This window comes from Adiantum capillus-veneris, chromosome 19 (genome assembly GCF_014529385.1).
Source record: "Adiantum capillus-veneris isolate H3 chromosome 19, ASM1452938v2, whole genome shotgun sequence".
In the NCBI taxonomy this organism is placed as follows: domain Eukaryota; kingdom Viridiplantae; phylum Streptophyta; class Polypodiopsida; order Polypodiales; family Pteridaceae; genus Adiantum; species Adiantum capillus-veneris.
In genome coordinates this window covers 133,752,008-133,896,186 of record NC_140949.1, presented here as the reverse complement: position 1 = coordinate 133,896,186, position 144,179 = coordinate 133,752,008, and the positions used below count along the sequence as shown (strand labels likewise).

At 43.7% G+C, this 144,179-nt stretch overlaps 1 protein-coding gene across 2 annotated transcripts; it reads right to left on the bottom strand.

Annotated features, from left to right (window-relative positions):
* Window positions 1-43,029: 43,029 nt before the first annotated feature.
* On the bottom strand, window positions 43,030-142,696 carry LOC147434901 (uncharacterized). Of its 2 annotated transcripts, none has more exons than XM_086491292.1 (30): window positions 142,492-142,696; window positions 142,065-142,171; window positions 141,952-141,986; window positions 141,533-141,677; window positions 141,128-141,381; window positions 140,965-141,034; window positions 140,724-140,872; window positions 140,569-140,644; window positions 140,413-140,468; window positions 140,254-140,308; window positions 139,933-140,139; window positions 139,773-139,843; window positions 139,333-139,414; window positions 138,193-138,257; window positions 96,651-96,726; window positions 96,434-96,505; window positions 96,251-96,351; window positions 96,007-96,082; window positions 85,155-85,199; window positions 83,873-83,923; window positions 83,703-83,786; window positions 71,779-71,868; window positions 71,563-71,664; window positions 70,755-70,823; window positions 70,549-70,653; window positions 70,352-70,429; window positions 70,208-70,276; window positions 69,976-70,128; window positions 44,051-44,188; window positions 43,030-43,962 (listed from the first exon to the last, which is right to left on the bottom strand). In XM_086491292.1, the coding sequence occupies exons 1-30, from the start codon at window positions 142,496-142,498 to the stop codon at window positions 43,585-43,587; spliced, it is 3,066 nt and encodes a 1,021-aa protein (XP_086347418.1). In that variant the 5' UTR covers window positions 142,499-142,696; the 3' UTR covers window positions 43,030-43,584. The 2 variants fall into 2 exon arrangements, with proteins under 2 accessions (XP_086347418.1, XP_086347419.1); XM_086491293.1 differs by having other exon boundaries at window positions 142,534-142,695.
* Between the last annotated feature and the right edge of the window lie 1,483 nt (window positions 142,697-144,179).

Genomic DNA, 144,179 nt, shown 5'->3' with positions numbered 1-144,179 from the left:
AGTCTAGAAGTAAGATAGTACAAATAGCCAAGCTCACCAAAAATTTAGTGGAGACTCCAGATGTGAGAAAGCATAGCGAAGTGTTTGAACAAATATGCGATTCTCTAGGAGAACACAATGACCTGCATAAGAGTAATGCTTTAAGCCTAACCTTAAGTGGGAAGGCTAGGAATTGGTATAGAACCCTAAGGGTGGAATAAAAAATGATTTACCCTACTCTTAGGAGACTGTTCTAAAAGAATACATACGAGAGGGAATTCTTTGGGGTGTAGCCTCTCAGCTCCAGAAAGCCCAACGAGAGGAAGGAGAGTCGGTGAGAGACTTTATTAGTCGCTTGAAGCATTTGAATTCTCGTTGCAAATGAGCGCTTCAATAATAAGCAATTGCTTGATAAATTCATTAGGGGATTACGACATGAGGATATCTACAATGGCCTATTCATTAGAGGTGTCACTACTTGGGAAGCAGTCACCACCAATGCGATCCAATTGGAGGATAATTTAATGATTCAAGGAGAAAGAGTGTATGTTGAGCCTAAATCTACTAGCTTGCAAGTGTCGGGGCATCACCCAATGACCTAAATCCTATTGCTAAGGAGCCAAAGATATCTGAGATGACTTTAGCATATCTCCCCAAGGCCATTCAAGAGAGTCTTCGAGATAATCGTGCTCCACAAAACAATCATATGTATCCAAGAAGGGAGTAACAATGGTGCTCAGTATGCTATGGTCCGCATAGTACCAGTGAATGCCCTACTTTTAGAGTAAAATTCAATGGGAATTACAATGGCTGTGGGAGGTATGGTCATCAAGCTAACGATTGCATAGTATTTAAGCGCGCAATGGCCAATAGACCAACCTTAGCATGGATAGACACACCTCGAGTGCCTGCATTGATGCCGGTCCCACTTCTTGAACAAACATCACAACACATGGTCCCGAGGGCCCAAAATGTTATTCGAACAACACCCTTACCACCTCCAATGCTAGGACCACAACCACCACATCCGAGAATCACTTCTGTGAATCAAGTGGGTTGTGAGTCATATATTTCTTGTTTGGAAGGCTATGAGGAAGATATAGACCCTAATATTGCCTATGGGATTGATGCGCTTGAAGAAATTCCACAATACTACATGGAGGACTATTGGGGACAAGTCAAAATTGTCTATCAAGTAGTTACTCTTACTGCAAGAGGACAAAATATCAAATACACTGCCAAGTGACAACCTCTTCAATGCTATGAGTGTGGAGGTACACATCATGTGGCCGAGTGTCCTATTAGGTTACAAAAGAACGCCACACTAATGCAAACCAATCAAGCAAGTGCGTCTACAATGCAGATATTCATGTGTAATTGATGTGGCATAGATCATTTGATTTCCCAATGTCCGAATAATCCAAATGCGCCAAAGATCATGCCATTAAACTTGATTGAGGTTACCAAGGAGCCATCACAAAGTACACATGTGGTACCAATAAATGTACTCACACGATCAATGCTCCAAAAACAAAATATATCCTTGAGTAAAGAGACACGGCATCAATTGCCCAATCTCAGAAGAATAAGAAAACACGAAGGAAGAGATCGCAAAAAGCAGCGAGGTCAGACCCCAGTTCAAAGACCAACAGGAACCGATGACGACCCCATATATATGAACAACATTGAAGAGGATTCTGATTCAGGTGAAACCATGGAGACCAAAAGCACCACTAAGAAAGAAACCAACAAGGAAGATTGTCATGAGCCACAATGGCAAGGATCCAAGAAGAAGATAGGAACTTACCCAAACCCTATAGAGGAGATCAAGCGAGGCAAGCAATTAAGCAATTTGATAGAAGATACCCAGATCTAGAGCTAGCACCTAGGCAGATCCAGATTACAAATATATTATTCTCTACACAACAACAACCTCACAAGCTGCATAGACCCCTAGCCATACCTAGTGTCAAAGAAGAAAGCGACTTAAAATTATGGGAAGTGGGCGTACTCAGTTCTTGTTGGAAAGAATGTTTAAAGAGGGACTACCTGACCCTATCAAAGAAATGGAGATCCCATCTTCCCCATGTCAAGGGACTGAAGCCCAAAAGGTGCCGTTAAATATTGCCAAATTGATGGATTTCATGGATTTAGAAGTCAGAACCGCCATCATGTCCAAACTATATGGAGACCCTGAGCTATTCTTAGCTATTCGAGATTTCCTCAATAGAGAACTGAAGGTCGGACTACCACAATTTGCACAGATGGATGGAGCTAGGGAGATGCCAAGAGAAGGAACATGTAGATCCACAACCCAACCTTTATGAGAACCCTGTTGTAGAATTACATGTTAACAAGTTAAGACAATACTTTGAGGGCGATGAATCCAATGCAACCATACCAATCACTACCAAGGGATTAACTGTGAAGGGAATCCTTGATGGTGGCACTGGGGGTAGCATTGTGAATAAAAATTGCTGGGAAACTAGGGGAAGACCTCACCTTGGGACCAACCATAGTAGTAAAGATGGCCAATGGGTCTATTGTTAAACTATTGGAATGCTAGAAGATCTCAAGATCAAGGGCTTTGGACATAAAATAAGAAATACCTTCATTGTTATGGATTTCTCCAAGCACACTATGGCAGCTGAGATGATCTTAGGACATCCTTTCATGAGGAATTAAGGAGTACGAGCGGAAGTGCGACGCGAGAGAGAGTGCGAGAAGAAGAGCACGACGATATGGTGAACTCGCTCTACTGTAATGTGTAGAGCATAGTGAGTTCTTATTAGGTTTTTACAAAAGAATATGTGTACATACCTGGCAGCCCGCCCACTTACCTAGGCGACCACATTGGGCTTTATACCCCAACAACCTCCCACTTAAAGTCCAATGTGGTACTTTAAGTGTGAGAGAAGCTACTATACAAGCTAATATACAAGAGATGTAGAGAAGTGATGTACTACCCTACACCTAACTGCTTGCGAAAATGCGCAAAGCTCTCTGAGGGAAGTCCTTTTGTAAGTAGATCAGCAGGATTTTCTGTGGTGTGAACTTTGACAAGCTGAAGTTGCTTATCCTCGAGCATTTCCCTGATGAAATGATACTTCACATCCACATGCTTTGTCTTTGAGTGATAAACTAGATTGCGAGCCAATTGTATAGCACTTTGACTATCACAATATAACACAGGCATCTCTTCTTTGATTCCCAAATCTGTTACTAGTCGATTAAGCCAAATTGATTCTTTGCATGCCTCTGATGCTGAAACATATTCAACCTCTGTAGTAGACTGAGTTACACAATCTTGTAATCTAGAACGCCATGATACTGCTCCACCAGCCAATGTAAAGACATACCCTGACGTAGACCTTCAGTTATCTAAGTCACCTGCATAATCTGAGTCTGTAAAACCCTTTACACTTAGCTCCTAACTCCCATAGCATATACGCATACTCTTTGTAGCTTTCAGGTATCTCAATATTACTTTCACTGCCTCCCAATGTTTCTTGCCTGGGTTTGACATGTATCGACTTACTACTCCCACTGCAAATGCAATGTCTGGGCGAGTAGCAATCATTGCATACATCAAACTACCCACTGCAAACGCATATGGAATCTTATCCATTTCAGCCTGTTCTTCCTCAGACACAGGACAATCTTGTTTGCTAAGTTTCACATATGGTGGCAATGGAACACTCAGTGCCTTTCCCTTCTCCATATTGAAACGTTGCAAAACCTTGTCAATATACTCTGTTTGAGATAACCAAACCAACTTCTTTGATCTGTCTCTCTCAATGCACATACCAAGTATATGACTTGCCTCACCCATGTCTTTCATGTCAAACGATTTTACCATCTTTGACTTCAAAGCTGAAATTTCTTCCAAGTGCTTGCCAGCAATCAACATGTCATCCACATACAAAATAAGGATCAGCCAACTACCATCCTTAGCCTTCTTTGTATATAGACAATGATCGAACTCACTACGTTTGTAGCCTTGAGAAAGCATAAACTTGTGGAATTTATGGTACCATGCCCTCGGTGATTGTTTTAAGCCATAAAGACTCTTTAACAACTGGCATACCCAATCTTCCTTGCCTTTCTCAACAAACCCTTCTGGCTGCTGCATGTAAATTTCCACATCTAAATCACCATGCAAGAACGCTGTCTTGACATCCATTTGGTGCAACACCAAATCTAATATGGCAACCAATGCAAGAAAGCATCTCAATGTAGTCATCTTGACCACCGGAGAGAAGACTTCATCAAAGTCAATGCCTTGTTCTTGCTTAAAGCCCTTGGCAACAAGCCTTGCTTTGTACTTTGGCTGACTATCATGAGCGGTGATCTTATACCTGTAAACCCATTTACAAGGTAGAGCCTTTTTGCCCTGTGGTAATTTAACTAGCTTCCATGTCTTGTTTTTATGCAGAGCTGTCATCTCTGACTGCATGGATAATTGCCAATTCCCGGAGTCCTTCATTTGCACTGCTTCCTTGTAACATGAAAGCTCATTGCAATCAGTCAACATGACATAGTTCATAGATGGAACAAACCTATCAGGAGGTCCCGTGACACCTCCAGATCTACGCACAATAGGTGGCTCAGGCTCAGCCACAACTTGTGGTTCCACTCTATCCTGTCCTTGCTCCTCTTGAGCCCTGACATTTTGTCTTGCACGTGCAGGTCCATCTTCTTGGAAGACAACTCTTCTAATCTCCTCAACCCTCTCTGGTTTAGAATGATATTTGGATTCATTAAAGTGAACATCATTGCTGCGGACGACCTTTCTGGATTCGGGATCCCAAAGTCTGTACCCCATCTCACCAGAATTACCATAGCCTAGAAAGATGCACTTTCTACTCTTTGGCTCAAGTTTGTTCCTAAATTCCTTTGGAACGTGAGTAAATGCCTCACAGCCAAAGACTCTAAGATGCTTGTATGAGGGCATTTTGCCTGACCATACCATCTCTGGCACTGAATCCTTCTGCAAAACCTTGCTAGAAGATCTATTTACAAGATGAACAACTGTTGATACAGCTTCAGCCCAAAACCCATTTGGCAATTGTGCATTAGACAACATACTTCTGACCTTCTCTTGTATGGTCCTATTCATCCTCTCAGCAACACCATTTTGAGGAGGATTGTAAGGAGCAGTAAGTTCACGTTTTATACCTTTTGACTCACAAAAGTCCTGAAAGGTCTTTGAAACATACTCTCCACCATTGTCAGTGCGTAAGCATTTAAGCTTCTTGCCACTCTGATTCTCCACAAGTGTCACAAACGTTTTGAAAACACTAAACGCTTCATCCTTGTGCTTGAGAAAGTAAACCCATACTTTCCTCGAGTAATCATTTATAAATTTCATAAAGTAAGAAGCTCCCCCTAGAGATAGGTTAGGCATAGGTCCACACAAATCACTATGAAAAGTGCCAACTGTGTATCTCTTCTACTGCTTCTATGCTTATGTGGCTGCTGTGTTTGCTTACCATACAGACAATGTTCATAGAATTCAAAATCATTAAATGAAAATCCAGGCAAATAACCAGAACGAGACAAGATTTCCATTCCCTTCTTGGACATATGTCCTAACCGGCTATGCCACAAAGAAACGTTCGGCTGGTTACATTGATTACATTTTTAGAGACATTTGATACATAAATCATGTAAAGTCCTCCAGACTTTACTCCATGTGCTACTGTCATAGAACCCTTGGATATCTTCCACATGTTCTGTCCAAAAGTGGTGACGTAGCCAGCATCATCAAGTAAACCTGTGCTGATCAAGCTCTTTGTAATTGCGGGAACATGTCTCACATTCTTCAGCGTGAAAGAAGAGCCATTCTGAAACTTCAATTGAACATCTCCAACACCTAAGATCTCACATGTCTGCCCATTGCCTAGCCGAACATGATCTTTAGTGGTCACATAAGAGGTAAACCACTCCTTGTTTGGAGACACATGAAGTGATGCCCCTGAGTCTATAATCCAGTCACTCAGTGCATTTCCATCAGATGCTGTAAGAAGAGCTGAGTCCATTGTATTCTTCAAGAAGTAGATGTCTCCTGACACTAGACTGTCATCCTCTGCAACAGTGTTTGTCACATTTATTTCTTGAATCTTCACTGAGGACTTGTTCTTCTCACCATGGTCTTCAGCTTTCTCTTTGCCTTTTTCTGCCTTCCATTCTCTGCAGTCTCTTTTCATGTGACCCTTCTTGCCACAATGGTAGCATTCTATGTCACTCTTGCCTTTAGCACTGCGGGACTTGCTACGAGACTGATTCCTCTTTCCACCTTTGTACTTTTCTTTGGTCCTTCCCCTGACAACTAAGGTTGTTCCTTTGCCTTTGTCCATTGTCTTTCTATTGGTTTCTTCAGTAAGCAGACTTCCTTCTACACCTGCTATGTTCAAACCATCTGGAGGTGCAGAATTACTCAAAGCTGTGCGAAAAGTGTCCCAACTTTCCGGCAATGTGATCAACAGGAACATAGCTCTAACAGGTTCATCAAACTTGACACCTTGAGCTGACAACTGACTATAGATTGTGTTGAATTCATTCAGATGATTAGACATAGGTGTCCCTTCTTTCATCTTCAAGTCAACAAGCTTCTTAAGCCAGTATACCTGTGAAGCTGCACTCTGCTTCTCATAAAGATCACTCAGCTTTAACCATGCTTGATAAGCCGACATCTCGTTTGCTACATTGAAGTAAACGCTTTCTGCCAAAGTCAGCATAATGGTAGAAAGTGCCAATTCATCCATTTCACTCCATTCATCTTCGTCCATATCTTCTAGTTTTATCCCCTTGAGCTTTATAGGTTTTATCTACTTCTTTTGTACCAACACGTGCCAAATATGCTTCTTCCACAATCGGAAATTGGTTCCATCCAGCTTCTTGATATTGTAAAGAGCAGTGTCTTGTGATCCAGCCATAGCTACGCTTCACAGTAGTTTACTTTCCTGGGAAAAATTCAGCAGAGTTTTCCCTGTAAACTGACCTCTGAACCAATATCAACCTGTCAAATGAACCAAGAAAGCTTCAGATTCTACAGAAATTTTGGCAGAGTCTCCTTTGTAAAATGGCTCTTGTGTACTAAAAACAGACCAAAAAAACAGCTCAAAAAACCACTGTCTCTCTAACACTGTAAGTTGTGGGTAAACCTGTCCTGCACCTGTACTGTCTCTGACTGTCCTATCACTGTCCTGTAAGCATAGACTACGACAATGCCTCAACGGCAGTAAAGCAAAGATGCAATTCCAACTGTCTAACTCACAGTCAATACATCCTAGCTGCCTATCTAAGGGTGCTCGAGGGATCGCTCCAAGACCTGTATCACCGAAAGGATCTCAACATTCAAAAATCCCCCAGCTCAATAAAACCTCACTCGACCCTCAACAAAGGCTGCAGTAAATCTGACAGTACATAGACTTCCCACAAAGTCATACATCCACAAATTTCCCACTGTATGATGTAACCGCTGCAACAGTTGTTTGCTGCGTGACTCACAGCTAGCAAAACCTCAATAGACATACATCATCTCTGACAATACATCCCATGTGGAAGTACCTGCAATGTCAGGATGAAATCTGGAATATCAAGCAGCAAACACAAGCTACCTGATGAACTAGTGGATGTCGCCTACAGTCTGTGTGTAGATGCGTTTGTGTCGTATGTGACACGCCTCCAAGAACTGTGAGCCGTCCTTTGATGTGTAGACAGCCACAAATCAACACTCTGGGAGTGTTGATATCCTCAGCACCTGCAGTCGTAGGCCGAAAAACCCCAAATTTGCAGAGTCGGATCTGCACCCGCTGAGACCACGTAGTCGAAAATGGCCTGCGCAGAACTTTGTCGAAGCGAAACGGTGACCGAGATGACCTTAGAATGAAATTCTGAGCACACCAAGACCTACGGGCTTTCCCACAAGATTTGGGGCCATGTCTTTGCCTGTCGAATTTCACTCCAATCTGAGCTGGTGACTCTAGCCTCCTGCAGTGCTGCCCCGAGCCTCGATCTGAGCTCTGATACCAGTTGAAGGAGTACGAGCGGAAGTGCGACGCGAGAGAGAGTGCGAGAAGAAGAGCACGACGATATGGTGAACTCGCTCTACTGTAATGTGTAGAGCATAGTGAGTTCTTATTAGGTTTTTACAAAAGAATATGTGTACATACCTGGCGGCCCGCCCACTTACCAGGGCGACCACATCTGGCTTTATACCCCAACAAGGAAAGCAAAAATGGTGCATGAATGGTCTAAAAACCATGTCTACTTGCAGTTCCAAGATTCTTTCATTCGAGTGGATCTTGTAATTGGTTGAGCACGTCCTCTAGGATACAGGTTTATAATTGATCATAGATCTGACACCACAGTTCACTTGGCCCCATTGGAGTACTGTTACACATGTAAAATGAACACTAATGTTGGGGAAGATTCTCCTTATATGGGTGTACTACCTGAGATGACCGAGTCGGACAATATGGATTGGGTCCACTTAGCAGCAACCATAAACACTTCTAAGCTCACTATGGTTGAAGGGGAAGACATTGCTAGCCTAGTAAATAGGCTTAAGAGAATTGCCACACGACTCACTTACATCCGGTGCAAAGTACCAAAAGATGACAAAGTGGATGTGATTTTGAGTGCACTTTCACCCTCTTATGACCACTTAGTCACCATTCTTGAAGAAAAAGAACCGGCTCCACCTTTCCAAGATGTCATCAACTCAATTCAAGTGGAAGAAAGAAAGCAAAAAGACTCATTAACATCATCAAGAGGGGCTTTCGTCATGACATCCTCAAGGGAAATATATTCGCCATCGACATCATCAACTGGGAGAAAGTGTTATGAATGTGGAAGAATGGGACATGTAGCAAAAGATTGCTACACAAACAAACCTTGCAACAAATGCAATAAGAAGGGACATCCTCTTCTTGATGCTACTCAAATGGAGGTTGTAGCAATGGAGAAAGTAGCAGTAGTAGAAGAAACAACAAAAGCTACGAAGGAAAGAGACCAATCAAAGGGTCAGCTCACATCGTAGAGGACAAAGAAGAAGACGAAGGCAAGAATAGCATTGTCTTCTATGACAACATACTTTGAAGATTGCAGCCTCTCTACTTGTAGAGGAGGACTTACATTTTCTTGTGTGGATTTACCATCCTGTGTGGATTTTTCCATCTTGTGTGGATACCATTTTGTCATCCTTAGTGGATAATGCATCTTCAACTTATCTGTCCTAGTCCAAATCCCAAGGGGAGGATTGTAAGGTTCGTTTTGTCCTAGACTCTGAGTGAATGAGGGAAAAGGTGGAATAGTCCCACATGTACAAGAGTCAAGATATAGAGCTACTTAAAGCTCACTTTCATAAATAAACCACACAATTCAAGTTTGCACTACATGATTTTCTATTGTGAGCCTGTTCTAAGTTAAGTAATACTCAAGATTCTGTTTATGAGTCCAAGCTAATCTATCTAGGAACCTAATTCACTTGAGTGATAATCTTGCTTACACACACTCACACACTTGCACTATGTTTCGCTTTCATCTACCCCAGCTAGCATGATCCTGTTCCCATCAGTCTACACTTTGCAGGACACCAAACCCTACAAAGACTAAACTGGTTGGCCTACCATGAAAAGAGATGTTCATCACTACGTGCATGATTGCTCTCAATGTAAAGAAAAAGCTGCCATACCCCATGACACGCTACTCCATATTTCAATCACACCCCAGTGGAGCAGATACCTGGTTGAGTATCTCACTAACAAAATATTCCCAGAAGAAATGAGTAAAAGACAAAAAAGAGCTATTGAAATTGAAGTAGCCAACAACACAATGATTGAAAATCAGCTCTATCGATGCGCGAAAGATCAACAGCTCAAAATGTACGCCAATGAAGAGGAATACCTTCCTATTATGGAACAACCTCATGCAGGTCTAGCAAGGGATCATTTCTCTCATGAGACCACATCCAATGCTATATTGACAGTAGGCATTTAGTGGACAACTTTATTTGCTGACGCAAAAGAGTTTGTTCGACAATGCGATGCATGCCAACGAGAATGAATAACATGCCACTATGACCTATGATGGGAGCACGCACATTTGCTAAATGGGGTATAGACTTCGTAGGTACAATACAACCACCAGCTTAAAAAAATCAACCACAATACATTATTGTGGCAACAGAATACTTAACCAAGTGGGCTAAGGCACATGCCACCCGGGAGAACAATGCTAGAACCACGGTTGCATTCATGTATGATTGCATCTTTACTAGATACGGACTTCCTATTGAGCTTGTGAGTGCTCGTGGATTGCATTTCCTCAATGAGGTGATATAATATCTACTAGATGAGTTCATGGTAATCCATAGCAAATTTGCACCCTACCACCCCCAAGAGAATGGTCAAGCAGAACATACAAACAAAATTTTGAGCTCTGTACTAACCAAATTGTTAGTCTAGGTAGAACGGACTCCAAAATGCGTCTTCACTCTAGCTTATGGGCTTATCGAGTTTTTTTTTAAACGGCTTTAAACATGACTCCTTTTAACTTGGGCTATGTTCTGGATGCAATATTGCCAATGGAGTTCTTATTACCCACACTCGGAGTTGCAATTGAGTTGGAATGGAGAGGACAGAACACCTAGATGAACAACATTTAGCGGCCATTGCCCATATATACGCACAAAAATGGAAACAAAAGTAGTTTTTTGACTCCCATTTGATGACTAAAATATTTAAGCTAGATAATTTAGTTCTAGTATACTCATTGAAACAACATACCCAAGCTCAAGAAAAAAGGACATGGTTCTTTTGTAATTGAAGATGTTTCACCAAGTGGGGTTGTCAAGTTAGCCATGGTAGCTAGATAAATCATGGAAAACTAGATTAGTGGATGTTGACTCCGCAAATACAACCTTCCCTTAACCAATGAACTTCTACAAAGAATGCATGTGTCAATGGACAGGAAGCTTCAACAAAAACAGGTTATTGATGAGACTCAAGAAGAAGCTCGCATTCGAGTTCTCAAATGAAAAGCTGCAAAACAACCTATTCTCCAGGCTATACCACTCAGTACCCTCCACATTCAACCCTTAGCAGAGGATGAGGTCGAGACTGATGAAGAGTGGCTACATGGTCTTGATATCAGAATCAATGTGAATCTGAAAGATGATAAAAAATTTAAAGCTTTAGCAGATACAGGAGCCAAAGTCAATGCGGTCAACTATTTTACTTACCGCAAAGAAACTACTCAACCACTTGAGTACTGCGAGGGCTCCAACAAGAGCATCACTCCAACTTTAGGAAAATTCAACTTGAATATTATGGTTCATGGATTCTCTTGCTCGCATACTTTCATATGTATAGCGGATGAGCACATTAATGAGAACCTAATATTAGGTGTTCCATGGATGAGAATCTACAAAGAAATTCAGGGTTGGGATGCCAAAATTCTAGAGCTCACGCTGAAAGGAGGACAACTAAAAGTTCCATTTGACTACAATAAAGAGGAATGGAAGGAAGCTTTAGGTGATTTCCAATCAAACAAGCGTGAGTCATCAACCATCTAAAATATTTGGCCCCGTCATCACCAATCTGCGGGCAGGATTTGTCAGGTACTCCGCAGTTGAGCAAAGAAACATAATCACCATGCAGTTTATGTCAATTGAAGATAAAGAACTCTGCCTCAGATTCCAGCATGGTCTTGAGAAGCACGCACAAAGGATAGAGACAAGGAAGCCCGACCACTACTTAGCACCCTAACTAGCTATGTCACGGATCACACAGACAAGGAGGGGGGAATGTTAGTTGCTCAGCTATCAAGAGTTTAAGAAAGAGCACCAAAAGGGGTGTCACTCATTTTTTAAAGCCAATCGAATGTATTAAATCCCTTTGTAGCACTGAAAAATCCCGCAATTCAAATACGTTGTAATATTATTGATTGCCAATGAGTCTAAAGGGGTTGAGGCCTCCAAGTTTGTAATCATATGCAGTTTCTAAGCCTTGTATTGAGCCCAAATAGCTAGAAATTCATTCTTTGAACCTTGGCTAAGCTATAAAAGCCAACTTTTGTAATTAAAAACCCGAGTTTTTGGATAATGAAAGTAAGCGTTTGTTGCAGAAGCTTAACGTAAGTTTACTATTCTTTGAATCATCGTGTCTCTCTCGTATGGTGTTGCATTGCTATTCTCAGCATACCAACGCATTCGGAGGTGTGGCCCTGTGCATAGCAAGGTGCACATCTGACCTAGCAAATATTCAGCAAATAATCCGACTCGATAATATTCAGACTCGGGAATAATCAGAGTCAGCAAATATTTGACTGACCAAATATCAGACTCAGTAATATTCAAACTCAGCAATATTCAGAGTAGCATCCCAATTTCAGACTCAACATATAATATCCAGCCAACATACCCTCGTGTTGCAATCCTCTAATGAATCTTTCGAGAAGTTGTCTATTGTTAAAATGCTTATTTTGGGTACAACAAGAATTCAAATGCTTCAAACGACTAATAAAATCTCTCACTGGCTCCCTTTTCTCGCTTTTAGCTTTTTGGAGTTTGAGATGCTACGCCCCAAAGTATACCCTCTTGTTTGTACTCTTTCAAGAACAATCTCCTAAGTGTAGGGTAATGGGTGTGATCTTCAACCCCTAAGGTTCTATACCAATCTCCAGCCTTCCTACTCAAGCTCTAGGCCTTACACTTCTGTAGCTCATTGTGCTTCCAAGGAATCACGTGCATGTTCAAATACCTCAATGTTCTTTCTAATATCTTTGTTTCACCAAATTTTTGTGTGAGCTTGGCCACTTGTACCACCTTACATCTAAGCTCTCTCTTAGGTATGCTACACATATTATCCACAATGGATCGACTAATAGTTTGAGAAAATGTTTCCAAATCTCTTAAATGAGCAAGTAGAGCGGGTATAGGTGCTCTTGGGAATACATGTGGAATGGGGATTGGTCTTGCCATATGCATGGTCCTTGGGTCCCATGATTTGTACGGGGTTGTACCCTGCGGTGGTCCAAAGTTCAGAGGTGTGGCCCTATGCATAGCAAGGTGCTGGATATGATATGTTATTGTTAACTGAAATGGCCCCACTTAAATAAGATCTTGGATAATGCCATTGTAGATCATAAGCCCTTGGAATAATTGGGGGTGTAGGAGCTACATGAGCATGAGGGGAAACTTGTACATATGATTGATTCACATTTGTATGTACTATTGTAGGCATTGTGCTACTAGGTAGTGGTGCTTTACTAATGAATGGTCTAGGGTGTACGTTTTTCCATGCTCATCACTAGGGTAGGCATGGTATCCATAGTGTCTTTGAGAGAAAGATAACCTAAATTTGGAAATGTAAAACTATTGCTTGTGGGCTTAGCTTGTATCGAGACTCTAGGTGAAACAACGTATGGAAAACACGTGGGACTCACTGAGGGTCTCCATTTGTGCTAGGGTTGGTTGTTTGGCCTTTCCCCTATCCAACAATGTCATAAGACCCGTTGAAGGAATGTTAATCCCCTTGTTTTGCCTCTCCAATTGGGCAACCCTATGGATGACATCATAGACCATCTGTTGCCGCTCCTCTAGACTTGTGGCACTAGACATAGATTTCACAACATCTAAGCAACCCACATGGTATGTGTAGCCCATGTGCAGGTCGATCAAAGTCTCCGTTTATAGGTCATACTCTCAATTTTCATGAGAAATAACCCCTTTGAGCTTGGCATGCTAGATTTCCCTTGAGGTGCAAGCATTGTGACTCCCTATGGTCTGACCCTCACTAACTGCTAATTCAAGAGCACTCAATTGCTCAACTGGCATGATTGTTGCCATAGAGGCCTTTGCCTTCATGGCTCGACATTGTTTAATCATATGTAAGCTCTCAATTTTCTTCTCCTAGATGTTTTCATATCTCATTTGACTTATTATACTTCCGCAAGACTCCCACCGTCTGGTAGTAGAACTTCAGAGGGTTATTGCTTTGTAGGGTCTTTAGTGAATGAAGGGGGTAGGATATCAACATGGATATCTTGGGGAGTATAGGGTCTACATGAGAAGTGAAAGGCAAATCTACCTTATTGCTTTGTAGGGTCTTTAGTGAATGAAGGGGGTAGGATATCAACATGGATATCTTGGGGAGTATAGGGTCTACATGAGAAGTGAAAGGCAAATCTACCTTCTAATCGCCTTCGTTTACTTCATTAGCCATAGGCTCCTAATGAGTGGCTCGACTAATGGTTTCCATAAGGCAACTAAACACACTAGCACTTGGTTGTGGGGCTGGGTCCAATCGAAGGCCCGAAGCTAAAGTGGACCTTCCACCAACTAGCACAAAGGTGTGACAACATATGCTAAAGAACCCTCAAGGATCAGCTTCTTCAGGCAAGTCATGCTTTCAAAACATCAAGTCAATTGCTGGCCCAAACAAAACCTCTAGGGAGACACCCAGAAACAGAAAGGTATTTCAGCCCAAGTACTCAAGAAATAAAATGAACATCAAGCAAGTGGTTTTTTAGAGCAGTTTAGTAAAATTCAATGATCCACTGTGGATTGAAGATGGAAGATCAAAACAACAAGACAAACACATGGGATGGATAACATCACAATGGAGCTTAAAAGAAGAGTACTATAGAGGTAACAAACAGATATGGGAACCAAGACCGAAGAAGAGTACTATAGAGGTAACAGACAGATATGGGAACCAAGACCGAAGGTAAGGGCATATGAAGTGAAATCAAGACACTTCCAAGAAAGAAGGCCCACTAGTTATCAATCTCGACAACATCCTAGGATACATAAGAAGCAATTCAACAATAGGAAAACTTCAAATGCTACTCAAGTCTACCACAACTATCAAGAGACTAAAGAATAGAGATGGAATTCAAGGATTCTTCTTCTTGCACAAAGGTCCTACATAGGCTATACAAAGATCTGGATACCAGTCAACCAAAGACCAATTGCATTTACAGAAAAGATGCATGAAGATCTCAAGATTTCAACAAGACCTAGATCTAGGAAAAGTCAACAAGGCAGCTACAAAAGTAACAAAAGGATTTGGATTCGTAAGTCTTCCAATGCTCCAAAGTCAACAAAGGCCTACAACAACATCAAAGTCTCATTTCAACATGCCTAATTGAAAAATCAATCAGACAATGGAGTCTTCACAGTCAAAGAAGGACAACTTAACCAACAAAAATAGGTATAGCAAAAGAAACCTTCAATGTCAACTTGGTCCTTCACTAATCCACTCTTTGAGGATTCAAGCTTACTTTCACCTAACAAAATGTTTGTAGTAAGCTCAAGAATGTAAAAATTCAAGTCGCGAGGGTGCAAAAAACACTCTTTAGCATAGTCAGAGTCGAGTTGTTGAGCCGCAAAATGAGCAAAGAAGTCTCAAAGCTTTCAGTCGTAATAAACTATGTGCTAAGAGTCATGGTTATCAGGCTTACGCTCAAGTGGGAAGAGTTGAGTATATCTAAGTCCTGCCACTCATGCTAGATGAGATGAGCATAAGAATCGAATTCTATTAACTTAATCATGGTGCAATGACATAGAGTCCAACACTCACACCGAGTGCATAGTAAGATGAGGACACATATCCTCAACAACAACAATCCTTCCTAAAGGGATTCAAGCTTGTAAAGCCATGACAAATGTTTTATAGCTACATCTTCTTTCTGAAGAACCCCTCAAAAATCTTTCGTGCACAGCATACCCACTATGGTTTTTCCTTTGGTCATCCAAGTATTATATCCTAATTTAGATCCTCACTTATCTACTTCCCTTATACATACCCTTAATAAATAAATAAGAAAAAGCCTCACCATATGTTGCTACAATGGACAAATGTGATATCATCTCTCACATCAAAAACATATTTGGACCAATGAAGATGCTACAGTGAAATGAAAATAATCAAAAAATTCAATGACATATGAAGATAGCCCATCAATAACCAATCAAAAACCTTTCACGGCCTCCATGTAAAATTCCCAACATTCCCCAAGGAGGGCACTGAAATTGAAAGGGGGGAATGTTAACTAAGCCGAAGTCAATTAACAGAAGCTGCTAAATACCAAGACGTATGAAGGAATATCAAAGATAGATGTGAAGAAGCAGTGAAGATTGGAGTCACACATTTTTTACATTTTTCCAAAATGGTCATGAATGTGTTACGGGTTCAATTGGAGTTCCAAGCTATAAAGAATAGGTCAGATAGTGTGCCTAAGTTGCAAATCCACTAAGTTGTGGAGCCGCAAAGGCCTTGGACGCCCGGCCATTGCATATTTTTACTCGAGTATATAAAGCAATGTGTAAATGGAATTAGGATTCTCAGCCTCATTTGTTGAGACCACTCTTTGGTGAGAGCTCATGAGGTGTGTGGCTATGGAGTCCTTGAGATTCTCCTTGCTCGTGTGACTTGATTAGCACTAATTGATGCTAAATTGTCTTTCATTATGCCTCTCTCATACTTCTTATGATTGTTAGTGATGCTTTGATTAGCTACATCGTAACTAATTAGTGGTTAATACCGCTCTAATCTTGTGTGATTGCCCTCTACTTTTTTGTGCATGTAGGTTTGATTGGAGTGCAGATGCTCCATAAATCTATGCATTTGTGATTAGTATGTTGCATGATAGGATTATCGATGTGTGCGTCTTTGCAATCATTAGTGTGTGTAACTGGGTTGATTTGAGGTGAAGAGAAGTGGATGTGGAGATTGCCTGACATCATGGCTTAGCACCTCCATAGGCCAAGAATCTCAAGATTCATAGAGTCACTTGTCTTACCATGATTAGCTCACTAATCGGTGAGTGTTTCCATGCCCTAGCTAGGTAGCTCATCCCTTTGAATTGACAATTATTGTTGGTCATTGGATCTATGCTATGATTGTACCCCCAACACATTGCGATGCTACTTGGAAAGTGTGTGGACCACTATAAATTAAAATTTAGTTAAAATAAGAACCCATCTTGCAAACTTTCCATGCAGTGTATTGCTTTGCAACCAATCACATTAACGTCACCGAATGATCAATACGGAAGAAAAACTTGCTTCCCAACAAGTAATGTCAGAACTTGTTGACAGAGAAAATCATTCCTAAGGCTTCTCTTTTTGTAGCTCAATAGTTACCATCTCATGGAGGTAAGCATCTTAGTCATTATACAATTTTTGTTCCTTTCCATCCATCTCCATGATGTCATGTTATAACCCTTTCGATGGTTGATTTTCATGTCTCTCTATTACACTTTTGCAAACTCCTATGCACATGCGCATCCACATGATACACACACAGAAGATATTAATTGAAAGGACACTTGTGTGTGTAAGAAAGGTCAGATTAAGTTCTCAACCAAAATAACTCTGAATTGTTTACAAAAATTTCTAAGTGAAAAGCTGGTATATTTATTATCCCCCATCAAAACTTCTCTGATTGTAACGTCCAAGGCATCAACAGATAGATGAAAGGTTAAACTCCATTAAGGTGGTTGCACTATTGCTGCCAGAATAAGCTTGAGCAACCGCAATGATTTATCGCACTATTCATCCCATTATTCTTCAAATTTGTTGTTGCTTTAGAGGTGTGTTATCTTAGCCAAGAACATAAGAGCTCCTCTATGCCACTATTCTTGCACAAAATTGATTAGATCTTTGATAGTTAGGTGTGTTTTGACTGACTAAATAACTTCTTCTTTGCTAGGATCTACTGTGATACCTTCACCAAAAACTATGTGCCCAATAGCATGTCACATTTAACCCAAAAAAAAGCACACTTCAAAGGAAGACCAATTGGATCCTCTACACTTAAAAAGGTAGAGTTTAAGGTGTTCCAAATGCGCCTCTCTAGTGCCAAATTGCTGGAATCAAGGTTGCAAGAAAACACACACAGCTTGGAGAAGACGAAGGAATTTCAAGGCACACAACAAAGAGTATATTACTTAGTGTGCAATGGAAAGATATGATAGCCCTAGAGTGATGGGCATATATTCAATAATGCACAGGAGGAAAAACCTCCTAGTGAGGGAAAAAATACCCCAACAGTCCTATGTGTGTTCACACACATCACTACCACATGTATATGGTAACAAATTCCCCCCAAGAGTGATGCGGTGAACGATAGCTGGCACATAGAGTATAGGGAAGTGCCATGCCACGCGAAGACATGATCAGTCCACAAGGCAACTAAGCCCAAAGCTTTGTGGAAAGCTTTGAACTTCTCATGAGATAATCCCTTTGTGAAAAGATTTGCAAGGTTTTCATGTTTTGGAACATAAGTAAAGTTGATCTCTCCCGCTAAGACCCTCTCCCTGACATAGTGGTAATGCACCTCAATGTGCTTTGTGCGAACATGAAAAATTGGGTTCCTTGCAACTTCCAATGCACTTTGATTGTCAGTGTAGATAGTGTTGACAATATCCTATCCAACACCCAAATCAGCCATAAGGTGTATGAGCCATACAAACTCAACCGTAGCTGTGAAGACTGCCATGTACTTAACCTCACATATGGAAGTGGCCACAGTAGGTTGCTTCTTGCTCAACCATGATATGCATAAATTGCCAAGCATGAAACAAAAACCACTCATGTGTCAAAACGACCACAACCTAATTTGAGTTCAAAAAAGCATGTAAATCTGGCGGTAATGATCCCTCCTTGGGATAAAACAACCCCAGATGTAAAGTGACCCTCAAGAAGCCAAAGATTCGCTTGACAGATTGTCAATGCTTAAACCGTGGGCTATGCATAAATCTGATGATCTATGAGACTGCAAGTTGAATAAATGGCCTCATGTTGCATACATAAATGAGGCATCCAACAGCAGTTTGGTAAAGAGTGACATCGGCAGGATCACCAGCATCATGAAACCTCAATTTCAAACCTATTTCCATGGGAGTGGTAATAGGTTTGCAATCCTCAGGTCCAAACTTATATAGCAATGTCTCTATGTAATTCATCTGACACAAGGCAATACCAACATTACACTGCTTAATACCCAAGTAATGATGCACCAGTCCCAAATCTTTCATCTTGAAAGTAGCATTCAAATCAGCCTTAAATTCAGCAACATGTCTCTCACTTGTTCTAGTGATCAGTAAATCATCCAGATAGAGAACGACAATGAGAAGTGAATCACCCTCATGCTTTACATACAATGTGCTTCTTATACCAAGCACGAAGAGCTTGCTTCAACCCATACAAAGCCTTCTTACATTTTCGCACTTTATCCTCTTGTCCTTTCTTGACTAAACCGCAAGGCTGCATTACATAAACTTCCTCAAATATGTCACCATTCAAGAAAGCAGTAACAATGTCTGACTGATGTACATCCCAACCAAAATGAGTTGCCAATGCACATAGAAAATACACAGTAGTCATACGACAAGTGGGAGTAAAAGTCTCTTCATGATCTATGTCTTTTTTATGTGCATACCCCTTTGCAACAACTCAAGCCTTATAGCGATCAATCTCCACATCCGGATTTCGTTTCAACTTGTGAACCCACTTTGTACCAATGGCATTTTTTGCAAGAGTAAAATCACATAAAGTCCATCTATCATTTTCTATAAGTGCATCATATTTTGATTGCATGGCAGCCATCCATCTCACAGGACATTTATGACAGTTTGTTGCCGCTTTTCAATGGTGCAAACGTGAATTTAAATTACAATGAGGCAAATGTATAGCCTATGGGGGTTTCAAAAAATGCTATGGATTAGCATGTTACTGATGCAAATGTACATAATGTACTCAATGTGAAAAGGGTTAAGAATGAGTAGATTAGAGATATGTCAAAATAGCTGGTGCATACTTTGCGTGATAGTAAATTGGATGCACCTTTGTCTATTCGTAATCGTTCACGTTCTCACCATGCATTTTATGCATCGCATTGTTATGCTTTGGCTATTTCTAGCTTATGTGATATAGAGGAACCTTTGTCTTTTGATGAAGCACAGAATTAAGAAAATTGGATGGCTGCCATGCAAACAAAATATGATGCACTTATAGAAAATGACAAATGGACTTTATGTGATTTGGCTCCTGGCAAAAAGGCCATTGGTATGAAGTGGGTTTACAAGTTGAAAATGCAAGGACGGATGATGAGATTGATCGCTATAAGGCACAACTTGTTGCAAAAGGTTATGCACAGTAGAAAGGCATAGTTTATGAAGAGTGCACTTGTCGTATGATTGAATGTAGTTTCTATGTGCATCGGCATGTACATCAATCAGACATTGTTACTACTTTCTTGAATGGTGATATGTTTGAGGAAGTTTCTTTAACGCAACCTCGCAATTTTGTCATTAAAGGACGAGAAGATAAAGTGTGCAAATGTAACAAAGCTTTGTATGGGTTATAGAAATCTCCTCGTGCTTGGCATGAGAAAAGCTGAAACTCATAATAGTCCAACAAAAAGCACTTTGTATGTAAAGAGTGAGGGTGATATTCCTCCCGTCATCGTTCTCTATGTTGATGATTTGCCGATCATTGGACCCAGTGAGACACATATTGGTGAATGTAAGGCTGATTTGAATGATACTTTCAAGATGAAAGGTCTGGGGTTGTTGTATCATTACTTGGCCATACAGTTTAAGCAATGGGTTGTATTGTTGTTAACCCTCACGGCTCACGAACACCCCATCACCTACGACGGACGTGTATTATGTATTTGGTAGAGTCAGGTACCGGGCTTGTCGGACCAATAGGAAAAGGGTAAGAGTGATCGCCGATGAGAGGCGCACTCTAACTGGGACATTCAAGGGATTAGTTGGCTAAGCATGGGCGCCCAAGTGTGAATGGGGTGAGCTCATATAAAAGCCAACTAAACCTAAAATTCACTTATTCTCTCATTTGTGCAATAGAAGAGTGCTCTTGCTCCATCTCCATCTCCATCTTCTTCTTCTTCACCTCCTTGTGTGTGTGTATGTGTGTGTGTGTGTGTGTGAGAGAGAGAGAGAGAGAGAGAGTGTGTGTGATCGAGCATTGCGGCGGCACGACGGCGGTGAACCGGTTGAGCGCGACGTAGCGGCGTCTCCTTCTTCTTCGGGCGAGGAATCCTCCACGGCAGGAGCATAGAGCGGTGAGTGACACACCATTGCCCTCTTTTGAGCTTATTAGTTAAGCTAGTTGTGTGCTTGGAGCCTCGCACACGGTGTAACGGCAAGTCCCTTGCTTCGACAGTGCGGCAAGGAGCGCACATTTTTGGCGCCGCTGCCGGGGAATCGCCCTGCACTAAGCCCAATAGGCACTTTGTGCTTCTCCTATGAGTTGTTTGTAGTAGGAAAGAAGAGGAATGAGTTGTTTTTCTACAAGTTGTTAATTTCTGTATTGTCTACAAGTTCTGTGATTTCTGCATAATGTTGTGTTTTCTGTTTGCACACAGTCTTTGCACAATTAGTAGTCGTTAGCTTGTTTGCAATGAATGAATAAGTAGGAAGGCAGTTAGCAATTTCTGTTGCACACAGTCTGTACACAGTTTTCGGTCAAGGTTTGCCTGCACTAGGTGGACAGTTAGCTCACTGTCAGTAAGCAGTTAACAGATTAGTTAGTAGATTAGTTAGTGGTTAGCAGCACTGTTAGTAAGTAGATAAGGTAGTGAGCTGTCAGTGAGCTGTGAGCTGTTGACTGTTGACTGGGAGGTTAGGTAGGTGATAGTGTGTGTGGCCAAGAAAGGGTCACCAAAACCGCGCGCGGTCGTCGCCCAAAAAAAATAAATAAAATTAAATAAAATTAAAAATTAAAAAAATTAAAAAAAAAACCAAAAATATCTAAGATTTTTAAGCGTGAGTTGCTGGGGGTTTGATCAGGATCGGGATCATTTCCCCAAGCCCAAGCCCAAGCCCAAGCCCAAGCCCAGGCCCAGGCCCAGGCTTCAGTCCTCAGTCTTATGATATATACTAGACTCACTCTTATATATATACCCTACCCCCTCAAGAGGGAATGAGAGCATGTAGGGCAAGTCCTCCACTCTCCTCCCTTCTCTTCCCACTTGCACCCTTAGACTTTCTAATTTGGGCCTAGTTCCCTACTAGAAATTGACGGTTTTAGGGATTCCGAGGGCATAAAGTGACCAAACGGAGGGCTGTAAAGCACGGCATGTCCCTCTGACCGAGACGCTCGTTTTGAGCTATCATACATTCTATTCTATAGCTGGGTCAGAAAAAAAGGACCAAAAAATCAAAAAAAAATAAGAAAAGACTTGGGTTGCAAAACACCCAAAATTACTAGGTGAGCAGCCTTCACGGGCCCTCACTGACACTTCTAGGGGATCCAAGTCATATGAACCTACGCTCTGGACGAGTGTTAGAGCACGAGAATATTGGTAGTGCCTCCATTTACGCGGGCACCCATTATTCCTCCACCCTAGGTTCTGGACCTTCGGCCAGGACTCAAGGTAGCGCGACCCAAGATCCTCATATCGCGTCTAGTGATTCTTCCTCTGACTACGAAGTCATGGAGGGGTATCCTACACCAAACCCTGATAGTTCAAGTCAAGACATGCATGCCATGGACCCACGGCCCGGGTCCAGCGTGTTTAGCCGCTTAAAAGAGACCCTTAGTAGAGCTACTCGCTTCGAACATGCGGTTAATGAAATAAATGAAGGGAGTGGGGAAGTAAATTCGTCATTCATGGCTAAAATGGACCCTATGCTTCTTGAGAGTGTGCATGTGAATGTTCCATCCACTGCACCTCTTGATCGACTATCTCCCTCTGAGGTTTTACTACCCGATGGTAGGAGTCTTGCCGAAGTACAAGAGATCGAACGCTATATGCAAGCAACAAGGGAGAGGGAAATTGAGAACCTACGAAAGCTAGAACAAAGTCGAGCCCTGAAAGCAAAGGCTCCTATGACAACAATCATGCCAGCCGAGCAAACGAGTGCTCCCAAGGTAGCAGTCACGGAGGGGCAAGCTATGGGGAGCAATAATGCTTCCACTTCAAGGGAAACCTCCATCACGTCGGGCCTAGATGGGATATTCCTAAACGAAAATTGGGAGTATGACCTACAAGCAGAAGCTTTAACTCATCGGTACACAGGACACACCTATCATGTGGGTTGGTTAGATGTTCTACAATCCACATCAGGTGCTACTAGCATAGATGAGCAACAACAGAAAGTCTGTGATGTCCTCCATAGGATTGTTGAGTTAGAAAGACAGAACACAGGGATCAACAGCCTAATGAGATTCTTGGATACGGGAAAGGCCAACCAACCAACCCTGTCACAAATGGAGACCCCCTCAGTGAGCCCCATTGATCCTCCATATGTTGTTTCGCCAGGAGCCTCAGTACAATCTGAGCCCACAAGTGGCAGCTTTACCTTCCCAGATCTAGCTCATCTTTCTCTTAATGACACTACGGCTACCATGCATATCCCAATGGTGAGCAGGACAAGAAGTACACCATGGAGTTCATTTGTTAACACGGCGCCGATGCCTAGTAGCACAGTGCCCCCAACTATACCTACATGTATGTATCAATCATGTGCACCTGTCGTACCTCAGCCTCATGTAGCTCCTACACCTCCGATTATTCCAAGAGCTTACAATCCACAATGGAATTATCCAAGCTCCTATACAAGTGGAGCCATACCATTTAATAATAACATGCCATATCAGGCACCCCCTATGCCTAGGGCCACGCCTGTAAACTTTGGACCACCGTCTGGTACACCACCATACGAAATTTGGGACCCAAGAGCCGCGCGTATGCCAAGGCCAAGGCCAACTCCCATCTCACATGTGGTTCCAGGAACACATACACCCATTATACCTGCTCAAATAGGAGATTTGGCAGCATTTTCTCAAACTATCGGTCGCTCTATTGCGGAAAACATGCGTAGTGCACCTGATAGAGAGCCTAGGAGCAAGGCAATTCAAGTAGCTAAGCTCACACAGAAATTCAGTGGAGACGGAGATGCTAGAAAGCATATGGAAGTCTTTGAACATGTGTGCGATTCCTTGGAAGAGCACAATGAGCTACATAAGTGTAAGGCTTTAAGTTTGACCCTAAGCGGAAAGGCTGGAGATTGGTATAGAACCTTAACAGTAGAAGAGAAAACGATCTACTCTACTCTTAGGAGACTGTTCTTAAAAGAATACATACGAGAGGGAGTACTTTGGGGTGTAGCCTCTCAGCTCCAAAAAGCCCAACGAGAAGAAGGTGAATCCGTGAGAGACTTCATTAGTCGCCTAAAGAATTTGAATTCTCGATGCAATCCAAACAAGCGATTCAACAACAACCAATTGCTCGATAGATTCATTAGGGGACTACGACATGAAAGTATCTATAATGGCCTAGTCATTAGAGGTATCACTACTTGGGAAGCAGTCACCATGAATGCAATCCAATTGGAGGATAATTTAATGATTGCAGGAGAAAGAGTGTCTACCGAGCCGAAGTCAAGTAGCTCGCAAGCATCAAGGCATGAGCCAATGAAGATAAAGCCAATCGTGAAAGAGCAAACGATATCTGAGATGACTTTGGCAGATCTCACCAAGGCCATCCAAGAAAGACTTAGGGGTAATCGTGCTCCACAAAACACTCATATGTATCCAAGAAGGGAGCAACAATGGTGCTCAATTTGCTTGGGCCCACATACTACGAGTGAATGCCCTACTTTCAAAGTAAAGTTTAACGGGACTTGTAACGCGTGTGGTAGGTATGGCCATCAAGCGAAGGATTGCCTAATGCTTAAACGCATCATGGAAAATAGACCGCCTATAGCTTGGGCAGACTCACCTCGAGTTCCTGCATTGATGCCTACCCCACCCATGGAGCAACAGTTGCCATTACAGCACATGGTCCCTAGAACCCAAAATGTGGTCCAAACCACACCGTTGCCACCTCCAGTGCTAGGACCACAACCCCCTCATCCAAGAGTTACACCTATGAACCAAATAGGTTGCGAGTCATCTAATACTTATGTAGATTGCGAAGAGGACATAGACTCTAGTATCACCTATGGAGTCGACATGCTTGAGGAGTGTCACATGTACTATATGGAAGACCATTGGGGACAAATCAAACCGGTATATCAAGCTACAGCGCTAGCAACAAGAGGCCAAAACATTAATAGTTTTGCCAGGAGACCACCTCTTCAGTGCTACGAATGTGGTGGACCACATCGAGTAGCTGAGTGCCCCATTAGAATGCAAAAGAATGCCGCACTAATGCAAACAAGTCAAGGGAGTGCATTGGAAATGCCAATACTCACTTGTAATCGTTGTGGCATAGATCATTTGATCGCACAGTGTCCTAACAATCCAAACGCACTGAAAATCACACCATTGAACATAATAGAGATTGTTGATGGGACACCACCAACTATAAACATAGCACCAGTGAATGCACTCACACGGTCGATGCTCCAAAAGCAAAATTACATCCTCGAAGAGAGAGATGCTGCATCCATTGGCCGAGCGAGAAAGAAGAAAACACGAAGAAAGAAATTCCTTAATGCTTCTAGCTCAAAACCTAGTTCAAAGACGAACATAGGGACAGGAGAGGATCCCGTGTATATGAATGACCCTGAGGATGACTCAGATTCGATAGAGACCACGGAGACCAAAACTGTTACTACAAAGGAAAAAGCCAGTGAGGAGGATCACAAGAGGGAATTACGATGAACACCAAAAGAGTATTCAAGGTTAAACCACCCAGTTGCGAACCCCCAAGATAAGCCATGAGAGACAAAAAATGAGGATTGCAAGAGAAAGATTGGAACCTATCCAAACCCAACAGTGGAAATTGAACGAGTCCAACAACTGAGGGGTTTGGTGGAAGAAACTCAACGAACATTAGACCCTGAACCCAAACATATCCAGATGTCGGACACAGTGTTTCCCACACAAGTTCAACCTCACAAGAACTACAGGCCGTTAGCTATACCCAGTATCATTCGGGAAGAGAGTGAGGGTAGGACATCTGAAAGTGGACACACAACTTTCCTACTAGAGAGACTGTTTGGTGAGGGAATACCCAACCCCCTTGAGGAAGTGGAGATTCCATCTTCACCATTCTCGTGTCAGGGTCCTACGTCCCACAAGATGCCATTAAATGTTGCCAAATTGATGGATTTCATGTCTTCAGAAGTTAGAACCACCATCATGTCCAAACTATATAAAGACCCCGAGCTAGTCTCAGCTCTTCGAGCCTTCCTCAATGGAGAATTACAGGCCGGATTACCACAGTTTGCACATATGAGCAAACCTGACTCGGTAATGAATGATGAGGAACATTTAGCACCACCATCTGACCTAGCGGGACATGAATTTGTAATTGAAGTACCCGTTAACAAGTTGGGGCAATACTTTGAAGGTGATGAATCTAATGCTACTCTGCCAATCACTACTAAAGGATTAACTGTAAAGGGAGTCCTTGACGGTGGTGCGGGAGTCAGCATGGTGACAAAGAGTTGTTGGGAGTCTATGGGGCGACCTCACCTTGAAGCCACAAGCGTAGTGGTAAAAATGGCTAATGGATCTATTGTTACGCCTATTGGAATGATAAAGGATCTCAAAATCAAGGTCTTGGGACACAAGGTAAGGCAAACTTTCATTGTTATGGATTTTTCCAAGCATCCTATGTCATTTGAGATGATCTTAGGGCGTCCATTCATGAGGGAAGCAAAAATGGTGCATGACTGGTCCAAAAACCACGTCTACTTACAGTTCCAAGACTCTGTCATTCGAGTTGATCTTTTAAGTGGTCGAACGCATCCTCTAGGAAATAAATTCATCATTGATAATCGATCAGACACAACAATTCACTCAGCTCCATTACAGTATTGTTACACGTGTAACGAAGACACGGATATTGGGGAGAACTCTCCTTATATGGATATCCTACCCGGAATGGCTGAGTCAGACAATGTCGATTGGGTACACCTAGCGGCAACTATAGATACATGGGGAGCTAGAGGAACAACCTGGCTAACACCAGATGGGGAAGAGATACCACACATTGCACCAGTAAACATGTTAGGTGTAGCGCATGTAACATCCGATGATAAGAAAGAGGCACACCTACCTGAGAGTGAAACTGATGATTCCTCAAAGGCTTCAGGCCAATACACATCAAAAACGGAATCTCTGGGAGAAATGGATTCAGAACCTGAGGAAACATCGAGTGAGCCAAGTATAGAAACTGAACACTCAAGATCTAGTACGACCATCTATGGTAATTTATATGAGAGTGAAGAAGATACAAGTGAAGACCTATCAAGCGAGTCGAGTTCAAACATTTACCAAAATCAAAACCTTAACAAGAAACAAAGGTCATATAAGAGACGACGATATCGAGCAAATGTGAGAGCTAGGATAAACAAGGAAAGATCTACTGCAGAATGGCTTAGCTATCTAGGGGCATGTGATGCTCATCGAAAGCTAGTAGACAATTGGGGTGAACATCTCCAAAGTGTCATGTGGTGCAGCCCGCGACCCATTGACCTCGCTCAATTGGAGGTTACAGAGCCAAAATTGAGTCGAACTATAAGAAGACGTCAAAACCGAGAGTTAGCACAACAACAAAAGGAGGCAGAACTAAAAGAAAAGTCTCCGTCAGGACAAGACCCTGCTGACTTACATACGGCTCCTGAACATTTTAAATCTTATACCACGGGGGAGCGAAAGGTTGTGTATGCCAAGGCCCAACGACTACCTACCAATGAAAGCAGTGGAGTCTATGATGGTCCAGCGGTAGTTAAAGAGATAGAATTAGCAGAACCAAGTGAGGAGTCTAAACCAGTCTTTATTGCTCAAGACCTTACCGAAACTGAAGAGGCTGTACTTAAGGAGCTCCTCAAGGAATACAAGGATATCTTTGCTTGGACATATCATGACATGAAGGGCGTTCCACCTTCTGTGGTGCAACATACAATTCCCATGATCAACACTGCTAAACCCGTCCAGCAACGACCCTATCCAATGAATCCTAAGTACGCCAAAATTGTACAAGAGGAGATTGAAAAACTTATCCAATGTGGATTCATATACCCTATTGATCACTCAGAATGGATTTCTCCAATAGTCATTGTGCCAAAAAAGAATGGGAAACTAAGAGTGTGCGTGGACCTCAAGAAAGTTAATGCAGCCACTAGGAGAGATCATTATCCCTTGCCATATTCAGAACATGTGCTTGAAAGAGTTGCGGGCAAGGAAGCTTATAGCTTTTTAAATGGGTACTCTGGTTACAATCAAATCACAATTGCATTAGAGAACCAAGCTAAAACTGCTTTTATCACAGAGTTTGGAGTGTTTGCATTTCGTGTTATGGCTTTTGGCTTAACGAATGCCCCTGCTACATTCCAACGATTAATAAACACTGCGTTTAAAGAATTTCTAAGGGAGTTTTGTGAAGCTTTCCTAGACGACCTTTGTGTTTATTCTTCTTGGGAGAAGCATTTGTTATATCTGCGAAAAATATTTGAAAGGTGCAGATTTTATCGCATCTCATTGAACCCTTTCAAATGCCAATTTTGGGTTAAGCATGGAGTCATTCTAGGGCATATAGTGTCCAAGAACGGGATATCCACAGATGAGAGTAAGATTAAATCCATTGCCGATTTGCCACCACCTACTAACTATAAAGGAGTTCAAAGATTTATGAGCCATGTTGGTTATTATCGAAGGTTTATTTTAAACTTTGCCGAGATAGCGCATCCATTGTACAAGCTTCTTATCGAGTTTCACTGGACGGAAAAATGTCATCAATCTTATGAGTTATTAAAGAAGGCCCTAACAAGTGCTCCAATCCTACGAATACCTGATTGGAATGTACCTTTTCATGTGCATATTGATGCATCAAATTTTGCTATTGGGTGTGTTCTAACTCAACCAGGATAACATAAATTGGACTACCCTATTAACTTTGCAAGTCGTCAATTAAATGATGCCGAGATGAACTACACTTCTACAGAGCGTGAAGGTCTAGCTATGATTTACGCAGTAAAGAAATTTCGCTATTACCTTCTTGCTACCAAGTTTGTGTTTTATGTTGATCATCAAGCATTGCTATATTTGGTAAACAAGCCGTGTTCCACAGGTTGAATTACACGATGGTTGTTAATTCTTCTTGAGTTTGACTTCACCGTTGTTGTGAGGCCTGGGAGGAAACATGTCATGGCGGATCATTTATCTCGTATCCCTAATGGCGAAGCTCCTACGGGGGTTGATGATGAATTTCTTGATACTCCTTTGTTCATTGTTGAGACAATTCCTGAATGGAGTGAAAAGATTGTTAACTTCTTAGTTAATGGTTTTCCACCCAAAGAACTGCGAAAAGATATAGCTCGAAAATTAATCAAGGAATTCGAACCCTATTGCTTATTGGCTGGAACTCTCTATAAGAAAGGAAAAGATGATGTTCTTAGACGTTGTGCCCGCGAGGATGAGTATTTATATATTCTACAAGAGGCACACATGGGCGTAGCTGGTGGTCACTTTTCAGGAAACTTGACTGCCCGAAAGATCTTACATTCAGGCTATTGGTGGCCCACCCTGTTTAAGGATGCATCACTTTTTGCAAAGGGATGTGATGAATGCCAACGCTTCAAGAAGCCACAAAGAAGTGATAGGATGCCTCTACATCCCATCAAGGTAACCCAACCATTTGGAAAGTGGGGCTTAGACTTTGTAGGACCGATTAGTCCGGCTGCACGTAACACGCAATCACGATATATCATTGTCGCTACCGACTATGTAACCAAATGGGCTGAAGCAAAAGCAACACGAAAGGCGGATGCAAAAACAACAGCTAAGTTCCTCTTTGAGAACATTATCACACGTTTTGGATGCCCCTTTGAACTTGTGAGTGACAATGGAACTCATTTTATAAATGAAGTAATAAAAGAACTCACATCAAACTTCATGATATCTCACCACAAGTCTACACCCTATTATCCCCAAGCAAATGGACAAGCTGAGAGTACCAACAAAACTCTCATCTCCATTTTGACAAAGACAGTCGAGGCTCATCGCACTGATTGGGACCTAAAGCTTACATCAACTTTATGGGCTTATCGTACTGCGTATAAAGTTGCTATTAATTGCACACCATTTAAGATGGTGTATGGCCAAGAAGCAGTTATGCCATGGGAGTTTGTCATTCCTAGTCTTCGAGTAGCTTCTCAAGAAGGTTGGGATGGTAACCCCTTAGTGGAGCGATTATATATCCTGGAAAGGCTAGATGAAGAGAGGCAATTAGCTGTGCGAAATGCTCTAGTGGAGAAAGATAGGAGAAAGAAGTGGTTTGATAGCCATTTAAAGGATAAAGACATCAAGGTTGGTGATAAAGTTCTTATGTACGGGATACGTAATGAAAAGAAGAAATTGAAATACGCTGGTAAGGGACCATATCGAGTGTGTGAAATTACCCCGCAAGGTACCATTCGTGTGGAGACTCTAGATGGAGTTGAAACCATTGGATTCCTTAATGGGAGTAAATTCAAAAGATATTATGATCCTCTGAGCCAGGAAGAGTTGCAAGCCATCCATCAAAAGAAGGCTGCCAAGGAACAAGCAGAGCTTTAAAAAATCCAAGCAAGAGTTGAGGCTCGAGAACTACAACAACGTCTTAGACGCCAACGAGAGGCTAATCTGGGTATCACGCAAGCATTTTTCGACGACACAGATGACTACTCATTAGAATCTGAGCCACCCCTACGATACCCAATTGAGCTGAATAGCCCCTATGGGAAAGTACTATACAATGCCTTATTAGATACGGGAGCTAAACACAATTTGTTATCCTATGGAGTTTGGTGTCAATTAGGGAAACCGACCCTATCCCCGAGTACAATGCAAGTCAAGGGCATTAATAAGAAGAAAACTGCTATTCTTGGAGTCCTTCAGACCCCTGTTGTCTATGACAATGGAAGCATAGTGCAGAGGTTTCTAGTCATGCCCGCGGGAGCTATGGAAGGCAACGTAAAACTGGGACGCACGTGGATGTTGGCAACCAAATGCACTATTGATTGGGATACTGGTAGTGTCACGACGCGACCACCGACTCTTACCCCTATCATTCAAGCAAAGTCACCTACGTTGAAAACTCTAGCAAAGTTGAAGGATAGCCAACACTCACAAGCCAAGGTGGTTAACTCGTCTTTGCCGGCTACCCATGAATCTAGCACTTCAACACTTGTAGTTGCAGCAAGCAGTAATATTGCAAGTACTCAACCTGCACGACCTAAGAGTACATATCAATGGGTCCCCAAGGCCTTACTTCCAACTACCTCAACCCTCCCATCCATTCCAAGAAAAAATTTACCGGGAAAACCAAGAGCGCGCCCTAGGAGAGTCAAGACCAAATCACGATGGATTCCAAAACAACTATTAGAAGCCCAAGGCTACTATGATGGAAATGAGCAAATTTGGGTACCTAAACGTAAAATGTGTCCTTCCCTATCGACAACAAACCCATATGAGTCAAACAGTGTAACGCTAAAGCCAATGGCAGACCGTGGGAAGGGAAAGATCACAGAATGCTACACACCTAGTCCAGAGCTAGTTTGGGCTCCAAGGCAAAACCAATTTATTCCACCTAGCTCAGGAAGGGGGGAGTTCCATGAAGCTTCTAGCTCCTCATGTAATACATCCATAGAGGTAAAAGCTTCTACACAGCCTCCATCTATAGTAGTGGACCTCCATGAAGCTACAAAAGAATCCACACCTCCCAGTGTTCAAGAATCACCTGATGAACCACTTCAAGTTCGATCCTGGGAGAGTACCTTACCACCCTTGCAACTTGACGAGGCACCTAGGGTAATAGAAAACTACTGGCAAAAATCCTCACCTATTACCAACTGGAACAATTGGTTTCAAAGGGTGACGACATCATTTCAAACGGTATGATCTACCCAAGGAAGGGGGGAGTGTTTGTGGACAGCCATCATTCACTTGCTTCCCTCTCAACCTTTCTCCCTGACCTCTTAATCTCCAATCTTAGGGAATGTATATATAAAGCCTTATACTCACAAAAACAAGATAAAAAAGTAAAAGAGCAAGAGCCATAACACAAAATCATAAAGCCAAATTATGCACAAGAACACGACCCTTGTAATATTTGCACTCTAACCATCATCTATTTGCGTGTACAGATATGGCCAGTACGCTAGAGTCATCCACTCCTGCCTTGGGTGAGAGGTACCCTCGTTACTTTTCACAAATATTTCACATGGTCTTTCTAGTGCTTGTATGTGAATGGGATTTGATAGGTACGCTAGCATGTGAGAGGAATTTTGAGGAGTTAGAATGGTTGATACGTCTCTTGACCACGTCTGATCCATACTTAGTAGAGAGCGTTTCTCCCATTGCACAAGCCTACCCTTTTGACCAAGATGAATATAGGCGTCTAGTGACGTTCTTAGTAAACATGGGCACCTATGATGAAGAAGAAAATTTACACGACTACACGGATGGCACATATGGTCTCATGGATGATGACTTTGTTTATCTCGAGGACGAGGATAGGGGTTTAGCCTTAGGGTTTCCCCCCAACCTCTACAATATCCTATTCCCTTGACTCTCTAGGGGGAGTGCAAATAATTAGGTTAGAATTCCTTATGTTTTTTGTTGTGTTCAATAAGTGTTGGTACCTTTTCCCACTAATGTGCCTCCTGGAGGTATTCCTTTTGTTTCCTAGTGTCTACCTAAAACTGCATATGATTTTTAATCACTTATGAGAATGCAATTACTGTGCCAATGTTGTTTGATTTTGCAGTGACTGAAGAAGGCTAAGGACATTCATCTCAAATGCTCTTCCACCTCGACGAAAGAGCTTCAACTCAATAGCTTCCGAGGACGGAATCTACATCAGGAAGGGGGGCATGTTAACCCTCACGGCTCACGGACACCCCATCACCTACGACGGACGTGTATTATGTATTTGGTAGAGTCAGGTACCGGGCTTGTCGGACCAATAGGAAAAGGGTAAGAGTGATCGCCGATGAGAGGTGCACTCTAACTGGGACATTCAAGGGATTAGTTGGCTAAGCATGGGCGCCCAAGTGTGAATGGGGTGAGCTCATATAAAAGCCAACTAAACCTAAAATTCACTTATTCTCTCATTTGTGCAATAGAAGAGTGCTCTTGCTCCATCTCCATCTCCATCTTCTTCTTCTTCACCTCCTTGTGTGTGTGTATGTGTGTGTGTGTGTGTGTGAGAGAGAGAGAGAGTGTGTGTGATCGAGCATTGCGGCGGCACGACGGCGGTGAACCGGTTGAGCGCGACGTAGCGGCGTCTCCTTCTTCTTCGCGGCGAGGAATCCTCAACGGCAGGAGCATAGAGCGGTGAGTGACACACCATTGCCCTCTTTTGAGCTTACTAGTTAAGCTAGTTGTGTGCTTGGAGCCGTCTATGGCTCGCACATGGTGTAACGGCAAGTCCCTTGCTTCGACAGTGCGGCAAGGAGCGCACAATTGCCTTGTGTCAAACATGTTACATAGAAAGATTGCTATGTAAGTTTGGACTTGAGGACTGCAAGCCTATTGCCCCTCCCATGGAAAGAGGTTTGAAGTTTAGTCTTTATGATGCTGGTGATCCTTACCGATGTATTGAATACGAGGCCAGATATCCAGTTTGCAGTCTCACAGGTCAGCAATTGAACAAGCATTTGTGTCTGCACTGAAAAGAAAAATGTCTCTATTGCCACTTCCAATGCTTTTGTAGGTTGTATATATCCCATGCAGATGATGCTTCTTCAAATAGAATTAGGTCTAAGATTAACGCTAAAGAAGATTGGAAGAAAGAGGCAAAAGTTGCAATTGCATATGCTTCTTCCCTTGTAGATTCCGCAAACGTTATGCAAGATGCAGAATGGGCTTTTAGTGCATAGTGTTTAGATAAGCCATCTAACCCATCTGTTCATGATCATGTATTGTAAAATTTGTGGACCATGTGTGGTACTTTGATGTTGAGAAAACTAAGTGCATTACATCTCATCATAATTTCTTTCCTTCTCTTTAGATTGTTCGTGGTGAGAATATTGTCATGTGCGCCAGCTATGCCTCTCATCCAATTTAGGGAGTTGAAAAATTTATGCTTGGAACTACAGGTGGCGTCTCTTTCACAAATTTGGATGTTTTTTATGTACCTAGGATCAAGAAGAACATAGGATCTGCACTAGGAAAACTTGGCCTTGTGGTCAAGTTTGCAGATGCCGCTTGTACTTTGCATGATCTAGGTTTTGTCGGTAATGTTTGTGGCATGTCGAACAATGTTCAGTGGGTTGTATAAGCTTAAGGCTTATAAGAAATATTGACATCCAAAGTTCTCTCAATTGGACTATTCTTTAAAAAAATTGTGTAGCCAAATAAGCATGCGAAGGATGTATTTATAATTGTTGTGCTTTATGTCGATGGCATGTTGCTCACTAGGCCAAATGAGGGGCATCTTGCTGATTTAGATGTCTCTTCTAAATTGTTAGATCTAAGGCATTTGCATCAATATTTGGAAATACATTTTATTGGTTGATAGACATATTGCTTTATGTCATAGAAAGTATATTGAGACATAGTTTCATAGATTCAACTGTGAGGATTGCAAGCCTATTGCTATTCCTATGGGACTCAAATCTTAGTTTGCATGCTTTGGAGACTACCTTGATGTCACTCTAGGCAGTAACCTTTTGGTTGCTTGACGATTGTTGCATTAAGTGTCTAGATGTTTAATATGCAGTCTCTTCGGTAAGAAAATTTATGAATAACTAAGGATCTATGCATAGGAGGGTAGTTAAGTGAATCTTTTGCTACTTGAGTGGCACTAGTGCTCAAAATAAAATATTTTATTGGCCATGTCTTTTAAGGGAAAACTAGTTGGATAACCTAGATTTATGCCAAAATCTAGGGTACTTTCCAGGATTTATGACTAAAATGCCCAATTTTGGACCTTGAAAATCAACGTTTAATGGAATTACAACCAATTATTTTTTTTTTTAACCAAGAAATTTACACTACAGTCCACGATATGTGAGCATTGAGTGGCACTATGAAGCTTCAATTGTTCTTTCCCAAGGGGGGTCATTGCCTAGCCAAATTTACATGCATTTTTAGACTCAGATTGAGCTAAATGCTATAACATTGTGCGTCTTTCTTTTGCACTAGTAGATCTGGTGAACAAAAGGGGGAGAAACTATGCCTCACCATCCCTTTATCTACCACCTCTTGTGCTTGCCTCATAATCTCCTCTTGTTGAGCTTGGGAAACTCGATAAGGAGGCTTATTAGGCGGTGAGCTCCTAGGTAGAAGCTCTATTCTATGGTCATCATCCCCTCGTTTTGGAGGTCACTCCATAGGGATGTCATCGATAAAAACATCTTGGAATCTATTTAGGAAATTAGACAATTCTAATTCTTCTTGATTCCTACCACTTTGTTTTGGTAAAACATTAACATCATTTAGACACACTTTGACAAAAATCATTTACGCGAAAACCGAGCTTATCATCGACTTATCGAAAGCAAGTGAATTTACAAGAGGTATAGTATGACCTGACTCATTGACATCTATATACATGTCCTTTTCCTTGTAGGTGAAATAAATTCTCCTTTCAGGGAACTTCTTGTTGACAGCCATGCAGTTGAACCATGGTGCCCCTAGGATAACATTCTCATGTTGGAGAGGGGAGGTTAAAAAGTCTTCTTTGTCGACGTAGCTTTGGACATGAAGCCGCAATTTCTCAATCAAGGGAGTAATGGAGGCATGTTGTACCTTGAAATCTCCCTCGATAGCTACAGTATCTCCCATCTCGAAAGTTTGTATACCCAACTTAGTGGCTAACTCTGTTGATATGAAATTGTAAGTAGAGCCAAGGTCAAAAAGGATGAAGGTATCATGCTTCTTCAGGATGACCCTTTGCAATGAGCATCCTCTTTTGGAGCTTCGACCATGGAAGCTCTAGGAATCTCATTGCGTACATTTCTTTTGGGGCAAGAACAATAGCCATGCCCTTGCTCCCCACACTTGAAACATTTATGATCCTTTTGAAAATCTTCTAGCTCTTCAGGAGAGAGTTTATTTTTACCTTTGTAGACTCCCTTCTCCTTGTTGTTGTTGTTGGCATTACCTTGGGAAGAATTATGAGCATTGTTCTTCCCTCTTGAATCATTTCCATCTTTGTTTTCCATGGGCTTGGCATTCCTTTTAGCCCCTTGTTAGAAATTAATGTGAGAAGCAACCATAGTGTGGTGGATGACTTAGGTGATAGTGCTAGGCCGTTGTGAGTTGACATACTCGGCCATGTCTTCAGGTAATTCTGCACAAAATTGTTTTTTTTTTCTCGGCAAAGTCTATCTTTTGAAAGACTGTAGCTTTGAGATATAAATCCCAAAACTTGTCCACATATTTGTGGATAAACTCGTTGGAGACTAGCTTCAAACTCCTCCATTCAGTGAGCACTTTATCTTTGAAGTCGCTTGCAAAGAATTGTTTCATGGTGGAAACTTGTAGAGTTTTCTATGTCTTTGGAGCTTCCCCATTTCCACGAACGCTAGCCCACCATTGTCGAGCAGATTTTTGAAAGTGCATAGCTACATGATGTAGCTTGGAGGACTTTGTGAAGCCCTTGTCTCCAAAGGTCGCATCAAATTGTTGGATGAAGGCCAAAACTTTGTCGGTAGTACCAAAGGTATCATCATACGTGAGAAAAGAGATATTCTTTCCTCCCTCTTTGAACTTCTCAAGCTTGTAAGACCTTTTCCAAGTAGCATAGGATTTGCGGTGTCTTCTCCTCTTGTATTCTCTTGGAGAATAGCCGCTGCTTTCGTCGAAAGATGATGAAGATGGAGAAGAGGGTGACCTCTTTCTCGCCTTTTTCTTCCTTTGATTCCTCTCTTCCCTTTTGGAGTAACAAGGAGAAGGACTATAGAATGATCTTTTCCTCTTGGGAGGAGTCGGGGATTGTCAAGACCGCCGTGTTCGTGGAGCCACATCTTGGATAAATTTGGAGATTCACTTCGTTCTCTTTCATTGAATTCCTCCTCTTCTTTTATCGGAGAGAGTCTTCTTTTGGAAATTTCAACAAGAGGCTTCCTAAGCTCTCTCTCTTCTTGGAGAGGTAGGGAAATCCCATAAGCACGAAGTTGTTGGGTAGCTTCGGCTTGCAAGGCAGGGTTGCCCATAGCTTATTGCAACCTAGTAACAAGATAGTTCACAAACATTGAGACATCATCAATAGCACCTTCATGTCCAAAATCAAAGTTGTCAATATTCATTCTACTCTCTTTATTATTGTCAGCCATGCTAACTAAACTTATGCATATGCTACTTTGTGCTTTGGTACCCTCAAAACCTTAGTTACTACTCTTCTTTACCTTTGAAAATTAGCTCTCAAGAAGCCACACCAGTGGTTTAGAGAGTGTTGATTGCAAAGAGTAGTTGAGAGGATCTAACATTGCTCGGTTGATTATGGTTCTTGTTGAGCTTGCTAGTAGCTCAATAACACTTAAGCCTAAGGCAAGCCCCGAAAGACTCCATTATTAAGTCTATAGTTCGCAATGGTGTACCTCGAACTAAGTCATATTCAACCAAGATAATAGATATACGTCTCACTTACCCTCTTGCCATGAACAGGTCGTACCTTTCATGGACAACTTAAGGACCTCTCTTCTTAAGCAAGAAAAGAGAAACCAATAGCTCTAATACCAATGTAATGGAATATGGCTATAATATTGATTGTAGCGGAAATTGAAAATATAATAGTGAGCATTCCTTTAAGAAAAATCTTAAAGAGCATAAGAAGAGTAATTGATCAAAGATAGAAAAATGAACATTACACCTAATTAGCTTGGCATGAACAATACTTATAAAAGAGAGACAGAAAGGATTAGAGAAATTGAAAACAATTGAAGACCGGATTTATGTGAACCTGATCTCTCCTCCAAAAGGATTTTTATTATAGATTCCCCCATAAAGAGAGACTTGGTACAATACAAGCTTGTATGCCTTGAGACCTTGTTGGTGCAATGAAGATGGTAGACTTCATACACCAAAATTAAGCACTTAATTAACTTGCTAAAGCATTAACATATCCCCGGCCTCAATCCCAAGACCTCAAACACCTTCAAAGGTGAAGAGAGCTAGCAGGGAGTGAGGGAAGCGAAGAGGAAGAAGATGTAACATACGTGAAAGAAAAATTCTCTTCACTTCTATTACTCTTGTAGCTTAGCATAGCATAGTAGCATAGTAATGGAGATGAAAAAGATGGCAAGCTTTTGCTTTGGAGCACGGCTCTTGGTTGGATTTGCATTCCATAGCCAAGAGGTATTGGTGTAGGCTCTCCACTTCTCAACAAGCTTGGAGAAGGAGATGAAGTTCTTGCTTCACACAATGAGAGTGTGTGTGAGGGTGTATATCTTGCAAGCACACCCCCTCGTTGCTTGGGTCGACCCCTCCTCGTAGCTCACGCATGAAGCTCATTGGCTCATGTCAACAAGCCTAGGTCATTTCAAGCAATAGAGGTAGCTTTTGGACAAGTGTCCTACTTTCCCCTTTGAGAGAGAGGATTGAATAATGCTTAAATAATTAATAAATTCAATTAAATTCTCATTGGATCTCTCTCAAATCCATCAAATAGGCCTTAGGCACACTATGAGGGCAACCTAGCTAGGAGCTTGACATGTGTCCCATATGCCTCTTCAGGAAGGGGTGTCCCTTGGGTGAGGGAAGACTATTCAATCCCATCCCCTACTCTCTAGGTTCGCCTTCTCTTTTGTAGGTGCTTGTTTGACTTTCAAGCCCCTCAAGCACCTTGGCCCCTAAGTACCTTAATCATCAAGCATGAAAAGCACCTCAGCACCTTAGTCAGTAAGCACGACAAGCACCTCAATCTTGGGCAAGGTTCCCACCTCAAGGTCAGTCCTAACTTGCCTAAGATCCTAGGTCTAAGTACTTTTGACACTAACCTTTGGAGGTCTTTAATGAAGCTAACCTAAGGTCTTTTAAGCTCCATGATCTGGTCATTGCCCTTTGATAGACCATCTCCCTTTTGGATCCGTTGCCTTCTCTCTCTTTGGTCCCGTGTTGAGCTAGATCTAAAAGCACATGTCTATACTCTAGCTCTTGTTCCCGTTTATTTTCCCACATTAACTGATCAATTCAATATGAGAAAATCATTGATAAGTTAGCTATTAGATTTTATAACATAGCTCTAACCGATATGGCAGCCAGTATGAGTCCTCCCAACAGCTCATCCCCCTACACGTACAAATGGTCGAGGCCGAGCTAGTGATGGCAGGGTAGGGTGGTGATGAACGTCGAGAGTTGAACCTATTTAGACTGAGGTGACAAGGGGGGTGGTGAGCAGCAAGTCCTTTACGTACAAATGGTGGAGAGTTGCAATCGGCTTGCAGCCGATTGCAGAGGGGGGGGGGGGGGGTTACATCGATTCCAAGAAGAGTTGTTGGTTGATGCGTTGAGGTGCAACGGGGAGCTGCAATTGGTCAGGATACGGGCCGACGGAATGTGGCGAGGAACATCAGCTTTTGCCGATGATTACACAAACTTGTATATATTTCCCATTTTGCTTCAAGGCAAGCTGAAAATCTAGCCGAGAGTTTCTAATTTCAAGCGGTTGAAATACACTAGATCCCGGGTTTTTTCTAACAATGTCAAAATCATAATCATACAATGTCATTGCTAAGTGCTTACTTCCATAGTGTGGTGAGGATAAGGTGGCTTGTGTCCAGTGGAGCTGAGCTAGTGAACTCTAGAGGACATGCCACGGGACTATTTGACACCCCCTCCTCATGTGGGATCGACAATCCACGATCTCTAGATGATGTTGACCGTCCGTTTATTCCCAAGAATAAAAAGATTTTGATTGGTTTGCCCTCGGGACTTGAACGTGCCACCTCCCACACTAGAGGGCTTGATTCTCACATTAAGCTATCGCACACCACTTGAAATAGGACAAGAACATAGTACAATATGGCAAAAGCGACGGGGTGGGGATCATTAGGTGTTCACTTGGAGATCACTTTGGAATGGTTGGAGTCACACGGTGATCACTTTGGAATGGTTGGAGTCACACGGTGATCACTTTGGAATAGATAGGTTCACAAGGTGATCAAATCTTAATTGGGAATCACACCTGGATCACTTCGCAATCACTTGATGTTCACATTGAGTAAATTGTGATCACATGGCGATCACTTGAGGATTAATCCGTCATCGGACAACGCAAAACCAATCCTGCCGTCCCCAATTACTAGGGACCATTGATCCCACCTGACACAAGGGGTGTTAAATAATCACGAGGGAGGACATGGGGAGTAGTAGTTAATGCGGCCAAGTCAACACGGAGAGAGAGAGAGAGAGAGAGAGAGAGAGAGAGAGAGAGTCTATAGGACTGTGCAAGAGTGGCCCCAACACGCAACCCTCTACTTAATTGAGTCTCAACTATTGCACGCTTTTGGGAGAAGGGTGGCCGGAATCCCTTCCCCATAAACTTGTTATATACATATAACCATTCCTCTCTAGTTTTGTTCTCTTATTAAATAGTATAATGAAATTGATTCTTTTTAACCAAATACCATAAAAATTAATCCTTTCGAGTCTTGGAGAAAGACAAGGAAATTTAATGCCAAGGGGTCAATGTCTCTTATCTTCCGACACCCATCCTCTAGGAACACGACCATGCTTTACACTAAGACCTGAGCTTCCGCAGCCAACATGCCAAAAAAAGAGCCAAAATCTCAATAAAGTTCATCTTTTCTAATAAAAGCATAAAACAAGCCTTATTAGTAAAGAGAGTTATGGCTTACATTTGACTTTTGCACGTGAAAAATTGAATGATTGAAATCTTCAATGTAGATTTAGTTTATAAAATGGGTCCTTTCTTGTAAACTGGGTCTTGCCTTATTGTAATTTTCTTGCTCTTCTAATATAATTCCTCGCACTTATGGTTTTTAAAAAAATGGGTCCTTTCACTTACATACATACATATTCGCTCAACTAAAAACAAACCCCAAAAGAGTCATTGATTCCCTCGAAAAGAACAAGTGAAAGGGTCACGAAAGCTTTCAAAAACAATAAGAAAGTGATAAAATTGTTAGGTTGAATTAAACTGGTATCAATGTTTGGGAAAAGATTGCCCCAACTTAATCTTGAGCCGATTGAAAATAGAGACTAGCTAATTGCAAACCATGGTAAACGGAAAAAAAACCGATGAAATGTGAGAAAACCGTCCAAAAATTTTGCAAATCTCAAAATTCTTGTTAGTATTTCCGGTTTTCTTCTTTGTGAGGAGGAAACTCAATCAGCAACCGCTTAATAAAAGAGACTTTCTCGAACGTTAACAATGACGAATCAAGCTACAAAATGCAAAGCCAGGTAGATGCAGAAGAGCCAAAAAGGTATGTGGAAAACTCCAGATCGAAAAACGAGGACACATAAAAGCGGATGTGGGATCCAAGAAAGCCCAGGTAAAGCGATGGTAAACAGACAATCCCAAAACAAGTATCTGATTGTCTCATCAAAGGTTGAACATATGGCACAGTGGGACGAGCTGATGTGGCGTGCACCAAGGAAGGTGCCAACAAAGAGCAATCCCAACAAGCAGCACCATGTAAAAGGCTTGGGAATTGTTGGGACCCGACATCGCTCGATGATGTCCTTATCCGCGATAGATGGCCCATTTACGTACTGCCACTGCTTCTTGTACCTTTTGGAGTTCTTCCTTCTTAACTTTAAGTTAAGCGCAAAGAGTAAAGGTTTTGGTTATCCAAACTTTGATGCCCTTGAAAAGTCTTGCTTATTGTATAAGTGCTATGCACGCCTCTGATTTTGAAGACAAGTATGCCTTGGTTGCTACAGCTATCACAATGAACCTTAAATTGTGTTGGGGTCAAACTTAGTGGGGTGAGTGGCTTTGGTTGAGCTTGGATAATGTTGAGGTGCAATCGTCCCTCCACCCACCAAGCTGAGCGCGAGTCACCAATGCAAATGGATAGTATCAAGCCTTCCCATCGGCAGCGTTCTTGCATGAATTCATCAATCTTGAAGGAGATGGCAATTACTTCATTGACTTGTTGGCCAGTCTACGCACACTTATGTTGAGGGTGAGCTCAAGTTCCTTGGTTTTGGCAAGAAGGTTGTCGGCCAGCTTTTACGGTTCCAAAGAAGAGACATCTCCAAGGCGGCAAGACACGCCTTAAGCTCCGCATTCTCATCTTGCAACTCTCGGATTTGTGTTTGAAGGCAGTCTATTGTGTCCACCTGTGGTGTGGACATGAAAAGTTTCATCGGGGTGAGGGATCATCCCCATGTGGGATAAGACTTTCAGACGCCTTCACAAGATAGTGAAAAATAAGCTTGGTGATGGGGGCCATGGGTAGAACCGGAAGCAACCAAGCCAACATCATAGACATGACACAGGCAAGTTGCACCACAAGAGTCGTCAAGCGACCGAGCAAAGTCTTCGAGCATAAGTCAAGGGCAAGCTGCATCCGAGCAGTTCCTCTCGAAGAGGAGGATTGGGACAAGCCTAGGCTACGGAGCTGCCCCTCGCCAAGGGGGATGCGAGGACGAAAGGAGAGGTTCGAAGGAAGAGAGAGAGAGAGAGAGAGAGAGAGAGAGAGAGAGATGAAATGAAATGATATATTAACGTCTACAAAAGGCCAAAATAACCTATGAGACCAAACTGATCACAATGGTGAGTCTATTACCAAGTCTGGGTACAAACAAAGAAAACCACAAACTAGAAATTGAGATAGGAGTGCTACCGACTCCTATGGGTGGCTGGTAAGCTGAGCAATGGTATAATGCCACAAAGGTACAAAGTGGGAATAAGTGTCACCATGATACAATATAGCAATAACATGAAGCCTATCCTGATCGACACTCTGGGAGTCGCGCTAGAATCCTGTGGATCCTCTGCCGCAATCTCCGTCGGTGCTATATTAATATCTTCAAAAACCTCAGAGCAAAAGTTACAACTGTGATATAATCATCTGAGATAAAGCATAAAAGGAAACATCCAAGAAGAGAGAGAGAGAGAGAGAGAGAGAGAGAGAGAGAGAGAGAGCACGATGTACAAAATACTTTTTTACTACCATGCTGGTTGGGCATGGTGTGCTCCTTTATAATTTACATTTGGTGTATAAGATGGGTTACTCTAGATCTTCTGTTTCTGTAAAGAAAGTTCTCATTCAAAAAACTGAGAGCTGTTACATCATTTCCAAAAATGTGAGGTTCCCCAACCTCGACTCGCACTTGCCAGAATTTTGAGGTCTATAACCAAGGAGCTGCTCCACATGGGGCTCTCGACTTGGGGACATTCACCAAAAAAATTGATTCTACCAAGTTCGATTGCCAAATTAAATTGGCCCAGTTATCCAAAAAAAAATTGGCACCTCCATTCGGTTGTGGGGAGATAGACTCGGCCCAACTCCCAAGCACTCTCCCGAGCACTTTCAAAAAACCCTCACTAAGTTTTCCAAAGTTGGATAGGAATTGAGCCTCTCAGATGACTTGAAGAGCATACCCTTTTTATGCTTTCATATCTGTCAGTTTCTGTCAACTGATATTATATATCAACAGCTTCCTTTCGCCCATATTTTCTGAACAAAAAATCAAGAATCACTATGTCAATCAATAATCACTATCTCATTCCTCATCCTCGTTCCATTGATGCCCTTGAGGGCCTCCAATGAAGGCTTTGGCTCGTATTCTTTGGAGACAAAAGGTTTCAATTCATAAATGTTTTGGGACTGCTTGGGCTGCTGTTCCATCCGTAATGGACAGTTCCAATCATCATGCTTAGGCTTGACATCCTCCAATAAAGGTGATCGCTCTGCCTTGTGTGGTTCTGGTAATATTACTTGAGCTAAAACCTTTGTGTCTGCTTTTACATCACAATCTGCTTCTGAAGATATGCCTATTGGGCCTGCAGGAAACTCAAAGTTTCCATTTACTTGATGCTTTGCTAGATAGCCACAGTAACTACAACAATGGATGAAGTATGCCTGCAAAGATAAATCAAGCGCATAACATTACAATCCAAAATTTTCCCAAAAGTCCTACGTAAGCACACCACCCCAACTTGTCACCCACCTGTGAAGGAAGCTCTTGGCCAAGGTTCTCAAAACGTTCACAGCTCCCAACAAGCTCGGCCTCGGCTGGAAGGTCATCTTCACAGTATGCATTGGGACACATTTCACAACGAAACAAGAGCCCACCAACAGCTGCGGCCTGACATTAGACAACATTTCAACAATGAGTTTATTGTATTTAGAGGAGTCTATAATAGTCTCAACCTACAACAGGGTGCTCTCTCTCTCTCTCTCTCTCTCTCTCTCTCTCTCTCTCCTGCTGCACTGCCCCCTTGCGTTTCCGCCCTGCTGCCCTGCACCCCCTCGCGCTCTCCCTCTACAGCCCTGCCCCCCTTGCTGTCCCGTACGTATAGAGAGAGAGAGAGAGAGAGAGAGTAGAGAGAGAATGTGGAAAGAAAGTACTTACAGAGAGAAAGCTTGCCTACGTAGAAAGAGAAAATCTGCACCCCAGAGAGAGAAGGAAAAAAAAACAATTTTTTCTCTCTCTTCGAGTATGTGAGTGCGGGCTTTTGCAGTGGATATCCACCGGTGAAACAACTCATGACTCTAGTGGGGGTTAACGAGCATACGCATACGAGGGCTTGGCGAGTGGACACTAAGAAAAGTGGGAGCAACGGGGAAACCTCGAAGGAAAGGGCACTTATCCTCCGTTTCCCCTCCATGGAAGCGAAGGACTTCTTGAAGAAGAGACAGACTCTAAAGAAGACGGGCATCTTTCTTAAAGATAACCTCACCCTCTCGCAGATTGCTCATATGCAAGAGGTAATGCCGGAAATTAGAGCAACAAGGGAGAAAGGGAAGATTGCTTTTTACAGGGATGGAAGGGTGGTGATATTGGAGCGCCGGACCACACTAAAGATGGCAACTTGGAATTGTAATGGGTCACTCCGTTTGGATGTAAGTGCCTATGAGGATAGTTTCACTAGGAGAGACATCATTATCTATTCTGAGATGCATCAAGCTCTTGGGCACTCCATGCCACAAGTGAGCGGATATAGATGGGAGACAACCTGCAGACAGGAGACCAGATCGGAGCATCAAGGACAGGGCTCAAGGGGAGTGGCAGTTTTATTCAGGGACGACTTGCAGCCATTGATATATATAGCGCGTGAGCAGGCTAGGTACATGTGGGTGAGGCTAAGGACAGAGACAAGCAAATACCTCTACATTGCTATTTGTTACTTTCCTCCTAATATGTCAGTATATGCATCACCTAGGACAGTTCCCCTTTGCTATTTTGAATAATGGCATATGGGAGTTTTCCAAGGATGGTGACATTATCATACTAGGGGACTTCAATGCTAGCCCATCACCAAACAATATTTTATGATACTTCCGAGGAGATGCTTAGGGAGCTCGACGTTACACGGATGGGCCTATCCAAACTATCACAAGATGAGGAGTACACTAAGTATGACAGATACTTGATAGATATGGAAACTGCACATAGATTGGCCATTTTGAATGGCCTACAAAGATTTTCGAAAGCTGGAATTTTACATGCTTTCCACATCGACATGGTGCTAGTACAGTGGATTATGTTATGGCCCAGCCAAGTCTCATTCCATTCTTTCAGGACTTCATGCTGGACACTAGGCCAGTTGGAGTAGCAGTTGATCATGCTATCTTGTCTTTCACTCTTCCGTTCCAGTTCAGCACAGCTCCATTAGGAGAGGTCCCCACGCACACTCGATATACCTTCATAAGGGAGACGGATTTTGCATATATGGATGAGATATACATGCAGCTATGCACTCACGAGCCGAGACGTCCACTAGATGAACTCACTCAGATATTGACAGAGACACTCCATGATGCAGCATCAGAGGCATACCCCCACAACCTACCTACGGAGAAGATCTGGGAGCATGCCCAGAACAATTGGTATGATGAGGAGTGTAAAGAGACGAGGATCAAATTACAGAGGGAAGTGCTCCAGGGTATTACCACGCATAGACAGTCACGGATTATCTTTCGCCGCCTAGTGCGGCGAAAGAAAAGGGCTTATCTATCTCAACTAGAGCGAGATCTGTATCAGCTATTTATAAGTCAAGATTCAGGTGAAGCATGGAGGCTATTCCACGAGCATTCACCACCACCAACGATCACCTCCATAGGAACATGGGGGGAATATGCCACATCTCTCTACACAGCATCAGGGAAACCACCTTTGCCGGACCCACTAGAGACATACCCGGAGACACGTACTTTCTTTACTGCCGAGAGGGTAAGGAAAGCCATTGACAGTATGAAGACAAGGAGAGCACATGATCATGATGGTCTAGTAGCAGAGCACTTCATCCATGCCAAAGATATGCTTGCAGAGCTTTTTACTATGATGTTTAATCAAGCCATGTATGAAGGCTTTCCTGAGACTTGGAGTATGTCTATGATTGTGCCTATTTTCAAGTCAGGAGATCCCATGATTCCCAGGAATTATCCCACCATCATGGTTGGTCACACATTGGCTAGGCTGTATGCATCCGTTCTTGAGCAAGAGCTTAGTAGATGGGCAGAGCGAGACGGCATACGAACACCAAGGCAAGCAAGATTCAAGAGAGGTTTCTTCACTCTTGACCAGATTCTGACACTCAGAGCTATTATTGAGGAGGGTAGACACCATGGCAAGAGGATCTACAATAGCTTTTTTTTTTTTTAACTTAAGCGAGCCGGGGGGCCGAGCAGAGATGCCAGGCCTACTCTCGCAAGGTGAAGCTTTTGTCACTGATTTCAATCTCAATTAGAGACCTTAGACACCGCCTTGGGGATGGATAGCCCGTTCAATCTTTCAGAACTTGCACCCTTGTTAGTTTATCCAAGGGATCCCTGGCGGACCACGTTAGGGGCGTGACAGCGCCCAAGAGCCCCGTAGGGATCCAGATACTGCGAGACTTGGTTTCCCTCACTCGCCAAAACCTTGATCACCCCGACGGGTTTTCGAGAGAAATTGCCATACCCAACTTGGGCGTCGGCTCGCAAGTGCAGTCCCGATCCGTCGACAATTAGAGTCTCCAACACTCCTCTTGCCCATTGATGAGGCAACCCATGCATCAGTATCATCAAGTCATTCGAGTTTAGCACATAGTTTCATAACTTTTTGCTATTAAGGAAAATTTCATCCTTTCCCCCCTTCTATACGTCGGAGGGATTTGATTCATCTCCGATTCATCCAATCGGTCCGCTAGGTTAACAACATAGCGTTTAATGCTCTTTGATATTGTGTTATTGCCTCACCAAAGAAAGCTGCAGGTGGTGCCTTGCAACCGCTCCCCTCGAATGCGGACGCGGGTTAACCCAATGGGTCAACCTGACTCCGCGAGCCTCCCCACCAAGGAGGATAATGGTAAATTCACCATCACTTAGAGCGACACCCGTCGGGTCCTGAAGGTCCCGAATGGTAAACAGCAACCCGCCGAGACGATCAGCTCAAGCTCCGGGTCAAGGCCGGGCAATTCAGTAGAATATGATCAATTGATTGCCCGCCCTCCAAGTCATTGCAAAGGGGGCATGCACTCCCCCTCGGTAAGACTTTATCCACCATTCTTAATCCTCCTACTCGGGCAAGCACTAAGAGGCGCTCGCCGTCACGCTTCATACTCAGATATAAGTTACACCGGAAAAGGTACTTGCGCGTGATATTCATCCCATGGAGCTTATAGTTGGTCAGAGAGGCACAAACGGCTCTGGAGCCCATTTATCCCATATCAGTTCCCTGGCCGTCTCCACAGTCGACGCTGGACAATGTTGACGGAACCACCTGTCCGTCCTAGTTGTCCATGACCACCCCTTCCGGGACTTCGGGGTGGTCGCTACCAGGTCCCTAATAAGCGTGCTAAACGATCGGAACTTATCTTAGGCACACTTCCGTTGGACACCGCAAAAGGCGACGACCGGAGGAACGTTCAGTTCGTGATGCAGGGTCGACGTTGCGACTGACGTCGACTTTGCCGCTCTCCCCACCAACCACCTCATTCCTGTGGCAACGAGGCGCTGGAGCAACAACAATTGCTTTTGGTCGTGTGCCCCCACGATCTTTGCTCCGTAGGTAATCACGAGGTAAACGCAAGCCTTGAAAATGCTGAACCTCGTCCATAGAGGGAGAGCACCGGAGGTAAGGACGTACTTGGCTGCAAAGAGACATCCCCACCCCTTTGTCATCCTATTTTGGATAATGGTCTCCAAGCCAAAATCGGAATCCACGATGATCCCTAGGTCTCTATAGCTTTAAGTCACCTCCACGCGTTCCCCGTCTAACGTGAACGAACCATTCTTCTTGAGGTCCTCAAGGTCCCCGAAGAAGACTATGGCTTGGCACTTGCTTATACCGAACTTCATGCCCCACAATTGAGCCCATATCGTAAGTCGATCCAGTGCAGTCTGGAGCTCAGCCGAGGAGTCCGCTAAAAGAACCAGGTCGTCGACGAAGGCTAAACCTTGGATTTTCTGCGTTAATCCGATAATGTCCACTCCGAAGTCTGCTGACTCATTTATAACATCATTGATGAAGATGTTAAAGAGGGTGGGTGACCCGGGACACCCTTGACGGACCCCTCTTTCGATCTTACTGGGCTCAGAGAGACGGTCACCAACTCTGATGCAGACATGAGAGTGGCTGTAGAGGGCTTTAATAAAGCGTAAGGCTTTCCCTCCCACCCCGGCAACCTCAAGTTTGTAGAACAAGGCTTCGTGCGGAACATAGTCGTATGCCTTCCGGAAATCGACGAATACTATGTAAGTCGGCCTTCCATTATTGTTTCGTCGTCGGACAATTTCCTTTAGGCACGCGACTTGTCCAATGCACTCCTCACGAAATCAGAAGCCCGCTTCGCCCTTCAAGAAGAAGCCGCGCTCTTCTAGAGTCCTAGCGATGTGCGTCACTAAAATAGTAGTCACGAGCTTAAGTGCTACATTGATGAGAGAGATACCTTAGGTAGTTATCCGTAATCGTGGGGTCGCCCTTTTTCGGGATGGAAATGAGCACCGCTGTAGCGTCCTCTGCTAGGACCTCCCCTATATCCAAAATCGATTGGATAACTCTGAGGTAAACTTTTCCCATTAGTGTTCTAGGCACACCCCGATCCTTCCGGGCGCCTTTGTCCGTCACAAGTAGCTTTGTGGATTTCGGCAAAGCTTTTGACACAGTGCAGAGAGGCAGACTTCTACACAGACTAGAGGACATGGGGTGTGCCTATAGAGCTGATATGGGGTATTCTCGCTTTATACAGGACAGTGATGGGGTGTGTACGCACTATTGAGGGAATGTCTGACATGGTCGTCTCCACTATTGAAATGAAGCATGGATGCCCTCTATCTCTAACTCTTTTTGCGATGTATGTGGATGAGCTTTCAAACTATGTAGAGTGTCAGGGAGACAGAGAGGCTCAGCTAGCAGGGACATGGATTTCGTTGTTACTATATGCTGATGATATTGTGTTGATTTCTGATTCTCCAAAGATGCAGCGTCATTTAGATGCTTTGCATACATTTGCTCGTGATAGTGGATTGTTTGTCAACCTTGGGAAAACCAAGGTTATGGTGTTCAACACCACATCACAGTGGGTCAGGAGGTTAGCACCCACATTTACATACGGCCAAGAGACTATGGAGTACACAAATGCATATACCTACCTTGGGATAGTTTTCGATGGCCCAGTGTTTTAATTGAGGACAGCTTCAGAGACTAGATTGACGAGAGCATATGCAGCCTTGGGAGGACCGGAGAGGATGTGTTCGCATGTTCAGTTTCAAGAACCGCGAACAAAGCTCTTGCTTTTTGAAACCCTAGTGACTTCAACTATGCTCTACGGAGTTCTGGTATGGGGACCCTTAGTAGACCATCATGGGAGATCTGGCAACACAGATGGATGGAGCTATATGGAGAGGCCTTTGGTCTCTATGATCACTCGGATGATTCGGGCTAAGTGAGGCATGAGATTATCCGAGGCGACCCCCCCCCCCCCCCCCCCCCCCCCCCCCCCCCCCCCCCCCCGCGCCCCCGCGGGTGGTTAAGGCAATGACTAGGTCAGTACCCTTTATCAACACTTTATGGGATCTCCCCAAGGACAGATATGCTCGGCTTGCCTTGAAGTCATCTCGACAATTAGCGCTACAAGGTGATACAGCATGTTGGTATGGACAGATGACAGTATGGTTTCAGTCACATGGTTTCAGCATGGATAGACTGCCTCCGATTCAATACTCCCTGGATGCACCCTCCCTGTCTCTCACACGGAAAGAGAGTTATCCAAACTCATAAGTTGGAGGTGAAGGCATAGAAGCTTTGAGGTGATGAGGGAGCAAGGGTATGATAAAATCTCTGAGACGGAAAAGTACTTGGCATACCTTGCATAGGAGGGGCTGTCAACTAAGGTGGCATATGGTGTGGATGGCCACAAGGCGAAACCATGTTGGATGCAGGTGCTGGGCCTTGTTGAAGACTAGGACCAAGACTTTGTTGTATTTGTCGCAATCCCTTGAGGTAGTAACAGTCCTTGTTCTCATGTCCAGATTTTTCACAGAAGTGGCAGAAAACCCGAAGGGGAAAGTCTTGTGGAGGATGTCCAAGAGATCGAGAAGAGCTGCACCATACCATAGCTTTAGTCTCCTGCTGAGACCGAGGCTCTTCTAGTTCTCTCTTCATTTGATCCAAAGCCTCAAGGTGCGATGGTTTCTCTTGTCTCACAGAGATTGATTTCTCTTCTTGGAGGGCGCGTTGTACTTTGAGGGCTTCGAGTTCCCTGTGCAAGGAAGTCAAAGGATCAGCAGGACTACCTTCTGAGAACATAGAGAGAGTATCTATGTGAGGAGAGTTGTTGAACAGCTTCCTAGCCCCCTCTATTCTAGTAGCAGCTACGATGAATTCCTCCAGAGTAGCGTCAGGTCGGAGGCTCTCCCGAAGTTTTTGCTGAGAGGTTTTTGGAAGCGCCTTCTCCACCCACTTCTTAACCATGAATTCACCGGGTTGCTGGGGAAGCTTGGCAACCAGAGACTTGGTTTTGGTCATAAGCTCCGCAAAAGTCTCCTCTGGCTGGAGCACCATGTTGGCCAACTCATCCAACACTTTCTCTTGGTAGTCACCCGGCCTGAAAGCTGCACAGAACTGTTGTCTTAAGTCTGCCCAAGTTGCAAAATGATTCTCTGCAAACTGGCTGTACCATTTGTCTGCTAAGCCGTCCAAGGTGGATGGAATAAGTACCAGATAAGCATCTTCCCTGTTAAGACCACGACCCCTGCAAAGAGATACAAACCTCCTTGCATGGTCGTAAGCATCTTCTGAAGAGAGACCTTTGAATGTAGGGAACTTGATGTTTACCTTAGCCAAAACGCTAGCCAATGGCTCCATGGCCCCTTGCTGAGCTTGTTGCTCGGTAGCCTACTGTAGCAGAATAGGAGAGAGCTTCACTGGAGAAGGTGATCTGGAAGATGTGGAACCGGAGGGAGGAATGGGTGACGCCGTATGTGGAGGTATGGCTAATGAGGTTGATGGACTTCTAACAAGTTCCAAGAGTCGTCTTCTGTTGTAGTACTTCAGAGGACTCAGGAGTGCGCTTTGACGCTCGATTGACCGCCTTGTATGGGTCATGCAACGACCACCAAACCAACCAAGCTTTCGGCAAGAAAACCTTGAACTAGCTGAAGACTAGTCTAGACTCTACTAGACCAGGCAAGTGACTAGACCAAGCTGGACCAGGGACGAGGAGGACTAGACCAGGGTCCAGGAGGTCTAGACCAGGGACGAGGACAAGTTGGACCAGGGACAAGGACAGGTTGGACCAGGGCGAGAGAGCAGTTGGACCAGGACGTGAGAACAGTTGGACCAGGCGAAGTGCAAGGCAAGGTCCACGAAGCTAGGCAAGGTAGGCGAAGCTAGATAGACCCAACTAGCTTCAAGATTTGCACCTCACAGAGTGAGATTTCAGTTGAGGTCCCACCGTGATCGCCAAAATGAGAGCACCTGTAGCACGGATCATGTGTCGTGCTCTCTACAATGGGTAGTCCTCAGTGCAATGTGTGTGACAATCTCACTCAAACAGACTGAATCTCCCTCAAACAGACTGAACAGAAAGGAACAATAGACGTCAACAGAGTTGGCAAAGACACAACAGCATACCAAAACATATGACTCGACTATCTCAAAGACTAATACAGACTCTGGCGTGGCAACGCACTCAGCTCTAGCCCAGGACTCACAGGTACAATGGGGTTGTCGAGGCTCAAATGTGCCGGGATGGTGAAGACGTGCTCTGTGTAAGGACCCACTCTAGACGACTACGTACAAGATAATCCCACTGGCCCAAAACGACTACTCATATGTATCACCATAAAGAGCCACCAACGGCTCATAAATGTCAGCCATGTCGTGACTTGGCCACGAGGTCCACTAGACCACCGTCGGTAGGTACCCTGCCACCTGTCACTCCCGAGACCAGAGGGTCCGTCTAGTCTGAACCAGACCAAGTGTAACCAACTCTCCAACAGTCTGTCCTGTGAAGTGACTCTGTAGCCCTGCTACACTCGGATGGCTCCAGTGAGAAAAACCCTCTCACTTAAAATTCCAATAATTCATTTAGAATATTTTTCTTTGGTGTTCCAAGCGAGAAAACCCTCTCACTTATAAATCCAATAATTCATTTAGAATTATTTTTCTGTCAGATAAAGCCAATTTAGCAACACGCCCCTTTCGGTATTTCTTTTATGTTATTCTTTGAGCAAAGTACAACTCCCCGCGGGTGCTCACTCTCAGACTCTGCGTCCAGATGCTCTAAGAAGTGAGCCCCCTTGGGTCACTTATAAACATTACAAGGGGTGCTAAAAGCAGAGCCCCAAAAGCATGTTAACTCAAAAGCGTCATAATCCAAAAGCTGTCAATAATGGCCAACAACGCCAAAAGCGAAGATTCTGTACAGATCTGCCACGTCAACAATCGGAGCGTTTTGTGGTCATCCGTACAGCACTCAACGCAAATCGCAAATCGTGGTCGTCCATACAGCAACCACGTCAACAAGTCCTTCACTTTATTTTAATGCCTAGGTATCTCTTTGGCCCCTCGGCAACTGTCTATAAGTTGGAAGCAACTTATTAAGTGGTCATGCCACGTCATCAATTTGTGACACCCTTTTTCTCGAGTTGTCCTTATTTCAAGCATAACTTCTTTCATATGGGCAAGTTGTGAGAGCGTGAGGTCTTCCCAAAGAAATATCCCCGTTTTCTTTAGTCCTTCAAGAAGTCCTTTGCTTCTATGGAGGGGAATTGCATGATTAATGCTCTTTCCTTTGAAGTCTCCCCACCTCCTTCTCTCTTCTTTCCCAATCTCCATGCCTTTGTGTGAGTAGCCTCACCACCCATCATAAAGAGAAGTTCCTTAACTTCCTCTTCCACATCATCCCAGGCTTTTAGACCGGTTATTCGTACATGCAAACCTTCCTCCTTTGCTCTTCTTCTAATGTCATATTGATCATTGTAGGAGTGGGGATAGATGTTTCTTTCTCTTTCCCTTCTTGGCGGCTTCTATCCATTTCTTGGCCTCATCCATCCTCATCCACCTTCTTCTGTGTCTTCGTGATTACATCCACCTATAAGGATGTCTTTGCCACATTTTGCTTCTCTTCTTGCTTGATCATCCGTACCTGCTCCTTGATAACTTTGAATTCCTCTATCATTGAGGACTGGATTTCTCCTTCTTCAAGTCCACCGCTTGCTCTATCGGCAAGCTCTCGCTCTAGGGCTGAAACCTCCTCTTTAAGTGCTTGCGGGTCCGCCTTGAGTGCTTGGATTGCTACCTTTAAGTCCTCTTTCTCCTTTTTCCATCGCTTGCCTTCACTGAAAAGCATTTGGAGAAGGCTAGCCTAGCCTTCTCCTTCCACCATCCTTCCGTCTCCGCTTTCCACTCCGTAAACGCGGGCTGGTCAGTACTGCCGTATTAGCAACCTCCACAATTTTTGGTCGGTCCGTATGATGTGCATGTTAGCAACCTCCACGCTCTTTGGGGTCTTTGCTTTATTTTTAATGGGGTCAGGGACCCTCGGCCACACTCTAAAAGTTGGAAGGGTTTAGGGCATTTATCCTAACCCCTTATGGCCTCTTGGCCATCATCTGCAAGTTAGGGACCATGCCACATCACAAACTTGTGACACTACTTCCCTATGCATATAGTTTCACATCCAAAAGAGTTAGAGCTCTATCCCCATCATCCCTCATATACATGTATGTACACACAACCCCCATGGCAGATAAGTTTATGTTGTAATCAGCACTTTTTTCCTTTTTCTCTGGATACCAAGAGGACACGCACAGGTTCACCTTTCTCTCTCATAGGCTAACTTTGGCCTCTAGAAAAGCTTAATAAAGCTTTCTTTCTTCTTTCATTCTCTCTCTGCAAATGCAAATACATGTGTGTGCATGCGCGCGCGCGCGTGTGTGTGTGTGTGTGTGTGTGTGTGTGTGTGTGTGTGTGTGTGTGTGTGTGTCCCTGCACGGATTTACCCATAAAAAAAAGTGTGTGCGCACGCACAATGTGTGCATGTGTGTGTGTGTGTGTGTGTTGGGCTACGGGAACATGTAACCCTGTGCGAATTTGCAACTTGCGCGAAGTCGACCTGCACAGCCGGTAGCCTGCGCGGCCAATAGCCCTACGCAAAGACAACCTGTGCGATCAGGTGGAGTGGTGTGCGCGACTTTCTCCACTGCGTGTGTTGTTTTGCCTCGCCAGCAGGTGTTTTGCCCTCGCTGCCTTGAGCCTACTCGTTGTTGTCAGACCTCTGTACGACCTATTGCATCAACGACGCCAGGCAATTTAGAGCTAGTGACAATTTACAATTTTCCAAGCATAGTTATTTTGCGGATGTATGCGTTCTGTGGGAGATGTACATATCTATAAGGTCTCTCTAAATAGATAAATTAACACAAAATATAAACAAAGTCTTTTGCTTTAGTTTTCAATTGTGGTCTGGTTGATGCATGTCAGAGTTCCCGTGTGTCTTCAAGCATCGTAAAGCCATGGACAATGTTTCGGAGAGTGCTTCTGAAATCAAAAGTTGTCTGTATGAAGACTTTGAAGAGGCCCGAAAAGCTTGGAATGGTGAGGCACCTACCCTTGAGGTGCGAATTCCAATACAGGACCTTATGGATCCGGTAGCGCAATATGCCATGAATGAAGTCATCTTGTTTTTCCTTGGCAAAATGACCGTTGTGCAAGATGTCAGACAGTGGGTTGATTTCCTTCTCAAACGCCAAGCTGTCCGAGGCGTTTATTTTGGTGCTCGGGGTTTCTATGAGGTTTTATTGACAGATACTAAGGCTAGAAACCTTCTGCAAGAGATGTGTCCCCTCTTTTTTGGCACACAGATGACTCATGTTCTGCCTTGGGCACTTACAAAAGACTATCAAAATCTTACTCGTCACAAATGTCTTGTGTGGGTGGAAATTGTTGATTTCCCTCGCACATGGAGGCATTTTCTTTCGTTGTTGGTTGCTCAGCTTGGCAAGGTGATTTGCCCCCCGAAATTGGACGCGAACACCGATAGGTTTTGCATTCTTTGGGATACGAACAAGCATACCCCGGATGGAATTATGGTGGATTCAGGGGATCCATGGGTGGACAAGCGTCCTTTTAAACTCAAATGGGACAAATTTGCTTACTCATGTTTCCGATGTGGTAGATTCGGTCACATACAATCTGAATGTCCTTAACCAATTTTGCAACCCCCTCTTTCGGTTGTTCCTTCCTCTACCCCTACCCCTATAAGCAAATCTATTGGTGAAGCTAAATTGAATGGAGTCCTTGCTATGAAGGTGACTCCCAATGCACATAAAGGAAAAAACAAACATCCACAGTCTACTGATGTTGGAAATGTAAATGCAGGGAAGGGCAAAAATGTTGGGTCAAGTGATGTTGGCTCGTGGGTGGTGCCTAAAAAGACACTAAAAATTCGTACTCCATCTTCCTCTCGTATGTAATGGAATTGGCCTATTTAATTTGAGAGTAGCGGAAATTAATGAGAGTACTTTTGAGAAATGACTTTGTGAGCATAGCGGGTGAACTTAATTGAAGATAGCAACATAATCATAGCAATTAGCTAACTTGGCATGAACAATACTTTTGCAAGAGAGACAATTTCGAGAACATGACAACAGTTGAGGACCGGATTTATGTGGAGCCGGTCCCCCCTCCAATAGGCATTTGTATTATGATTTCTCCCATTAAGAGAGACTTGTTACAATACAATTTTTGTGTTCCTTGTGACCTAGGTGATGCAATGAAGATGGAAAGCTTCATACATCACAAACATAACATAAACTTGAAGAAAGCTTTAACTATCCCAAGCCTCAGTCCCAAGACCTCAAACACCTTCGAAGGTGGAGAGAGCTAGCAGGGAATGAGGATAGGGAAGAGGAGGAAGAAACATTTCGTAGGGGAAAGAATTAGTTCCTCACTTATCATAACTCTTGTTGCTAGCATACATAATAGCATAGTAATGAAGAAGAAGGAGATGGCAAGCTTAAGCATTGAAGCATGGCTCTTGGTTGGATTTGCACTCCATATCCAAGAGTGTTGGTGTAGGCTCTCAACCTCTACTTGCTTGGAGAAGGAGAGGGAGCTCTTGCACTTTGCATAGCACACAATGAGAGTGTTTGTGAGTGTGTGTGGGTGAGTATACCCCCTAAGCAACCCCCTAGCTTGCTTGGGTCGACCCCCCCTTGTAGCTCATGCTTCAAGCTCATTGGACCCCTTCAAGCCTAGCCAATCACAAGCAGGAGGCATTACAAGCAGCAACGGTAGCCTTGAGACAAGTGTCCCCCTTTCCCCTTTGAGAGAGAGGGCTAGATAAATGCTAAATCATTTAATTAAATCTCCTAAATTATTATTGGACCCCTTGGGTGGCCAACCAATAGGCTTCAAGCACACCATGAGGGCAATATGAGGAGGAACTTGACAAGTGTCCCTTTTGCTTTCTTTGTACCATGCATGCCTTGTGTGAGTGTGTGGGTGTTCTCTCTCATCCCCCCTCATGTAGGATTGAATCTTTGACTTTTTGACATCTCAAGCCCCTCATGCATAGGCCCAGTTCCCACCACAAGCTTGGCTCATAAGCACTTTAAGCTTGGGTTGGGTTCTCACCTCAAGTGCAACCCTAGCATCTCAATAATTAAGCACCTCAAGCATCTCAAGCACCTTAGTCATCAAGCATGACAAGCAGAACAAGCACCTCGAGCTGGGTCGGGTTCCCGCGCCTCAAGCTCAGCCCTAGCTTACCTAAGGTCAAATGCCTTTTACACACATTATTGGAGGTCTTCAATGAAGCTAACCCTAAGGTCTTATGCTCCATTTGTTAGCCTTGCTCTTTGATAGACCATCTCTCATTTGGGCCCCTTTACCATTGGCCCCGTGTTGAGATAGATCTATAAGCACATGTCTATATCTTAACACTTGTTCCCGTTTATTCTCCCACATTAAGTGATCAATTTAATATGAGAAAATCATTTGGGTTGGTTAGATATTAGATATTAGATTTTATGACACCGTAATTATGTTCGTCTAGTTAATGCCAATAAGAACGTATCGTTTAAGCAGCTTCCCTGCAATGACAATCGCACGTTGATTGATGCTTGGAAAAAAGCGATGCACTCTTCTAAGGATATACTTTTGGGCGAGGCTTCCATCTCTTAGGCAAATTCTATGGACAAATTTCTTGCTTTGACTCAACGGATGGGTTTTGGCATGGATGTGGTGGATGGAGATGTCCATATGGGCACCTCCACTTGATCCCTGTGTTTCTTGCCGTTGTATATATGGTTTCTGATGCACAATCGCCTTAAATGCATTTCATACATAACCTTGATAAATGGCGACTGACCTGGCACTATGTACAGACATAATTGTTTTGCAAGAACACAATTATGTTTGCATAATGATCCCCACGGCCGCTGGATGGTGGTTCGATGCCTGTTGAACGGTCACGTGTATGAATTTAGAGGCATTTATACGCATACATCATCTGGGCAAAGGGCTGCTCTATGGCGAAACGTCTCTTCTCGCTCATGGACTTCAAATGCATTCCTTTCCGGTGATTTTAATAATACCCCTCGGATGGATGATAGTACCACTCGTAATTCACATATGTTGTTTGCGGAAAGGCAACAATGGGATAATCTCTTTGCTTGTACTCAAATGATTGATATATAGCGGCATTTGCATCCAAATGCCTCTAGTTTTACTTTTCAACATGTTGCCCACTCTTCTTATCGAGAGCGGTTGGATCGATAGTATTTGCTTAATTTGCAACAATATGAGGATTTTGTATGTGAGGTCAGCATCGATTACACCTTACAGTTATCGGATCATTACCTTGTTTTGGTGAATGTGAGTTTTGAGCAATCTCTTTGTGATCGATCTGTGAGTTTTGAGCAATCTCTTTGTGATCGGTCTCTTCCTAGGAAATGTCTGCTACTTATTAACAATGCTTATCTCACTCATGAGGTTTTTTCCTGACATGATTTCTGAGGTTCTGCCAACGGGTGAAAAGATGACGAGAACTACAACCGCGTGCCAATGTTCTCCCAAATAACCTTCCAAAACAAACTCTTGAATCCGAGATCTCTGTCAGAGACAATTGTCTCAAGCATGCCATGTAATCTGAAGATCCAGGCCACAAACAGTCTCGCTAAGTGATCCGGCTTGACTATTTTCTCCACTAGAATGAAATGAGCTTGCTTGCTAAATCTGTCAATAACAGTCCAGATACCATCGTCCCCACTCTGTGTTCTCGAGAGATCAAAAATGAAATCCATTGCAATACTTTCCCAGGGGCGGGTGGGTGAGGGTAAAGGCTGTAACAATTCTTGTGCTTTATGTGTGTCAAACTTGACCTTCTGGCATACCAAGCAACTGCATACAAAATTGTCCACGTCCTTCTTGAGTCTCGGCCAAAAGAAGTATCTCTCACCTCTCAAGGTGGTAGCAATGCCGCGGTAACCCGTAAATGGTGGACAATGGCATTCGGTTAGAACCTTTTCCCTCAGCGGCAGTGTAACGCACAACATCGTTTTCTTCATCAACTAGCCATCCCCTATGGAATATCCCTCTAATACCTCCCCATTCCGTATCCGAGTGAAAATATCGACAAAATCTGTATCTGTGGCATACTGATCGACCATATCCTCGAAGCCCCTATCATGTATCGCAAAAATAGCCTGAACCAACGGCTCGGGACAAAGCATCTGCCACAAAATTCTTTTGTCCCTGCACATGTACAATCTGGAAGTGAAACTGTGACAAGATGTTTTACCCACCGCATCTAATTTTCCGATAGCTGCTTCTGTGACAAGAAGTAGCATAAACTCTGGTGATCTATGAAGACCGTAAAATCGGCTCCGAGTAGGTAATGTCACCACTGAGTAAGAGCATGGATAACCGCCAAAAGCTCTTTCTCATATATCTGCACTGAGAATTCCGGCCTTGAGAACAATCGGCTCTCGTAGGCAATGACATGGCCTTCTTGCATTAAGACTACACCCAAACTACGACCACAAGCATCACAATATACTTTGAATGACTTCTGCAAATCCGGCAAAGTCAACCACCTCTTCTAATTCTTGCTCTGTAAACATCCTCGGAGTAGGATTTTTCTTGAGTGCCGGTTTGAGGGGTGGTTCTGTGGCCTTACGCCACTGAGAGTGCACTTCGTCGAAGGATGTCTGAGTCGAAAATTTTGCAAATTTGGGATCCTTCTCAACATTGATCATCATCTTTGTCGCATCATCAATCAATTGTCGACACTCCATCTCTTCAATCTCCACCTGAGTAGGTAGGCCGAGGCGGGTCGTACTCCTCGTGAGAATCTTCTTCGTGATCTCTTCCCGCATCCCGAGATACAGAGGAAGTCGACTGATCTCTATTTGAATCCATAAGTGTCGGGAGAAAAGGATCGGATTTCCCGATAGGAGAGAAATCGGCCTCGTTTTGATACCATTGTAACAAACTTGGACACTCCAAGTCAAGATTCTACAAGAACACGGCAGAGATTCACTTCAAAACAATTCACAGTTAACAATTTATTCGACACGGCCCATCGGAGTTTCGTGCCTAGAGATATTGACCCCAAAGACTGGTTCCCCTTTGGGTATTTCTTTTTGTATTAATCTGTAACTCAAAGTACAAGGTCCTTCGTTTCAGGGCAATGACGGCAAGGAGGAGACCCTTCTGGCAGGGGGCATTTGCTTTGGTAATGCCCATATTCCCCGCATCTGTAGCACAAAATGGGCCGATTCAAAGGGCGAGTCGACGGACGAGGTGGTCCTTGCTCCTGGTGCATGGAGTTGGAGGTGGAGGCATACAAGTTTTGAGGGGATGAGGAAGCATGGGTATGATAAAAGCTCTGAGACGGAGAAGTGCTCTACATACCTTGCATAGGAGGGCCTGCCAATAAAGGTGGCATGTGGTGTGGGGCTGCCGGAGCTGCCCCTTGTTGAAGAGTATGACCAAGGCTTTGTTGTATTTGTCGCAATCCCTTGAGGTAGTAGCAATCCTTGTCCTCATGACCAGACTTTTCACAGAAGTGGCAGTAAACCCGAAGGGGATAGTCCTGTGGAGGGTGTCCTAGAGAGCGGCATGAGCTGCACCATACCATAGCCTTAGTCTCTTGCTGAGACCTAAGTTCTTCTAGCTCTCTTTATTTGATCCAAAGCGTCGTGATGTGGGGGCTTCTCCTGTCAGAGGGAGATTGACTTCTCCTCTTGAAGAGCTCTCTGTAACTTTAGGGCTTCGAGTTCCCTGTGTAAAGAAGTTATCGGATCAGAAGGACTTTCTGAAAACGAGGTGGTCTCTACCTGAGGGGAGTTGGTGAACAGCTTCCTAGCCCCCTCTATCCTAGTGGCAGCTGCAATGAATTTCTCCAGGGTGGCGTCGGCTCGAAGGCTCTCTCGGAGCTTTTGCTGAGAGGTTTTGGGGAGCGCCTTCTCCACCCACTTCTTAACCATGAATTCATCGGGTTCCTGAGGAAGCTTGGCAACCAACGACTTGGTTTTAGTCATAAGCTCTGCAAAAGTCTCCTCTGGCTCGAGCACCATGTTGGCCAACTCATCCAACACTTTCTCTCGGTAGTCACCTGGCCTAAAAGCTACACAGAACTGTTGTCTTAAGGCTGCCCAAGTTGCAAAATGGTACTCTGCAAACTGGTTGTACCATTTGTTTGCTAAGCCGTCCAAGGTGGATGGAAAAAGTACCAAATAAGCATCTTCTCTGTTAAGGCCACGACCCCTACAGAGAGATACGAACCTCCTTGCATGGTCGTCAGCATCTTCTGAAGAGAGTCCTTTGAAGGTGGGGAACTTGATGTTTACCTTGGCCAACACACTAGCCAACGCCTCCATGGCTCCTTGCTGAGCCTGTTGCTCAATAACCTGGTGTAGCAGAATAGGAGAGAGCTTTACTGGAGAAGGTGATCTGGAAGATGTGAAACCGGCTGGAGGAATGGGGGATGTCCTATGTGGAGGTATGTGTCACAAGTGATGATGTGGTGGACAGCAGAAACCCTAATTTCTGCCAGAAACCCTAAAATGCCTGCAAACCCTAATTTCTGCCAGAAACCCTAATTTCCGAAAATCGCGGAGGCTGAAATTTATTTTATTTTTTTTAAAGGAAAATGATGAGCGACGCAAATTTCGCTTTTTCTCTACTTAAATGAGAAAGAGAGAGAATGCTTTTGCTTTCATGTTTTGACTCTCTGTGAGAGAGAGAGAGAGAGAGAGAGAGAGAGAGAGAGAGAGAGAGAGAGAGAGAGAGCAATTGCTTTTGATTTGAAGCTTTTGGGGCTCTGCTTTTGGGCATCCCTTGTAACCTTTAAATTAGTGGTGAGGGCCTCACTTCTCAGATCATCTCGACGCAGAGTTTGAGAGTGAAACCCTACCGCTCTCTTGTACTTTGATGATTGATTAAGACAAAAAGAAATACAGAAAGGGGCGCCAGTCTTTGGGGCCAATATCTCTAGGCACGGAACTCCGCCGGGCCAGTGCAAATCTATTATGATCCGTGAATTGTTTTGAAGTGGTTATTTGGTGTTGTCGCGGTTGATTCTTGACTTGGGAGTGTCCAAGTCTGTTACATTGGTATCAGAGCACGGCCGATTTCTCTTCTACGGGAAATCCGATCCTCGAAATTTTTTTCCGCGGCACCTATGGCTTCAGGCAATGATCAGTCGACTCCCTCTGTATCTCGAGATGCGGGCTGGGATCACAACGAAGATTCAAGCAGAGAGTATGGCCTGCCTTGGTCTACTTAGGCGGAGCGGCGAGAGATATAGCGTCGCCAGTTGATCGGCGATGCAACAAAGATGATGCTCAATTTTGCCAAGGACCCGAAGATGGCAAAATATATGCCTCTTTGGAAGGTACAGACAGAGTGGCAGAGAACCACAACACCACTCCCGAAACCCGCTCTCAAGAAACCTTCTGCCTCCAAGAAATATACGGAGAAGGAACTGGAGAACGTGGTTGATGCACGGATTGCTCAACTTTTCGACGTGCAAAAGAAAGGCAAAAAGCATGGCAAAAAGCGGAACAAAGGTACCGACTTCCCGGGATATTTGGGTCGTCAGTCGACATTTGACAAGGCAAAGAAATTGAAGAAGCGCGTCAAGTTTGAAGGCCTACCCAGTTCTTCTTCTTCTTCTGATAGTTCTTCTAGCTCTTCAGACTCGAGCGAAGAAGACAGGAAAAGCAAAAAGCAAAGCAAGAAACAACGCTTCGGAAAGGGCAAGAAAAAGGCAAGGAAATCTAAGTCTCGCCTAGTGAGTGACACTTCTACAGAGGACTCGTCTACGGACAGTTCAGACTCTGACAACGGAAACTTTTATGCGAACAAGAGGAATTTTTACAAAGCCAACCAGTATGACTTTCTCGAAGATAAAAGCAAGAAAGTCCGAGAGTTTAAGGAAGGTGGCCAAGCACTTAAGTTTGATACTTTTTCGGGATACTCCGATGCTTCGAAGGCTTTCTCTTTTATACAGCAGTTTGACATCGCTTTCGCGGGAGGACGCTATTCAGAGCAATCCAAGATTCAAAGAGCAACCTCTTATTTTAAGGGGAATGCTCGCACTTGGTGGTCCACGCTTCTATTAAGCAAGACTGTGCCAATTACATCGCTGAAATTCAAGAGGCTTTTTATTTCTTCTTGGTTGACTCAAGAGTTTGAGAGAGATATACGAGCTGCTTGGAACCATCTCCGGATGACCAAGAGCGATACAGTGAATTCTTACTGTGAAAGATTTTGGAACTCTTTTCTACCTGCCTCTTCATTCAAGAAGATCTCGTTCAGAGAACAGATTGAGCGATTTACATTGGGTCTACCTACAGAGATCCGAGACCACTGCTTGGAACAGAAGTCAGCTTCTATTCAGGAGTTGATGAGTCATGCGAAGCGGGGCTTTGCAATTCACTCTGATAGTCTGACCTACCCCACAGATAAGGTCACGACACAACGAACCGAACAGACTTTTGGGAATAAAAGTAGAAAAAGAAAGAGCAACCCAGAGAAAAAGGATGCACGACCCAGACTTACTCCTAAGGAGCGGACTCGCTACATCAGGGAGGGGAAGTGCTTTGGATGCGGGGAAACTGGACATATCTCCGCGAAGTGCCCTAAAAAGGCACAGAAAGAACAGAATGATAAAGACGACGACAGGTCTGAGAGTTCGAGAGCAGCTAAGGAATGTGGCAAAAAAGGCAGATAGAAAAGCAGAACTGGTACCACATGGCGTGGGACTTGCACCGAATCAAATGAATGAAAGTACAAACTTTGCCACTTTTTTTGGGGCAAAGTGAAGGATCAGGAAGCTCTTTTGAAGGAGCCAAGGCCAACTTCTTTTCACTTGGAATTGGCGGCTCGATTTGGAACTACGCCCGACAGACTGACGCCACAGGCGGAGGTAGTTCGACTGGCACCCAGATGGCATGTTGCCATTACACCGAGCATTGGCAAACTTTGTTTGCAATGACAGGGGTGTTCAAGGCACGCGAGTGACGTTCTACTCAGGATCCCTTGGTACCACAAGAACTACGCCGTGGTTGACTACCGGGCCGAGAAAGCGACTTTGATAAATGAAGGGTTTAGAGATTGTACTTGATGAACTTCAGTTTTCTTACTCATTCTTTTGGGAGAACTGAACGATGGATAAAGGTTGAATATCTTTTGACCTGAAAAAAAGAACGCCAAGATTTTTTCTCCACGCTCATGTCGATTGCTTTTGAGAGGGCCTGAAGATCATACCATTGATCTGATATCTGGAAGCACGCCACCGAATCGGCCACCTTATCGTGTGAGCCGAGTACAGAATGAAAAGATTATGAACTCGGTGAAAGACCTCTTGGAAAAGGTTCTTGTCCAGCCTAGTACTTCACCGTATTGCTCTCCAGTGTTGTTGGTTTTGAAGAAAGAAGGATCTTCGAGAATGTGCATCGATTATAGCGCTCTCAACAAAATCACCATCAAGAGCAGATTTCGGATTCCTAGGATCGATGATATACTCGACAGGTTACAGGGATCCTCGTGCTTTAGCAAGATTGACTTGAAGAGTGGATATCATCAGATCAGGATACTGTCGAGAGACGTCTAGAAGACAGCTTTTCGGACGACTTTTGGGTTATTTGAGTTTTTGGTAAGCCTTTTGGCTAAACCAATGCTCCTCGGACATTTAACCGGATGATGGACAAGATTTTTTTGAGAGTACAAGCTATTTGTTGGCACTTTCTTTGACGACATCATTGTTTTCTCCAAGAATGAGGCAGAACACAGAGATCATCTGCTTCAAATCTTTCAGGCATTACGAGATCACACGTTAGTGATTAATGCAAAGAAAAGTGAATTTTTCCTACCAGAGATACACTTTTTGGGACACATTGTGTCAGCACCATAGCAGGAGTGCAAATGGACCCGGCCAAGATAGAGACTATTCGTCATTGGCCCGATTTGAGGAATGTCCATGAAGTTAGAAGCTTCTTGGGACTGTGTTCGTACTACAGGCGGTTCATACGAAAGTTTGCAGAGGTTGTTTCCCCTTTGCATACCTTCACACAGAAAGGAGTACTTTTTTCGTGGGGACCCACAGAGGTGACTGCCATTCGGACATTGAAAGAGAAATTCACTACAGGACCAGATATGACTTTGCCGGACTTACAGAAGTCATTTGAAGTATTTTGTGATGCTTGTGGTTGTAGTCTGGGTGCGGTCTTGATGCAAGAAAGCCATGTCATAGCTTACGAGAGCCGTTTGTTCTCAAGGCCGGAGATAACAACACAGATTTATGAGAAAGAGCTTTTCGCGGTTATCCATGCTCTTACTGAGTGGCGGCATTACCTACTTGGAGCGGATTTCACTATCTTTACAGACCATCAGAGTTTGTGCTACTTCCTTGTCACAGAAGCAGCTTTCGGAAAAGTAGATGCGGTGGGCGAACATCTTGTCACAGTTCCACTTCCAGATTGTCCATGCGCAGGGACAGAAGAATGTGGTGGCAGATGCTTTCTCTCAGAAACCGTTGGTTCTGGCTATTTCCGCGATACATCATAGGAGATTCGAGGATATGGTCGATCAGTATGCCACAGATACAGATTTTGCAGATATTTTCACACGGATACGGGATGGGGCGACAGTGGCGGGATACTCCCTTCGGGAAGGCTACTTGATGAAAAAAGACTATGTTGTGCGTTACACAGCCGTTGAGGGATAAGGTTATGACTGAATGCCACTGTCCACCTTTTACGAGTCACCGCGGCATTGCTACCACCATGAAAAGGGTAGAGAGATATTTCTTTTGGTGGAGATTCAGGAGGATGTGGAAGAGTTTGTGCGCAGTTGCTTGGTATGCCAGAAGGTCAAGTTTGACAGGCATAAGGCACAGGGATTGTTACAACCTTTACCCATACCCACCCGCCCCTAGGAAAATATTTAAATGGATTTCATTTTTGATCTCTCGAGAACACAGCATGATCACGATGATTTTCCGATTACATGGCACGTTTGAGACGATTGTCTCCGACAGAAATCCCAGATTTATGAGTTTGTTTTGGAAGGCAATTTGGGAGAACATTGGCACGCAGCTGCAGTTCTCGTCATCGTTCCACTTGCAGACTCACGGGCAATTTGAGATTGCCAATTCAATGATTTAAAATTTATTGAAGTCTTGTATCTCGGATCAGAAGACTCAATGGGAAAAGAACTTACCTTTGGTAGAATTTGCCTATAATAACACGATACACTCTTCGACGGGGAAGACGCCATGTGAGATTGTTGAAAGTGCTGCGAAGGTTCCATCCTTCCTGAGCATGAAAGATTACATATTGGAACCGGATGAATATTCGCGAGATTTGGATACGGCTTTTGCCAAGGTTCGCGAGACTTTGCAGGAGTCTCAAGAACGACAGAAAAAGGCAGCGGATCGCCATCGTCGCGACTTGAAATTGAAGGACGATGATTGGGTGCTCTTACTTTTGAGAAGGCACGCCTAAGAAAGAAAAAGGGAAAGGAGAGGCTTTTTCCAAAGCTTAGTATGTGATACTACGGACCTTTCCAGATTACTGACAAGATAAATGATGTCTCCTTCCGATTGAAACTACCAGATACTTGGAGGATTCACAATGCATTGCATGTGAGTCTCTTGAAACCTGTTAAGGGTGATGTGCCTGATGATGAGGAGCCTGATGAGCAACCCAAAGTGGAAGAAAACGAGGAGATCCTTGTTCCTGAACAGATTTTGGCACATAATGATACGAAGAAAGGTAAAGTCCGAAGGTGGTTGTTGGTTAAGTTCAAGAACTTTCCTGCATTTGATGCAAAGTGGATGGAGGAGGAGGACCTAGCAGATGCTCCTCGGATTGTGAAACTTTACCTCGATCTTTTGGTTTAGCATAGTCTACTCAAAACGGAACCCAGAAACTCAGCCTGGCCGAAAATCTAGTGCAGTGGGATGCACAAGAGGGGAGTTACTCCGCTCCTTTGTCAACAGATGCTTCGATTTTGATACTAAAGTCACTGATGTCTCTTTGAGCTTCAGGGATACTGAGAGCTGACAATATTCTGCTGGATGACTTTATGAAATGGAATTCCTGATTATGATACTGATTTGTTCTTGACTTCTTGTGAGTGCAGGAACTGATAGACGAAATGACTGCAGCATTTTGGTCTACTTGATCTCGAATAGACATGGTTGCAATAGGGGTTAGTCAATCGGACATCGATGAGGTCGCGATTGGACCTAGATGTGATTGCTAGCTACATTGCCGATAAATCATGGTCTAAGATCCAAATGAATGTTGAATGTCATGTGATGTCCTGTGATGTCGTGTGATGTGACTGTCGATTTTGTACATGTGCTAGATGTGTGTTCGTAGTACGTAGGTACTAACTATCAATGTCTGCTAAGACGGTTTATGGCTTTTGTCGGTTTTGCATGCGTAATCGCAATCGATTACAATGCTTTCAAGAGGGGGGTATGTCACAAAGTGATGACGTGGCATACAACAGAAACCCTATTTTCTGCCAAAAACACTAAAATTCCTGCAAACCCTAATTTCTGCCAAAAACCCTAATTTCGGGAAATCGCAAAGGCTGAATTTTTTTAATTTTTTTTTTAAGGAAAATGACTAGCAACGCAAATTTCGCTTTTTCTCTACTTAAATGAGAAAGAGAGAGAGAGAGAGAGAGAGAGAGAGAGAGAGAGAGAGAGAATGCTTTTGCTTTCATGTTTTGACTCTATGTGAGAGAGAGAGAGAGAGAGAGAGAGAGAGAGAGAGAGAGAGAGCAATTGCTTTTGATTTGAAGCTGTTGGGACTCTGCTTTTGGGCATCCCTTGTAACCTTTAAATTAGTGGTGAGGGCCTCACTTCTCAGATCATCTGGACGCAGAGTCTGAGAGTGAAACCCTACCGCTCTCTTGTACTTTGATGATTGATTAATATAAAAAGAAATGCCGAAAGGGGCGCCAGTCTCTGGGGCCAATATCTCTAGGCACGAAACTCCGCCGGGCCAGTGGAAATCTATTGTGATCCGTGAATTGTTTTGAAGTGGTTATTTGGTGCTGTCGCGGTTGATTCTTGACTTGGGAGTGTCCAAGTCTGTTACATATGGGTGATGAGGTTGATGGACTTCTACTAGGTACCAAAGGTCGTCTTCTATTGTAGTACTTCATAGGGCTCAATAGTGCGCTTTGACGCTCGACTGACTGCCTTGTATGTGTCATGCAGTGACCACCAACCCAACCAAGCTTTGGGCAAGAAGACCTTGATCTGGCTGAAGACTGGTCTAGACTCTACTAGACCAGGCAAGTGACTAGACCAGGGTGGACCAGGGACGAGACCAAGGTGGACCAGGGTCGAGGAGAACTAGACCAGGGACGAGGACCGGTCCAACCAGGGCGAGAGATGACTAGGGCAAGGGAGGACTAGACCAGCTGGACCAAGCAAGGTAGGCGAAGCTCGACAAGGTAGGCGAAGCTAGATAGACCCAACTAGCTTCAAGATTTGTACCTCACAGAGTGAGATTTCAGTTGAGGTCCCACCGTGATCGACAAAATGAGAGCACCTGTAGCGCAGATAGTGTGTCGTGCTGTCTATACTGGGTTCTCCTCAGTGCAATGTGCGTGACAATATCACTCAAAACAGGCTGAAAACAGGAAACAATAAACAACTGAGCTCACAGAGACACAACAGCAACAGTAGACCACAACAAATGACTCGACTATCTCAAAGAACTGATACAGACTCTGGCGTGGCAGCACACTCAGCTCCAACCAAAGACTCTCAGGTACAATGGGGTGTCGAGGCTCATGTGCAAGGATGGTGAATAAGTGCTCTGTGTATAGACTCACTGCTCTCCACGACGATGCTGGACCAGAGGTTAAGAAGATGATGATAATGACCCAACAACCCATAAGTGTCAGCCACCTAAGCCAATCTCCAAAGTGATTGGTGGTGGTGACTTAGCCACGATGTCCACTAGAACACCGTCCGTATCCTGCCACGTGTCACTGCCCAACCCAGCCCAGAGAGTCCGTCCAGTGTAAACCAGACCAGACCAACTGTACTAACTGAGTGTCCTGTGAAAGTGACACTGTAGCCTGCTACAATGGCTTGTTGATCATTGTAATGCCCTTTGGCGCATGCACAAATTTGATCTCTGGTGGAGGAGGCTCCTCTCTACCTTGTGGAAAAGCCATTTGCCTTTGAAAGAGCGACTATTTCTTTGGCGCTGTTTGCTTGGAGTGCTTCCAATCAACACCTTTCTTAGGGCGCATCATATTCGCCCTTCTTCTTCAGTTCGTTGCTCAATTGCAGAAGAGGATATTAGCCACTTGTTGTGGGATTGTGCATTATTAGAGACTTCCTTCGCCGTGTATCGGCCTATATGCGGCTCCGATTTCCTGGGGTTGTCTTTCACAAAAGGTTCTGGGCATTTGGCATTTTCTCACCGACACTACATCGTTTTGCGGTCTTCTTTATGTGGATCAGATATTGGGCTTATTGGACCTTGTGGCGTCAGCGTAATGCTTACATGTTCCATTGTACTCATGCAGACCCGTTCCCACTGTTCAAGCTTTCTCTTAGGCAATCGTTACGGTTGGCTTTGGAAGTTGGTGATATCACCGTAGAGACGCATCAGCTTTCCTATGAATGTTTCTAGCTACTTTGTACAGTTGAGTAGTTCTATGTTCTTCCCCTTGTATATGACCCTTTCAGTGGGTTTTCCTCGCTTCGAAGTTTCCCACTAGTAAATTAATCAAATCGATTTAAAAAATAAGTGTGTGCGCGCGCATGCGCGCACGCATACTCAGTAATAAATAGACTACTACTCAACAAATGTCTTGTTTCACCTGAACTAATCAACTATTCACGATTAGTACCTTCCTGTGATAATCAACTATTCATGATCATAGACTAGTACCTTCCTTCCACATATTCCACACGCATGATGAGGACAAAGCCATCTCAGTTTTGAAATCTTTGCTGCTTCAGAGTTGGTATAACCAAGACACTCCGAATGATAAGCGGCTGGGCACCCATCGCAACAATATAGCAAGCCTCCATCTTTACACAACTGCCCCAGCAGAGAAACAGTTATGACGTGCTGGAACTACGCAATCTAAGAGGTTATCAAGATGTTGTGATGCACATACCAAACAAATGTCATCGTGTTCATAATCAATGCCAGCCCTCTGGGCTTTCTTTCTTTGACATTTGAATTCCTGCAAGCCATCCATTGCATATAAATAGCTGCTGCATAAGACAGCCAAACATAGTTCACAACCTCATTAAATTACCTCACTGTCATTTAAATATTCCCTTCCAAATATACTGGGTTCACCCTCCTCCAAGCTGTACAAGTTCTGGCGACGGATCTAAAGGGGAAAAACCAATCTTGTTTGAAGTTCATTCTTCCAACTGCAAATATAATCCCTCCATTCCCGCAGACCATTCAAGAGCAGAATTCAAGAAAATACAGTTCATAATATCTTACGCGATATCCATCCACGTCAACTGTTGTAGAAACCCGTTTGCGCTTAGTAGCTTCTAGCCATTCCTCCCCGATTTCCCTGTTTGACGTAGGTGTATAATCAACACCCTGCATGCAACATAATGCGTTTTAACATGATTCTATATGAAATGACGTTATCCCATCAGGATGATACACTCCTCTGGGGTGCTTAGGAAATCAGGAGGCACCTCAAAGACCCTTATGGCAGTAAAAGCATCCATCACAGAGGATTCCGTCTGTTGTACTTTTGAACATTCCTGGAAAACAGCCGCATAATATCAACCTACAAGCTCGACTAACAAATGTTATTTAATCACTTACTGAGTCATATCCTGCATGCGATTAATTCTGAATGCTTTGGTATAGATGACTGTTGGGGCTAACTTTAAACAATCACATGGCCAAGCATAGACAAGGCACCCCTTATTTACATCTATTGGAGCTCAACTGCATACATCTTGATAGTTTGAGCTTATTCACTCTTTAATACCTTCAGCCATAGTTTAGGCTGCAGTCCACCTGATTGTTTGTAACCTGACCGTTTCCTCTTCTGGCATGGCATTGTGGATCCCCAGATTAAAGAAAGAACTTCGCCTGATATACGTAGAAAATGCATTGGCCTTCTTCTCCTTAAGAGATGGGAATAGGTGAAGGATTCTTTAGATTGCAAAAAAAAGCTCATCCTATATTTCGTGTTTGTTAAGAGTCCAGGAGGAGCAAATGGAAAAGGTAAGGTCGGGACTTGAAGCATGCTGCAGGTGACACTGTTGAGGAGTTCAAATCTCCAGGCAGCCACAGACTGTCACAGACTAATATGCAGGCCCCATTCCAAATTGAAACCAATTTGATATGGGTTGGTCCTACAGCCTAAATGATATGTATACATAAGTAAAAGTAACGTTTAAAGTCTGACTGTATAATCCACACTAAGCAAGTAAATTTAATGAGCATAGAGCAGACTTAATTGCAACATTCAGTAGCCACAGATTGAAGCACCTGCTTGCCAACATCCCCATTCTCCTGCAAAGATGAGCGACTTATAATTTTGTCCAAGTCTTCATCAGTCAACTCCTGAGTGTTTTCTGAGCTTATAAAAGCCTTATAATAACATAAGAAAAGAGATTAATACAACCTTTTAGAAACTCTTTGTATGAAACGGCACCTAAGCTAATAGCAAACTCTGCTCAAACAGACAACTTAACATCATTTCACCTTTGCTCCGAATGTTATTGTTGCTAGCATCTCAGATAGGCTACTCGCTTCACTTCGCTCGCTTTGTTCCAGACCACCATTATTGACAGCCTGAAAAAAAATTGCAAACAAGCCTTGATAGTGTGAAACAAGAAAAGCTAATAAAGCAAGTCACTTACTCTCATCTTCATATTCATACTATGCAGTGAGCTACTTCATTAGTAGTACAGTTCTGAAAAAAAGAAAAACGACAGATACCTATGCCTAGATGAATCCAGGGACAGCCCCAAAAAGTCCCGATGAAACATTTTGGCAACAGCACCTCCTGGAAAACACAACTATTACTTCCCTGAATCCAGAGAAAGCCCAGAGAAACCTCTGATTCACCATTTCAGCAGCAATGCCTCCCCTTCAGTTATAAAACATCTTCAGTCTTGTACCCTCCTTATAAAAACATCTTCAGTCTTGTACCCTCCTTATTCATGCCAATTTCATTTGGTTACAATTAGTGTGCCTTCCATCATGACTAATCGCCCCTACATGCCTGCAAGATTCTTGACCAAAATGATTTGCATGTAATTTATTAGACATGTGAAAGTGGTTGGTGTTCCCTGTTATGCTTGCATGCCGTTTCAACACAAGGCAGCCAAAAGCAATGAACAGAACAGCATGAGGTTTCGGTCCAAGGGAGTTTTGAATAGAATTTGACTTTCATTCCAAGCAGTAGTCTCGGATCTCTGTAGGGAGTCCGTTGCAAAACCGCTCAATCAGTTCCCTAAAAGAGGCATTCTTAAATGAAGAGGTTGGTAGAAAACAGTTCCAAAATATCTCGCAATAAACGTCCAAAGAATCTCCCTTGGTCATCTGAAGATGATTCCAAGCGGTTCGTATATCTCATTCATATTCCCGTGTCAACCAAGAAGAAATAAAGAGCCTTTTGAATTTCAACCACTTAATTGGAGCTTCCTTTCTCAGAAGAAGAGTGGACCACCATGTTCGAGCATTTCTGTTGAAGAAAGATGTCGCCGTCCTAATCTTGGAGTGGTTTGAGTAGTGCCCTCCAGAGAAGACTAGGTCAAACTGCTGAATGAAGGCCCAAGCCCTCGAAGCATCTCAGAACCCAAAAAAGGATTCAAATTTAATCGATTGTCCACCTTCTTTGAATTCTTTTACTTTCTTGCTTTTGTCTTCGAGGAAGTCATATTGGTTGGCTTTGTAAAAATGCTTCTTCTTTGCATAAAACATATGGTCATCGAAGTCCGAACTGTCAGAGGATGACTCTTCTGTAGAATTGTCAGAAACTCGACGAAATCTGGGTTTCTTTGCCTTTTTCTTGCCCTTTTTGAAGCTTTGCTTTTTGCTTCGCTTTTTGCCTCTTCCGTCCTCGCTCGAGTCAGAAGACCTATAAGAACTATCAAAAGAAGAAGAAGAAGAAGAAGAACTGGGTAGTCGCTCAAATAGTACACGCTTCTTCTGCTTTCGTGCATATGCAAAAGAAGATCAGCGGCCCAAATTACCAAGGTAGTCAGTCCCCTTCTTGAGCCTTTTCACTTTCTTTTTGGATTGATTGTTCGCGTCCAAAAGCTGACAGATCTGTGTCTGAACCACCTTCTGTAACTCTTGATCTGTAAACATCTTCGAAGAAGGAGGTTTCTTGATTGCCGGTTTGATGGGTGGTTCTATGGCTTTCTACCACTTGGTGTGCACTTCTGCGACGGATTGCTGAGACAAAATTTGCAAACTTGGGGTCCTTCGCAAATTTAATCATCTGCTTTGTGCACTCGTCAACCTGCTGTCGACGTTCCATCTCTTGAAGTTCGTATTGAGTAGGCCGAGGTGGCCCGCACTCTTCCTCTGTTAAATCACCAAAATCTTCTTCGTGATCTCGTCTTGCATTGGCAGATGCAAAAGAAGTCGACTGCTTCTTGTTGCAATCCACAAATGTCACGAGAAAAGGATCGGATTTCCTGATAGAAGAGAAATCGGCCGTGCTCTGAGACCACTGTGATAGACTTGGACACCCCAAGTCTAGATTCTACCGTGACACAAAAGAGATTCACTTTAAAACAGTTCACAAAAGACAGCACGACCCGGCGTAGTTCTGTGCCAAGAGATATTGGCCCAAAGACTGGCGTCCCTTTCGCTATTTCGCTTTGTATTAATATGTGTAGCACATGGGCATCATCTGGCTCGGCCTGCTGAAGGGTCACTTCCCTCGATGGGTCAAGGAGTCGAAGGGATGTAGCTCTCTGAAAGAAATCTGTAAGCTACGATTGTCAATCTGGGTGCCCACACTCTTGCTACATACATCAAGCCTAGAGTGATTAATGTGTCGAATAGCCACCCCTTCGTGCGGGGCTCCTGAAAGTGTGCCTGATCGCATCTCCGCTCTAGCATGGCCAATGTTGTTGCATATCCTCGGGTGAGTCTGTTAGTGGCGGCATGTGCCATGGAGCAGGGTCCATGTCTACTAGTGAATGTGACTTCCACGTAGATGTAGGAGGTGACCACCTCTATTGATCTTCCTGCTTTTGTAAATGCGCCTGCTCCTCGGATTGACTTGGAGGTGTGGAAAATCATGACCTTGGTCTTCCCAAGGTTCATTGTGAGTCCCATGTCTGTACAAAACTCGTCCAAGGCTCTCAAATGGCTCTGTAGGCCCTCTGGTGACTCTGAGATCCGTACAATGTCATCAGCATATAGCATAATGTGGACTGAAGTACATACTAGGTCAACTCCTACCCCTCCCACTCGCAGGATGTAGTCGAAGATCTCATCGATGTAGGTCTCGGATAGGGGGCATCCTTGCTTAACACTAATGGTGCTTGAAATAGATTCTAACATACCGCTTGGGCAACGAGCTCTCCCAATCACTCTCTCATAAAGAACATAGATGGCCCATATCATCTCTGAGGGTATTCCAGACTCTGAAGTCGTCGAGAGAGCGTCTCTCGTGGGATTGTCAAATGCTATGTGAAAATCCAAAAAGATGCAGTAAAGCCTCTTCTTCTACACCTTTGCCCCATCAATGAGGCAACACAGAACGAAGATGTGGTCGATGGTGGAGAAGGTCCGCATAAACCCTGCCTGGTCAAGAACCCGTAGGCCCTCAACCTCCCCGTATGAACTAAGCTCAGCCTCAAGAACGTCCCCATATAGTTTGGCCATTGTACGACCAATCATGATAGTCATGTAATTCCATGGGTCCAAGGTGTCTCCAAATTTGTGGATCAGCACGATGGTGTGTCTGGTCCACTCCTCTGGAAAGCCCTCCCATATAGCTCTGTTGAACGCATGAGCAATCAATGGGGCTATCGTTGCGGCTACGTAAATGAGGTGCTCACTCTGTAATCCTGTATGATTTGATGATCGACGGTGATGTAGGCGGTGAATGGCCTTCTTGACCATCTTTGTTGTGAAGAAGGAAGAGCTCGTTAGTCGAGGCCCGGGTGGTTGTGGAATCGGAGGCTGGTTCGCCACCTCATAGAGTCTCTCTACATAATCGTGACATACCTATGGATCTTCAATAGGAGTAGTAGGTCGTGGCTCCTGAAGGGTGCGCCATGCTGTGGCACTATCCATGCTCACGAACAGGTGGTATAGCTCCAGCTCATGTGCATCCTTGAAAGCTCGCCGCTTTCGATGCGTAAGTGTCTTCATCTGGCGTCTAGCCTCTCGATCAATGATCTCTGCTAGAGTCTGCTACGCACGTAGCCGGCAGTAGAGGTCTCTGCAATCATCATCATACCAACGGTTCCGCGGCATTTCCGCGTTGGGGGGGGGGGGGGCATGTATGGGTGGTCTACGGAAAAGAGCTGATGATTGATGTTTGAAGAACATGTGTGATGTGGGAGGCAATCGTAGGTAGTGGTGTAGAGGGGTGGAGAAGAAGTCTCTTCTTGACCTCTTCCGAGTATAAGGGGGCTAGCTCATGTGTGAAATGGATCGTTGTGTGAGGTGCGTGTCATGGGTGTGTGGGTTGAGGCGTCGCCAGTGAGGGAGAGTGCAAGATAGGTGTGGTCAGCTCCAATCGGTATGGGTGGGCCGGTGAAACAGATAAGTAGGTGGGTGGCCTTTGGGGGTCCCATGATGTAATCCATGGTACTCCCCCTCGCTTGCAACTCCATGTGGTATGCATGTCAAACCTCTTGAGGTAGGATATTGCACCATCCCGTTATAAATCACAAGGCGGTGTTGGAGAGCCTAATCTGAACAAATGATGGCCATACTCTGTGGTGCAAGCTGTGTCTACTGACTCTCTCATGGCAACCTCCTCTTGAATGGCAAATAATGCCACCGGGCACTTTGTGTCGTATGTCTCACAGTGATTCTTGCATGTCTTGTCATCGAAGTCTCCCATAAGGAAGACTTTCCCTAGTGTAGAGTACTCCATAATCTAATCTGACAAGCATGTGTATGGGGATGATCTCTCCTCCCCCTCCCCTTTCGTCTCGAGGGTAGCAAACGTGGAGCTTGAGGGGGCGAAGTAGCAAAGGACGATGGAGATAATCCTGGCTCGTGATCGCTCAAAGCGGATCCAAAGGTAATGGGCTTGTAGGTCCCATGCAACAATCTGTATCCTGCTCTGGAGTCCCTATCTAAAGAGTATAGCCACCCCTCCTGACCCTCGTGTGGTGTGTTGGCGAGTGCTCCCTCGATGTGAAGACTCCCACTGAAAGCCATGGATCTTCGGTAGACTCCGCTCTCGACTCTCATGTGTCTATGTCAGAAGGATGAGGTTTCGTCCTCTCATCACCTCCTCAAGCCTCTCTGAATGTGACCATAGATCCCCGTTACATTCCACACTACGAGGTGGGTCTCCTCATGTGTCCCATAAGTCACGAGTCCCTATGCGAGGGTCTTGCCGTCAATGATGATCCTACCATCTCGCTATACCACCTTCTTCCCTTCTTTACGAGCTTTCTTGACTCTGGGCAAGCATGCTCGGTGATGGTCCCGTTGCATCTTTGTGAGGTCGTCATCAAGGTAGATAGAAGGCCCCTCTAGCCCTCTTTGCATAACCCTCTTTCAGCTGAAGGATGTTTGAGACTCCTCGAAAGTGAATTGGAGGATGAGGACTCTTTTCTGAAGATCTTTGCCGGCTCTCCAAGCTTTGGAGAAGGGTAGCTCCTCGTCTTCCTTGTACCCGAGCTTCATGCCTAGGGATTTCCCATCGCTCTCAGGTGTGGACCCCTCCTCTTCTTTGATGCCAATCACTCGTACATTGAGGCGGCGGGCTTGTCGCATCTTCTCTTCCTCAATGGTTGTGTATGATGAGCGCCTCATCTATTTGGGCTTCCGCTCTCGCCTCCTTTTGTAGATTCTTCTTGATCACCTCAACCCATCCTTCCTTGGTAGCCTCCAATTTGTCGTCAATGCTTGTCGTGAGAACTTTGGTGATCTCCTCCTTGACGGCTTCCTTCGCTTCAGGTTTGATCTTTCCTTCAGGGGTGAGGGATGTGATATAAAAGCACGGAGGAGGTCGATTTGCTTATAAAGCTCCTCCTTTTTTTTCTTCCATTCCTCTTTCTCCTTCTCTCTCTTCTCCTCCCACTTCTCATTCTCCTTCTTCCATGCTTCCTTCTCCTTGATCGATCATTCAACCTCTTTCTCAAGCTGGTATAGCCAATCGACAATGCCGTTGACGGTGTCCACAATGTAAAACGTCCTCTTATCATTCGACTTGGCCGTCTCCGACGGCTTGGTCATCTCCTCTGCAGCGTTCTTCAGCACGTCCGCACTTTGTTGAGGGGGGGGGGGGGGGGGGGGGGGGGGGGGGCAGCACGCAGGACAGTGGCTCAGGGCAGCATCCGAGCAATGGCAACTATCAGACGACAACACGCAACAACAGAGAGTGCTGGCGCTGGCGGACAGCAGGCAGTGGTGCGAGAGAAAGAGAGAGAGAGAGAGAGAGAGAGAGAGAGAGAGAGAGAGAGAGAGAGAGAGAGAGAGAGAGAAATGAAATGAAATGAAATGTTATATTAACGTCTTCAAAAAGGCCAAAGTGACCTATGAGACCAAAAAGTTACAATGTGGTGGATCTGATACAAAGTTTGAGTAACAAGATGACAAAATGAGAAAAATAAAATACTATGGAATCCTAAACTGCTAGGTGTGAACTAAGCAGCCAGCTGGGATAGCTGAATCACAGAAGATCTAGCATCGGTCATTGGCGGATCTCATCAATCTCCTCCATGGTTAGTAGTCCGACCGAGCGTCGTGCATGCCTGGCCAGAGTGCTCCGAATCTTTTGACGTAGCCTCAATCGATGCTGTGTAGTCCTCCGCAGTCATGGGCGCCTGGATTTCTCCAGTTCAGTCGCTTGGTCGATCAGTGTGCCTCTGGTGTGAGACGAGAGGGAGCTATGTTGTGGGAGTGGCTCTTGCGGCTGTCCCGTGTCTATTCTCAACAAGTCTGTGATCCGTCTTTGCGACTGGCTAGCCTTGCCACTCATCAAGCTGTCTCTGTGTCTGTGCAGCTCGAGCAAGAACAAACCCAAGGCATCTCTGATCCTCATATCCCATGACTCTTGAGAGTGGTCCAAAACCCCCTCTGAACAAGCAATGGAAGCGGCCTCGTATCTCCTAGTAGACGGGGCAACGGCATGTATAATGCAACTCTGTCTCAGGCTCCATGTCACACAAGGGGCATGTCTTGGCCTCTGCTGGTACTCCGTTGTATCTCCCAGTCTCAATCCGCAGCAGGTGAGAAGATGTGCGTAACTGGCCAATAGCACATCGTATCCCATGAGACAAGTGGGTGTCCATGTATCGGGGTCTCGTCACAAAACCATCCTCCGTAAGCTGGAGAAGGTGGTCTCTGTAGAAAGCCATCTTCCTGCCCAATTCCTATGCTGACTGTATCCATGTCCTCCTGGTGTCTAGCTGGGTCAAGTCTTGGCGGATGAGCTTGGTGATCTCTTACTGTGTAAGAGTGAGAGATGGTGCATCCAATGAGTATTGGAATGGTGGCAGCCTGTCTATGTTGAACCCATGCGCTTGAAACCATGATGCCATCTCCCCATACCAGCATGTTGTATCTCCTTGCATGGCTAACTGTCGAGAGGACTCAAGTGCAATGCGAGCATATCTGTCTCTAGGAATTTCCCATGTGCGGTTTATGAAGGAGATTGATCTGGTGAGCGCCTCAACTACTAGTGGGGGGGCCGCTAGCTATGCTCGGATAATGGCCGGTGGTACTAATGCCTTGGCTCTAATGAGCCGCGAGATCATAGAGACGAGAGGTTTCTCCATGTTCCCCCATCCATCTGTGCGACCTAGTCTCCCGTAGTGATCTAATGAAGGTCCCCATATCTCAGCTCCATAGAGCAATGCTGAAGCCACCCAAGTATCAAAGAGCCAGAGCTTCGTCCGGGGTTCCTGAAACTGAACCTGCGAACACATCTTCTCCAATCTACCCAATGCTACGTGAGCTCTAATCAGTCTGGTCTCTGCTGCTCTTCTGAGTGAGAATGCAGGTCCGCTAAAAACCACTCCAAGGTAACTGTAAGCATCTGTGTACTCCACAGTCTCCTGGCTGTATGTGAATGTAGGGCTGACCTCCTGATCCATTGTGGAGTGGTATTAAACACCATAACCTTGGTTTTACCGAGGTTGACAGACAAACCACTTTCGTGGGCAAACCTATGCAAAGCATCCAATTGACGTTGCATCAAATTGAGTTGCATTCCCTCTGGGGATTCGGAGATCAACACTATATCATCGGCATATAACAAAAGTGGAATCCATGTCCTTGCCAACTGTGCACCTCTATCACCATCACTCTCAATGTAGTCAGAAACCTCATCCACATACATACCGAAAAGAGTAGGAGAGAGCGGGCAGCCCTGCTTTACCCCAATAAAGGAGTGAACCAGTGTAGAAAGTCCCTTAGGGGTGCGTACATGCCCTACTACTGATCTGTACAATGCCATGATCCCCCGAATGAGCTCTGTGGGTACTCCCATTTCCTGTAATCTGCGCATCAATCTAGCTCTGGGTACTGTGTCAAAAGCTTTGCGGAAATCCACAAAGCTACAATAGATCCGTCTCCCATGAGATCTGCTCTCCTCGATGATGGCCCTGAGTGTCAGGATATGGTCAAGAGTAGAGAAGCCTCTCCTGAACCCTGCCTGCCCAGCTGCACGCATTCCTTCCCTCTCTGCCCATCTACTCAGCTGTTGCTCAAGAAGGCATATAACCGTGCCAGTGTGTGTCCAATCATGATAGTGCGATAATTCCCAAGCTCCATGGGGTCTCCTAACTTGAAGATAGGTACAATCGCAGATAGGCTCCAAGTGTCCGGTAGACCCTCACACATCGCGCGGTTAAACATATCTGCTAGAAGCTCTGCTAGCAGGTGTTTGGCATGCATGAAATGCTCAACGACTAAGCCATCATGATCATATGCCCTTCCAGTCCTCATCTTGTCAATGGCTTTCTTCACCATCTCAGCGGTGAAAAAAGCACATGTGTGTGGGCATGGATCGGGGGGGTTGGGAAGGGGCGATTGTCCAGGTACTGTGTACAAAGATGAGGCGTACTCACCCCAGGTCTCTGTGGAGGAAATAGCGCGGGGGGGGGGGGGACTGCTCATGAAAGAGCCGCCACGCCTCACGCGAGTCCTGACTCAAGGATAGCTGGTATAGATCCTGCTCGAGTCGAGCCAGAAAAGCCCTCTTCTTCCACCGCACCAAGCGTCGGAAGTCAATCTGTAACTGTCTGGGAGTGTCGTCCCCCAAAAGCCCCTCCCTCTGAAGTCTAGCTCTAGTCTGGCGGCACTCCTCATCGTACCAGCTGTTCTGAGGCATGCTCCCTGATCGGCATCTCTACTCAGGCTGGGTGAGTGGGTATGCCTCTGCTGCTGCATCGTGTAATGTCTGTGTCAGTATAGTAGTAAGCTCCTCCAGAGGTCGCCTCTGGTCCTCAATGCATAGGCGTCTGTAGATCCCGTCCATGTATACAAAATCCGTCTCCCGTGTGAAGGTGTAGCGAGTAGGGGCTGCTACCCGTGGCCTGTGTGCTACACTTAACTGGAAGGAGATTGTCATCGACACTAGACCATGATCCGCTACCACTCCGACCGATCTGGGCCCAACTGTGAGATCCTGGATACTAAAGATGAGATTCGGCTGTGCCATGACATAGTCCACTGTGCTTGCTCCATGTCTGTGTGGGAAGCATGTAAAACCTCCCGCAACAAGAAATCTCTGTAGGCCATTCAAGATGGCCAATCCATGTGCGGTGCCCATGTCTATCAGGTGTCACCCATACTCAATATATTCCACATCGTGCGATAGTCTGGACAGGCCCGTCTCTACAACATCTAGCTCTCTCAGCATCTCCTCTGAAGTATCATAAAACATTGTCTGGTGATGGGCAATCCTAGCATTGAAGTCCCCTAGAATGATAATGTCACCATCTCTAGAGAACTCCCATATGCCATCATCCAAAATAGAAAAAGGGGACTGTCCTCTGGGTGATCCATAGACTGATGTACTCGGGGGAAAGTAGCAAATAGCAATGTAAAGATATCTGTCTGTCTTTGCTTTCAATCTCACCCACATGTACCTAGCTTGCTCATCCCTACAGGCTATATGTATCAATGGCTGCAGATCTTCTCTAAATAACACTGCCACTCCCCCCGAGCCCCGTCCTCTGTGCTCTGAGCGTGTCTCCTGTTTGTAGGCTGTCTCCCACATGTATCCACTGATGTGAGGCATGGATTGCCCGAGGGTCTGGTGTGTCTCAGAGTAAAAGATGATGTCTCTTCCAATAAAGCTATCCTCAAAAGCACCCACATCAAGACGCATAGATCCATTACAGTTCCAAGCAGCCACTTTGAGTGTGGTCCCATAAGTCTCGCACCGTCATGTGGAACGTCGTTCTAGTATTACTACTCTTCCATCTCAATAAAAGGCAATCTTGCCTTTTCCCCTTGCCGCTCTAATCTCCGGCATCACTTCCTGCATATCAGCGATCTACGAGAGGGTGAGATCATCCCCGAGAAAGATGCCCGTCTCTTTAAGAGTTGGTCTTTTCTTCAAGGACTTCTTCGCTTCCATGGAGGGAACACGGAGGATGAGTGCTCTTTCTTTTGAGGTTTCCCCGTTGCTTCCATTTTTCTTTCTGTTGCCCATTCTCCATGCTCTTGTGTGCGTCGGCTCATGAACCCCCATTAAGGCCATGAGTTCTTTTACCTGTTCGTCCACATTGCTTTTGTCTTTAAGACCGCAAATTCTCACGTGTAACGCGCGCACCCGTCTTCTTTGCTCCTCCTCTAGTGTCTGATTAATGATAGTGGGTGTGGACGTGGACGTTATCTCCTTGCCTTTTCCTTTCTTGGCCACCTTGATCCATTTCTCGGCTTCATCCGCCTTCTGTTGAGTTTTGGTAAGAACATCCACCCAAGAAGTCGTCATCTCTTTGTGTTGCTCTTCTCCCTCTTTGATGGCCTACACTTGCTCCTTGATCATGTTGATTTCTTCGAACACTGAGGGTTGCAGTTCGCCCTCTTCCAGTGTGTTTCTTGATCGTGCTTCGACGAGGTCTTTCTTGAGTGACGCAATCTCTTCATCCTGAGTCATCACTCGGTCTTCCAACGTTTTTATCTTGCTCTCTTGGATCAGCACGCGTCCTTCGAGCATGTTTATTGTGCCCAAGAGATTGCGGTTCATCTTGGTAATGGTCTCCGTCATTTCCTCTTTGCACTTTTGAATGGCATCCTCTAGGGGGTCGGCTCTATCGTTCTGCTTCCTCATGCTTGATCGCCATCCGACAAAGAGCCACTAAGCTCAAGTGGCATGGTAGCTGGGCGGGTGGGGGAACACGAAGAGGTATGGCAAGGGAGGGGCAACGATAGAGTACGGACGAGAGAGAGAGAGAGAGAGAGAGAGAGAGAGAGAGAAAGAGAAAATGGAAAAACATGATAGAGTGCGGGAGAGAGAGAGAGAGAGAGAGAGAGAGGGGGGGGGGGGGGGGGGACACCGCGCGGGGTAGGGGAGAGAGAGAGAGAGAGAGAGAGAGAGAGAGAGAGAGAGAGGCAGCACGATAGACTTAAAAAGACTCAAAAAAGACTTAAAATGAAGAAACGACAGACTTAAAAAATGGGGGGTTAAAAAGTTAGTACGTGAAAAAAAAAATGAACAGCGCGATAGGGAGAGGGAGAGAGAGGGACATCGCGATAGACTCAGCGCGATAGAGAGAGAGAGAGACATCGCGATAGACATAACTTTGTAGGCAAGGGGCGGGTGCGGGGGCAGCGCAAGAGCAAAGGGCGGGTGCGAGGGGCAACGCGAGAGCGGGGGGCGGGTGCAGGGGCAGCGCGCGAGCAGAGGGCGGTGGTGCAGGGTCATCGCAAGAGCGGGGGGCAGGTGAAGGTGCAGCGGGAGAGCAGGGGCGGGGGTGCAGGGACCACGCGCGAGGGAGGGGAGGGGGGGGGGGGGGGGGGGGGGGGGGGGGGGGCGTGTGTGCAGGGGTAGCGTGAGAAATGAAATGTTATATTAACGTCTTCAAAAGGCCATAATGACCTATGAGACCAGAAAGTTACAAGGTGGTGGATCTGATACAAAGTCAGAGTAACAAAATAACCTAACAACAGTACAAAACAAAACAAAGATAGAGAGAGAGAGAAATGAAATGAAAAGTTATATTAACGTCTTCAAAAGGCCAAAGTGACCTATGAGACCAGAAAGTTACAATGCGGTGTATCTGATACAAAGTCAAATTAACAACATAAATTAAACTAGGATAACAAAATATAAATACTGCGGAATCCTAAACTAAGCTGATAGGTGTGAAAGGTGAAAGGCGTGAGAGAGATTACTTAGCCGAGTGGTTTATCTCAGCTACAAAAACTTCGGAGATTACACAAACCAAGCTTTTCTTTAGTCTAATATATCAGAGACTTGCACAACAAACTACTATTCGAGCAATCAATTTCCTTACATGATCAAGAAAAAGCTTTTTTTCGGAGCGTTGTTGAATCCGCTCCTCCACTGTTCCACCTGTGATCAATCGATACACGTGCACCTACATTCACAAACTCCCATGTCTATCTTCAAGCCCTTGGCTTTCATATAGTATAGCTACACAATGAAAAAGGCTACAAAACATACAGGCTTAGTTTGACCAATTCTGTGAACCCTAGCCATGGCTTGCAAGTCCACCTGAAAGTTAAAAGGGATTATCCATCTCTTTTAAAACAAACTTTAACAAGAGAAATAATGATCTAGCATATTTACGTACTAAATGCTCAGTTAACAGCAATGAGGTAGTAAATGAAACAATAGGTGTTGAGGATGGTGAAGTGAGACAAAAGTCCGTTACTAGTCAGAATCGCTGCTGACTTTGCATGCTTTCATTTCCTCGTTGTCATGTGAATAATGGAAACATTCCTAGTCTCTTAATTTACTTTGAAAAAAACCTTACGGGACACATAGGATCAGGAGCTGAGGCTTTAATAAGAAAGTAAAGAGGGGCCTAAACAAAGACACTGAAGGTGAGATAAGAGCCATCGACGCAGTGCATACTCAATTTGTCACATACTATAGCATCCAGTTAGTAAGATCTGACGTTGGTTTACTAATGGTTTGAGACTACATTTGAATTCATTCAAATGTTTTTAGCCATTTGTATTTTTTATTGTTGCCAAAGTTTCAGAGTATGCTTCCATAAAGACGCTCCAATGGCTGGTGATAATAGCATAATCCACTCTGTATCTTAACTACAAAAACAGTATCACAATAAGAAGCTCATATCTTTTTTATCCACTGTATGTTTCCAAGTTCTGACTGTTTCTCATATTTTTCAGGACTTCATTTCTGCATTGCAACTCAATTCACGAAAAAAGGTGCTTCTACCATTGATCTTGTAGGGCAATTCCCATGCTAGATACTCATGAATCTATTTACTCGTACTGTTCATCATTAAGCACTATTCCATCAATGTTAAACCTTGATTGCAACCCCACATTGAAGAGCTAAAATGAGCACACCGTTATCAACGTGGTTTCATTGTGTTGACTTAATCTGACATGTATATCCACTCTTTGACTAGGAAAACACAAAGTTCAACTCAAACTTTCAACATGTGCTGACTTCATAATTGTCTTGCACACCACCAACTCTTGCTTTATAGATAATAACGCCATGACGTTGCTCCAGCACGTACATGATCATGTTTTCTAGACTTTCAAACCAAGTTCTAGATACAAGTATAGTCTATGTAATTATCATAAAACAAAAAACGGCTAACAAATCAAACACAATTACTTCTACAATGAGCTGTAAACAGTGGACATCACAAAACATACAACAAAACCTTCCCCCCAAACCCACGGGGAAAAAAAACCCCGTTCGAGATGGAAACTGAACATAATCTATGAATGCATAAACTAACCTGGGGATTCCAGTCGCTGTCAAAAAGTATGACAGTATCTGCAGTCTGCACAGAATGATCAAATTAAAAAACATTACATTCAATGTCAAAGACCACAACCACTTGAAGCTTGAGTACCAATGTGCATCTCCCAACAACCAGAAATAGACTCAGATTACTAAGGGCTGTTAATTAAATCCAGACCTCAACTTGATAAAATGCTCATAACTTAAATACAGGTCTATAAGTTGAGATTCTAGGCAGCATCATGAAATGGTCGAGCAACTTTTGTCTTCTTCATTTGGCCCGTGTAAAATTGAATGAAAACTGGTCAATGTTCATGTCTACATTGAATCGAGTATGGTTAATTCATTGATTCACACAATGCTCAGAACTGGTATGTTAACACATCAGCAGTCACTCCTGGACCTACCAAGATTCAAATAATTGACACTAACTTCTACAGAAATCCAGCATTCAAGGCCCCACTAAAATACTGAGGACCCCAAGAGAGAAAACATAATAAGACTTAGCCCAAACACACAAAGAAGGGCTTTCTCCAATTGTAGGCAAACATGTACTTAAGTCTTATATCTTTTCAATAAACTGAAATCCATTAGTACTATCATCACATTGATCCTTCTAACTAGGCCCAAAGAAAAAGTTTCTCTGCAATACAAGAGAGACCTGAGGACACAACTTTCAAATCTATGCACAACAAAAGTAATAGCACACCTTCACATTGAAAGCTAAGGTCTATAGTTGCATCAAAAAGTGTCACCTTGTACAACTGAGAATGTTGTGCAAAAAGCTCTAAACTACCATCAAAGAGAGCACATAATTAGCCTAGAACAAGCCAAAAATCAAATCAGTTCATGGAATTCTGAAACCAGCCAAAGAAGGTGTTTTCACAAGTACAAGCTGTAGTACGCTACAGTGTAACTTGCAAGGGACACAAAGTTACAGTTGGTCTTAAGTGGACTCGCGGGACTGTCAAAGATATGTGTGTTAGCCATTGGTTGCCCTTTATGGTTTTATATATGCTCAGTTGGTTTAAGTCGTTGTATGCTTCCTAGATGTCTTATGAGTCACAGAGTCTAGAGTCTTGGGTCAGTCTATAGCACTTGCACATCTGCCTCTACCTACACAATTGGAGCCTCGACACCCCCATTGTACCTGTTAGTCCTTAGCTTAAAGGTAAGTGTTGTGTCAGCAATAGTCTGTACTGATTCCATGAGTTAGTTGAGTTCCATCAAATTTGGAGGATACTATTGTATTTATAGAGTTTGCTATGTTCCATGCTCTATAGTGTTTTCATTCAAATGGAGTGACACACATTGCACTGAGGAGCACCCATAGTGTAGAGCACGACACACTTTTCTTGCTATAGAGGTTCTCATTTTTGGTACGCCCAATGGACCTCAACTGAAGCCTCGATCTCTTGAGCGTACACAATCGATGCACTAGCTTGGTTATTCTCTCACCTAGTCTAGTCTACTCGTCTAGATTGGTCTGGCCTAGCTGACCTTCACCCTTCGCCCACCTTTATCTAACATCTTCGTCCTTCGTCCAGCTTGGTCTAGCTAGCTTTGTCTCTAGCCCTTGCCTAGTTTGTTGGTCTAACTAGTTTGGTGTTGCTATATGGACTATTTTCTTATTTTCTCGAGTAATTTCTTTTAATTGAAATTAAGATATTTACATGTGTGCACTTGAACCGTAAGGTTAGGAACTCTAGATCTACGGGATTTATTAAAAAATCTATCAAAAAATGGACAACTCTGATGTGTCATATGCTAGGTGACATAAAGCATCGCCAAGTTGTACCATTAGTTCGGTAGGAGAAACCCGGAAACACATATTTCCGATGTGTCACGTGATGGATGAAGAGAGCATCGAAAAGGAAATATTTCGTTGGTTTGGCAGGAAATCCGAACTAGAACAAGAATACATGTCAAGAGCAAGCACAAGAATAAAGATGGGTTCTGAGAAGCTTTTCTAAAAAGCGGAATATTTTAGAGTGTTTTCCAAGAAAAGCAGATGCTTTCCCGTGAGGAATCTGTGTTTGCATTGCATCTGTGCCTGAGAACTGCATCCCGTGACACCTAGAAAGTGATTGCATAGCATCAATTTTCAGTTCACTGAGTTTAATGGAGTTTTGTCCAAGTTCACATTTTTTTAAAAGTGAACGACCGCCCACTTAATAAGTGGGCAGCCCATTAAAAATAAAGCAAGAACTCATTGAAAAAAAACACAGTGTAGCAGACTTAGACACTCCAAGTCAAGATTCTACCGCGACACGACAAGAATTCACTGAAAAATAGTTCACAATTCACAGTTCACAATTGATTTGACACAACCCGACGGAGTTCCATACCTAGAGATATTGGCCCCAAAGACGGCGCGCCTTTCGGTATTTCTTTTTATATTAATCTGCAACTCAAAATACAAGGGAGTGGGAGGCTCTCACTCTCAGACTCTGCGTCCAGATGCTCTGAGAAGTGCAAGGCCTGCCAACTCTTATAAAGGTTTACAAAGCATGCCAAAAGCAGAGCCCCAAAGCTGCCCATAAAAAGCATTCTCAAAAAGAATTCTACAATAAAGCATTCATATCTCAAGCCATATTGAGTAAAATAAAGAAATTAATAATAGCTTTCTCTCTTTCTCCTTGCGTAGCCACTGCGTAGCCAAAAGCTGGCCCAAAACTGCTTTTCCATACGCTACTGCCGCAAAAGGCACCACGAAACGCGAGCGTCCATACAGCAAGCCACATTAGCAGCTCAGAGTGAAATGCGAGGGCAGTACGGTAGTGCCACGTCAGCATTCTGCTCCCATTTCCGAGAGCCCTTCCCAAGAGGGGCTGTGTGTGTGTGTACAAAGGCTGCCACGTCATTGAGTTGTGACATACCCCCCTCTTGAAAGCATTGTAATCGCCCTCGATTACACCTACAAAACAGACAGAAGCCATAAACTGTCTTAACAGACACTGACTATTAGTACCGACGCACTAGGAACACACATCTGGCACATGTACCAATCGACAGTCACATCACACGACATCACAGGACATCACACGACAAATCACATTGAACATTCATTCGGATCTCAGACCATGATTTATCGGCAACGCAATTAGCAATCGCATCTAGATCCAATCAGGACTAATTCCTATTGAAACCATGTCTATCAAGATCATTCAGACCAAAATGTTGCAATCATTTCGTCTATCAATTCATGCACTTAAACAAGTCAAGAACAAATCAGTATCATATTATCGAGAATTCCAGTTCATAGTCATTACAGCAGAATACTCTCAGTATCCCTAAAGCTCAAAGAGACATCAGTGACTCTAGTATCAAAAATCGAGGCATCTGTTGACAAAGGAGCGGAGTAACTTCCCTCTTGTGCATACCCGCTGCACCAGATTTCCGACCGAGCTGAGTTCGGGGTTTCAATTGGAATAGACAATGCTAAAACAAAAGCTTCAAGGTAAACATTCACAATCTGAGCAGCATCTGCTAGGTCCTCCTCCTCCATCCACTTTGCATCCAATGCAGGATAGTTCTTGAATTTAACCAAGAACCGCCTTATCACTTTACCCTTAATCTTCCTGTCTTTATGTGCCAATATCTGTTCGGAAACAAGGATCTCCTCGTTTCCTTCCACTTCGGATTGTGCTCATCAGGCTCCCCATGTTCGGGCACATCGCCTTTAAAAGGCTTCAGGAGACTCACATGAAAAGCATTGTGAATCCTCCAAGTGTCGGGCAGCTTCAGTGTAAAGGAGACATCATTTATCTTTTCGAAGATACGGAAAGGTCCGTAGTATCGCATACTAAGCTTTGGAAAAAGCCTCTCTTTTCTTTCTCAAACGTGCCTTCTCAAAACGTAAGAGCACCCAATCATTCTCCTTCAATTTCAAATCGCGATGACGGTGATCTGCTACCTTTTTCTGTCTTTCTTAAGATTTCTTCAACGCCTCACGGACCTTGGCAAAAGCCGTGTCCTAGTCACGCGTGTCCTCATCGGCTTCAAAAATCTTATCTTTCGTGCTTAGGAAGGGTGGAACCTTCGTAACACCTTCAATAATCTCAAATGGCGCCTTCCCCGTCGAAGAGTGTATCGTGTTATTGTAGGCAAATTCCACCAAAGGTAAATACTTTTCCCATTGTGTCTTCTGATCCGAGATGTAAGACCTCAATAAATGTAGTACCATTGAATTTGCAATCTCAAATTGCTCGTCAGTCTACGGGTGGAGAGATGACGAGAACTGCAACTGCACGCCAATGTTCTCCCAAATAGCCTTCCAAAACAAACTTGAGAATCTGGGGTCCCTATCGAAGACAATCGTCTCGGGCATGCCATGAAATCTGAAGATCTGGGCCACAAACGGTCTTGCTAAGTGATCTAACTTGATTGTTTTCTTCACTCGAATTAAATGAGCTTGCTTGCTAAATCTGTCAATAATTGTCCAGATACCATCGTGCCCACTCTCTGTTCTCGAGAGATCAAAAATGAAATCCATTGCAATACTTTCCCAGGGCGGGTAGGTGAGGGTAAAGGCTGTAACAATCCATGTGCTTTATGCATGTCAAACTTGACCTTTTGGCATACCAAGCAACTGCGTACAAAATTGTCCACGTCCTTGAGTCTCGACCAAAAGAAGTATCTCTCCACACCTTTCAAGGTGGTAGCAATGCCGTGGTGACCCGTAAATGGTGGACAGCGGCATTCGGTTAGAACCACACAACATCGTTTTCTTCATCAAGTAGCCATTCCCTATGGAATATCCCTCTACTGCCTCCCCATTCCATATCCAAGTGAAAATATCTGCAAAATGTGTATTTCTGGCATACTAATCGACCATATCCTCGAAGCTCCTATCATGTGTCCCAAAAATAGCCAGAACTAATGGCTTCCAAGACAAAGCATCTGCCACCAAATTCTTCTGTCCTTGCACATGGACAATCTGGAAATAAAACTATGACAAGATATTCGCCCACCACATCTGCTTTTTCGATAGCTGCTTCTGTTTGACAAGAAGTACCGTAAAGTCTGATGGTCAAAGAAGACAATAAAATCCACTCTGAGTAGGTAATGTCGCCACAGAGTAAGAGCATGGATAACCGCCAAAAGCTCTCATAAATTTGTACTGTCAATTCCGTCCTTGAGAACAGTCGGCTCTCGTACGCAATGGCATGGCCTTCTTTCATTAAGACCGTACCCACACTACGACCACAAGCATCACAATATACTTCAAAATTCAAATGGCTTCTACAAGTCTAGCAAAGTCAAAACTGGTCCTGTAGTCAATTTCTCTTTCAGTGTCTGAAAGGCAATCACCTCTGTATGTCCACACGAGAAAGAGACTTCTTTCTGCGTCAACATATGCATAGGGAAAGCAACCTCTGCAAACTTTCTACTAAACAGCCTGTAGTACAAACAAAAGCCCAAGAAGCTTCTAACTTCATGGACATTCTTCAGATCGGGCCATTCACAGAAAGTCTCTATCTTGGTGGGGTCCATCTGCACTCCTGCTGTTGACACAATGTGTCCCAAAAAGTGCATCTCTGAAACCAAAAAATTCACTTTTCTTTGCATTGATCACTAACTTGTGATCTCGTAATGCATGTTCTCTATGTTCTGCCTCATCCTTCGAGAAAACAATGTCGTCAAAGAAAGTGCCAACAAATAGTCTGTACTCTCGAAAAATCATGTCTATCCGGTTATGTCGGAGGAGCATTGGTTAGGCAAAAAGCCATCACCAAAAACTCAAATAACCCAAAAGTCGTCCGAAAAACTGTCTTGTAGACATCTCCCGACACGATTCGGATTTGATGATATCCGCTCTTCAAGTCCATCCTGCTAAAACACGAGGATCCTTGCAGTCTGTCAAGAATATCATCGATCCTCGGAATCGGAAATCTGTTCTTGATGGTGATTTTGTTGAGAGCTCTATAATCGATGCACATTCTCCAAGATCCTTCTTTCTTCAAAACCAACAACACAAGAGAGCAAGAGAGCAATACGGTGAAGTACTAGGCTGGACAAGACTCTTTGCCAAGAGGTCTTTCACTTGGTTCATAATCTCTTCATTCTGTGCTCGGCTCACACGGTAAGGTGGCCGGTTTGGTGGTGTGCTTCCAGGTATCAAATCAATAGTATGATCCTCAGGACGAGCGGGTGGTAACTCACTTGGCAGGCCCTTTGAAAAGAAATCGACATGAGTGTAAAGAAAATATAGGCGTTCTTTATCAAGTTCAGATATATTTGTCCTATTCTCATCATTCATCTCTCTCAAAAAGATGGAGTAAACAAACAGACTGGATTTCATTAATTTTCAAACGGCCGAAGCGGATACAATAGGGACAGACTCGCCCTTAAGTTTTACATCAAGTACAATGGTTGTGCCCTTCTCTGTAGTCAAAGTCGCTTTTCTCGCCCGATAGTCGACCATGGCGTTGTTCTTGTGGTACGAGGAAATTCCCAAGAGGACATCACAACCTTCCAAGGGCATTATGTAGAAGCCTTTATGCCCCAAATACCCCTAACAATGCAACCAAAGTTTGCCAATGACAGGTGTAATGGCTACGTCCCTGTCGGGTGCCGCTAGAACTGCCTCTGCTAATGGTTCCATCCGATCGGGTGTGATCTTGGGCCACCCCGCCAATCTCTATAACCAAAAAACATGTCAAATTTAATTGATTTTCCACCTTCTTTGAACTCTCGGAATTTCTTGCTTTTATCTTCCAAAAAGTCATACTGGTTGGCTTTATAGAAACTCTTCTTCTTTGAGTAAAAGTTGTTGTCGTCGGAGTCCGAACCATCCGAAGATGAGTCCTCTATAGAACTGTCAACAACTGGGCGAGATTTAGACTTCTTTGCCTTTTTCTTGCTCTTTCCGAAGCTTTGCTTTTTGCTTCGTTTTTTCCCTTTTTTGTCTTCTTCGCTCGAGTCAGAGCAGCTAGATGAACTTGAAGAAGAAGAAGAAGAACTGTTTACTCCTGAAAATCGAACACACGTCTTTTGCTTTCTTGCCGATGCAAATGTAGACTGACGACCCAAATAAGCCGAGAAGTCAGTTCCTTTCTTCTGCTTTTTGTCGTGCTTTTCTACTTTGTTCTGCGTGTCAAAAAGGTGAGAAATCCGTGCATCAACCACCTCTTCTAATTCTTGCTCTCTCTACATATCCTTGGAGTAGGAGGTTTCTTGAGTGTCGGTTTGAGGGGTGGTTCTGTGGTTTGCCGCCATTGTGAATGCACCTCGTCGAAGGAGGTCTGGCTCATAAATTTTGCAAGTCCTTCGCAAAATTTAGCATCATCGTTGTTGCATCGTCGATCAATCGTCGACGCTCCATTTCTTCGAGCTCCGCCTAAGTAGGCCGAGGCGGGCCATACTCCTCGCGTGAATCCTCTTCGTGATCTCTTCTCTCATCTCCGAATGCAAAGGAAGTCGATTGATCTCTGTCTGAAGCCATAAGTGCCGCGTAAAAAGGATCGGATTTCCCAATAGGAGAGAAATCGGTCACGCTCTGATATCACTCTAACAAACGCATGCCAGAGAATGAGCCCTTGGCTTATATTTAAAGGCCCTTGGCCTATGAAAAGCAGTTTAGATGAAAAGCTATTAAATCAAAAGCAATTGGCCCTAAGAGCACATGCCCAAAAACTGCCATCACAAAAGCAAAAATCTGTACAGCTCTGCCACGTCAACAACCAACGTAAAACGCGAAAATCAGTAGAATCTACCATGTCAACAATCAGCATAAAATTCAAAAATCCATAAAGGCTACCACGTCAACAGTCAACGCAAAATTCGGGAATCCGTACAACAAATGCCACGTCATCAAGCTTTTACGCTTTGTGTGTGTGACTGTGTGTTGGCCCTGATTTAACTTTAATGACTTTGGGTCCCCTAAGCCGCATCGAATGGGGTCCCATAAGTTGATAGGACTTCTTTCTCTTCTTAGGATTTAGGCCCTGCAGGTTGGCTTCATTCTTCAATGGCTTGACACATCAGCAATTTGTGGCATTCCCCCCTTCTTGAAAAATAGTAATCGTCCGCGATTATCATATCTGCAAAACAACTGAAGTTAGCTCAAAAATTTCCGAGGGACAATCAATTTTCTCATTTCCAAATCGGAGCTCTTGATTTCCTAGGTCCTTGGCTTCCTGCTGCAGGTTCATAGTAATGCTAGTAGTGAGCCTCCATATCCTGTACGTGATGATGGGAGGCAATGAGTAGCGATGAAATTTTGCAGATCTGCATTGACGACATCCTCGCTCCCACTCATCATATTTGACGTCCGTTAAATTTAAATTCAAATTTACATCAAACAACTTGAAAGCTCAAGTTCGGCCTCAAGTTCGAATAGTGTTCCGGAAAGTCTTGGAAGGATTGGCCTCAAGTGTGAATAGAAAGACTTCGAAGCATGCTCAACCAATGTTCGAGAAAGTATTTTTTCGTAGAAGGCAAACAATACGTGAAAGGATCGGCCCCAACTTCTAATAACAAGACTTAAAAGCATGCTCAACCACTATTCGGGAAAGTTTTTTTCCTAGAGGGCTTGGTTTCCTCCTTGCCAAGATGTAAACTGGAAACACTGGTAGAATTCTCGAAGTTTGTGGAAGTTTTGAACTAGTTTCTTATAGATTTTGCTGGTTTCTCTTCCCTTTAACTTCATTCGCAAATGGATAATCTTGATTTTAATTGGCTCAAGGCTAAGCTAAGGATTCATCCAATAAGGAGTCTCATTCCTAATCGGAACTCTTGATATCCTCGATCATTGACTTCCCATAAGTATCTCATCCAATAAGGAATATTCAATGGTTGACACATCACAATGCAACACAGATGCTCACATAAGCAGGTTACAAGACATAAAAACATAAAGTCGTCGATGAACACTTCCCCTGCAAATAACCATCTTGGTTCGGGCCATAAGCTGTTCGATGACTCCCTCATCATTCCTCCCGCAAATAACCTAAAAAGGTTTGGGCCGTGAGATATAGAGGCCTTTTACAACAAAATGCCCCCCAGACCTCGGCCTGCGTCATTTGGAGGTGCTAAGAGTAGCCACTGCTCAGACTTCGTTATACTCCCCTCGTAAATAACCATCCAAGTCCGGACCATGAGTAACAATAACAATATTGCTCTCATAAAAAACCACAAGGATGTGGGCCATGAGTAAAAACAGCACTTTTCAAATATTTCAATACTACCCCGCATATAACCACAAGGGTCCAAGCCATGAGTATGAATAAGCATTCTCAACCATCATTTCTCAAAACTCCACCCGAGAGTAAAATCACCAACCATTAAAACCAGTATTAAAACCAGAGTTAAACAATTCAAATCGACACCAAAAAAACGGATACCATCCATTTCAAACAAATTCCAAACAGGATCACCGAACAAGTTCTCAAACAGAACTCAAACTTACAAGCAATCTCGACATCAGTCGAGCTCGAAAAGTCGACTAACTTCCCCTCCTGAAACCTGCACCAAAAATTAGGGTTAGGTTCCTTCCATAAGGTCGTAGCAAACCACAACATGGTCCATCAGCTCTTGGACAGACAGTCTTCCTCTAGCGGCGATGGTAATCCCAAGACATAGCAATCACACCGGACCTCCAAGGTTATCAACTCAAGAAGAGACACCTACTGAGAGATGTCGAGAAATTTCAAGTTATTATCTGCTAGGGTTTCCGTGGCAAGCATTTTAGGATACCCGACTCTGCCAAAAGTTGCACTCCGATTGAAGATGTCAAAGAAACCATATAACTTCGGGCAAAATTTTCTTGAAAGCTTGCCAAGTCCTTGGAGAGCTATTAACATCCACCACTGCATGGGACATGACTCTGAGAAAAAGAACGGCTCGAAAAGAATCCTTGATCCTTCTTTGCAAGTGATCTTTATGGCTTATGCCCTGTAAGACAGAGCGATGAAGACGAGAGCGCGCTCGATACGCGATGAAGTAAGAGTGGGAGTGGCTAATAAGTCCGAGGTCGGGACACGAAAAGTCTTTCACAATCAAATCCCTATAAATCTTGGAAGCACCATCTTGCTCCATCTGCTATTTGGTAGGACCGGTATGCTTTCAGAAAACCACACACCTGAATTTCTGATACCACTGTCATGGGACTGGCACCACGTGCCAACGGAAAAGAGCAAACTGAACAAACTTTTAGCACTTCAATAACAATTGAACTGAAAGAGATGCACGACACGAAACGGGGAGTGGCAGAGCTCCACCTCAAGAGAGCATTGGCCCCAAACCTTGACACCCCTTTCGGTATTTCTTTATATTACTTGAACCATGTACAACGCCGATACTCCATCCTCTGCACCTCTCACGGAGCATGCCAAAGAATGAGCCCTTCGCCCATATTTAAAAGCCCTTGGCCTATGAAAAGCCATAAACTCAAAAGCAATTGGCCCCAAAAGCATTTAAGTTCTTGTCATTAGGTTTCCATTGATGAGAGGTCCATAGATTTATGGTACAACAAAACCAAGAGCCCCTTAATCTTGCCAAGCAATTTACGTCCATGTGCTTGACTAAGTTGTTATCATACCATACAAGCATTTTGACTACATAGAAATCATTGGACGGCTTGCAGCCTAGCTCAAGCAGCTTAGGCAACAAGAAACTTCTCCAGTTGTGGACACCTTATAAAGACCATCACCCATTAGCATCACATTGTACGATAAAAAAACACACTATTCGTGAAGCTAAAAAAAATTTATTTGTGAGTATAAAAACAACCACATGTTCTGCAATAAAAGCTTTGGCCAGAAGCCTAAGCGCTTTAGTCTTACAGAACCTTATCCATTTGCTTGCAAGGCATCACTATGGTGTCCTACTCAAGAATAGATCACCTGAAGGTTTATTCCAAGCCCACCAGCCCTTGTAGAAAGTAAGAAGATGAATATGGGACTTGACGGCTTATTGAACCTGTCAAAAGGTAAAACAATGAAGCAAAACCCTATACATCAGACGGCCACACACTTTCATGCTACAAACAACAATTATTGACTATTATCTTCCAGAGCAACACACTATGAATATAACTAGTATTGCCAAATGCAGGAAAAAGATGACATTGACTGCAGGATGCTTTACATGTGCATGTCAATAGTACGTTTCACACGATTGGTGGATCCATCTAATCGTCTAAAATCAAAGCCACGGTAATTGCAGTAATCTTCCAGAAGATTCAACATCTGTATGCCAGGCAAAGAGTAAAGATATCAGTAAATTAAACTTTGATGTCAGAATGACACAATTTAGGAAAATGTTTACTACCGTTGTGAATTGAGAAAACAACACCACTCGATGTCCATTTCTTTGAAGCTTATGCAGAAGACGATCCAATAACTGTTTCCAAAAGTTGCATTCATTTCTGCCTAATTAGAACAATGTTCTAATATATTACAGCCAAAGAGATTTCTTGTTCAAATAGTACAGCCATAGTGTTTCTAATGGTACAGCCATAGTGTTTGTGTACTCAAGACCACAAGACCTGCATTTTTCCTGAGCTTGTGACTATGTCATCACCAATCGAACTTGGATCTTCTTCAGCTCCCGGGAACAAGTATCTGTTCCCAACAAGTAAAATGAGTATTAAACCTTTAATTAGCAGCATACAGCCCTCTCAAACGCTTCTAGATAACTAGCAGCACTCTTAAGTAAAGTAACAAAAACACATTAGATAGAAAGCTTGTAGTGTAGACAGATGTGGACTAAAAGCCAATCTATTAATCAGATAGTACTTGGACAAGAATTTCTCGAGGCAAAAAAATGTCTGCGACAAATCGTTAGGATCAACTTAAACACTTACAAGTTGGATATCAAACGATTAAACAAAGCATAGAGCAAAAATCAACAGGATTGCAAACAAGAGCAATAAGCTCAGAAAAGGAAACGAAGACTAAGAAGGAAATAAGCTGCAACATTTACGTCTTGTTCATCTACGCACTTTGTGCAAGGTTTTTAACCTCATTATGTATTAAAGGTTAGATAAAAAGCTCCATTCCAACATCAGAACATCTTACAGAAAAGCATATAAAACAATACATTCACAATTGATGCAAATAGCAAAAAACCCAAAGAAATGAATAGACGACATTAATCGATGATAGAAAGATAGAGATAAGAACCTGTGACAAATTCTATGGTTAAAAATTCGTAAGAAAATGGCAATCTCCATGGAGAAGGAAAAGTGTGCACCGTACTCTCTAAACGGGTGCCTCTTAATGCAGTGTGCACAAATCTCGCTCACATGGGACCACAAAATAACGAGTGAAAAACATCTGTATATTGAAATGAAAAGACAAGAAGTAATGCAATGCTCGGCTGATCCCACCAGGCAACCAGCCCACAAAGTATTGTCGACAAGGACTGATTGGGTGCCCCATAACAAGGACCAAGATGACACAGTGCGGTTGTCAAGGCTAAAGATGTGCTTTACTCTTGGCTCGGGCTTCCCGAGATAAGTATTGAAGAGAAAATTGGCTGCGATCTAGGGAATATTTACTTGTCCTCTTGGAACCTCCAAGCGACGCATATTGCGGTTTGGGGATCGTTTGGTTGTAAAAGGCCTCTATATCTCATGGCCCAGACCTTTTTTGGTTAGTAGCACGAGGGGTGATGAGGGAGTCGTTGAATATCTTATGGCCCGGACCTTCTTGGTTATTTGTGGGAGAGTTCATCAATGACTGTATGTTTCTATGTTTTGTAACATGCATTTGTAATCATCTGTGTTGCATCGTGATGTGTCAAGTTCCAATCACTGAATATTCGTGATTGGGTGAGATTGCCTCGGTATGTAACTTTAGTGCATCTAGACATCCCTCTAATGATCAACGCGATCTAGATGTGATGGCTAATTTTGCTATGCTTGAATATCAAGAGCTCCAATATGGAATGAGAAAATTGATTGACCCGCGGATATTTTTCAATCTAACTCAAGTTGTTTTGCACATATAATTATTAATGGCGGACAATTACTCTTCTTGAAGATGTCACAAACAACTGATGTATCAACCACTGAAGACCAAGGGGGTTAGCACTCCCTAAACCTAACCCTAGCCAACCTACAGATCTCATTTGAGAGGCCTCGACCCTTACAGAAGAAGAAGCAAGAGAAGAAAAGACCAACTTACTGAAGATGGTTGAGGGGCCTCTGTTGGGTATAAACTTTAAAGATCCTCATCTCTTGTACAAACTCACACAACTCTCACTCGTTGTGAACACACCCTTATGTACTCTAAAACACATACATAAAACATTCTTTTATTTTTTATTGTACTATCCATAAGTACCATAAGTACACGAAATAGTTCTCTCTCTCTCTCTCTCTCTCTCTCTCTCTCTCTCTCTCTCTCTCTCTCTCTCTCTCTCTCTCTCTCTCTCTCTCTCTCTCCCCTGAGAACAATCGCACAATTGTATGCACAATGTTGGATGCACGTAAAAGAGCCATCATACTCGAAAATGCTCGCATTTATCTAAGGGACAACCCAATTTACATCAGTGAAGACAGGACACCCGCGAAACAAAAAGAAAGAAGACAAGCATATGAAGAACGAATGAAAAAGAACACCACCTCCACAGGGGCAACACCACCAAAAGCATGACAAGGGGAAACCCATGGAACCACGAACATACACGTCACAAGTTGGAATTGCCGAGGTTTCCCTTGGCACAAAGGGGAAGGATTGACAGAGGTTCTACCACAAGCAGACATACTTTTTCTACTTGAAACGTGGGAACACGACACATGTAGACTGCCAAGTATTCCAAGATATATTACACACTCGGTTTGGTGGCCTGGTACTAAGATGCGCGGGCAAGGGGGTCTTGCTATAATGTACAAGCAGGAAATGCAAAATCAAGTTAAGATATGCAAAAAAGATGAGCACAAACGATACATATGGGCTGAGATATGTACATCTGGGAGATCGATGTTCATTGCGGGATGCTACATCCCACATCGGGAATCCCCGTTCTATGATTTGCATAATCTCTCCAAGAATGACCCTTTTGCTGACCTATACACAGATATTGCAACCTACACACCACAGGGGGCAGTAATGATACTCGAGGATCTTAATGCTCATATAGCCAACATACTGGTTAAATTGATTGACTACTCAATCCATCCCGCAAACAAAGATGGCGATCTCGTATTAGATGCAATGTGGGATAGATGCTCATGCGATCACCTCATGAATGAACAAGGTTCAGCTTTGATATCCATGATGAATTCTATGCAACTTGTAGTTACGAATGGCACCAAGAAATTTGCAAGCTCTGGAACATACACATGCTATACATCAAACCATGGAAGAAGCACTAAGGACTATGCGTTAGTTAGCCACAATGTGTCACAAAGTGATGACGTGGCGGACAACAGACACCCTAATTTCTGCCAGAAACCCTAAAATTCCTGCAAACCCTAATTTCTACCAAAAACCCTAATTTTTGGAAATCGCGGAGGCTTTTTTTAATTTATTTACTTTTTTTGAAATGATGAGCGACGCGAATTTTGCTTTTTTTTATATAAAAAAAGAAAAGACTCTCTAAAGAGAGAGAGAGGACTATTGCTTTTGATTTTAAAAGCTTTTGGGGCTCTGCTTTTGGGCATCCCTTGTAACCTTTAAATAAGTGGTGAGGGTCTCACTTTTGAGATCATCTGGACGCAGAGTCTGAGAGTGAAACCCTAACCGCTCTCTTGTACTTTGGTGATTGATTAATACAAAAAGAAATACCGAAAGGGGCGCCAATCTTTGGGGCCAATATCTCTAGGCACGGAACTCCGCCGGGCCAGTGCAAATCTATTGTGATCTGTGAATTGTTTTGGAGTGGTTATTTGGTGTTGTCGCGGTTGATTCTTGAATTGGAGTGTCCAAGTCTATTACAGTGGTATCAGAGCACAGCCGATTTCTCTTCTACAGGAAATCCGATCCCCGAATTTTTTTTCCGCGACACCTATGCCTTCTGGCAATGATCAGTCAACTCCCTCTGTATCTCGAGATGCGGGCTGCGATCACAACGAAGATTCAAGCAGAGAGTATGGCCCGCCTCGGCCTACTCAGGCGGAGCAAAGAGAGATGGAGCGTCTTCAATTGATTGGCGATGCAACAAAGATGATGCTCAATTTTGCCAAGGACCCGAAGATGGCAAAATATATGCCTCTTTGGAAGGTACAGATGGAGTGGCAAAGAACCACAACACCACTCTCCAAACCCGCTCTCAAGAAACCTTCTGCCTCCAAGAAATATACGGAGAAGGAACTAGAGACCGTGGTTGATGCCCGGATTGCTTAGCTTTTCGACGTGCAAAAGAAAGGCAAAAAGCACGGCAAAAAGCAGAAGAAAGGCACTGACTTCCCGGGATATTTGGGTCGTCGGTTGACATTTCACAAGGCAAGAAACGGAAGAAGCGTGTTCGATTTGAAGGAGTACCCAATTCTTCTTCTTCTTCTTCTGACAGTTCTTCTAGCTCCTCGGATTAGAGCGAAGAAGACAGAAAAAGCAAAAAGCGAAGCAAGACACGAAGCTTCGGAAAGGGCAAGAAAAAGGCAAAGAAGGCTACATCTCGCCCAGAGACTGACAGTTCTATTGAGGACTCGCCTACAGACAGCTCAAATTCCAATTACGGAAAGTTTAATGCGAACAAGAAGAATTTTTACAAAGCCAACCAGTATGAGTTTCTCGAAGATAAAAGCAAGAAAGTCCGAGAGTTTAAGGAAGGCGGCCACTCGATCAAGTTTGATACTTTTTCAGGATACTCGGATGCTTCGAAGGCTTTGTCTTTTTTTCAGCAGTTTGACATCGCTTTCGCGGGAGGACGCTATTCAGAGCACTCCAAGATTCGGAGAGCTACCTCTTACTTTAAGGGGAATGCTCGTACTTGGTGGTCCACTCTTCTTTTAAACAAGACTGCACCAGTTAAATTGCTGAAATTTAAAAGGCTTTTTATTTCTTCTTGGTTGACTCAAGTGTTTGAGCGAGATATACAAGCTGCTTGCAACCATCTCCGGATGACCAAGAGCGATACAGTTAATTCTTACTGTGAAAGATTCTGGAGCTCTTTTCTACCCGCCTCTTCATTCCAGAAGATCTCGTTCAAAGAACAGATTGAGTAGTTTACCTTGGGTCTACCTACAGAGATCCGAGACCACTGCTTGGAACAGAAGTCAGCTTCTATTCAAGAGTTGATGAGTCATGCAAAGCGGGGCTTTGCCATTCACCTAATAACGCAAAAAAAAGAATAGAATGATAAAGACGACGATAGGCCTGAGAGTTCGAGAGCAGCTGAGGAATGTGGCAAAAAAGGTAGATAGAAAAGCAGAACTGGTACCACATGGCGTGGGACCTGCACCGAATCTAATGAATGAAAGTACAAACTTTGCCGCTTTTCGGGCAAAGTGAAGAATCAAGAAGCTCTTTTCAAGGAGCCAAGCCCAACTTCTTTTCACTTGGAATTGGCGGCTCGACTTGAAATTACGCCCGACAGACTAACGCCACAGGAAAAGGTAGTTCGACTGGCACCCGGATGGGATGTTGCCATTACACCGAGCATTGGCAAACTTTGTTTGCAATGACAGGGGTGTTCAGGGCACGCGAGTGACGTTCTACTCACGATCCCTTGGTACCACAAGAACTACGCCGTGGTCGACTACCGGGCCGAGAAAGCGACTTTGATAAATGAAGGGCTTAGAGATTGTACTTGATGAACTTCAGTTTCTTACTCATTCTTTTGGGAGAGAACTGAACGCTGGATAAAGGTTGAATATGTTTTGACCTAATCAAAAGAACGCCAATATTTTTGTTTCTCCATACTCACGCCGATTGCTTTTCAGAGGGCCTGAAAATCAAACTATTGATCTGATACCTGGAAGCACGCCACCGAATCGGCCACCTGATCGTGTGAGCCGAGTACAAAATGAAAAGATTATGAACCCAGTGAAAGACCTCTTGGAAAAGAGTCTTGTCAGACCTAGTACTTCACCGTATTGCTCTCCAATGTTGTTGGTTTTGAAGAAAGACGGATCTTGAAGAATGTGCATCGATTATAGCACTCTCAACAAAATCACCATCAAGAACAGATTTCCGATTCCTAGGATCGATGATATACTGGACAGGTTACAAGGATCCTCGTGCTTTAGCAGGATTGACTTCAAGAGTGGATATCATCAGATCAGGATAGCGCCAGGAGATGTCTACAAGACAATTTTTCGGACAACTTTTGGGTTATTTGAGTTTTTGGTGATGCCTTTTGGCTTAACCAATGCTCTTGCGACATTTAACCGGATGATGGACAAGATTTTTCGAGAGTACAGGCTATTTGTTGGCACTTTCTTTGACGACATCATTGTTTTCTCCAAGAATGAGGTAGAACACAAAGATCATCTGCTTCAAGTCTTTCAGGCATTACGAGATCACACGCTAGTGATCAATGCAAAGAAAATTGAATTTTTCCTACCAAAGATACACTTTTTGGGACACATTGTGTCAATAGTAGGAGTGCAAATGGACCCGGCCAAGATAGAGACTATCCGTGATTGGCCCGATTTGAGGAATTTCCATGAAGTTAGAAGCTTCTTGCGACTGTGTTCGTACTAGAGGCGGTTCATACGAAAGTTTGCAGAGGTTGCTTCCCCTTTGCATACCTTGACACAGAAAGGAGAACCTTTTTTCGTGGGGACCCACAGAGGTGACTACCTTTCGGACATTGAAAGAGAACTTGACTACAGGACCAGATTTGACTTTGCCGGACTTGCAGAAGTCATTTGAAGTATATTGTGATGCTTGTGGTCGTAGTTTGGGTGCGGTCTTGATGCAAGAAGGCCATGTCATAGCTTACGAGAGCCGTTTGTTCTCTATGCCGGAGATGACAGCACAGATCTATGAGAAAGAGCTTTTGGCGGTTATCCATGCTCTTATGCAGTGGCGGCATTACCTACTCGGAGCGGATTTTACTGTCTTTACAGACCATCAGAGTTTGCGCTACTTCTTGTCACAAAAGCAAATTTCGGAAAAGCAGATACGGTGGGCGAACATCTTGTCACAGTTCCACTTCCAGATTGTCCATGTGCAAGGACAAAAGAATGTGGTGGCAGATACTTTGTCTCGAAAACCGTTGGTTCTGGCTATTTCCGCGATACATCATAGGAGCTTCGAGGTATCGTCGATCCGTATGTCACAGATACAGATTTTGCAGATATTTTCACACGGATACGGAATGGGGAGACAGTAGCGGGATACTCCCTTCGGGAAGGCTACTTGATGAGAAAGACTATGTTGTGTGTTACACAGCCGTTGAGGGATAAGGTTATGACTGAATGCCACTGTCCACCTTTTACGGGTCACCACGGCATTGCTACAACGATGAAAGTGGTAGTGTCACAAAGTGATGACCTGGCGGATAGCAAAAACCCTAATTTCTGCCAAAAACCCTAATTTCCGGAAATCGCGGAGGCTATTAAAAATAAATAAATAAATAAAATTGAAAATGATGAGCGATGCAAATTTTGCTTTTTCTCTACAATATGAGAAAGAGAGAGAATGCTTTTGCTTTCCAGTTTTGACTCTCTGTGAGAGAGAGAGCAATTGCTTTTGATTTGAAGCTTTTGGGGCTCTGCTTTTGGGCATCCCCTGTAATCTTTAAATAAGTGGTGAGGGCCTCACTTCTCAAGGCATCTGGACGAAGAGTCTGAGAGTGAAACTCTAACTGCTCTCTTGTACTTTGATGATTGATTAATACAAAAAGAAATACTGAAAGGGGCGCCAATCTTTGGGGCCAATATCTCTAGGCACGGAACTCCGCCGGGCCAGTGCAAATCTATTGTGATCTGCGAATTGTTTTGAAGTGGTTATTTGGTGCTATCGCGGTTGATTCTTGACTTGGAGTGTCCAAGTCTGTTACAGTGGTATCAGAGCACGGCCGATTTCTCTTCTACGGGATTTGGGAAAAAGAAAGAGAAAAAGAGAACTTGATTTTTACTGACTCTCATTGAGAAAGAAAGAGAATCTGCTTTTTCTTTCAAGCTTTTGGGGCTCTGCTTATGGGCATCCCTTGTAACCTTTAAATTAGTGGTGAGGGCCTCACTTCTCAGAGCATCTGGACGCAGAGTCTGAGAGTGAAACCCTAGCCACTCTCTTGTACTTTGATTTGATTAATATAAAAAGAAATACCGAAAGGGACGCCAGTCATTGGGGCCAATATCTCTAGGCACGGAACTCCGCCGGGCCAGTGTACATCTATTGTGATTTGTGACTTGTTTTGAAGTGGTTATTTGGTGCTATCGCGGTTGATTCTTGACTTGGAGTGTCCAAGTCTGTTACAGTTAGAGAGATACTTCTTTTGACCGAGACTCAAAAACGATGTGGAAGAGTTTGTGCGCAGTTGCTTGGTATGCTAGAAGTCAAGTTTCACAGGCATAAGGCACAGGGATTGTTACAGCCTTTACCCATACCCACCCACCCCTGGAAAAGTATTGCAATAGATTTCATTTTTGATGTCCGAAGAAAACAGAATGATCACGATGATTTTCCGATTACATGGCACGTCTGACACGATTGTCTCCGACAGAGACCCCAGATTTATGAGTTTGTTTTGGAAGGCAATTTGAGAAAACATTGACACGCGGTTGCAATTCTCGTCATCGTTCCACTTGCAGACTGACGGGCAATTTGAGATTGCCAATTCAGTGATTTCAGATTTATTGAAGTCTTGTATCTCGGATCAAAAGACTCAATGGGAAAAGAACTTACCTTTGGTGGAATTTGCCTACGATAACACAATACACTCTTCGACGGGGAAGACGCCATGTGAGATTGTTGAAAGTGCTGCGAAGGTTCCATCCTTCCTGAGCATGAAAGATTAGATATTGGAAGCGGATGAATATTCGCGAGATTTGGATACGGCTTTTGCCAAGGTTCGCGAGACTTTGCAGGAGTCTCAAGAACGACAGAAAAAAGCAGCGGATCGCCATCGTCGCGACTTGAAACTGAAGGAGGATGATTGGGTGCTCTTACTTTTGAGAAGGCACGCCTAAGAAAGAAAAAGAAAAAGGAGAGGCTTTTTCCAAAGCTTAGTATGTGATACTACGGACCTTTCCAGATTACTGAAAAGATAAATGATGTCTCCTTCCGATTGACCCTGCCAAATACTTGGAGGATTCATAATGCATTGCATGTGAGTCTCTTGAACCCTGTTAACGGTGATATGCCTGATGATGGGGAGCCTGATAGGCAACCCGAAGTGGAAGAAAACGAGGAGATCCTTGTTCCGAAACAGATTTTGGCACATAACGATACGAAGAAAGGTAAAGTCCGAAGGAGGTTCTTGGTTTAGTTCGAGAACTTTCCTGCATTTTATGCTAAGTGGATGGAGGAGGAGGACCTAGCAGATACTCCTCAGATTGTGAAACTTTACCTCGATGTTTTGGTTTAGCATAGTCTACTCCAAACGGAACCCAGAAACTCAGCTTGGCTGAAGATCTGGTGCAGTGGGATGCACAAGAGGGGAGTTACTCCGCTCCTTTGTCAACAGATGCCTCGATTTTGATACTCAAGTCACTGATGTCTCTTTGAGCTTCAGGGATACTCAGAGCTGACAGTATTCTGCTGGATGACTTTATGAAATGGAATTCCTCATAATGATACTGATTTGTTCTTGACTTCTTGTGAGTGCAAGAACTGATAGCCGAAATGACTGCAGCATTTTGGTCTGATTGATCTCGAATAGACATGGTTGCAATAGGGGTTAGTTAATCCGACATCGATGAGGTCTCGATTGGACCTAGATGTGATTGCTAGCTACATTGCCGATAAATCATGGTCTAAGATCCCAATGAATGTTGAATGTCATGTGATGTCTGGTGATGTCCTGTGATGTCGTGTGATGTGACTATCGATTTTGTACATGTGCTAGATGTGTGTTCCTAGTACGTAGGTACTAACAGTCAGTGTCAGCTAAGACGGTTTATGGCTTTTGTCGGTTTTGCAAGCGTAATCGCGGTCGATTACAATGCTTTCAAGAGGGGGGTATGTCACAAAGTGATGACGTGGCGGACAACAGAAACCCTAATTTCTGCAAGAAACCCTAAAATTCTTGCAAACCCTAATTTCCAAAAATCGCGGAGGCTATTAAAAATAAATTAAAAAATTATTAACAAAATGAAATGATGAGCGACACGAATTTTGCTTTTTTTTATATAAAAAAAAAGACTCTCTAGAGAGAGAGAGAGAGGAGTACTGCTTTTGATTTTAAAAGCTTTTGGGGCTCTACTTTTGGGCATCCCTTGTAACCTTTAAATAAGTGGTGAGGGTCTCACTTCTGAGAGCATCTGGACGCAGAGTCTGAGAGTGAAACCCTAACCACTCTCTTGTATTTTGATGATTGATTAATACAAAAAGAAATACCGAAAGGGACGCCAGTCTTTGGGGCCAATATGTCTAGGCACGGAACTCCGCCGGGCCAGTGCAAATCTATTGATCTGTGAATTGTTTTGAAGTCGTTATTTGGTGCTGTCACGGTTGATTCTTGACTTGGAGTGTCCAAGTCTGTTACACAATGCATTGGATTTAATTGGACGCTTTAAAATTGGGGCTCGATCACCGAACTCGGACCATACTCCAATTCATGTGTGTCTAGACCTCCCACACATGCCTACACAACACATCCAAAAGGCGACAAGATGGGCATATCGAATGCAAGCCACAAAGAAATTCGATTATGCTACTTTTCTGGACAACCTATTGAGTAGACAATGCATGTCCCAAAACATTTCAAAAAATTGGGCTACGTTTCATCAAGCAATAGAAGAGGCAACATAGGTCACCATGGGGCGATCTAAAAGAAATCACCAACAAGTGAAAGGTCTCTCTCATAACCCATCGTTTGATGAAGAATGTAAAGCAGCCAAACGCAAGTTAAAGTGCTTCAATAAGTCTATGAAGGAGTGGGAAAATGCAACCAAGGAATGCAGGATGCTGAAAAAGAAAAAGAGAAGGATGCATGAACTTTTGAAGGAGGAGCAAGAGGTGATCCGATTTAAGAAAGAGCCCAAGAGAGCAAGGCGCAACATGAAATGAAAAAAGAAGGATATAATGAGAAATTTCAGCATCGACGAAATGTATGTATATGCGCAAACACTCTATGCTCCCACCGACGCTCAAATAATGATGAGAACCTATAACTTTTGCAACGGCTTTGAGAGGTTTGAAAAAACTAGCCACTGGGAAAGCCTCTGACATTTTGCACTTCAACTCCGAAATGTTGAAATGGTCGGGCAATGAAGCTAAGAAATGGATACACTGCATGATGAATCAAGCTATCCACCAAGGCATGCCTGAAAATTGGCAAGAGAATTGGATCAAAGCTTTGTTTAAAGGAGGAGACCGTAACCTACTCACGAATTACCGCACCATCATGGTGGGCTCTTGCATGGCAAAACTTTTTGGGAGTCTAATAGAAAAAGATATTAGCACATAGGCTGAAAATAGTGGAAAGAGGGCTATCGGTCAAGCAGGTTTTAGAGCAAAACATAGTACCATAGATCACTTGATTACAATCCGGATTATGATGGAAGAGGCACGACTCAAAGGGGAAACTATGTACTGCTATTTTGTGGACTTTAAGAAAGCGTTTGATACAGTACCTCGTCATGGGTTATGGTCCGGCATGGAGACCATTGGGGTTTCCATACATTTGAGGGTTGCGGTGGCACGCCTATACCATGCGGTTCAATGTAAACTGAAAATGCAAACAAGCTTCTCCGAAGAGTTCTTCAGCACAATAGGAGTCAAACTCTGTCCCCAATATTATTTGGGCTATGCATCGATGAGCTTGAGGACTTTATCTGCCAAACGACGCAAGATAATGGAGATGCACCAAACATAGGTCTCATTACTTTGCTACTCCTCATTTATGCTGATGATGTGGTTCTTTTAGCGCATAGCATGTCTCTCTTGCAAAAACTTTTGGATGCGGTACATACTTTCTGCGAAGCCACAGGACTCTCAGTGAATGTCACAAAAACAAAATGTATGGCGACTTGTACACACAAATCAAAGGATCAGCCCGCCCTTATGTATGATGGGCAAGAGATTCAAGTAGTGGACAGCTTTAAATACTTGGGCATCATTATACCCTGGAATCATAGATGGGGGCAATGTGCAAAAACAAGAATTGAAGCAGGACAGGCAAGGTATTACGAGTTTGAAAACATGTGCAAACAAAGCGTCACTAGAAGGTGGGAAATAAAGTCCATGGCTTTCAATGCGTGTGTGGTCCAAACGCTATTGTATGGGGTAGAGGTATGGGGACCAAGTATTCCGGCCAGCACATGGAATGACATTGAGAAAATTCAGAAAAAGTTCTTATGTAGACATATGGGGATAAAAACCACAACACCATACTCAGTGATGCTATTGGAGACTAGACAAAGACCATTGGAAATGCTTGCTTTGCAAAGAATGCATAGATATCTCTTGAAGGTGAAGTTGATGCCTAATAACCATTTGCCTCACATAGCAAGGGAGGTAGGATGTAAGCCGCAAAAAAACCACAAAAGCAAGTTTCTCACCTCTAGCCTTGTTGAGGACATCAGGAAATGGTTCTCTAAATGGAATGCGGGAGCACGTGGACATGCATGTAGAGGAAGGTACCGAGCATGAGCACGAGCTGAATTTTGAACTACAATTACTTGAGGCCCTCCACAGCAAATGGAAGAATGTAATGCACAGGTCCAAGTTTGAATACTATTGCAAACACATAAACACGAGATACTGGGAAGAATACAAAACCGGGAAAACCCAAATACTTATCAGGACACCCATGTCCTACCATGCGAGACGGACCATCACCTTGATGCGGACAAGATCACACATGCTCAAAAGTGAAACGGGAGGATGGCTGAATATTCATGCAAACATGAGAAAATGCACTCAATCCAACTTGAATTCATTGGAAAATGAGGCACATGTAACCCTTGAATGTCCAACTTATACACACATTCGGGTCAACTTTCCCCAACTTATCCAAGGATGTACTACATTTGAGGAGCTTCTCTCAAGAACACATCCCTCTCCAGTAGCACTAGGCATCTATCTTGCCAAAGTGCTAGAACATCACACCACACTCACAAACAAAATCACCACAGAATCATGACACGTCCCCTCCTTCACATGGGAAGGGAGGAGTCTCATGTATGAGATTTTGGGTCCCATGGGTCATTTTGGCCCCCCAAGGACGTAAATACATCATCATCATCATCTCGTGGACAGCTAGAGGAGCAACCATCACTGCAGAGCTTGGTCCACACTTAAATTTTTATGTACGTAAAAATACGTACTCTTGTAAAAAAAACTCGAATTTACGAAACTTTCTAGGACATTTCTGATTAAAAAAAAGGCATGTTTTACAAGACAACCACATATTGTGTAACTACTGCAAGAGACTTCAAAGTTTAGACAAACATTGATGATTGAGCAAGCATATTAAAGCTCAAATGAGAACTGGTTTGGTCGCCCATAAGTCAATAAAAATGCATCAAAAACCCTCAGTCACGCTTATCTTCCAAAAAGAAAAATTGTAAAAAGTGCCTTGTACGGATCGATCTGTATCGTACAGATCGTACAGTACGTCCATACGGTACGAAACGGATCTGTACGTACGTTCTAATCCTACCTTGTTGCGGAAAAATCTATATGGACGCCACATCAGCCTATCAGCGGGTTTTCCGCCGCAAAATCCAAGACTGCCACGCCAGCATTGTCTCCACGTTCTACTGGCCTGCTGTGAATGTGTCCGAGTATGCCACGTCACCATTTTGTGACTTTCAGCCGTTAGCCTCGCCAATCTCACCTACCCGCAACAAATCCTCGCTGTACCGTCAGATCAACCAACGTTTTCACATTCAACCAATGTTTTCAGATTCAACACATCGTCGTCGCGTCGCCGCCATCACTGTCATCGCCGACACAGTTTCATAGATAAGCACAAAGTCGGCGTTTTTGCAGATTTCCACAATTCAGCCCTACAATTCTCAGATTTCAGCCCGTCCTCGTCGTTGTCGTCGACATCGTCGGCAAGTCCATAGCATCTAGACCATTGTACCAGATTTGTGCAATCAATAGCATAGACCTCTCTCGCCATAGAGAGGGGAGCCCTTGGAGGAGGGTTTGAGAACCGTCTGGTGTTGTATTTCTCTCTCTCTCTCTCTCTCTCTCTCTCTCTCTCTCTCTCTCTCTCTCTCTCTCTAGGGGTATATGCATGTCTATATGCTCAAGGTGGTACAATCATGAGAAAGCATCAAGCTATCTAGCTCCATCCCTCCTCAGATACTCCACTACCTACATTCAGTTCAGTTTTGTATCAGTTTTGTTTCATTTGTCTTTCCGATAGACGGATGACATACACACCATGTACATTTGATTTGTCTCATAAGCCGATTTCGGCCTGACATAGACGTTAAAAATCTTTCTTTCTTTCTTTCTTTCTTTCTCTCTCTCAGCACCTTCATTCACGGTAGCATTCACTTTGTTTGTGATCATTGCACTCTCTCACAAATGGAAAAAAAGGCTCTCCCTTCCGTAAGTAAAAGGAACGCTTGAGCACAGTTCGGAGCACTCATCTTGAACAAAGTCAACATTCACTTCCGCTGCACCTTACACTCCAAGGACTAAGCAAGCTTTCAAGAAATCTTTTGCCCGAAGGTACATGGTTTCTGACATCTTCCTACAGAGTGCAACTTCTGACAGAGTGGGGTATCCTGAAATGCTTGCCATAGAAACCCTTGCAGATTATATCTTGAAATTTCTCGACATCTCTTAGTAGATGTCTCTTCTCGAGCTGATAACCTTGAAGGTCCGGTGTAATTGCTATGTCTTGGGACTACCATCACCGCCAGAGGAACATTGTCTGTCCAAGAGCTAATGGACCATCTTGTGGTCGGCTACAACCTTATGGAAGGAACCTAACCCTAATTTTTGGTGCAGGTTTCAAGATGGAAAGTCAATCGACTTTTCGATCTCGACTAATGTCGACATTGCTTTTTAAGTTTGAAATCTGTTTGAGAACTTGTTCGAACTTTGGTGATCCTGTTTGGAATTTTTTTTAAATGGATGGTATCTATTTTGAACCTATCTTTGTGCCGATTTGAAATGTATGACTCTGGTTTTAATACTGGTTTCAATGATTGGTGATTTTACTCCCGGGTGGAGTAGTGAGAAATGATGTTTGAGAATGCTTGCTCGTTCATACTCATGGCTGGAACCCTTGTGGTTATTTGCAGGAGGAGTATTGAATGTTTGAAAAGTATTGTTTTTACTCATGGCCCGGACCCTTGTAGTTATTTACGAGGGGAGTATTCTTGTAGTTACTCATGGCCCGAACCCCTTGTGGTTATTTGCGGGGGGGAGTATTAAGAAGTCTAGGCAATGGTTACTCTCAACACCTCCAAACGTCGTAGGCTGCGGCTTGGGGGGGCGTTTGGTTATAAAAGGCCTCTATATCTCATGGCCGGGACCTTTTTAGGTTATTTAAGAGAGGAGTGATGAGGGAGTCGTTGAACAGCTCATGGCCCGAACCTCGATGGTTATTAGCGAGGAGGATTGCTCATCGGCAGCTTTATGTTTCTATGTCTTGTAACATGCATATGTGAGCATTTGTGTTGCATTGTGATGTGCCAACCACAGAATATTCCTAATTGGATGAGATTGTCTGGGTATGTAATTTTAGTGCATCAAAACACCCGGGGAAGATCAATGTGGTGTGGGTGTGATGGCTAATTTTACTATGCCGAAATATCAAGAGTTCCGATCTCGACGAAAGGAGAAGCCAACTCCTTGATCAAAAGAGCCAAAAGGAGAAGCCACTCCTTAACAAAAAGAGCAAACTGACTGTCCCTCGAAATGACCCTCGGAAATTTTTGAGCTAACTTGAGTTGTTTTGCAGATATGCTTCTTTCAAGAAGGGGATATGTTACAAACTGTTGACGTGTCAAGCCATTGAAGAACGGAGCCGACTAATCCTGGCCAAAGGACCTAAACCCTAAGAAGAACAAGCAACAAAAGAAGAAGTCCTACCAACTTATGGGACCCAGTCCGATGGGGCCCAAGTGACAAATGAATTAAAATAAGGCTAGACCCTCACACACACACACACACACACACACACACACAAAAGACTTGCACACAAACTGATGACGTGAGAGTTGTACGGACAGCCCGGATTTTCCGTTGACAATGCTGACGTGGCAGATTTTCGCAAAACGCACTAACAATGCTGACATGGCAGTTGTACGGATTTTATCAAAACGCGCTGGCAGATTTTGGCACTAGTACTTTTTGGACCAATTGCTTTTGAGTTTGAAGCTTTTCATTGTAACTGCCTTTCAAGCCAAGGGCTTTTAAATATGAGGTTAGAGCTCATTCTCTCACACTCTTGTGGGAGAAGGTGCAGAGTGTGGAGTACCGACTTATACTATGTCGATGCAATATAAAGAAATACCGAAAGGGGCGCCAAGGTTTGGGGCCAATACTCTCTGGGGTGGAATTCCGCCACTCCGTGTCGCGTGTCGTCTCTCTTTCATTTGAGTTGTTATGAAAGTGCTAAAAATCTGTTCAGTTTGTCCTTTTCTATTGGCACATGGTGCCCGTCTTGTGACAGTGGTATCAAAGCATCAGGCGTGTGCTTTTTTGAAAGCATACCCATCCTACAAAAGAGCAAACAGAACAAACCAAAGACTTCTGGAATTTTATTTGAAGTATCTTTGAGTCCCGACCCCAAACTTATTAGGCACTCCCACCCTTACTTCATCACGCATCGGGCACGCTCCCGTCTTCACCGCTCGTGTCTTACAGGGCATAAGCCAAAAAAGTCACTTGCAAGAGAAGCATCCAAGATTTATTTCGTGTTGTTTTTCTTAGAGGCAGTGCCATGCAGTGCTGGATGTCTAAGACAACCAAGCCGCACACTCCAAGGACATGGCAAGCTTTCAAGAAAAATTTTGCCCAAAGTTATATGGTTTCTGACATCTTCTGTCAGAGTGCAACTTCTGGCAAAGTCGGGTATCTTGAAATGCTTGCCATGAATACCCTTGCAGATTATATCTTGAAATTTCTCCACGTCTCTCAATAAATGTCTCTTCTCGAGCTGATAACCTTGGAGGTCCGATGTAATTGCTATGTCTTGGGACTACCATCACCGCCAGAGGACCAATGTCTCCCCCCGTAATAGTATCTTTATTACTGAGGAGGAGTCTATACAAGCACTTGAACCGAATGTATTACCACATTCATTCTAGAATAAGACTTGATGGTTCCTGAAAGCCTCAGCTTCCTATTCCTAGGGCAAAACCCTATTCCAAGGAACTTCCGTTCCTTATTCCAAATCCTCGAGAATCAAGGTTCTCGCCTTCCAGATTCAGGGCATGGCATCCTTCCAACTCTTTTCCGACTCTGTTCCCAGAGTTCTATTCCTGCAAAATAATTGTGCTTCCTTGATCGTGAAGTCCTTCCCTTGGGAATTCAACTTCCGGATCACATCTTAAGAGTCTACCACTCTCAGATCCGTGGATCTACTTCCCAAACTCGGGTACGAAACTCTTGGGCTGATCTGGCTCTAATTTCTCAGATCGCTTTCTCTTGCAGAGGCTCATGCCTTCCTCTGCTTCTACTCCCTCAGTAAGAGGAAGTACACCTGCAAACAAATACTTAGAGATCATAACATCAAATCGTTACCTTGAAAGTCTCAATGCTCGAAACGCAACTCGGTTCTCGAAAAGCAATTCCCCGGACGAGATTTCTACATAGAAAATCCTCTCTTCTAATCCTACACACCAAAAGAGGTGTGTTCTCGGGTTCCTCCTCGTAAATCAGCCCCGTCTACGACGTTTATGGTCTGAAAACAAAGAAAAAACAGCAACTTGTCGCGATAGAGACCGGCTCTGTAGGCTCTTCTTCGCGAGGGAACTTGCACACTGGGTCCTCGCAACATCTAGTACACTTGGAACAGACATGGGCATCAACGGCAACGTCTTCTTTGCAGGTGAAATCTGCTGCAACATCTTTTCGTTGTAAAAACTAGTGTTCCCTCTTGGAGAGAGCGTGTGATGCTTTTATAGCTCCCTCGCCATGACAAAGATAACAGAGCACTGGCTGCCCACGTAGAGATCGCGGCCGTTTTTTTCTTTCCTTTCTTCTTTTGCGTTGTTCTGCTTGAAAAAGAGAGAAAATCGTTGGCTGGTTTTTATTGCTTTATTTAATCATAGGCTGTCCACTTATTAAGTGGGCGGCCGGTCACCTTTAAAAATGGTATGGATCTGTCCAAAAACTCAATAAAACCTTATAAGTTAAAAACAATGCTTTCACAGCACTTCCCAAGCGTCCTTGGATGCATTCACATGCACAATTGCAATGCAGACATAGACTTCCTCGCTGGAAAGCATCTGCTTTCCCGAAAAGCAATCTCGCTTTCTCAAAAAGCATTTGTTTTTCCTCAAAGTTTCCTCTGAACCCATCTTCATTCAAGTGCTTTCTTTTCCTTGTGCACAATTCTAACACAGTTCAGAATTTCCTCCTAACTATCAATATTCCCTTTCCGATGCACCCGTCACCCACCTTGTGACGCATCAAGAATACCCATCACCTAGTTCTTTCCTACCGAACTTACGGTACAATCTCCTTCGCGATGCTCTGTCACCCATCCTATGACGCATCAAAGATGTTCGTTCCTGCATGGTAGGATACTTCTTCTCGATGCTCCCTATCACCCATCCGATGTGACACATCAGAAGTAAGTGAGGAGGTTTTTCTCACTTGAGACATCCGAGTACAGAGTATTCCTAGTGCGTCATTCAAAGTAATGACGGGAGCACTGTGAACGGGAATATCTGTAAGTCCACCAAGAACGGTACTTGTGATGCGTCACATCGGATGGGTGACAGGGAACATCAGGAAGAAGTATCTGACCATCCGGGAACGGACATCTCTGATGCGTCATAGGATGGGTGACATAAAGCATCGTGAAGGAGATTGTACCGTAAGTTTGGTAGAAAAGGACTAGGTGATAAGTATTCCTGATGCGTCACAAGGTGCGTGACGGGTGCATCGAAAAGGGGATATCCATAGTCAGGAGGAAATTCCGAACTGTGTTAGAATTGTGCACAAGGAAAAGCAAGCACTTGAATGAAGATGGGTTCAGAGGAAACTTTGAGGAAAAATAGATGCTTCTAAGGAAGCGAGATTGCTTTTCGGGAAAGCAAGTGCTTTCCCGCGAGGAAGTCTATGTCTGCATTGCAATTGTGCATGTGATTGCATCCAAGGACGCCTGGAAAGTGCTGTGAAAGCATTGTTTTTAACTTATAAGGTTTTATTGAGTTTTTGGACAGATTCAGACCATTTTTGAAGGTGATCGGCCGCCCACTTAATAAGTGGACAGTCAATGATTAAATAAAGCAGTAAAAACTAGCCATCGATTTTTCTCTCTCTCTTTCTGGCAGAACAACGCAAAAAAAAAGACAAAACAAAACAAAAAAAAAAACGCCCGTGATCTCTACGCGAGCAACCAATGCTCTGCTATCTTTGTCGTGGCCATGGAGCTATAAAAGCATCACACCCTCTCCCAGAGGGAAGACCAGTTTTTGCAAGAAGAAGAAGCTTCAGCAGATTTCATCCGCAAAGAAGACATTGCCGGTGATGCCCATGGCTGCCCCAAGTGTACCAGATGTCGCAAGGACCCAGTGCGCGAGTTCCCTCGCGAAGAAGTGCCTACGGAACGTGTTTCCATCACGACAAGCTGCTGTTTTTCTCTGTTTTCAGCCCATAAACGTCGTGGACGGGGCTGATTTACAAGAAGGAACCCGAGAACACACCTCTTTTGTGTGTAGGATTGGAAGAGAGGATTTTCTATGTAGAAGTCTCTTCCGGGGAATTGCTTTTCGAGAATCGAGTTGCGTTCCGAGCATCAAGACTTTGAAGGTAACGATTTCATGTTATGATCTCTAAGTATTTGTTTGTAGGTGTACTTCCTCTTATTGAGAGAGTAGGAGAAAGGAAAGCGTTATCAGGAATTAGAGCCAGATCAACCCAAGGGTTTTGCACCCGAGTTTAGGAAGTAGATCCACGGATCGGAGAGAGGTACTCTCTCAAGTTGTGATCCGGAAGTGGGGATTCCCAAGTAAGGACTGTGTCCGGGAAATCAGAGTTGTTTTGCAAGAAGAGGACTTTGGAAACAGAGTTGGAAAAGAGTTGCAGGGATGCCATGCCCTGAGTCTGGAAGGTGAGATCCAGAGGCGAGAACCTTGATTCTCGAGGATTTGGAATAAGGAACGGAAGTTCCTTGGTATAGGGTTTTGCCCTAGGAATAGGAAGCCGAGGCTTTCACGAACCATCAAGTCTTATTCTAGAACAAACGTGGTAATACGTTCGGTTCAAGTGCTTGTATAGACCTCTCCTCAGTAATAAAGATACTATTACGAGGGGGGATCAGCCCATCTTCTCGTCCCCAATACTGTGTCGATCTTCTCACTCTATCTCTCTCTCTATCTATTTCACTCTATATCCTTTGGCTTCAGTAATAAGTGATAAATCCTATTTATCCGAATGTTTTATATTGTTGTGCACTCACGTTTGTGACACGCGGCATGGTCCATAAGCTCTTGCATGGTAGAGACTTGCTTCGAGAGAAAATATTCGTGCAATGGTGATGGTAGTCCAATGGTGTGGCGCTCACACTGGTTCTCCAAGGAAATGAACTTAAAGGACACCGAAAGGTACACGTCGAGAAACCTTTGGTTATAGTCGTCCATGGTTTCGGTGGCACGCATTCTCAAGTTGCCCCACTCTGCCCAAATCCGGACTTCAAACATAGATGTCATGTAACTACGTGCAAAAACTGTCTTGAAAGCTTGCCAAGTCCTTGGAGCATGCGGTTGTGTCACGATTGAACTCCACCATTGCATAGCAAAGGTAGTGGAGGCAATGGCGGTGGCAAAGGCGGTTGCACTGGATCAGACTCCGATGGCTGCACCATATTCCTGAAGACTCCCCCTATCGAACAGATAGCTGAGAAGGTTGCTGGTTGGAAGCTCTCGAACTTTCTGATACTGGAGGAGGAGGTACCACCTGAGGCATCAGAGGGGGTAACATGTAATTCAAAAATTGTTGAAAACATTGCAACATCGAAAGATTCTGCTAAGGATGCTGCGAAAGAATGCCTTGAAGCTCGTCGAGCAGAAGCTGCAAATATTCTGTTGAATCCATGAACGCCATGTCTTGGGTTCTTTATGGCTTATGCCCTGTAAGACAGAGTGATAAAGATAGGAGCACGCCCGATGCGTGAAGAAGTAAGGGTGGGAGTGGCTAATAAGTCTTGGGTCGGAGCACGAAGATTCTTCAAATAGAATTCCAATAGTCTCTGGTTTGCCCTGTCTGCTCTTTTGTAGACCCAGTATGCTTTCAGAAAAGCACACGCCTGATGCCCTGATACCACTGTCACAAGACGGGCACCACATGCCAATAGAAAAGAACAGACTGAACAGACTTTTAGCACTTCAATAACAACTAAACTGAAAGAGCGAAATGGCGGAATTCCACCCCAGAGAGTATTGGCCCCAAATCTTGGCGCCCCTTTCGATATTTCTTTATATTGCATCAACACAGTACAAGCCGATACTCCAGACTCTACACCTTCTCCAGGAAGCATGCCAGAGAATGAGCCTATGGCCTCATATTTTAAGGCCCTAGGCCCCAAAAGCCGTTTACAGTGAAAAGCCTTCAAACTCAAAAGCATCTGGTCCAAAAGCAATGCCCAAAACCTACCAACGTAAATCACGAAAATCTGTACAACTGCCACGTCAACAGTCAACCCCTTGATACCAAAAGAACAACTCTATGGTTGACTCCGGGCCAAAAAAGCGACTTTGACAAATGAAGGGCTCAAAAATTGTACTTGATGAACTTCAGTATCTTTACTCACTTTTTTTTACTTTTTTTTTTTTGGAGAGAACTGAACGAGGAATGAAGGTCGAATATGTTTTGACCTGAACAAAGAATGCCAAGATTTTCTACACACTCATGTCGATTGCTTTTCAGAGGGCCTGCCACGTGAGTTGCCACCAACTCGGCCTAAGGATCATACCATTGATCTGATACTTGGAATCATAACACCGAACCGGCCACCTTACTGTGTGAGCTGAGCCCAGGGATACACCTGTTCGGGACACATTGTCTCAGCAAAACAAGAGTGCAGATGGACTTGCCCAAGATAGAGATTATCCATGATTGGCTTGATTTGAAGAATGTCCATGAAGTTGAAAGCTTCTTGGGCTTATGTTCTTACTACTAGCGGTTCATCAGAAAGTTTGCAGAGGTTGTTTACCCCTTTGCATTTGTCGACATAGAAAGGAGTCCTTTTCTCATGGGGATCCACAGAAGTGATTGCCGTTCAAGAATTGAAACAAAATTTGACTACAAGACCAATTTTTGACTTTGCCGGATTTGCAAAAGTTGTTTGGTGTATCGTGATACTTCTGATCGTAGTCTGGATGCGGTCTTAATACAAGAAGGCCAATGTCATTGCCTATGAGAGCCAATTGTTTTCAAGGCGAGAATTGACAGTACAGATATCTGAAAAAGAGCTTTTTTGAGGCCATCCATGCTCTTACTCGGTGGCCATATTACCTACTCGGAGCCGATTATACAGTTTTCTACACATGGTTGGAGTTTACGCTATTTCTTATCACAGAAGCAACTATCGGAAAAGCAGATGCGGTGGACAAACATCTTGTCACAGAGTTTCTTCCGGATTGTCCATGTGCAAGGACAGAAGAAATTGGTGGCAGATACTTTGTCCCGGAAGCCATTGGTTCTAGCTATTTCCGCGATACATCATAGAAGCTTCGAGGATATGGTCGATCAGTATGCCACAGATACAGATTTTGCAGATGTATTCAATTGAATACAGAATGGGGAGGTAGTAGCTGACTATTCCATTAGGGATGGCTACTTGATGAGGAAAAAAATGTTGTGCGGTACACAGCCATTGAGGGAAAAGGTTATGACCGAATGCCACTGTCCACCTTTTACGCATCACCGCGGCATTGCGACCACCTTGAAAGGAGTAGAGAGATACTTCTTTTGGCCAAGACTCAAGGATGTGGACGAGTTTCTACGCAGTTGCTTGGTATGCCAGAAGGTCAAGTTCGACAAGCATAAAGCACAAGGATTGTTACAAGCTTTACCCATACCCACCCGCCCCTGGGAAAGTATTGCAATGGATTTCATTTTTGATCTCCCGAGAACACAGTGTAGGCACGATTGTTTATTGCCCAAATCTTCAGATTACATGGCATGCCTGAGACAATTGTCTCCGATAGGGACCCAAGGTTCACGAGTTTGTTTTGGACGGCTATTTGGGAGAACATAGGCACACGGTTGCAGTTCTCGTCACCGTTCCAGCCGCAGGCTAACGGGCAATCAAAGATTGCTATCAGTGGTACTGGATTTGTTGAATTCTTCTTCGTTGGATCAAAAGACTAGATGGGAAAGGTATTTTCCTTTGGTGGAATATGCCTACAGAAACACGATTAACTCTTTGATGGGGAGGGTGCCATTTGAGATTACTGAATTTGCTACGAAGGTTCCACCCTTCCTTAGCACGAAAGATAAGATTTTTCTTTGAAGCCGACCAATTCACGAGGGACTTGGTCCAAGGCTTTTGAGAAATCTCAAAAAAAGGCAACAGATCGACTTCGTCGTGATTTGAAATTTAAGGAGAATTATTGGGTGCTCTTACATTTTGGGAAGGCACGCCCGAGAAAGAAAAAAAGGGAAAGGAGCGGCTTTTTTGAAATCTTAGCATGAGATAGTGTGGATCTTTCCAGATTTTCCGAAAAGATAAATGATGTCTCCTTTGCACTGAATTTGCCCCATACTTGGAGGATTCACAATGTTTTTCATGTGAGTCTCTTGAAGCCTTTTGAAGGCGATGTGCCCGATGATGAGCAACCCGAAATGGACGAAAACGAGCAATACTCGTTCCAGAACAGATCATGGCACACAAAGAAAGAAGGTAAAGCGAAATGACGGTTCTTGGTTAAATTCAAGACCTACTCAACATTGGATGCGAAGCGAATGGAGGAGGAGGGCCTAGCAGATACTCCTCAGATTGTGAAACTTTACCTTGGAGCTTTTGGTTTAGCATAGTCTATTCCAAATGGAACCCCGAATTCAGCTTGGCCGGATATCTGGTGCAGTGGGTATACACAAGAGGGGAGATACTCCGCTCCTTTGTCAACAAATGCCTCGATTTTTGATACTAGAGTCACTGATGTCTCTTTGAGCTTCGGGGATACTAAGAGCTGACAATATTCTTGAACCGGAATTCCCCAGCATGATATTGACTTGTTCTTGACTTGTTTAAGTGCACAAACTGATAGACGAAATGACTGCAACATTTCGGTGTGAATGATCTCAATAGACATGGTTGCAATAGGCATTAGTCAATCGGGCATCTATGAGGTCTTGAGTGCATCTAGATGTGATTGCTAATTGCATTGCCAATAAATCATGGTCTGAGATCCGAATGAATGTTGAATGTGATTTGACTTGTGATGTCAAGTGATGTCCTGTGATGTCAAGTGATGTCTTGTGATGTCGTGTGATGTCACTGTCGATTGGTACATGTGCTAGATGTGTGTTCCTAGTGCGTCGGTACTAACAATCAATGTCTGCTAAGACAATTTATGGCCTCTGTCTGTTTTGCAAGCGTAATCGAGGGCGATTACAATGCTTTCAAGAGGGGGGTATGTCACAAACTGGTGACGTGGCTACCTAATACACACACACCCCGCCTTGCTGAAGTGGTGACCTGGCAGCAACGTACGGATACTCTCGAAAAACGCGATAGATCTTATGGGCTACTGACTTGGCAGATTGCATACGAAACTGACATGTGGCTGACGGTGTACGGAATGCCAGCTTTTGGCGTAGGCTGCTTTTCTACGCAAGGATTTGGAAATCCTACGCAATTTGAAGTTGCTTTATTTACTAAGGCATAAGAGAAAGCGAGAGAAAGAGCTTTTGCTTTATTTATTGCAAGGCTTTTGAAAGCCCTTGATTTTTGGGACAGCTTCTGGGGCCCTGCTTTTGGAATCCCTTGTAAATCTATTTAATAGTGGCCCGGGCTCTTACTTCTCAGAGCATCTGGACGCAAAGTCTGAGAGTGAGTCCCGACCACTCCCTTGTACTCTGTGTTGCAGATTAATATAAAAAGAAATACCAAAAGGGGGACCAATCTTTGGGGCCAATATCTCTAGGCACGCAACTCCGCCGAGCCAGTGTTGAATCAATTGTGAACTGTGAACTGTTTTGAAGTAAATCTGGTCGTGTCGTGGTAGATTCTCGACTTGGAGTGTTCAAGTCTATTACAGTGGTATCAAACACCGCCTTGCTGAAGTGGTGATGTGGCAGCAACGTATGGATACTCCCAGAAAACGCGGCGGATCATGCGGGCTGCTGACTTGGCAGATTGCGTACGGAACTGACGCGTGACTGACGGTGAACAGAATGCCAGCTTTTGGCGTGGACTGCTTTCCTACACAAGGAAGTGAAAATCCTACGCAATTTCAAGTTGCTTTATTTACTAAGACATAAGAGAAAGAGAGAGAAAGAGCTTTTGCTTTATTTATTGCAGGCTTTTGAAAGCCCTTGATTTTTGGGACAGCTTTTGGGGCTCTGCTTTTGGCATCCCTTGTAAATCTATTTAATAGTGGCTCGAGCTCTCACTTCCCAAAGCATTTGGACGCAGAGTCTGAGAGTGAGTCAAAGAGAGAGAGAAAGAGCTTTTGCTTTATTTATTGCAAGGCTTTTGAAAGCCCTTGATTTTTGGGACAGCTTTTGGGGCTCTGCTTTTGGCATCCCTTGTAAATCTATTTAATAGTGGCCCGGGTTCTCACTTCTCAGAGCATATGGACGCAGAGTCTGAGAGTGAGTCCCGACCACTCCCTTGTACTTTGAGTTGCAGATTACTATAAAAAGAAATACCGGAAGGGGCACCAATCTTTGGGGCCAATATCTCTAGGCACGGAACTCCGTCGGGCCAATGTTGAATCAATTGTGAGCTGTGAACAGTTTTGAAGTAAATATGGTCGTGTCGCGGTAGATTCTCGACTTGGAGTGTCCAAGTCTGTTACAAGGACTTCTACATAATGCCCTTGGAAGGTTGTGATGTTCTCTTGGGAGAACCTTGGTACCATAAGAACAACGCCGTGGTCGATTATCGGGCGAAAAAAGTGGCACTAACTACTCAAAAGGGCCGAAAACTTGTACTTGATGTGAAATTGAAGGGCGAGTTTGTTCCTATTGTATCCGCTTCGGCATTTTCGAAATTAAAGAAATCCAACCTGTTTGTTGACTCGATCTTTTGAAAGAGTTGAATGAACATAGGAAAAATATGTCTGAACTTAATAAAGAACACCAAGATTTTCTTCACACTCATGCCGATTGTTGTTATGAGGGCCTACCAAGCGAGTTGCCACCAGCTCATCATGAGAATCATACCATTGATCTAATACCCAGAAGCACACCACCAAACCGGCCACCTTACCGCGTGCGCCAAGCCGCGAATGAAGAGATTATGATCCAAGTGAAAGACCTCTTGGAAAGGGTCTTATCCAGCCGAGTACTTCACCTTACTGCTCTCCGGTGTTGTTGGTTTCGAGGAAAGACGGATCTTGGAGAATGTGCATGGATTATAGAGCTCTCAACAAAATCACCATCATGAACACATTTCCGATTCCCAGGATCGATGATATTCTTGACCCACTACAAAGATGCTCTTGTTTCAACAAGGTCGATTTGAAGAGCGGATATCATCAGATCCGAATCGCACTCCGGGAGATGTCTACAAGACAGCTTTTCAGACAACCTTCGGTTTATTTGAATTTTTGGTGATGTCTTTTGGCCTTACCAATGTTCCAACGACCTTTAACCGAATGATGGACAAGATTTTCAAAGAGTACAGATCTTTGTTGACACTTTCTTTGATGACATTATTGTCTTCTCTAAGGATGAGGCAGAACATAGAGAACATCTACTACAGGTCTTTCAAGCATTGCGGGATCACAAGTTGGTGATCAATGCAAAGAAGAGTGAATTTTGCTTATCAGAGATACACTTTCTGGGACACATCGTCTCAGCAGTAGGCCGGAGTGCAGATGGACCCGACCAAGATTTAGACTATACTTGATTGGCCCGATTTGAAGAATGTCCATGAAGTTACAAGCTTCTTGGGCTTATGTTCTTACTACCGGCGGTTCGTTAGAAAGTTTGCAGAGGTTGCTTCCCCTTTGCATATTTTGACACAGAAAGGAGTCCCTTTCTCGTGAGTCCCTTTCTTGTGGGGACCCAAAGAGGTGACTGCCTTTCGGACATTGAAAGAGAAATTGACTACAATACTAGTTTTGACTATGCCGGATTTGCAGAAGTCTTTCGAAGTATATTGTGATGCTTGTGGTCGTAGTCTGGGTGCGGTCTTAATGCGAGAAGGCCATGTCATTGCCTATGAGAGCCGATTGTTTTCAAGGCCGGAATTGACAGCACAGACATATGAGAAAGAGCTTTTGGCGGTTATCCATGCTCTTACTCAATGGCGAAATTACCTGCTCAGAGCCGATTTTACAATCTTCACATATCACCAGAGTTTACGTTACCTATTGTCGCAGAAGCAGCTATCGGAAAAGCAAATGCGATGGGCGAACATTTTGTCACAATCTCACTTTCAAATTATCCATATGCAAGAACAAAAAAATTGGTGGCAGATGCTTTGTCCCGTTGGTCTTGGCTAATTCCGCGATACATCATCGAAGCTTCGAGGATATGGTCGAATATAGAATGGGGAGGTAGTAGCGGGATATTCCATTCAAGATGGCTACTTGATGAAGAAAACAATGTTGTGCATTACACAACCGTTGAGGGAAAAGGTTCTAACCGAATGCCGTTGTCCACCATTTACGGGTCACCGTGGCATTGATACCACCTTGAAAGGTGTGGAGAGATACTTCTTTTGGCCGAGACTCAAGAAGGACGTGGACAATTTTGTACGCAGATGCTTGGTATGCCAGAAGGTCATATTTGACAGGCATAAAGCACAGGGATTGTTACAACCTTTACCCATTCCCACCCGCCCCTAGGAAAGTATTGCTATGGATTTCATTTTTGATCTCCCGAGGACACAGAGTGGGCACGATGGTATCTGGACTGTTATTGACAGATTTAGCAAGCAAGCTCATTTCATTCCAGTGAAGAAAACAATCAAGCCCGATCACTTAGCAAGACTGTTCATTGCCCAAATATTTAAATTACATGGCAAGCCTGAGACAATCGATTCACGAGTTTGTTTTGGAAGGCTATTTGGGAGAACATTGGCACACGGTTGCAATTCTCGTCATCTTTCCACCCGCAGACAGATGGACAATGAGAGATTACAAATTCAGTCATACTGGATTCGTTGAAGTCTTACATTTCGGATCAGAAGACTCAATGGGAAAAGTATTTGCCTTTGGTGGAATTGCCTACAATAACATGATTAACTCTTTGACGAGGAAGGCGCCATTTGAGATTATTGAAGGTGCTATGAACGTTCCACCCTTCTTAAGCACGAAAGATAAAATTTTTGAAGTCGACCAATACATGAGGGACTTGGCAATGCTTTTGCCAAGGTCCGGGAGGCTTTAAAGAAATCTCAAGAAAGACACAAAAGGCAACAGATCGAAACCGTCGCGATTTGAAATTAAAGGAGAACGATTGGGTGCTCTTACGTTTTGAAAAGGCACGCCTAAGAAAGAAAAAGGGAAAGGAGCAGCTTTTTCCAAAGCCTAGCATGAGATACTATGGACCTTTCCAGATACAAGAAAAGATGAATGATGTCTCCTTTAGACTGAAGCTGCCCGATACTTGGAGACTTCACAATGCTTTTCATGTGAGTCTCTTGAAGCCTTTTAAAGGCGATGTGCCGGATGATGGGGAGCCAGATGAGCAACCTGAAGTGGAGGAAAGCGAGGGGATACTCGTTCCAGAACAAATACTAGCACATAAAGATAGAAAGATTAAAGGTAAAGCGATAAGGCGGTTCTTAGTTAAATTCAAGAATTATCCCGCATTGGATGCGAAGTGGATGGAGGAGGACCTGGCAAATACTCCTCAGATTGTGAACCTTTACCTTGAAGCATTCAGTTTAGCATAGTCTACTCTGATAGAACCTTGATGTCTGCATGGACGAATCTAGTGCAACAGGTATGCAAAAGAGGGGAGTCACTTATTTGAGTGCAAGAATTGATAGACGAAATGACTACAGCATTTCGGTCTCATAAATCTCTATAGACATGATTGCAATATGGATTAGTTAATTGGGCATCTGAGAGGTCTCGAATGGATCTAGATGCGATTGCTAAACACGTTGCTGATTAATCATGGTCTGAGATTTGGAATGATATTTTAATGTGATTTGTCATGTGATGTCCTGTGATGTTAAGTGATGTGATTGTCGATTGGTACATGTGCTAGATGTGTTGTTCCTAGTGTGTCGGTACTAACAATCAATGTTTGCTAAGACAATTAATGGCCTCTGTCTGTTTTGCAAGCGTAATCGAGGGCGATTACAATGCTTTTAAGAGGAGGGTATGTCACAAACTGGTAACGTGGCATGCCCGAACAAATTCACAGCAGGCCAGCAAAACGCGGAGACAGTGCTTACGTGGCAATCCCGGAATTTTCGACGAAAAACCCGCTGACATGCTGACGTGGCGTCCGTATAATTTTTTCCGCAAATTATGGGTTGATGACATGGCAACGTACGAAAATCCTTGGATTGACGCTGAGTTGCTTTTGGAGCCTATTGCTTTAATTTTAGCAAGGCTTTGGGGATAAAGTGATTTATTTTAGAAACTTTTAAGTTGAAAAGCTTTTGGGGCTCTACTTTTGGGCATCCCTTGTAACCTAAAAATAAGTGGACAGGGCCCCCACTTCTCAGAGCATCTGGATGCAGAGTCTGAGAATGAGAACCCTCCCACTCTCTTGTAGTTTGAACACAGATTAATACAAAAAGAAATACCGAAAGGGACGCCAGTCTTCGGGGCCAATATCTCTAGGCACGGAACTCCGCCGGGCCATGTCAAATAGGTGTGAATTGTGCACTGTTTTGAAGTGAATCTTTGTTGTGTCGCGGTAGAATCTTGACTTGGGATGTCCAAGTTTGTTACAAATGTCCCTTTGGGTTTGGAGGTGTAATAGACTTGGACACTCCAAGTCAAGAATCAATCACCACAGCACCAAATAACCACTTCAAAACAATAGCTTTGCACTGGCCCGACGGATTTCCGTGCCTAGAGATATTGGCCCCAGAGACTGGCGTCCCTTTCGGTATTTCTTTATGTATTAATCAATGTCGAAGTACAAGAGAGCGGTTAGGGTTCCACTCTCAGACTCTGCGTCCAGATGCTCTGCAAAGTGAGCCCCTCTCCGCTTATTTAATGATTACAAGGGATGCCCAAAAGCAACACCCCAAAGCTTCAGAACAAAAGCAAAAATTCTCTCTCGCCACCCTCTATAGGGCTCTGAAAAATAAAGCAAGTAATCTCTCTCTCTCTCTCTCTCTCTCTCTCTCTCTCTCTCTCTCTCTCTCTCTCTCTCTCTCTCTCTCTCTCTCTCTCCTGGTCAAAGCGTAGAGAAAAAGCAGATATTGCGTCCCTTGCTGGCCCCTTTTTCCACGCCGCAAAATCCGGAAAAAGCTGCCACGTGGCATTTCAGCCGCCAGTTAGGGTTTCAGCCACTTTAGGATTTCAGCCAATAGTTAGGATTAGGGTTTTTTGGAAAAAAAAATAGGGTTTACAAGAATTAGGGTTTTTGGCAAAAATTAGGGTTTCTGCTGTCGGTAGCCACGTCATCACTTTGTGACATACCCCCCTCTTCAAAGCATTGTAATCGACCGCGATTACGGCTACAAAGCCAACAGAAGCCATAAACCATCTTAGCAGACGCTGACTGTTAGTACCTATGTACTAGGACCATACATCTAGCACATGTACCAAATCGACAGTCACATCACAAGACAACACTAGACATCACAGGACATCACATGACATTCAACATTCATTCGGATCTTAGACCATGATTTATCGGGAATGTAGCTAGCAATCGCATCTAGATCCAATCGTGACCTCATCGATGTTCGATTGACTAATCCCTATTACAACCATGTCTATTCGAGATCAATCAGACCAAAATGCTACAGTTGTTTCGTCTATCAGTTCCTGCACTCAAAAGAAGTCAAGAACAAATCAATATCATTATCAGGAATTCCATTTCATAAAGTCATCCAACAGTATACTGTCAGCTCTCAGTATCCCTGAAGCTCAAAGAGACATCAGTGACTCTAGTCTCTAAATCAAGGCATCTGTTGACAAAGGAGCGGAGTGACTCCCCTCTTGTGCATCCCACTGCACCACATCTCCGGCCAAGCTGAATTCTAGGTTCTGTTTGGAGTAGACTATGCTAAATCAAAAGCATCGAGGTAAAGTTTCACAATCTGAGGAGTATCTGCTAGGTCCTCCTCCTCCATCCACTTCGCATCCAATGCAGGATAGTTCTTGAACTTAACCAAGAACCACCTTCAGACTTTACCTTTATTCTTCGTACCCTTATGTGCCAAAATCTGTTCAGGAACAAGGATCTCCTCGTTTTCTTCCACTTCACGTTGCTCATCAGGCTCCCCATTATCAGACACATCACCCTTAAAAGGTTTCAAGAGACTCACATGGAATGCATTGTGAATCCTCCAAGTATCTGGCAGTTTCAATCGGAAGGAGACATCATTTATCTTTTCAGTGATCTGGAAAGGTCCGTAGTATCGCATACTAAGCTTTGGAAAAAGCCTCTCCTTTCGCTTTTTCTTTCTTAGGCATGCCTTCTCAAAACGTAAGAGCACCCAATCATCCTCCTTCAATTTCAAGTCGCGACTATGGAGATCCGTTGCCTTTTTCTATCGTTCTTGAGACTTCTGCAAAGTCTCGCGAACCTTGTCAAAAGCCGTATCCAAATCTCGCGTATATTCATCCGCTTTAAAAAATCTTATCTTTCGTGCTTCTGAAGGGTAGAACCTTCGCAGCACCTTCAACAATCTCAAATGGCGCCTTCCCCGTCGAAGAGTGTATTGTGTGGCAGCAAATTCCACCAAAGGTAGGTACTTTTCCCATTGAGTCTTCTTATCTGAGACATAAGACTTCAATAAATCTAGAACCACTAAATTTGCAATCTCAGATTGCCCATCAGTCTGCGGGTGGAACGATGACGAGAACTGCAACCGCGTGCCAATGTTCTCCCAAATTGCCTTCCAAAACAAACTCGTAAATCTAGGGTCTCTGTCGGAGACAATCGTCTCAAGCATGCCATGTAATTTGAAGATCTGGGCCACAAACAGTCTCGCTAAGTGATCCGGCTTGACTGTTTTCTTCACTGGAATGAAATGAGCCTGTTTGCTAAATCTGTCAATAACAATCCAGATATCATCGTGACCACTCTGTGTTCTCCGGAGATCAAAAATGAAATCCATTGCAATCCTTTCCCAAGGTCGGGTGGGTATGGGTAAAGGCTGTAACAATCCCTGTGCTTTATGCCTATCAAACTTGACCTTCTCGCATACTAAGCAACTGGGCATAAACTCTTCCACATCCTTTTTGAGTCTCGGTCAAAAGAAGTATCTCTCTACCCCCTTCATGGTGGTAGTAATGCCACGGTCACCCGTAAAAGGTGGACATTGGCATTCAGTCATAACTTTTTCCCTCAACGGCTGTGTAATGCACAACATGGTTTTTCTCATCAAGTAGCCTTCACGAATGGAGCATCCTGCTACTGTCTCCCCATCCCGTATCCGTGTGAAAATATCTACAAAATCTGCAGGACTTAGGTTTCCGCCTGCTTACTTCTCTCTTGGCTTGTCATGGCTTTTTCCCGTATCTTCCCAAAGTCGTCCTCCTTTACAAAGAAAGAGAGGAGACCATGCTCTGATACCACTGTCACAAACGGGAGCGCATAACAATATAAAATACATTCGGATAAATAGAATTTATCACTTAATACTGAAGCCAAAGTATATAGAGAGAAATAGATAAAGGGAGAGAGATAGAGAGTGAGAAGATCGACACAGTACTAGGGGGACCAGAAGATGGGCTGGTCCCCCCCCGTAATAGTATCTTTATTACTGAGGAAAAGTCTATACAAGCACTTGAACCGAACGTATTATCACGTTCGTTCTAGAATAAGACTTGAGGGTTCCTCGAAGCCTCAACTTCTAATTCCTAGGGCAAAACCCTATTCCAAGGAACTTCCGTTCCTTATTCCAATTCCTCGAGAATCAAGGTTCTCGCCTCTGGATCTCATCTTCCAGACTCACGGCATGGCATGTCACAAAGTGATGACGTGGCGGACAACAGAAACCCTAATTTCTGTCAAGAACCCTAAAATTCCTACAAACCCTAATTTCTGCCAAAAACCCTAATTTTTGGAAATCACGGAGGCGAAATATTTTTTTAGAAACCCTAAAATTCCAGCAAACCCTAATTCCTACAAACCCTAATTTCCCACCTTGTGACGCATCAAGAATACCCATCACCTAGTCCTTTCCTACCGAAATTACGGTACAATCTCCTTCGCGATGCTCTACGTCACCCATCCTATGACGCATCAGAGATGTCCGTTCCCGGATGATCGGATACTTCTTCCCGATGCTCCCTGTCACCCATCCGATGTGACGCATCAGAAGTACCCCGTTCCTGGTGGCGTTCCAAATATTCCCGTTCTAAGTGCTCCCGTCATTACTTTGAACGACATACTAGGAATACTCTGTACTCGGATGTCTCAAGTGAGAAAGACCCTCTCACTTCAAATTACAATAATTCATTTAGAATTATTCTTCCTTGGTGTAACCCTCACTTATAAATCCAATAATTCATTTAGAATTATTTTTATGTCAGATAAAGCCAATTTAGCAACAACTTCACTTCTCATAGGCAAGGCTTCACTTCTCAGAGCATCTGGACATAGAGTCTGAGAGTAAGCACCTACCCGCTCTCTTGTACTTTGAACACAGATTAATACAAAAAGAAATACCGAAAGGGACGCCAATCTTTGGGGCCAATACCTCTTGGCACGGAACTACGTCGGGCCGTGTCAACCTGATTGTGAATTGTGAATAAGTTTGAAGTGAATCTCTACTGTGTCGCGGTAGAATCTTGACTCAAGGAGTCCAAGTTTGTTACAAGGTATGTCACAAACAGATGACGTAGCAAGGACCCCAAACTTGCACCGACATGCTGACTGTTTGAACAGTCCCGAAAAATGCGCCGCAATTTGCCCTGACAGCATGACATGTGGCAATTGTACGGACAACAGCTATGGACCCACTTTTTTGCGCTAACTTACTGATGTGGCATTCCGTACAGATTTTCGTAAATTGGGTTGGTTGATTTAGCTGGCAGCTTTCGAATAAAAGATTTTAAGAAAATTGCTTTTGAGTTAGAGATTTTAGGGCTCTGCTTTTGGACATCCCTTGTACTTATCAATAAGTGGGTTAGGCCTTACTTCTCAAAGCATCTGGACACACAGTCTGAGAGTGAGCGCCTGCCTACTCTCTTATACTTTGAGCACAGATTAATATAAAAAGAAATACCGGAAGGGACGCCAATCTTTGGGGCCAATATCTTTGGGCACGGAACTATGCCGCGCCATGTCAACTTTGTGAACTGTTTTGAAGTGAACCTCTCTTGTGTCACGGTAGAATCTTGACTTGGGGTGTCCAAGTTTGTTACATGGGATCACGACATTCCTAGAGAGGACACCACCATCTTTAGGTGGACAGACACTTACCACTTGACCATGAGACGTCAGATCACTTGCTTACACAGGAGCATCTACATGGACTTGGGGAGAGGATCTTGGATCTCTTCTTGGACAGGTTCATTGCTTGGATCTACAGACTAGAGTGGGACTTCATTGCTTTAGATTCTCTAGGAGAGTTTACTCGCGAGATGCGAGAGATCAAGCATCCTGCGACTACATCCGAAGTGTCACAAAGTGATGACGTGGTGGCCAACAAAAACCCTAATTTCTGCAAGAAACCCTAAAATTCTTGCAAACCCTAATTTCTACCAAAAACCCTGATTTCTAGAAATCGCGGAGGCTATTATAAAAAAAAATAAAAAATAAAAAATTTTTGAAAATAATGAGCGACGCAAATTTTGCTTTTTCTCTACAATATGAGAAAGAGAGAGAGAATGCTTTTGCTTTCAAGTTTTGACTCTCTGTGAGAGAGAGAGCAATTGCTTTTGATTTGAAGCTTTTGGGGCTCTGCTTTTGGGCATCCCTTGTAATCTTTAAATTAGTGGTGAGGGCCTCAATTCTCACAGCATCTGGACGCAGAGTCTAAGAGTGAAACCCTAACCGCTCTCTAGTACTTTCATGATTGATTAATACAAAAAGAAATACCAAAAGGGGCGCCAATCTCTGGGGCCAATATCTCTAGGCACGGAACTCCGCCGGGCCAGTGCAAATCTATTGTGATCTGTGAATTGTTTTGAAGTGCTTATTTGGTGCTGTCGCGGTTGATTCTTGACTTGGAGTGTCCAAGTCTGTTACAGTGGTATCAGAGCACGGCCAATTTCTCTTCTACGGGAAATCCGATCCCCGAAAAAAAAATTCCGCGGCACCTATGGCTTCAAGATGCTCAATTTTGCCAAGGACCTGAAGATGGCAAAATATATGAACCAGACCTCTTTGGAAGAGGTACAGACGGAGTGGCAAAGAACCACAACACCACTCTCGAAACCCGCTCTCAAGAAACCTTCTGCCTCCAAGAATGAAAGTAGAAAGAAAAAGAGCAACCCAGCAAAAAATGATGGACGACCCAAGCTTACTCCTGAGGAGAGAGTTCGCTTCATCAGAGAGGGGAAGTGCTTTGGATGCGGGGAACAGGGACATATCTCCGCGAAGTGCCCTAATAAGGCACAAAAAGAATAGAATGATAAAGACGACGATAGGCCTGAGAGTTCGAGAGCAGCTGAGGAATGTGGCAAAAAAGGCAGATAGAAAAGCAGAACTGGTACCACATGGCGTGGGACCTGCACCGAATCTAATGAATGAAAGTACAAACTTTGCCGGTTTTCGAGCAAAGTGAAGAATCGGAAAGCTCTTTTGAAGGAGCCAAGGCCAACTTCTTTTCACTTGGAATTGGCGGCTCGATTTGGAATTACGCCCGACAGACTAACCCCACAGGCAGAGGTAGTTCGATTGGCACCCAGATGGGATGTTGCCATTACACCGAGCATTGGCAAACCTTGTTTGCAATGACAGGGGTGTTCAGGGCAAGCGAGTGACGTTCTACTCAGGATCCCTTGGTACCACAAGAACAACGCCGTGGTTGACTATCGAGCCGAGAAAGCGACTTTGATAAATGAAGGGCTTAGAGATTGTACTTGATGAACTTCAGTTTCTTACTCATTCTTTTGGGAGAGAACTGAACGCTGGATAAAGGTTGAATATGTTTTGACCTAATCAAAAGAACGCCAATATTTTTTTTTCTCCACACTCATGCCGATTGCTTTTCAGAGGGCCTGAAAATCAAACCATTGATCTGATACCTGGACGCACGCCACCGAATCGGCCACCTTATCGTGTGAGCCGCGTACATAATGAAAAGACTATGAACCCAGTGAAAGACCTCTTGGAAAAGGGTCTTGTCAGACCTAGTACTTCACCGTATTGCTCTCCAATGTTGTTGGTTTTGAAGAAAGACGGATCTTGGAGAATGTGCATCGATTATAGCACTCTCAACAAAATCACCATCAAGAACAGATTTCCGATTCCTAGGATCGATGATATACTTGACAGGTTACAGGGATCCTCGTGCTTTAGCAGGATTGACTTGAAGAGTGGATATCATCAGATCAAGAGAGCGCCAGGAGATGTCTACAAGACAATTTTTCGAACGACTTTTGGGTTATTTGAGTTTTTGGTGATGCCTTTTGGCTTAACCAATGCTCTTGCGACATTTAACCGGATGATGGACATGATTTTTCGAGAGTATAGGCTATTTGTTGGCACTTTCTTTGACGACATCATTGTTTTCTCCAAGAATGAGGCAGAACACAGAGATCATCTGCTTCAAGTCTTTCAAGCATTACGAGATCACACGCTAGTGATTAATACAAAGAAAAGTGAATTTTTCCTACCAGAGATACACTTTTTGGGACACATTGTGTCAACAGCAGGAGTGCAAATGGACCCGGCCAAGATAGAGACTATCCGTGATTGGCCCGATTTGAGGAATTTCCATGAAGTTAGAAGCTTCTTGCGACTGTGTTCGTACTAGAGGCGGTTCATACGAAAGTTTGCAGAGGTTGCTTCCCCTATGCATACCTTGACACAGAAAGGAGTACCTTTTTTTCGTGGGGACCCACAGAGGTGACTGCCTTTCGGACATTGAAAGAGAACTTGACTAGAGGACCAGATTTGACTTTGCCGGACTTGCAGAAGTCATTTGAAGTATATTGTGATGCTTGTGGTCGTAGTCTGGGTGCGGTCTTGATGCAAGAAGGCCATGTCATAGCTTACGAGAGCCGTTTGTTCTCTATGCCGGAGATGACAGCACAGATCTATGAGAAAGAGCTTTTGGCGGTTATCCATGCTCTTACTCAATGGCGGCATTACCTACTCGGAGCGGATTTTACTGTCTTTACAGACCATCAGAGTTTGCACTACTTCTTGTCACAGAAGCAAATTTCGGAAAAGCAGATGCGGTGGGCGAACATCTTGTCACAGTTCCACTTCCAGATTGTCCATGTGCAAGGACAGAACAATGTGGTGGCAGATGCTTTGTCTCGGAAACCGTTGGTTCTGGCTATTTCCGCGATACATCATAGGAGCTTCGAGGATATGGTCGATCAATGTGCCACAGATACAGATTTTGCAGATATTTTCACACGGATACGGGATGGGGAGACAGTAGCGGGATACTCCCTTCGGATAGGCTACTTGATGAGAAAGACTATGTTGTGCGTTACACAACCGTTGAGGAAAAAGGTTACGACTGAATGCCACTGTCCACCTTTTACGAGTCACCGCGGCATTGCTATCACCATGAAGGGGGTAGAGAGATACTTCTTTGGGCCGAGACTCAAAAAGGATGTGGAAGAGTTTGTGCGCAGTTGCTTGGTATGCCAGAAGGTCAAAGTTTGACATGCATAAGATTGTTACAGCCTTTACCCATACCCACCCACCCCTGGAAAAGTATTGAAATGGATTTCATTTTTTATCTCCCAAGAAAACAAAATGATCACAATGATTTTCCGATTACATGGCACATCTAAGACGATTGTCTCCGACAGAGACCCCAAATTTATGAGTTTGTTTTGGAAGGCAATTTGGGAGAACATTGGCACGCAGCTGCAGTTCTCGTCATCGTTCCACTTGCAGACTGACGGGCAATTTGAGATTGCCAATTCAATGATTTTAGATTTATTGAAGTCTTGTATCTCGGATCAAAAGACTCAATGGGAAAAGAACGTATCTTTGGTGGAATTTGCCTACAATAACACGATACACTCGTCGACGGGGAAGGCGCCATTTGAGATTGTTGAAGGTGCTGCGAAGGTTCCACCCTTCCTGAGCACGAAAGATAAGATCTTTGAAGCGGATGAATATACGCGAGATCTGGATACGGCTTTTGCCAAGGTTCGCGAGACTTTGCAGAAGTCTCAAGAACGACAGAAAAAGGCAATGGATCGCCATCGTCGCGACTTGAAACTGAAGGAGGATGATTGGGTGCTCTTACTTTTGAGAAGGCACGCCTACGAAAGAAAAAGGGAAAGGAGAGGCTTTTTCCAAAGCTTAGTATGCGATACTACGGACCTTTCCACATAACTGACAAGATAAATGATGTCTCCTTCCGATTGACCCTGCCAGATACTTGGAAGATTCATAATGCATTGCATGTGAGTCTCTTGAACCCTGTTAAGTGTGATGTGCTTGATGATGGGGAGCCTGATGAGCAACCCAAAGTGGAAGAAAACGAGGAGATCCTTGTTCTTGAACAGATTTTGGCACATAAGGATACGAAGAAAGGTAAAGTCCGAAGGCTGTTCTTGGTTTAGTTCAAGAACTTTTCTGCATTTGATGCGAAGTGGATGGAGGAGGAGGACCTAGCAGATACTCCTCGGATTGTGAAACTTTACCTCGATGTTTTGGTTTAGCATAGTCTACTCCAAACGGAACCCAGAATTCAGCTTGGCCGAAGATCTGGTGCAGTGGGATGCACAAGAGGAGAGTCACTCCACTCCTTTGTCATTAGATACCTGGATTTTGATACTAAAGTCACTGATGTCTCTTTGAGCTTCAGGGATACTGAGAGCTGACAGTATTCTACTGGATGACTTTATGAAATGGAATTCCTAATAATGATACTGATTTGTTCTTGACTTCTTGTGAGTGCAGGAACTGACAGACGAAATGACTGCAGCATTTTGGTCTAATTGATCTCGAATAGACATGGTTGCAATAGGGGTTAGTCAATCGGACATCGATGAGGTCCTGATTGGACCTAGATGTGATTGCTAGCTACATTGCCGATAAACCATGGTCTAAGATCCGAATGAATGTTAAATGTCATGTGATGTCCTGTGATGTCTGGTGATGTCCTGTGATGTCGTGTGATGTGACTATTGATTTTGTACATGTGCTACTAGATGTGTGTTCCTAGTACGTAGGTACTAACAGTCAGTGTCTGCTAAGATGGTTTATGGCTTTTGTCGGTTTTGCAAGCGTAATCGCGGTCGATTACAATGCTTTCAAGAGGGGGGTATGTCACAAAGTGATGACGTGGCGGACAGCAGAAACCCTAATTTCTACCAAAAACCCTAATTTCCGAAAATCACGGAGACTATTAAAAATAAATAAATAAAGAAATAAATAAAATTGAAAATGATGAGCAACGCAAATTTTGCTTTTTCTCTACAATATGAGAAAGATAGAGAGAATGCTTTTGCTTTCCAGTTTTGACTCTCTGTGAGAGAGAGAGAGAGAGAGAGAGAGAGAGAGAGACAGAGAGAGAGAGAGAGAGAGAGAGAGAGTAATTGCTTTTGATTTGAAGCTTTTGGGGCTCTGCTTTTGGGCATCCCTTGTAATCTTTAAATAAGTGGTGAGGGCCTCACTTCTCAGAGCATCTGGACGCAGAGTATGAGAGTGAAACCCTAACCGCTTTCTTGTACTTTGATGATTGATTAATGCAAAAAGAAATACCGAAAGGGGCGCCAATCTCTGGGGCCAATATCTCTAGGCACGGAACTCCGCCGAGCCAGTGCAAATCTATTGTGATCTGTGAATTGTTTTGAAGTGGTTATTTGGTGCTATCGCGGTTGATTCTTGACTTGGAGTGTCCAAGTCTGTTACACGAAGTCACCCGAAGCTTGGCTTGGGTGGTAGTGCAGTTGTTTTTCTACACTCTTGATCATTTGGATTGTTGCCTTCAGAGTTGCTTACACTCACCCTCGGTAACCTTACAACAGACTTATCCCCCGACCTGGGCAATAGGCCACTCCCAAGTCCCAACTCATTCACATTGAGAGCCACAGCAAAATGCGGTTTAAAGGCATTGGTGCAGATTCTATTTTGGTTGACACCGGAGGATTGGAGGTAAAAGATACAAGCGTAGACAAATTGATCTGGCCTTTCCTCTTCTCAGAGATTATTCATAGCACAGACTACTGTCTGGCTTCCCTTCTTCATAAGGATGATTACGGTGCAAACAGCTTGGTCTGACCACATCTGTTCTCAGGGGCCCTTCACATGCAGACTGTTGAGTCTGGCTTTCTCCTCATCTTGGATTACCCACCTACTAACAGAACACCATTCGATGGTGGTCCGTGCGGTCTCCCGATGACTGCTGCAACTTATGGTAGCTTCTACAATGCAGACTACTTAGTCTGGCTTTCCTTGATTCGGAGGACATTTACGATGCAGATTGCTACATCTGGCCTTCTTGAAGTTTTTCATAGCTTAGCCACATGGCCACATTGGGTTACAGATTCATGTATTGACAAGCTTTCGATCATTCTAATGACGGTTCTTGGACTTCACCATTTTCTCCAAACTGGTTTGACTACATACACCACAGATCATATTGGGCAAGACACTTGCAGATCTATTGACACTTCTTTTACGACAAGGAGTTGTTTTCACACTCAGTTCGAGACATTCATGCAGTATCTTCACCATGTATCGATGGAGTACAACAGTTTGCTACCTGCTCGTAACAACACTTTGCCATGGAGATCTCTCGACGGTCGGGAGGTCCCAGACTACTGCTACACTCATGGAGTATGCTTCAATGGACATTGAAGCAAACATCTTTATCATTTGCCTCACATCTTTGGCTTCACGTGGTTTCTTCAACATCAAGTACTGAGAGGGGGTGTTAGATTTAAACCACTTTGCTACTTCACACAGGTCTAGGGCACTTCCTTGTACGGCTAGTGTCTCCGGGCTGGACACCCTTTGCATATGCATATAGACTGTATTGTCCGGCCGGCCGCCTATATCTTGTCCAGGCACCCTATACTCACTTATATCATGCTGGGTCATGGGGGTATCTTCTTGCAGTGCTCAACCTCCCCCTTGGGCACCTATATATGGGGCCAGGGGGTACCCACTTCACATTCATAGACTCACACTTCTGATGTATTGAGGGTCTCTTGCTCTGTTAGTCAATGGGGGGCTGATCGCCCCCTTTCCCCATCTCTGGCGTTTTGTGTTTTTGTCTCTCTCTCCTCTCCTCTCCTCTCCTCTCACACTTCCGCACATCCGCACTCTCACAAAGATAGCTCAACAAAATGCTAAGATTTCACAATAAATTAACTCACAAAAAGAAAGTTAGCCAATGAGTCAATCAAGTGAAATTTGGAACTAATTTTAGACGAAGTGATAAAGAACAGAAGAAGCAATACTTACGGATGATTTGAACATTTCCTAAGTTGCATTAACAAGCTCTGCAATTTTTTCCATGCCTCTCCATCCTGATAAATGTAACAAGCTACTTGTAAGTCATTAAGACACACGAACGAATCAATTGCAAAACTTCCAAGTGTAAGCACTTGCACAAAAAGCCAGACACAAGCTTGGAAAAAGTTGGAACAAAAACCTTACATTTGCAAACAGTTTATTAAAAGGGCGAAAGCAAGCATTTCATTATGAATGGCTCATGTAGCCATTGATAGAAGCCCTCCCAAAAATAGGTTTAAATCTTCAAGCAATTCACTACCTGTCCATACTCATCATTAGGCTTAGTGAAAGATAGGCCTCCATGTTGACAATACACATACAATTTAGTTGAAATATGTTTGTATGTTTTAGGTGAAATTCAAAAGTCTCAAAACTTCAAGCCCCCACAATCTAAAACATTTCAGGTTTTCCCAGATTTTTCCAAAGTATAAGAAGCTTTCCTTCAAAGTTTTCCCCGTTCAAAATATTTAAAAAGATGAAAAATTCAAGGCCACCAGACAATCTCCAGTTATGGAAATATCCTGGGAAATCCAAGGTCACCAGACAATCTCAGGTTTTGGAAATATCCTGAAACACTTTCAGTGAAAGTATGCATAGTACCAAATAAGGTTATTGGGGATTGATGACAAAACTTAAGTATTAAAAAAGCCTTCAGGCATTTTTCTGAGAAGTGTCTCCTAGTGGACAAGAGACAACTCTCCACAATATGCAGGAGGCTTGCACCAATAAATCACAGTCTTCTCCATGGCTAGTATGAATCAAATGACACAACCAACCCAATAAGTACGATGCATCAATATTGAAAAAAACTCAGCAATTTTTTTGTATTGCAACAAGCTTGTGAGAAGATGCACTACACTAGAGGATAACAGTAGTATACTATACTGCCATCTCCTCAGATTATCACAAGTTCTCACTGTGATGTTAAAACCACAAAAGGTGGATTGTCTTTTTCCTTCCTTGCTTTGACAAAGTCTCAACCTCTGAGAAGATTTCACTTAAAAAATTTTGACATGTCAATGATAAATAAGGTGAAGAAAAACAGTCAAACAAGTCAATGTGCGACATCCAAAAGCCATAAACTTTTGCCTTGCTTTTCTTGAAAACTCCAGCAGACTCTGCCTCCAATTGAGCTAAAAGTTTGCTGTTTTTCAACAGCAATCGCCGATACCTGCTCAATATCCAGATTTTGCATCAGAAAAATTCATGAATTACTATGACAGATTATGATAATGTAAACAATAACAGCTAATTACAGTCTTCATACACCAGGATAACAAAGGCAATTAAAAGGGCTGGCACTGCTAGATAAGCAAGTCAGTCATATTCAAAAACATAGAGGTGGATGCTGCAATATTGAAGAAATAGCAGGAATGGCTTGTCGGAAGCAACAGAAGGCCTAGACAACCAAAGGTCAGCAACATCATCACTTGCAGTATCCGTATCAGATACTATAATACACTTCTTCTGAGTTACAACAAAGTATGTGCACGTTTTACATCCACACTGATATATGAACGCACAAGTACCAGAAATGTTGCATTCTTGATAAAGGACTGTAAATCTTCAATTCTGTACGGGGTGGCAATGATTTTTCAACCTGGATGCAAAAAAAAATTATACGACTGAACACGCAATACTTGAGCATAAAGAACAACCCAAAATGGTCAGCAAATGAAAGATACTTGCATCCGCTTTCAATCTCCTCAAGCTTAAGGTCTTGTAGAGCAAATGCGCCTTATCCAGGACCTTGAAATCGCACTTTGATTGAGCCATATCATATATGTTGTCAAATAGCTTTGGTTCCGTGAAAACATCTGGAAACATTTGGTTGAAAAGTGCCCATAGCTCATGCAGATTATTTTGCAGAGGAGTTCCAGTAAGCAACAAAAGACCCTGACAAATAGAAAGCAGATAAGGATGCTAGTAACTACAGCATGAGGATTGGTGGCTTGATTCTTTGTTTACTCTAATAGGCACATAAACAACGCAAGCAAATGCTCAGCACACCTGGCGGTAAATGTGCCGCACTGCATCTGTAATCAATGCATTCTCATTCTTGATCCTACAGATTGGTACACAAGATCCAGCCAAAAGATTAAGACCCAATAGCAATCTACTGCCACTCTCAAAAAGAAGAATGCAATAGAAAGAGCTTGAGCCTTATACTTATGTCCTTCGTCTAAAATCAAATATCGCCAATGAATTTTTGATCGAAGAGCCATCTGCAAGAACCGTTCCTTGTCACATGATGAAGGATCTCTTCAAAAGGTAAGTGACCAGACTCTATATATGAGAACATGCAGGGAACACACATTAATGCACCTTCATATTCTGGGAAGCCACCATCTCATATGTCGTAACAACCACATCAAATGACGAGGAGTCATTTAGCACCTCTCTAATGCATATCAAGAAGCCTGATCAGGGTACCTTAAACCACATACGTCTTACAAAATCCAGACTTAAGCGAGCCATACCTGCGGAACCGTTCTCTCTCTGCTTTGTCAGAGGAGTGCAAACGAATCACTCTAAGTTCTGGACACCAGTGTTGAAATTCTTTCATCCAAGACGACAGAACTGAAAGCGGACACACTACCAGATGTGGGCCACCCACATGTCTCTCGAACTGAATAGGACCCAGAATGCAGATAAATTTTACTCAACTTCAGTTCACGGAAGCTTAAAAATAAAATTGCAAAAGCAGGCACGTTGCAAAACCTTAAGATAACCCAAGAATGCAATGGTCTGCAGTGTCTTTCCAAGACCCATTTCATCGGCGAGTATTGCACTGTTATAATGGGCCAATGAGCTCAGGTACAGTTAGATACATCATCAGTCACCAAACAATGAAAAGTATCAGAGATGGTTATGAACCAATTACCTGACACCATTGTCAAACATAGATATCAGGAATGACAGACCCCTGAGTTGATAGTCTCGCATTTCTCCATTAACAATACACTTAGGCTGCCTTAATATCTGAGTTTTAGGCACTGCCTGTTTGAATGGAAGCTTCTCCACAAACTCCAGTAGCTTTCTCTTCACCTCAGGCGTAATAAATGCATCTAGTGTGTCCATTATACTAACCAAGAAAAGCATGGCCTTATTTTTGGCAGCTATCATGTCTTCGGTTATCTGTATAGCAAAATTAGCTCAACGTTGCTACACTCGAACCTAACAAGTAGTATCGTGTGGAAACATTGCAACAAGACTATAAATTGTCAGGCTATACTACGACAACTACTAATCAACAGGCTAAGATTTGTCAAATCTGACAAGCACCCACCTTCTGGTTATTCCCTGCCCAAGCATTCTCACTCATCTTTCTGACACTTTGCTCGCCTACCTTCTTGCTAAGCTTTCTCTTCTTTTCTGGTCTACATACTGGGGGAGAATCTTTGTTTGGAGATTTTCTGAACACACTGGGCTCACTGCATACCAACATAAAGAAAACGCATGAAGTATGGGATACCCAAAAGAAACTCTCAGCACCACTTCTAAGATGTGACTCAATAACTTATGATGGAGATATGACTGGGAACAAGCAAATCACTCATAGATGCTCGTAGACTTATATATCAAGAATAACTTATGACTGAGATATGACTCATAGATGCTCATAGACTTATATATCAAGAATGAGCAAGACATACAAATACACATACACTTGCAATTAAATTCGAGTTACATGAAAACATCCCCTACCCTTCTTCTAGTGTGTAGGTGTTCAATCTCAAGACCTGTAACAGAGCAAAAAACTGGTTTAAGATGCCACCCCTCGTGGTGTAGGGGGAGTAAATGAGCAATTACAAACATACCGGCTGTCCATTGATGTAGGTTACCCTAGATTTGCGAGCTCGCTCACTTTTTCTAGGCTCGTCAAGGGAGTTCCTTCTAATGTCATCCATTGAGCTGCCACCAACGCCTACATGAAGGAAATCCTCTCTCTCTCTCTCTCTCTCTCTCTCTCTCTCTCTCTCTCTCTCTCTCTCATATAGGTTCAGCCGCTTGTATCAATGGTTAAGCACGAGGATGACTACTTAGAGCAGACACAGCGCACGAGACGATGAAAGACAAAACGATAGGTAGGGTACTGTGGTATAAAATGCACCTTGCTAGAAGACCCAAAAAGCCTTGTAGCAGGTAGTGGGAGACTGCATTGTGTGTGTGTGTGTGTGTGTGTGTGTGAGAGAGAGAGAGAGAGAGAGAGAGAGAGAGAGAGAGGCCGACAGTGGTGTGCCTTACCTGGCATGGAGCGGACGAGCGAGAGGAGAGAGAATAGGGCACCTGAAGAGAAGCGGCCTTTGCCACCCCGTCCACGCTTTGTTCTTCTGAGAGCTGTCAGGCTCCGTCGTCTGTCTGCATGAGTAGCCTCTTCATGCGCATTACTAACCAAATTCTATTACACATTCTGCGCTTCCACTATTTAAGTGTCACTATTTAAGTGTGAGAGCTGTCCTTCCCGCCACAACTAATCAAGTCCCGTTGTCCCTTGACTTGAGTTCAAAACCCATCAAATTGGACAGCATTGCCTTGCGTACATCTTAGTGTTTTCAGTGGGTTTCAGTGTTGTGTGATAGTCGGACTTCAAAGGAACACTCCCAACTTCCAAGAGACATTAAGTATCTATATGTGGCATATATGGAGTAGCAGAAACTCTTACATCTTTAGTTCTTACAATGCACATCCTATGTTTCTATTCATTTATGACCTTGGGAGAGCAGTTGATCGTGTCATTAGCCTCACAAAAGATACCACTTTTGATATTCAAAAATCCTTGAGATGGCAAATTTGGGCTTGGACTATGCGTTCTTTGTATTCAACCAAAAGACTCCACATGTGAGAGCGCTCCATATCCTAACCTTATTCTTTTCCCTTGAGTGTTTGGTTGGTGTATAAGTAGATGGCATCACTCCTCTCCCTTCTTTGGGGCATGTAATTGTAACTCTTTTTATTGATTTCAATTTCCACTTTCTACAAAGAAAAAGTGGGTCCTCAAAGGTATATGAAATATTGAAAACTTCTTTTGATGGCAATGCCTTCCCAAAGGGGGTAGTGCTAAAGGCATACAAAGATTGTAGGTTGAACATTGGAATGATTATGGAAGGTTTCTTTAAATAGACACTTGAAAAAAAGATACTTTATTTTTACATGTAGACAGGCCTATGAACATGAAATTTTTGCTAATGTACTCGCAAAGGTCACACGTGCCTTTCTTTTTTGTGATTCAAAAGCATCTTTTTGCGGTTGAGGTGTTTAGCTCAATCATCACATGTGCCATCGATGATTCCAATTGCAGTGTATGTTCCAAAGATCCACCCTTTGCATTGCTTTTGTTGTGCACAACCTATCCTTATGAAAACTTGCAACATCCAACACCGACTCTTCTACCATTTGGGAAGACAGTCGAGGGCAAGAGAATCTAGCTATTGTCCCAACATATGTTGATAGGACTCCACAATGTGTGACTTCAAACAAGTCAACACACTTTGGTTTTCTACGTATGCTTGTGTACAATGATCACTTAGCACGCGTCTCGATGAGGTCCTTCAATGTGCGTATTTAGAAGAGGTAATTCTCTCTTTATCCAAGGTTGTCTTAATTGTCTCACATGTGGTACCCCAACATCTATACAAGTTGTCATGAAAATTAATTTTTAACCTTTTAAAGGTAATTTCCATCATCTTAAATTGACCACTTAAGTTTGGGGAAAATAAAAGAAAACAAGTGAAGTTAATTAAAGTGCTTATAAACTTAATTTGGTCAAAGGCTTGGGACCAAAGGACATAAGTCCATTAAAGAGCATTGATTATCGCTATTTAATTTATTCCAATCAAAGATACACGTCAAGAAAGGATAAATTCATCCCAGGCGATGTTGATCAAAGGGATAGAACAAAGGGGATTAATAAGAGAAATTATAGGAGTATAACA

What these genes read in the sequence shown, in the direction of transcription:
- LOC147434901 (XM_086491292.1), bottom strand. An exon ending in AAAAGCTTTTTCTTGATCAT is followed by an intron (nt 71,869 to 83,702) that starts GTAAGGAAATTG and finishes ATTTTTTTTCAG; the next exon opens with GCTGTCAATAATGGTGGTCT. An exon ending in GCCAAGAGCTTCCTTCACAG is followed by an intron (nt 43,963 to 44,050) that starts GTGGGTGACAAG and finishes TTATCTTTGCAG; the next exon opens with GCATACTTCATCCATTGTTG.